This window comes from Nomascus leucogenys, chromosome 13 (genome assembly GCF_006542625.1).
Source record: "Nomascus leucogenys isolate Asia chromosome 13, Asia_NLE_v1, whole genome shotgun sequence".
Lineage (NCBI taxonomy): Eukaryota > Metazoa > Chordata > Mammalia > Primates > Hylobatidae > Nomascus > Nomascus leucogenys.
This window is the reverse complement of record NC_044393.1, coordinates 17,594,789-17,711,173: the sequence shown is the minus strand read 5'-3', so window position 1 is coordinate 17,711,173 and position 116,385 is coordinate 17,594,789. Positions and strand designations below refer to the sequence as shown.

General features: G+C 45.3%; 3 protein-coding genes and 1 long non-coding RNA gene across 16 annotated transcripts; 1 reads left to right on the top strand and 3 right to left on the bottom strand.

Moving 5' to 3' along the window:
- Positions 1-263: 263 nt before the first annotated feature.
- On the bottom strand, positions 264-18,774 carry SLC35C2 (solute carrier family 35 member C2). 5 transcript variants are annotated; one of them, XM_003253675.3, is made up of 10 exons: positions 18,687-18,774; positions 12,680-13,057; positions 11,918-12,068; positions 10,875-10,938; positions 10,105-10,177; positions 9,351-9,519; positions 9,160-9,243; positions 6,333-6,508; positions 5,045-5,174; positions 264-4,807 (listed from the first exon to the last, which is right to left on the bottom strand). In XM_003253675.3, the coding sequence occupies exons 2-10, from the start codon at positions 12,797-12,799 to the stop codon at positions 4,677-4,679; spliced, it is 1,098 nt and encodes a 365-aa protein (XP_003253723.2). In that variant the 5' UTR covers positions 12,800-13,057; positions 18,687-18,774; the 3' UTR covers positions 264-4,676. The 5 variants fall into 5 exon arrangements, with proteins under 5 accessions (XP_003253723.2, XP_030681409.1, XP_030681411.1 ...); XM_030825549.1 differs by having other exon boundaries at positions 9,351-9,456; XM_030825551.1 differs by having other exon boundaries at positions 11,918-11,997; positions 18,687-18,740.
- A 1,606-nt stretch (positions 18,775-20,380) lies between these two features.
- Positions 20,381-86,922, bottom strand: ELMO2 (engulfment and cell motility 2). 9 transcript variants are annotated; one of them, XM_012511914.2, is made up of 23 exons: positions 67,460-73,857; positions 60,743-61,621; positions 48,611-48,738; positions 48,255-48,295; positions 47,731-47,803; positions 47,296-47,346; positions 43,223-43,404; positions 41,530-41,629; positions 40,319-40,470; positions 37,607-37,685; positions 36,397-36,432; positions 34,446-34,496; positions 29,833-29,955; positions 29,405-29,539; positions 28,707-28,811; positions 28,502-28,610; positions 27,589-27,725; positions 25,985-26,148; positions 25,758-25,870; positions 25,531-25,638; positions 24,617-24,699; positions 23,096-23,173; positions 20,381-21,898 (listed from the first exon to the last, which is right to left on the bottom strand). In XM_012511914.2, the coding sequence occupies exons 3-23, from the start codon at positions 48,686-48,688 to the stop codon at positions 21,698-21,700; spliced, it is 2,199 nt and encodes a 732-aa protein (XP_012367368.2). In that variant the 5' UTR covers positions 48,689-48,738; positions 60,743-61,621; positions 67,460-73,857; the 3' UTR covers positions 20,381-21,697. The 9 variants fall into 9 exon arrangements, with proteins under 9 accessions (XP_012367368.2, XP_003253728.2, XP_030681236.1 ...); XM_030825376.1 differs by having other exon boundaries at positions 20,384-21,898; positions 48,611-48,709; positions 67,460-73,858; XM_003253680.4 differs by lacking the exon at positions 36,397-36,432 and having other exon boundaries at positions 48,611-48,709.
- Positions 86,923-87,425: 503 nt separating this feature from the next.
- Positions 87,426-98,622, top strand: LOC115838006. Its single transcript, XR_004033071.1, has 3 exons — positions 87,426-87,666; positions 88,516-88,593; positions 97,315-98,622. It is a non-coding gene; the product is annotated as an uncharacterized LOC115838006 (long non-coding RNA).
- An 11,600-nt stretch (positions 98,623-110,222) lies between these two features.
- On the bottom strand, positions 110,223-110,716 carry LOC100592016 (zinc finger protein 501-like). Its single transcript, XM_012511777.2, has one exon. The coding sequence runs from the start codon at positions 110,622-110,624 to the stop codon at positions 110,301-110,303; it is 324 nt and encodes a 107-aa protein (XP_012367231.1). The 5' UTR covers positions 110,625-110,716; the 3' UTR covers positions 110,223-110,300.
- Between the last annotated feature and the right edge of the window lie 5,669 nt (positions 110,717-116,385).

The window sequence follows — 116,385 nt, the reverse complement described above, 5'->3', positions numbered from 1 at the left end:
TCCTGCACTCTAATCTCCATCTCTGAATCTACTTCCCAGGGAATCCACTGGATTAAAAAGCCTTGCAGAAGCCAGGCATGGTGGCACAAGCCTGCAGTCCCAGCAACTCAGGAGGCTAAGGTGGGAGGATCACTTGAGCCCAGGAGGTCAAGGTCGCAGTAAGCTATGATTGTGCCACTGCACTCCAGCCTGGAAGACACAGGAAGATCCCATCTCTCATAAATAAAATAAAATAAAAAGCCCTACAGAAGTTCCTTGAGGACAGAGACCGTGTTTTAATGACTTCTATATCTCCAGCAGCGATCACTGGGTAGGGCACATTGTAGACGGTCCAGAAACACCGATGGAATGCATTTGAATGCATTTTCCTCTGGTTCTATGTTCTGTCCTTCTGTTGTTCCCCAGCAGGAGAGTTCTCATCTGACATCCAGAAGAGGACAGCCCCACCAGCAGGATGGTGGTGGGACTGGGAGATGCTGGCCTGTTTCTGGGAAATATGTTAGTTGCCAACGAAACTAAATAACCATGGGAACAGATGTTAAGCTAATTGGTTACTACAAAGCAGGGGTGAAGGGACCTGGCTGATGTCAGGGCTGTGCAGTTAGGGTGAAGGCTCCATGGGATGGCTGGGAGACTGGAGGCTGGCAGGAATGGGTGGCGGTGGGAGGGAGCAGCCCCTTCTTACAGGGCAAGTCATTTGGAAGTTAGAACCTGTAAAATCCCCACTTTAGTTTCCACTAGTGGAAATTCCTTCAAAAAACAAGCATCTGGGCCAGGCGCGATGACTCACACCTGTAATCCCAGCACTTTGGGAGGCCGAGGCAGGTGGATTACCTGAGGTCAGGAGTTCAAGACCGGCCTGGCCAACATGTACTAAAATACAAAAATACAAAATACTAAAAATACAAAAAATGCTGTGGTGTAAAGCCATGAACCTCTCACCCCAACTTGGGACAACTCTGAAAGGCATCTCAGCTTTAGAGCTCCCTGTACTAAACATACAAAAAATTAGCCAGGCATGGTGGTGGGTGCCTGTAATCCCAGCTACTTGGGAAGCTGAGACAGGAGAATCACTTGAACTCGGGAGGCGGAGGTTGCAGTGAGCCAAGATCGTGCCATTGCACTCCAGGCTGGGCAATAAGAGTGAAACTCCATGTCAAAAAAAAAAAAAAAAAAAAGCATCTGTTAAGTGCATGCTCACTACCAGACACTGCAGCAGAGATGGGGATCTCGGAAGGCCAGAGCTCCAGCGCTGGCTCCTCCTCTCATCTGGGCGAGTTATGTGACGTCCTTCCTGCTCCATTTCCTGGGTCGTGATGACTATGAGCCGAGCACTGTGTGCTTTACCTACGTTATTTTATTTCACCTTCACAGGAGCTTCCTTCAGGTGTATATATTATTATTCCTTCTGTAGAGACAAGGAAACAGGCTCAGAGAAGATCAGCAACGTGTCCAAAAGCACACAGCTAATCACAGCACAGAGATACATGTCTCTCAGTCTACGGCGTCTGCAGGCTGTATCCTTGGCCATTGTTATGCTTAACCACTTGGAACTTAGTTTCCACAGCTAGGAAAGAAATACAATCAGTCCTTACTGCACCAGGCTGTTACAGATTAAATAACCTATGGCAAATGCCTAGATGGTGCCCAGTGAACAGTCTTTTCTGTTCTTTCTTCCCCATTCCCCAGCCCACTGCCTCATCACTTCCCTGGGCTGGGAGGAAGACTGACTCCAAAAATGAATGTCTCTGTCCCCAAGTCCGGCAGCATCTGCCATGTAGCCAGCACTCACTGAATGCTGTCGACCTAAATGGATGGCCTGGGAGTCCCCACCCGCAGTCCATCACTAGTGTGTGATGCAGGAAGCTGCAGCAAGTACCATGAGGAGAATTCTCTTGGTGCCATGTAACTACTCTCAAGCCACTGGGATTTTCAGGTTTAAAGATTTTCTGCAGGATAAAGCAGAAACAGATGGAGACAATCCCTTGAGCCCTCAAGGCAGAAAAGGGTACCAGAGTGAAGATGAAGGTATGCCGGGCCCTGCCTGATGGCTCAGGTCCCTCCCACAGGCAAACTGCAGCCCATTCTCACCGCCACCACAGCACCAACTGTGGACGTCCTCACATGTTGGGGGCATTAACCTTCCTTCCACTGTTGGCCCCTGGGAGAGGTGGTGGGCATGTAAGCACTTAAAACTCGAACCTGCAGGTCAGCCCTCCTCTCTCCACCCCCTTCTGCAGAAGCCTCGGAGCTGGGGGCTGTGTGGGGACAGACATCACAGCCTTGGAGAGACAAGTCACATCCTCAGCTTCCCTCAACCTGTGCAAGCACCGCGTTGCCATGGTGATGCTGCAGCCCCGAGATGCAATGGCTGCAGACAGCATGGGTGGTTCTAGGGCTCAATGCCGAGGTTGGCGCTGTCTGGCCTGGGAGGCCAGGCGATTGGGTGGGCTGGGTGGGGGAGGAGAGGGAGCCCTCCTTCAGGTTCGGCTGGTAATTGCTGCTAAATGAAGGGCTGTCATTGAACTCAACATGTGCGAGGTATGGGCCCCCGCTCTGCACCTTATAATTACTGCACCAGACAGCAACGCTTGCTCCTTGTGCTGGGAGGCGGGCAGTGGGGGAGCAGACAGGAAGCTCTCATCCACCTGAGCCAGCGGGGCTCTGGCAAGTTCCCCTCACCGCCCAAGCGGCCTGCATCCCAAGCAGCCTCTAAGATGGAGGAGGCCCTGGTCCCCCTCCTTGGCTGGCTCTTCCCACATCATCCAGCTGGAGCACGAGCCTCCTTTAATCTTGGCCTCTGAGCTTGCGGAATCCAAGGGGGGCAGAGGTGCAGGAGCCAGATAAGGGGCCGCTTCCAAGCGCCCTTGGTGCTCCACCTCCGCCTGCTGAGTCTGTGCTGGGAATCTGAATTAGAGGCAGATCTCGGTCTGACTCCTCCTGAGCACGGAGGCTCTGAGGGCCTCGGGCTAGTCACCGCCCCCTCCTGGCTTCAGTCTCCTGCTGCAGAAGTGGAAGTTGGACTTGAGAATTCTTGAGGGTTCTCCTGCTGGCAAACTTCAGCCGGCAAGCTGGATCCTACTTTTGTAAATGAGGTTTCACTGGGACAGCCACACCCTGGGTCTGTGTCATCTACGGCTGCTTTTGTGCTACAATGGCAGAGTAGCTGCAACAGATGCCATATGGCCCCCAAACCCCAAATATTTACTATCTGGCCCTTTACAGGAAGTTTGCAGACCCATTTTTAAAGTATTAAAGTTCTCCTCGGCTTAACTGAGCGAGCTTTAGTGACTCCAACCTGATGGAAACAATTTTAGAACAAGCCCCATCCTTGTCCCCACCCATGGACACCCACTGTCCTCTTCCAAGCACTCCTTTTCTGCCTGTGTCTGGATAGCGGTGGCAGGGCGGCTGGGCTCTGGGAGCCAGTGTGGTGCAATGGCGCCACCTGCTGTGAGTGCCTAGGAGCACTTCGCCTGGAAAGCTTTGTCCCCAAGGGCCGGTGGGGTCTCCCAGGGCCCGGGAACCAGCTTACAGGAGTAGACTCAGTCCACGGCACATCAGAGCTGGGGTCTTGCCCCCACTCTTCCTCATTTGAGAGAGGCCTGCAGTCTAGAGAAGAGGTGGGACGTGGCCAAGGAGGAGTGCAAGGCCCAAGCCCCAGGGGCCCATGAAGCCTTCCAGGAGGCAGTGTGGATGTCACGTGCAGCACGTGCACACACAGAGGTACACAGACTTGGACGTGAACCCCAGCCCGGCCACTTAAGCAGCTCTTTATCTTTTCCAGGCTTTAGTCTCTTAGTTGTTAAAAGGATTAAAGAAATGCTTATATAACATTTAATCTGTTACTAATAACGACTCAATCTCAAAAGGACTCTAAGATAGATATTATCCCCATTTCACAGATTAAAAAACTATGGCACAGACAGGTTAGGTCATTTGCTTAGGGTCACACAGCTAGTGACAGAGCCAGGATTCAAACTAGGCTGTGAAAACATGGAAAGTCTCCAGAATGCAGTACTCAGTAAATATTCATTTATTTCCTGCCAGCAGGTGCAGTGGGGCCCCATGGGGAGGGCACTGGTGTTCTAACAGGAGCGAGAAAACGAAGGAGGCTTGGCTTAAGACTAGACATTTGAAGAAGGCCCCAGGCAGGGAAAGGAAAGGAGAGGCCAGGCCCACACTGTCACCTCCCTGCCCCCACGTCTCCAGCAACACAAGGCGGCCAGTGGACCGTGAACCATTTATTTCCAAACTGTAAAGAAACCTGCTCTCTGAGAAAAGACTGCCCAGGTGATGAGGCTCCAGCCCTTTGAGGTCCAAAACCCAGTCCAAACCCAGTCCCCTTAGAAAGCTGCTGTGCCTTGGAAATGAGTCTTGGCTGTCAGAGCCTGGGAACAGGTTGGGAAGAACCAGCCCACTCCCCCCTCCTGCTGCGATTCCAGCGCAGCTTGGGCCCAGCTCTGGCCAGTCCCAGGCTGGCCTGGTGCTCGCCCCTTGTGTGACCAGGTTCTGAAGGGAGGGGCAAGAGTCACGAGTCCCTGGCTTGGCCCCACCATCTGGTGACTCCCGTCCACAGCTCCCAGATACCATGAAGAGCCCCGGGGGCTTAAGCACAGTGAGTGCTGGCAGCAGGCTGAGGAGTGGCCTGCTTCTAAGCCATTTGCCCTGGCAGGTCACTGCTGCCCCTGGGCCACAAAGTACTCCTCCTCCTCATTGTCACCTTCCTCCCGCTGGCTGCTCCGGAGCAGGAGCTCCAGGTCGGGGCTGGAGCCCAGCCCCTTCAAGGCCTTGGGGCCACCATCACCTTGGGATAGAGAGAGACCACAGTTACAGGCCCAGTCGTGGTTTTCTTGGTTTGTTCTGATTTGCATGTGTGCTGAGTCACCCAGGCCCCACCCACCCACTCTGGAGATGACCCCCACATCTTCCTAGAGGAGTGACGGCAGCAGAGCCACCGGGCACACTTCCTGCATCAGAATCACTAAGAGTCACAGGGAGAAGAACAGAAAACAAGAGGGTTCTTGAAGGGACTCCAGGTTACCTCTGGAATGCAGGGCTTTGAGGGCAACATGGAGGGATATTCCCGAGAGGCAGAGGGCGAAGCCCAGCCAGTTCAGGAGGCTGATCTGATCGCCCAGCAGATGAGCTGCCAACAGCAAAGTGCAGACTTCCTGGGGGCAGAGAAGCAGGAGGGAGCATGATCAACAAGCGGATTTGGCTGCTTGGCCAGGAGGGTGGAAGGTAGGGGCACTAGGTACACTCAGGTGGGCAGATCAAGATCTGCCTGAAATCCTGGGCCCAGGCAGGCAGAGAGGTCAGGGGACCCGGCCGGCTTGCGGCGCTGTCCCGCCAGCCTCCCTCTGTGAGATGCTACAAAGGAGATGCTTGTCACGGAATTCTGTCAGGAATAAAAGAGGCAAACCAGATCCCAGGCTGGGGACCAGGGTGTCCAGATCGTGCCTTATCCACAAGGATAAAGGACGGCTGCCCCAGAAGGCAGCCATAGAAGAGAGCCTTGAGCCTCCGCGTGAGAATGCTGTGTTACCCTGGGCTGAAGACACAACTGGTCCCGGGGCTCTCTATAAACAGACTCCAAACGGGACTGGCAAGGCCGTTCATCCAAGAACCACAGCCATGACTCAGCATGCGGCTGGCTGCCAGAAGACCCTCGGAGAGGCCTGCATTTCTGAGTTTAGGCAACACTGCTTCAGTATTGGTGTGTGCCTGGCCAAAGAGAAAAGTCCCTCCTTGCCCCTGAACAGGGAGGACTGTTGACATGTGTGGGAGGGAGAGGGAAAAGTGAGAAGAGGTGTGAGAGGGAAGGACAGGCCTGCGAGGCAGAGGTACAGCGAGGCTGGCCACAGGGGCGCTTGCTCAGGGTCTCACTAGCCCTGGCCGTGGCCTTGGAAGACACCGCCAGTCAATCACGGAACTCTTTCCTGATGAGTCTGGATAGGGGCTGTTCAACCTGTGGCTCCAGGCTACTGCCCAGTGCCACAGTTGGCAGTCAAGGTAAAATGTGAATGTGCTCCAGGCCTAGCAGAGGCAGAGCTAGCTTTGAGGCCCCTGCTGTGCCCTTGGGGAGGGGCGGCTCTCCATCTGTGTCCTTGTCTGTGGGGTGGGGGTGATCATACCCTCTCACAGGGCTGTGGTCAAGGCGGAAGGAGGGGCCAGCACAGCACTCAGCAAAGTGCCTGGCATCTAATGGGGCACTTCCGTTTCTTCTCTACAGGGCCCTGGGGTGCAGGAGCTGGGACTGAAGCTGCTGGTGAGAAATCCGTGGAGTCTCCCTCTCTAAGACAGGACTGGCATCACCCCTGAGTCTGTACCTTAAAAATGCCAGCAATGGAGAGAGTGAGGCTGGAGGTTCTGGAGACCAGGAGGAACTCAGAGAAGCCCAAACCAAAGGCGAGAATCCCGCCAAGGAAGAGGCTCCCAAGTACCCGCAGGAGCAGCCCTGTGTCCTGGAAACGGAAGATTTTCTCAGATGTGGACAAATGGAGACCTGAAAGCAATAGGGAGAGAGAGTGGGAGGCCGGGTCCTGGGCTGCCTCGGCCAGCCCAGTGCCAACCACATGAGATCTTCCATTGTCATAGTGAGTCCTTACTGAGACCTGCTGACCGTCTGCAGCCCAGAGAAAAAGCATGGGAGGTATAAAGTGATCCCATGCAGATGGCCTGAGACCTGGGGAAACCAGGGAAGCAGTGATGGCTGCCAGAGAGCCTGGGGGCAATACAAGCTGGATCCCAGCGGGATGATGGGGATCCTAGCGGGATGATGGGGATCCTAGCGGGATGATGATGGGATCCTAGCGGGACGATGGGGATCCTAGCGGGATGATGATGGGGATCCTAGCGGGATGATGGAGATCCTAGCGGGATGATGGGGATCCTAGCGGGATGAGATGATGGGATCCTAGCGGGATGATGGGGATCCTAGCGGGATGAGATGATGGGATCCTAGCGGGATGGCGGAGATCCTAGCGGGATGACGGAGATCCTAGCGGGATGACGGAGATCCTAGCGGGATGACGAGGATCCTAGCGGAATGATGGGGAGGGCGTGTCTGAGCCTCTGGGGTAAAGTAGAGGGCGGTGGCCCTGCATGGAAAGACGGATGGAAGTGCCCTGCACCTTTGGACAGTATTCCCTTACTGGTCTGTGGGGAGGGGCGCATGGCTGCTGACTTCATGGGGTCTTTGGAGCTGTGGCAACTACTGGGCTAAAGAAGGTAGGGCAGCCACCAAGTGAGGAAGGACCAACAGTGCCCTGGCCCACTCAGGGAGCTCCTTGGTCTACATTTCAGCCAGTTCACCTACAAACAGGGACAAAATTCTATCCCTACAAATGTTCCTTTTAATCTAGGTCTTGCTAGTACAGAGCTGTGGGACTTGGGCTCAGATGTGTCCCCTTTCTGGATCTGTTTCCCTACTGATAAAATGAGAGGCCTGGGACCAGGCTGGTATTTCTCCAACCCGTGGTATCACTTGGTGAACATTTCCCAAAAAGAAAATGCAAACACATGGCCCCTTGCTCCAGAAACACAGGCATGCACACCCCCGACCCCAAATTTAGCTTAGACTTTCGGAGGAGTCATCGTCCCTCCAACACTGTCCATCTGGGAGAATGACTCCCAGTGTCCCTCCCACAGGAAAGTCCTCGTGGTGTATTAGCACAGGGTGAAGGGAGGCCCGGAACTGGGCACAAGAGACACCTGTGGTAGCTGGAAGCTGGACAAGTATTTTGAGATTTTTGGAGGGAAGCACCAAAGAAATGCCAAGTGACAGTCCCCTCAGGCAAAACAGCCTCACAGTGTAGGACATCTTGTTTGGTGTTGGGCTCAGCAGTACTGCAAAGGCGTCGGCAAATTGAAGGGAATTTGGGGAAGAGCAACATAAGTAATGAAGGCGCTTGGGGGATTAATTTACCAGAAAAGATTAAAGGAGCTAAATCCATGCAGCTTTGCTAAGTGACGACTACCAGGGGCTTTCAGATGAGGTTTTGCAGAGATGGGGCATGGTGTAAACACCCGGGAGGGGAGGGAGAGTGTGGCGTTTGGTACAAGGAGGCATAATGAAGGAATGGGGAGAGATTTTAAAGAGGAAAAAAAAAACGAGGCCCTGAACAGAAGTTTCCTGGACAACGGGGCTTCAGAATAATTTTCTTGGGGAGGTTCAAGACGCTTCACTGCTTGAAACTTAAATGGATGTGGGACAGAATTTTCTGTAATGACCCTGAGGGCATTACAGACGGGACTCTGGGAGGAAGGATAAACAGAAAGGGGACAAAGCTAATCCCAAAACATCAAAGAAAGGAAGGTGGCGCCACACCTCCCAGCCTACACAGTTCTCCAGGGCTCTCCTCATCCCTGGACAACGGACAGTGGACGAACAACTGACCATGTCCCCAGGCTTCTGTGTGCTGGCTCCTGGCCTTCAGCCCCCAGCTCCGGAAGCCCACCCTCTGCTGATCCTGCATGGCCCACACTCCCTGAACATACATCCCCATGTTATATGCCTGGACATGGCTGAACCTCCTATTCCTACTTCCGAGATGCTTTGCTCCCTGAAGCCTGCCAAAATCCCACTCACCCTCCAAAACCACGGCCTGGGAAGCCTTTCTGACTTGCCTGATTACTCCAGCATCCTGGAACAATCCCTGATTCCCCACTCCTTAGAGGCAGGATAGGGTGGTTAAGAGTAGGGCTGGACCACTTGGAGCCAGGCCGCTGGCTTCAAATCCTGGCTCATTTATGAGCTATGGGACCTTGGGCAAGTTATCTTTACTTCTCTGTGCCTCACTTTGTTCTACCTGCAAAATGGGGGATAATAATAGCACTGCCACACCGGGTTTTTGTAAGGATGAAATGAGTTCCTATGTTTACAAAGATCAGAACAGTCCTGGTGCACTTTGAGGGCTCTGTGCACACTTACTGTTACTGTTCCCTGAATTTTATATGTGCTTTCTCTGTAGCATTTATCATGCTGGACTCCAGCCATTTTGTTTGCACCTGTCTGGACCCCAAACCATGCACTTCCAGGGGAGGGACTGCATCTTTGATCTCAATAATCTCTGCAGCTACCACTGTGTTGGGCTCAGGGCAAGGATCTGTGGTCTGCTGCACTGAGGTGCCCTCAAGAGGGAAGGCCCAACATACCTTCAAATACAGCAAAGAGAGGGAAGAGCCCCAGGAACATGAGTGGCTGCAGGTGGAACATGGTGTCGATGGGATTCTGGAGGCCTGCAGGGCGGGAGATGGGCACCATCAGGTCTGGTCCGGCCCTGCCCTGCCTCCGCCCTGCCTGTGCCGGGGTTCCTCTCTCTGGAGGATGAGTGGCACGTGCTCACCGAGTTCAGCCTTCTGCAGGAGCATCTGGGTGAGGGTCCAGCGAATGCCACCGATGAACGAGGCCCCCAGCACCAAGGCGAAGCCCTCCACATTGAACTGTGTGGACTTGTAGGTGAACATGAAGAGACCCCCGGCGATGAGGAGGACCACCAGGACCAGTGCCGCGCGCTGGTAGGATGGGGAGCAGTGGCAGCTAACTCGGGGGTCTTGAGGGTCAAGGGTTCATCACATTTGGAGCCTGGGGTCAGCAGCCATCTTGGCTGCCCCTGGGGCAAGAAATCCTTCCACCCTTCAGCTCCATCCCAGGGGGTCCTGGACAGTCCTTGCATGTCACCATGTAGGGCTGTCAGCATGTAGAGCTGACGGTCAGCTGGTATGCCAACAGCTGGTATGCCAACAGCCCTGCTTGCTCTGCTACAATGATGGCTGTCCTAGGCCCCCAAGTGGTCCCACCTCCTCCCTGGGCCTAACACACAGGGCTACTGCCTCCCACAGCAGGGTGCTTCCTAGACCTGGCTCTGCTGGGACCCTCATCCTGCAGTGCTTTCACCTTCGGTCATTACCCTGCCACACTGGTTTCTAAATATTGTGAATATTGCCCGTGTCTAAGTCCCTTCTCAGAAAGGGATCTACTGCCACCTGGACTGGGCTTGTCTCCTCTGTCACACAGCGGGACAAGCCACTGCTCGGACTCCCACTTTATTCTTAGCATCTGTGGGGGCAGGAAGGACACAAGAGACGCTGGGGCCTCACCAGCTCCTCCAGCTTGAAGATCAGAGAGAAGATCAAGATGAAGAGGACAGCTGAGGATTTGGTCATTGTGTACCTGGAAGCAAAATTACCCACAATGCACTGCTGGAGCCCAGGGCTCAGACCCATCACCGAGAAAGGAGCAGGAACACAAATCACTGAGCAAAATGACCAAACAGAGCTGGGCTAAGTCATCTGACTGATAAGCGACCTTTAATCAGAAGGAATCTCTGACTAAGAGGCCTCTGGTTATCACCAGGGAGAAGAGGTTGCAGGTCTGATGTTGAGCTCCCTGAATCCTGTTCTTTACCTGACCCTCGGCAGAGCCCAGGAGTGGGAAGGAAGGATGAGAAATAGGACAAGAAGGCAGGAACTGTGCTCTCTGAAGCAAAACATCAAAGGGAAGAAGAAACTCTGTGTAGCCCCCAGGCCACACGGGGCTCTGCTGTGGCTGCGTGTACCACCTACCAGTGGCCGCCTGTCTGTGGCCTTGCAGCCTGCCCTCCCCTGCTCTGATAATGGGGTTCTGGGTGAGCTCCCTGGCTTCCCCACGCTGCCTGGCAGGTGGGCACAGCATCCCCTCTGCGCTGGGCTTACGGAAGAGGCTGGCGACTTCCCGGAGAGCTGCTGGGTGCCAGGGAGAGACTGAGTGAGCAAGGGCTGGTCCCAGAGTGGTGGAGTGGCTGGCCTGGCAGCCATGTGTGCAGACACCCCACTGGACAGACAGAGAGCTTGAGCCTGAAGGGAGGCAGCAGGGTATGGCCAGTACTCACAGCGAGACGGTGACATACAGGAAACTCCAGTTGGACAAGCCCACGTCAAGCGCCGTCGCCAGAGCTATGAAGACAAAGGCACCCACAGGACGGTGTGGGAGGTCCACACTCTGCTGGGGTGGGCTGGTACCCTGAGGCACCTGAGTGTCCCCCACTTCTGAACCATCCCGGTGCCTCCTGTGGGGCCCTTGGGCCTTCTTTTCTACCAGCAACTAATATCTGGCCCCCAAAGGCGGGGGGCTGCTCTAGCATGAGGGCTGGGGCCCATTCCAACTGGCTGGGCCAGTGTGGTTTCCACAAACATTCCGGCAAGCTCCCTGAGCAGAGGTATTAACCCGATCTGGTTGATCCCTTACTGGAAACCCTTTTCCCTCAGGATGGAACACAAACTCCTCCATAGGGAACCTGGCCTCCAGGACGTGACCCCTGCCCACCCTCTCAGTTCTCATTTTTCCTACTTCCTCTGGCCAGCACCGGGTTCTCAGTATCCTGAAACATGTCTGAGTTCCCTTCCAGACCCCACAGCTGGCACTAAATCTCCCTCGGGCCACGAGGGCCCCTCCTCCCAGGGCCAACCAGTCCCATGCATCCTTCAGGGCTCTGCCTACTCAGCACCTGGCCTAGGAAATCTTCCTCTACCAGCCATGGGCCCCGGCCTTGGGTTGGTCCCCCTCCCTGGGCTCCGTAGTACCCTCCATGTCCGTGTCACAGCCCTGCGAGGGCAGGGACCCTGCCTGCTCACCACTTATCTCCAGGCCTGAGGGCTGCACTCCAGGCTTGGTGTTTGCTGCCGGGTGAGGGAGCTGCGGGGCCGTGGGTGCAGCGGGGGTTTTGTGGGTGTGTGGTGAGGCAGTGGGAAGGCACACAGTGTGCAAGAGGCAGCAGCGTGGGTGGAGGGAGGCCAGATCAAGAGGGCAGAGGAGGAACAGTGCAGGAAGATGGGAGGGACTCGGCTTCCAGACATGTGGGTGTTTCTCTTGTTCTCATCCTATGGTTCCCCAGCCCCTCTTCCTGCCCTGCCCTCACTGAGGTCCCCCACCTACCTGTAGGAGCCACTCTTCTGAGGTAGTCGGCCCAGCTCAGCACCACACGGACCCTGTGGCTGGAGCACTGAACCAGCGCCCTGGACAGGGCGGAGAAGAGGAAGATCACGGCCAGGTGCAGCATCGTCATGAAGAGGGGGAAATGGAAGCTCTGTATGGAGCCCAAAGCAGACACCCCAGCTCGGTTTAGACAGCCTGCCCCCCACCGGCTCCCTCTTCCTCTTCGCCCCTCTGCTGGAGTGGGGCTCATTCAGTGGTTCATGAGGACCTTGCTATGTGTGTAGGGCCCTTAGTTACAGTATCATCGCTTGGAATGACAGACTCTTAGGTCACAGACAGGTGGCAGCCAAGGGGCTCAATCCTAGCCTGGTGCTGTCTCCACCATTTCAACACACCTGCGAGCTACCTGCCCAGCCTTCCTCACAGCCTATGCCCAAGTGAGAGCCACTGCGGCCCACTACGTTGTATCACTTATTAAAATACTGAAATACTTCTCTAGTGGGGTAAATAGCTGCTGCTTAAGCCCCAGTTTCCCCAGCTCATCCCTTCACACCCCCCACTCTCCTTGATTTCCATGGATCCAAACACTGAAGGGGAACCCTGGCAGGGTGGGCTTGGAGGGCCCTGTTCCAGCCCAGCCGTGACTGGCTTCCAGTTAGACTGGTTGAAGCTTGTGCCTTCCTGTTAAACATGAAAGGCACCATAGCCATGGCTCCGGCCACCTTCATCCCAGCGCCCCGCCCCAGCAAGGCCTCCTGGTACCTTTGTCAGCCATTTGTTGTAGAAGGTGATGCCGATGGAGAAGCAGTAGTAGAGAAGTACCAGCCCCAGGGTCAACACCGCCTTCCACACAAAGGCCACATCAAGGGCCCACCTCCCCATTCGTGGTGGCTGCAGCACACGAGCTCCTGAGTCAGCGGAGGGCAGGCACCCCTCTTGAAGACAATGTGCAGGAAGAGCCAGCGGAGTTAGACCACAGCTTTCACCAAGAACGTCTCCTGGCTGGAGGAGCTCTCTGCAGCTCCATGATTCAGAACCATCAGCGGAGCCCCAGGCAGAGTCCTCACCTAAGGGGCTGGTGGCTGGTGCTGACCCTTCCCATGGTTAACTGGATGCAGCGCTCACAGGTCCCGAGGTCTGCTGCTGGGGAAAAAGGGCAGCTCTGGAGCCTTAGGCAGAGGCTGTGCTTCTCATAGCCATGGGTGCCTCTGAAGGCTGCGTGACTCAGGGCTCTGGAGGGGCTGCCCACAACGGCACAGGTAGTCCCAGAGACCCATGTCATGTCTGCTCTCTTGTCACCTCAAACTATTCTCCATGAACTGCCACCAAAGTGACCTTTTAAAACACAAATCTGATCATGTCAGGCCACTGCTTAAAACCCTTCAGCAGCTTCCAGTGCTTTTCTGATAAAGACCAGGACCCTTCTTTGGGCTCCCATGGCCTGATCTGGCCCTGCTGGTCTTCCCAGTCTCAGCCACATGCTCTCCAGGACCTGGCCCCCCTGGGTGCCTTTCAGCTCCCCAAACACACCAGCTTTCTTCCCGTTGTCTGAAGGAACTGAACAAACACTGCACCTACCCTTCAGTCCTTCATCGATCCTACTTATCTTCAGCTCAGAGGTCACTTCTTCAGGGATCCCCACCCCATCCCCTGAATCAGTCCCCTGAGACACATGTGGCTTTCACGACTCTCCTAATTCTCTTTCATAGCACTTGTGCAGGGTGTGATTTGAGTAACGTCTGTGTCCCCTGAGAGGCTATGAGTGGCACAAAGATAGGGACCAGTAAGACCACACTGGCCTTATGCACACCTGGCATACTTTAAGTTCTCTGTTTGGTTTGATGACTGACAGAGCAGGCACGTGATTTTCAGGGGACTGGTCTGGTCTTTAGGGGTTAAAAATGGAGAAGGAAACCAACACTAACGGCTGGAACACTGTAAGACCAGGCTGTAACCACTACTCCCTGGAAGCAGAGCCTGCCTTACGGTATTGCCAAATGAAATCACTCCCAGCCTCCCTGTCAATCCAGCCAACCCTGATGAGTGCCCAGAGCATGCCGGGTAGACCTGTCTGCACCTGGAGAAGCCTCAGGTCCAGCGTTATGTGATGATACCTGCTGCTTCATCTGGGTGCCCCCCCAACCACAGCTCCTCCTTTGAGACATTCCCATCCTACTGAAACGCCACCTTCTTCTCGAAGCCTTCCTAGGCTTCAAGATCAGACACATTCTCCGTCTCCCACCCCACCATTTCTGAAGGGAGCGGTTGCATTCCGTTCTGCACTCTAGAACTCATGTTACTATTTCCCCTTCCCGGGGCAAACAGGGAGCTGGCTGTGTCCAAATGAATCTCTGGGGCTACAGTTGTCTTCAGAGGAGCTTTAGAAACCTGTGGCGGTATTTTGGGGATATGCTCCTGGCGTTCAGTAAGCAAGGATAAAGAAGGGGCAGTCCACATAGCCAGTTACTGCTCTGCATCCCACACGACTTTGACATTCATATAGGTGAAAGATTAGCTTATAATTATCTGAACCTAGAATGTAACTCTGTTTACATGTAAACACAGTGTTTCCATGGTTCTGCTGTGAACTAACATTTCCAAGAATAAGATGCCTATGTGCAATGAAGGGAGACTGAAAATGGTCAAAATTGGTCTCAAAATGGCACCAAAAAGTTCTCATTCTGGAAAAACCACATCATCTACAGCAATGGCACTAGTGGTTTTCGAGGTGCGACACAACACGGCTGTGTCAGTCTGCGTCTGTGGCCATCGCACTCCTAGAGGGTCCACACAGAAGGGACAGCTTCACTGCGACTTCCAGCACTATTGTGCCCAGGAACTTACATATTGAAACATATTTTGTTTTACTATCAATTACTTTCCTTTTATGTTATAGGGCATGGTTGGTTTATTTATTTTTATTTTATTTTATTTTTTTTTGAGATGAAGTTTCACTCTTGTTGCCCAGGCTGGAGTGCAATGGTGTAATCTCGGCTCACCACAATCTCCACCTCCCAGGTTCAAGCGATTCTCCTGCCTCAGACTCCAGAGTAGCTGGGATTATAGGCATGCGCCACCACGCCCAGCTAATTTTTTATATTTTTAGTAGAGACGGGGTTTCTCCATGTTGGTCAGGCTGGTCTCGAACTCCCAACCTCAGGTGATCCGCCCGCCTTGGCCTCCCAAAGTGCTGGGATTACAGGCGTGAGCCACCAGGCCCGGCCGCATTGTTGATTTTTAAAAAATCATGTGTAGGCAGTTTTTATTAAGTATATGTTTCATTTTAGGGTAATAAAAGGGACTGTTACAAAATATTTGTAATAAAAAAGAAGTGTCAGATCCAATGAGTTGAGACTCCTACCTGACCTAATGCATTCTCATTCCTTCAAATGCCTTCTGTAAGCTGACATCTTCCCAATATATGCCCCAGCTCTGATTCATGTGAACTCCGGAAGAATATCCAATGCCTACCTAACCTCTTCTTCCCTTAGATATCTCATATCAGGCATCTCACTCACATCTAGAGTGTCTGAAACTGACTCGTGTTTTCCACACCCCACTTTCATCCAAGCCTGCTCCTCTTCCTACTTCCCATCCCAGCAAATGGCTCCACTACTTTCCTAGTTGCTCAGGCCAAAAGCCTTGGGCTCATCTGATTCCTCTCTTCCTCTCAGCCTACATTCAATCAATAAATACCGTCAGCTCTATCTTCAGAAATACCCCAAATATGAGCACATGTCCTGAACTCCACCACTATCATCTCAGCCACCATCCTCTCCCCAAATGACTGCATGAGTCTCCTACGTGATTCTATTTCTCCTGCAACCACCACCGTCAGGTTCCTCCAACAAAGAGGGCACATGGGCCTCAAACATACATCTACAGATCTCAAAACCCACACTCTCCTCTATACCAGGGTTTCTCAACCTGGGCATTACTGCTGTTTGGGGACAGATAATTCTTTGTGAGAAGACCCATCCTCTACATGGCAGGATGTTTAGCAACATCTCTGGCCCTTACCCACCAGACACCTGTCGCATCCTTCCCCCCATCCCAAGTTGTGATACCCAAGAAATGTCTCTAGACACTGCCATATGTCACCTGGGGATCAAACCTGCTCCCTGTTGAGAACCGCTGCTGACCCTGTCCTATGACAGGCACTCACAGGACATGCTGGCACTAACAGAGCTTTCTTCTGAGCACTCTTCCCTCATGGCTCCTCCTGTGGCTTCCAAGCCAGGGAAGTCTGTTCACTCTTCTGTTAACCAACTTCTTGCAGTTTCTGCTTTTGCTGCATTTCCTGCTGCAGCACTGCAACACCCTCCCTCCACTGTTCAAATGCTGACCTTCCTTCACAGACCTGGCCCAGGTCCCCTGCAGTCCCTATGGCTACCCCGCCTACAAGAAGCACTGTCTCAAAGTTAACTCATTTTCTTATTGGGATTCAGAAGGTTACCTATGCACAAACACAAAGCCAAATCTCAGCTATAAGGGTCCTTGGAGATCATCTAGGCACTTAATGGGCATTTATTAAGCACTCCTGTAGGCCCACCACTGGAGACACAGACATGAAACTGAAAAGGTCACCACCCTTATTTTATAAGGGAAACAAGATTTAAAGGAGTAAACAACTCTTTTTGAAATCTCATTTGCTCAGGAAGGAAAGTCCATATTCTGCCCCACTTTCCACAGAGAGCAGCTTAGCTGGAGGCAGCAGTCACATCAAGGGAAGGCTGGCTGGTGCATCACTGCCGCACCTGCTTCCCTCAATCTTCCTAACTGTAACTTGGGCAGCATGGTTTAGTGCTTAAGAGTGTGGGCTTTGGAGTTAGAGACCGAGAATCAAATCCTGCTGTCCCTACTCATTACTGTGTGACCCTAAGTCACTTGACCTCTGGATTCAGTTTCTCCAACCATAAAGGGAGAGACCTCTGGACTCAGTTTCTCCAACTGTAAAGTGGCATCAGGTACAGCATTAAATGCTGGCTCATGGTAGAGGCTTACTCCCCTCCCGGTCCCCTTAACAGTGAAACTTCCCCAGAGGACCCCACACTGCCAGCCCAACTCCTTCACCCCCTGCCCTCACTTCAGCCCATCTCCACTGCTCCAATGAGTCACCACACCCTACTCCCTGCTGCCCCTTCAAAGGCTTAGTCTCTGTTCTTTTTTCTTGTTGTTGTTGTTGTTGTTTTGAGATGGAGTTTCAAGGCAGGAGTGCAATGGCGCGATCTCGGCTCACGGCAACCTCCGCCTCCCGGGTTCAAGTGATTCCCCTGCCTCAGGCTCCCGAGGAGCTGGGATTACAGGCATGCGCCGGCACGCCCGGCTAATTTTGTATTTGTAGTGGAGACAGGGTTTCTCCATGTTGGTCAGGCTGGTCTCGAACTCCCGACCTCAGATGATCTGCCCGCCTTGGCCTCCCAAAATGCTGGGATTACAGGCGTGAGCCACCGTGCCGGGTCGGCTTAGTCTCTATTCTTACCTTACACAATGGATCACTTCCTTCTCCTAGAAAAAACCTTCTCTTGGGTGCCACGATACCACATTCTCCTGGTTTTTCTTCTGCTTTTCTGGACTCTTTACTGGTCTTTTTTGCTGGCACCTTCTTGTCAACTCAATCTATAAAAATCTATAAAAATGGGGTGCCTAAAGCTTGAAACCTGGCTTCTCTTCTTTCTTAAATCTTACCCTACATAATCTCATCCTATCCAATCCACTTGCCAATCATTTCTAAATTCTTTACATCAGCCCTGACCTTTTCTGTATCAGACTGTATCTGCCTATTTGGTAGCTGCACTCCAAATATCTGAAACTTAAGATGCCCTAAGATTTTGTAATTATTTCTCACGCTCCCAATCTATCCCAGAGTCATTTAGTAAATGCCAGCATAATACACTCGGTTACTTAAGCCAAAACCAAAAATCTATGATGAAGTCACTTCTGACCACTTATTTTTGTCATTTCTCAAATCCTGCCCTGTCAGTTCCACCTTCAATACACTTCTTAACCCCTCTACTTCTCTTCCTCTCCATTCCCACTATCACAGTCTAAGCCACAATTATCTTTCACCTGCTGACTGCACTGGTCTAACTGGTCTCCCTGTTTCCTCTTTCGCCCCTAAGGCCTGGAATCTATAAAGCAGCCAGAGAGATGGCCTAGGCACACAAAACAGATCATGCCCTAAGGCTAAGCTCAGCTCCTCAGCCTGGTCCACAAGGCCTCTGCAACCTCATTCTTCTGCCACTGGCCCCAGCACCCACCACAGCGGCCCCCTGCCACGTGTCAAACACATCAAGCCTGTGTCTTTCTTTACTTGCTGCTCTTCCTGCCTTCAGCTCCCTTCCGCAGACCTCTGCTTGGCTGAATACTTTCTCCAACGCCCCACCCCTCCCAGTCCTCGTGGCACTTCCCACCTCTGACGTTTCCTTGTTTGCTCACGTGTTTACTGCCCGCCCCAATCCCACCGCGGGAAGCAGCCTCTCAGAGGGCAGAGCCGTGTCCGATTCCGGCCTGGGTCCCGCACCCAGGACGTCGCAGGTGCTCAGGAGATACCAGATGAGCCGGCGTCCGGCAGGTGCCTTGCAGGAGGGCGCTTGGAGACCCCTGCCCCCTCCACAGACGGCGAAACTGAGGCCCTGGGAGGGGCAGGGGCGTGGCGTAACCCATGTCAACCCGCGCAGAGCCCGGGCGGGGAGCCCGCTTCCCGTCTCCAAACCCGGCCCCTCAGCCTCTGGGAGTGCGCCGGGAGGCCGGCCGCTCACCCACTCACCTCGGCCTTGGGAGCTCCAGGCCGGAATCTTCCCGCCGGAAGTGCGAGGCCGGAAGCCGCCGCCGAACCGCGGCAGGGGCGGTAACTTCCGCCGGAAGCTACCGGGGCTGGGCGGGGCCGGGGTGAAAAGGCGGGGCAGCACGGGGGCGGGGCAGCAAGGGGGCGGTGCGGCCGTTGTGGTCGGGTTCTGAGGTGGTCTGGTCCTTCCGAGGTACAGCGTAGTTTCGTCCTCCGCGAAGTCCCTCAGGCTCAGAGCATAGCTGTGTAATTGTCTGCGTCTGTCCCGCGCTCAATCAGGGGCTTGCTTTGGAACCCAGGTGCCTGCTAGTGTTCTGCATACAGTGAGCATCCAAAAAATGGTAACTTGTTTACTTTTACTGAACAAATTGTTTTTCTTCTGTCCAGTCTAGTGCTGGGCAACCATGGAATGAACCACGAAGATAAGTATCTCATGGGCTTTATCTTCTGGGAGCTCAGGCCAGCTGGGGCCATTACAACTTAAAACTTGGGCTATCCAGAAGTAATACGAAACATTTGTGAAATATTTTCTGTATGACACTTTCTAAGAATTATCTCAACTTCAATAGGTTGAGTAGGGGGAGAGCATCCCAGATAGAGGAAATGGGAGAATCCTAAAGGAGGGTGAGAAAGCTCCAGCCGTGCCTGGGGCTCACAGGTTGTTTATAACTGTGGTGGTAAAGTAGCCAAGAGGCAGGTTGCAGTAGCCCCAAAATGCCAGCCTAGGGAGTTCAGATTTTCTTCATCTTGCGGGATGGATTAAAAGGGCAGCATTTGCAGTCAAGAACATTAGTCCAGGGCAAGCTAGGGTTGCACATTCAGACCCAGTTTTGTTCCTTTTGCCCTCCTCTAGCCTCCTCCTGGGCTCTCCGGCAGTAAGACCAGCTGCAAACATGGATCCTTACAAGTGACTCAGCTGGGATCCCTGGCCCCTCTGAACAGAAGGCTCAAGGCCAGAGTGTAAGCAGTGTTTTATGCAAACTGAGGCTGTCACCGCCGCCAGCTGGCATCATGCAGGCATTAGTTCATTCAGTGGTTACCAAGCACCTACAATGGTACCCATCACTACCCAAGGTCTTGGCTTTATTCAGTCCTCAAGGCTTGTATTGCATGCACTTTCTATGCCTTTTGAAAGAGCTTGTCCTCATACCCTTCTCTCTCAGAGGCAAGAGAAAGTATCTATTTTCATCACCACCCTCATTTAAGTCTCCCAGCTACCAAGGCCAAGGTTTGGAGCAACAGCCTGAAACACCAGCTGGAAGGCTGGGCACTAAGCACAGGCAACACACAGGGTAAAGAGCATGTCTTCTTTGTAAGGCACAAGTACTCGAGCTGTTCCCTGGCTGTGTCCCTGGCAGGGAGAAGAGAGAGGATGTGTTCGTGGGGGTGTACAGTATGCCTTACCCTGCTGTACCCGGCAGAGTTGAGCAGAAAACGCTTTGTCCCAGTGCAGCAATCTGTGAACACTCTTAACCAGCAGGTGTGTGTCTGTGTGTGTGTATGTGTGGGAGGAGCGAATGATGAGGAGGAAGGGACTCTTGGAAGGTGACTAAGGGCTCCAGCTGGAGCTCTCCAGAGTCTCCCAGACACACTGAGATCAAGTCTTGTCAAGGTGAAATCTTCACCATTGGGCAGAGGGCAAGTACAGACAAACAGCTGTTAATAGGAACCACAGGTTGTACATGAAAGAGTATTTATTGAAAACATGGTTACTGACAGGAAGCTCCTAGCTGCTCTCTGGTTACAATCTTGGCTCACATCTGGAAGTGTTACATACTTTTTACTTCCCCTCAATTTCATTTTTCCCCAAGGTTCCATCCTAAGATAGGTAGATCTTATATAAATATATATACACGTCTGTATAAGTATGGCCTATAGTAATGAAAATATATAGTACACTCTTCATTGGGTAGTACCTACCATGCCAGGCCACCAATACCAAATGCCAATGTGCTAACATATGTCCAGGGAGAGAGGCTGTGTGTGGTTTACAAGTGCTGCAGCACCAGGGAAGCCCCACTGGCACAGGTGTGGCCTCAGCCGGCCTCAGCCAGCTCCCTGAAATCATGGCCAGTGGCAGAAACCATAGCGCTAGGAAGGGAAGGCAAACTTCCTGGGGTCTGGAAGGCCAAAGGAAAGCAAACTGGAAGGGGCTGCAATTCAGGTTAGGGGAGATTTCTCTCTGAGGAAGGAAAAGGTATTAATGGTGGGGGGTAGGGGGGAGAGGGGTAGAATCTAGTGACGTCACCATAGTCTAGGCCCAGGCCTCAGCTGGGTTTTCCCTGCAGCGTTCCTGGAGACTTAAGAGGGCAGGATTTGGCCAGGAGGTCTTTGACTTGCCAGGATGAGACTGAGCGCTTGCAGGGAGAAATTTCTGTCTGCTCTGATATCTGTATGGGCCAGAGAGATCTGGTGGCTCTAAAGACCAGAGATGTTAGAGCCAACTTCAGAAGCAGCAACATCTTGGCACCATATGAAGCTGGAGTGAGCCCTCATCAAAAAAGACAAAAGCAAAGGCCTCAGGCTTGTACTCAGATCCTGAGATACAGGTAGTCACTCCAAGGCTCTCAACACGCCCAGCACACCTGTCCTCTGCAGGCAGTCTTTACTGGGCCAGCTCGTGCTCACGTGGGGATCCAGCTGATCAGAGAGCAGGCTCAGGAGGAAACGGTGAGTGGCTGTTGTTAAATCCATTTCAAGAAGCAGTTTCTTGGACTGGAAGGCAAGGGCATCTACTGTTTGTTCCTCGTGGCCCAATCCCAGGCTTCATGGTGATGAAGCGGGCAGAGCACCCTGCCTTCATAACTCTTAGTAGACAGGGACCAAGAGGAAACTCTGGGTGGTCTGAGGTGGGTTTGAGAAATGGCTGGCATTTACTGGCCACCAAAATCACTACAGATTCTGTACAAGCAAAAGACAAGGCACCAGACTGTAAGTGTTTCTCCTGGGCCCAAAATCCCTTCTCCTGGGTACCATCGTTTCTGGCTCCAGGCTCAGCCATAGTGATAGACAAAGTCATAGCTGCTGGGCTCCTTGGGGATGGGGGGTGGGGCTTCGGGAATCTGGATGTTCTCCAGGTCCAGGAGCCGCAGCTTCATCTCCATGCTCAGCAGGGTGTCCAGGTCACTCTTGGTCAGCTCGCTGGACATGTCCTTCCCCAGAAGGGCACTGAGGCCATCAATCCAGATGCAGTACTGTGGGGAGCAAGTTGCAAAATGTCACATCATGACGCTTGGTCAGCAGGAGATCCTGCCAAGGTCTCTTTTCTGATGGGGCTCACAACAGTTCCTTTTGGAACTAATCAGTATAGGCAAAATTGATTTGGAATGATAGCAAAGATAAATTAGGAGGTGATCCTTCACGTTCTCAAGAGATCTGGTTTTTATAAGGGGTTTTATATTACAACTCCTTACAATAATATGAAATAGAACCTAAAAATGCAATGAATAAATACAGCAAAATGAGATCTGAGTACTGGGGCATCATCTACCTGAAGTTACCCCAAAATCAGAAGCGAGAGAAGGGAAATACGTATTAGGTGAAAAGAAGACACAAACAGGAGTCATTGTGGGATCTCAATTTTGTCTCCCCCCCAAAAAAAAGTAAATTAAAAATAATCCAGTCAATACATATTAAAGAGTAAATACTAAAGAAATGGAACTGGTGGGTCTCATGCTAAGAGGGGGTAACCAGGAAGCCTTCTGATCCCACCGCTCCCTAACTCTTCCTGCTTCCTCTGCTGCCATTTTCCTTTTTCCACGCCGTTGCTCACCTGGTTCCCCTGGCTCCCCACTTGCTTGTTCTTCATTTTGTCTCAACAAGATTCCACTAGCAGCAGCTCAGGCCCTGCCCAAGTGTCTCCTCTTCCAGAAGCCCCACCTCTAGTTCCCAGTGATGGCTCTCAGAGCTCACCAGGCACAGAGGGTCTCAAATGCAATCACTCATTTAATATCTAATATCTTCCAGTGCTGCAGATGGAACTACAGGGCCCTTGTCAGAAGGACCAGTTCCATCTGGCTTCAAAGTCCACACTGGATCCACTACAACATGTGACCAGGAACCCCTAGGAGGAAGGATCTGTCAAGTTCTCTTGGGTAGTTGACCACAGAGAGACTGAAAAGGGGAGAATTTTCCCAGTCCCAGGTAATTGAGTCATTCCTAGTTGACCTTATCTTTGTAATGACAACCTATGGCTGCTGCTGAAGAGTAATGTGGAGAGCTCAGCTCACAGATAAACAATCCAGAGTGTGACAGATCCTTGGCATTCTACAGCCTTCATGATACACTGCAGCCACCCACTACAGGGGACCTTCCTGTTCTGCTCATTCCTGCCACCAACTGAAGAGTTACAGAAATGGCTCTGTTGTCCAAGGCAGCGCCACACGGCTCACCTCATATTTATTAGGTGCGATGAAGTTTAAGGTCTCATCAGGGTCATACAGGATGGAGAAGGCCAATTCCAACACCTCCTGAAGGAGAAAGGATTTAAATTAGAGCGATGGAACAGCCTGGGGTCTGCACATCAAGATCTTGGCCAAAGTCCTAGTGACTCGGCATCATCACCAAACATGCTGATTCAGATGAATGTCATCAATGCTCCTAGGCAGCCACAAGCGTGGCTGGAGATGAGGCCCAGCATAAATCAACCTTAACTTACCCACTCCCTGCCCAAGTCACATCAAAGATGTTGTGATATTTTTAAGATTGGAAAAAAGTCATTTTCAACACTCAGAACCCTGGAAGGTCACGATCCATGACTGTAAGTTATCCTAAAAGTTTTTATATTACCAAGATGACGAACAACTTCTATCATGCTGTATTTGACACAGGAATGTCTTAACAATTAAAAAACAAAACAAAACACACACATAGAAAATTGGTCACTGTTGCATGATACCAAGGAACTAACTCATTATTTTGAAAATAAGTACATAAAAGAAGAATCAGCATTTATTCTTGTTTCCTATATAAACTGTACCACTGGGAAACCAATAGTAGATAAGGGAAAGTTGCGTGGTTCAGCTCATAAATGAAAAGCAATGACTGCATCAAAATATCATGAGTTTGCAAACCTTAGTTGACTAATGGAATGAGGCACTGGGCTTCAACAGTCTGCTAACATCACAAAAGGAGAGACCACCAGACATTATGTGCCTCTTGGTAGAACATAATACCACTGATGACACTGGCCAGAAAAAAAGTTATACCTGAACTGGATCAAACCTCTAGATCCCTCTGCCAATTTACAGATCTGGGACAGAGGAACAAGTTAAACTGTACCATGGGGAAACAATCAGCCAAATTCAGATGCTAGGAAACTACCAAACAAGCAATCTGGTTCTTCAACTAATAAAGTGCAAAGGAAAAGATGGTGGGGGACAGGGGGTGGGGGAACTTATGAATTAAGAAACTTAAAAGACCAGTCTTAGACTCTGGTTTAGACAAGATGGGCGTGTGTGTGTGTGTGTGTGTGTGTATCTATATAAACATTTATATATCTGTAGAGAAATTATGACATTTATAAGACAATCGGTAGAAAGTCAACATCAGTGGAATATTTGATCTGAAATAACTACTTTCATTTCCTGTTATGTGTGCTAATGGACTGGTGGCAATGTTATATACTATATGATGTACACTAAATATTTACAGATGAAACAGTGTGATACTTGGGACTTTCTTCAAAGCGATAAAGGAGAGAAACAAGTGGATGGGCAGAACTGCCATGGTTGCTGAGTCTGGGTGATGCGTATACAGAGGTTCCATCTATTTTTGTGTATGCTCAAAATTCTTAATAAAACATTCAGGAATAGAGAGGGGAAGATGCCAAGAATGCACCTGGAAAAAACCAACACCAATGGCACTCTCCAAGTATCACTAGGCCAGCTACTCAAACTGGCCTCTCTACTCACCTTGTTCTGTTTCAGAGCACTTTTCTCTTTCATGTGGGGACAATCTTTCCCAGTGACAATGGCCTTAATGTCTGCAACAGGAACTGATAAATGATGGGAATTAGTCTCTGGAAGTTCACGCTGCAAGCTGGTCAATGCCTACATCAGTGCTGGAAGGGAGGTACTGGGGCAGATGCATAGGAAGCCTCAGCCCCAAACTCCAAGGGCTGCTGTATGAGCTCAGTGAGGGTGGTGGGGAGGGTGGCCTTGTACTGTTCCCTCCTTCTTGGTCACTCCTGTAGACCACGGCCCAGTGAGGCTGTGTCAAAGCTAACTGAGGGTCACTTCAGTGCTCTTGGATTTACATCCCCAAGGAACGGGACCTTGGTGACTAGCTTCCCTTCCCCTTCACAATAATGGCAATGATGATGCCATCATCGCCAACAGCAGTGGCAGCTGCTGACAGTTATGCTGACTACCTGCCAACCACTCTTCCAAGTGCTTTGCATACATCACTCATGCAATCCTCTTAGGAAGAAAGTGTGGCTATTATTCCCACTTTACAGGAGAAGAAACCAAGGCAGAGGGGAGAACTAACTTGCAATTAATTAGAATTCAGGTTAATTAGGAGCAAAGCCAGGATTTGAATGTGGGCAGTGTGGCTTCACAGCTTCTCCTCTTAACTACTGCCTTTCGACTTAGTCATGTTACCACCCTTTACAATCTATACAACACATTCACACCTGTGAACTCATTATTTCTCCCAACCACCCCACTGAGTAGGCCAGGTAGAGGAAATTGCTGACAGACAAGGAAACAGGTCCAGAGAGGTAACAGGTACAAGCCCAGATGATCAGCTAGAAATAGCTGGACTAGAACTCCTGTCTCCTGACAAGTCCAGCGACCATGACACATCAACAGAGAAATGAACCTACTTTTCTCCTGCAGGGATTCGAATGTCACCTCCCCTTGTGGGTTGTCATCCAAGTCACCATAGTGAAGGACCTTGTGGTTCAGTGCCAACCGGCAGTACCAGAACCGTTCTGGAACACAAGGGAAGCCAAACAGGTGAGCAATGACAGTACTGGGAAAGGCCTGGGCACAAAAGGGGCCATCCAGGCAGGCTCTTCTCGGCACCAAGGATTGCCCCGTCTCCTCTCACCTTGCCTTCGGCGGTTCCCAATCTTTCGGAAGCTGCTGCCCTCACAGAGCCGGTTTAGGCGCTGCTGCTTGATCAGCTCAAGGATCTCGGGCTGGATCTTCTCCCTCAGCTCCCTGGGGCGGACACACACTGGAGTGAGCGGAAGGGCATGGGGACAGTGGAGCTCTGGAAGGAAAGCAGAGCTGGCAGCCACCTCCCCCGCCAGCCTCCCCTGAGATGGAACTTACACAATTGGCGGGGACTGGAAGTCATCCTGACTCATCCTCTCAGACTGGCGCAGTCGTAGAATCTCAGAGTAACTCAGGCTACGCAGTTTGCTCTTGAACTGATCCAAAGAGTTGGGTTTGGAGGGCAAAGCTCGAGTGATTTGCTCTCGGACGACTTGCATAACCTAAGAGGAGAAGAACCCAGCCAACTCACACCACTACTCTTGAGAAATGGACAGGCCTATTATGGAGCACCAAGGCTCCTTCCTGCCTCAGGATCTTGAGCAGAGCAGGCACTACAGACATCTGCTGGGTGAGTAAGGTATACCTTCTTAGATGGTGATTCGGGTCACATGACTGACACTGATAGACGCTTTATTTCCCATATATTTCAATTGGTCAATGGTGTGGGGAAATGAGCATGGATTTTTGTAGTCAGAAAGAAATGGGTTCACATCTTGACTCTGTCCCTTCAGCAAGTCACTTAACATCCTTAGGTGTGCATCTACTCATCTCTAAACCGAGAGAAGGGAAGACACATCTCCTGATAGGTGTTGCCATAAAGAATATGAGATACCAGCCGGTTGCAGTAGCTCATGCTTTGGGAGGCCGAGACAGGCGGATCACCTGAGGTCAGGAGTTTGAGACCAGCCTGGCCAACATGGTGAAACCCCGTCTCTACTAAAAATACAAAAATTAGCCAGGTACTGGTGGCTCACGCCTGTAGTCCCAGCTACTCGGGAGGCTGAAGCAGAAGGATCACTTCAACCTCGGAGGTGGAGGTTGCAGTGAGCCGAGACAGTGCCACCGCACTCCAGCCTGGGTGACAAGAGTGAAACTCCGTCTCAAAAAAAAAGAAAGAATATGAAACACCACATGAAAGGCAAGCACAGTGCCTGGCATGCTGTGGTGTTTTAAAAAAATGGATTGGTCCCCTTAAAACAACTGTTAAAGAAAACAACAGGATACCACACTGCATGTGCAGTATGATCTTGCTTATGAAGGAAAAACCTGTAGGGAAAAAAAAGACTAGAGGAAAACAAAAATGTTTGTCACTGGATGGTGTAAATATAGGTAACTTTTTATTCTTTATACTTTCCAAATTTTTTATGATGAGATGATCAACTTCAAAACACTCGACCCCTCGATGATCAGCTTTTGAGGGCCTGGTACAACAGTGCTCTGCATAGAGTGGGGACTGAAAGCACCAAGGGATAACTATCGATTAAGTACGCAGGGTGTGCACATCATGCCAGTCCACTCTTCTCTCTCCTAACATTCCCAGTTCACAAAACTACAGCACTACCTGTACAGTAAGCACTCAATAAACCACAGTGAGTCTTCTATGCTTATCCTCCTGACCTCTCTGGAGGACGGGAGGGACAGGTGCTAACTTCAATGGACAAATGAGGGCCTACGGCACCAAGTGGAAGACAAGCTCAAGGTTACAGAGGGAGCAACAACCAGATGGGGCTGAGGCTCCCCAATGCCTCGGTCTTGTGACTCAGCTCTGCAGACCAAGCTGCTTTTCCAGCTCAGGGATTCTCCAGGTGCCAGCCAGCTGTCAGAGGCTGTCGTGTGATGGTCTCCTCCCGTGGGCCTCAGAGCAGCCCGGAGACACTGACCTTGTTGAAGTCCTCTGCTGTTGCCCTCATCTCCTTCCAGGTCTTGTTCAACAGCTGGATGCAGATTCCAAAGAGCTCTTCAAAGGCTCGGTCATGGGTAAAGAACATCGGGTGGTAGTCATTGCGTCCTTCATTTGCTGTGGAAGTGAAAAAACAGGGAGAAGATGAAGCCTCTGTCCACAAGGGCCTGGGAGCTCATGTCTGGAAACTTTGCACCAAAGTCTCGAGGAACAACAGCAGACCAAGAAGCGCAGTTAACAGGGAGTGTGGGATGGGCGTTCCTTACTTCCTTAGCTTTCTTCTCCAGAGTGCATTTTCTTGCCCTCCCTCTACCCTGTTACAGACTCAGCCAGAGGCATGGGGTAGCTTTGGAATATGATGCAAATTGCCAGTTCAAACAAAGCAACAACCATGATTCCCATAAATAAGGATAAGATGGAATAATCAGCTGATGCAGTGATTTAAAACAAAAAAAATTAAAAACCCACCTAAGGTTGTCTAGTCCCACTGACATCTTTTTTTTTTTTTTTTAAGATAAGAGTCTCACTCTGTCGTCCAGGCTGGAATGCAGTGGCACGACTATGCTCACTATAGCCTTGACCTCCTGACACAGTGATCCTCCTGCGTCAGCTTCCTGAGTAGTTGGCACCAGAGGCATGCACTACCAACTGGCTAATTTTTTGATTTTTTTTGTTGTTGTTGTTGTAGAGATGGGGTCTCCCTATGTTGCCCAGGCTGGTTTTGGACTCCTGGGCTCAAGTGATCCTCCTGCCTCAGTCTCCCAAAGTGCTGAGATTACAGGTGTGAACCACCACGCCCGGCCCCAGTGACATGTAACTGTTTGTAATTTCGAATCTCATTGAGCTCTTGATGACAAGGAATGGCTGAAGAAGAGGGAGCTGCAGAGACTTACGTAGTTCCCCAACCTGCAGGATTTCACAGAGCATTTTGGTGAGCTCAATGGCACTGCGGCCAAAGGGGCATTCATGTTTGTCTTCCCGGCTACTGTTCTCCAAGACAATCTGTGGGGGGGAAGAGAAAGGGAGGATTAGGGAGATGAAGGAGGAAGGCAGGAGATGTGGCACCAGGACTGAGAAGGCCAGCTCCCCTGCCTTTACCCGGATGTAGGTGTCCTGGTGGACTTTAGCCAAGTACAGCATGTTGTCTAAGGCCAGCATTCCAGGAGGAGTCTGGGTAAAGTCCATGGCCGGATTGATGTGGTTCTAGAGAAATAAAGACACCCAATTTGAGATGCGGCAGTCTTCCTGTGTGCAGGGACCTGAGGGGATGCCCTCTCACTTCTCCTCTTGATGCTGCTACCACTCAGCACCCACCTCTGTCCTAGCTCTTTTCACACCCATCACCACCACTGAACTGTGAGCTCTTGAGTGCTGGACGGTGGCTGCCTCACCATGCATCCCAGAACCTACTTCGCATGCTGCTGCACACTGAGTAGGTATGCAAGAAATACTTCTTACAGTTAACCCCATCCTCAAGCCCTACTCTATCACAAAATATTCACACTAGCTTTGCAAAGAACCTAGCAGTTTGGGTAAGAGGACAGGTCCCCTCTCTACCCACTCTAGCTGACCACAACCCCCCTACAGATGGATTTGTTTCACAGGGCCAAACTTTGCACATAAAGTCACAGACTCACCATCAACAAAGCAAAGCAAGCATTAAAGCTCCACCAGCTTCCTAACTGTCATCTATTCCAGGGCCACCATGGGGTTGGTTGTCAGGGCTGTCTGGGTGGGACCATTGACTTCCCATCAGGGGAGAGGGCCTATCACCGTCTATGCTCTGAGGTACTTACGGTAAATCCCAGCATTTTGTAGTCCTTTGTGTACATGGCTTTGCGTTTTTCGGTCCCACTCCCAGGGGCATTGCTAGGATCAGACTCTGCGTCAAATGCAATCCTCCTCAGTTCAAATATGATGTCTCTTTGAGCCTGCGAGGTGAAACAGACAGCAGGTGAATCGGCTAACCAAGGGAGCAAGGAAAAGAAACAGTGGGTCAGGCTTTTCTGGGCCAAACTCTGGCCCCAATCAATCCCTTAGGAGGCATCACCTCTACCACAGCAGGACGGAAATGGACTTGGTTCATGGTGCAGATCATGCTAGATTTTCTAGGGCAGATGCAAACTACTTTTGCAGACAAAGACCAGGCACAGTGCCTGGCACATAGACTAAGGCTGGACCGCACCACAGCCATGAGAAAACAGCTGCCCCACTTAGCACCTACCTGGTCATTGGGGTCCATCTTGGTCATCATCCTTTCTTCCAGAAGGTTAAAGGTTAGGACTTGAAGGACATACAGCTGATGGGCCATCTCAGTTTTGATGGGGCGGTTCCCTCGGATCACATGCTAGAAAAAGCACAGGCAGGGAGCAGGGGACTGAACTGATCTCTTTTAATGAAGGGCCACATCCATGCTAAGGAAAAGGAATGTATGCTGGGAAGGGAACAGAGCTTTCCTCCCACACATGAGAACTTCATATTCTAGAAGGCGATGGAGCGTGAATGGGCTTGGTTCAGGCAGAGATGACTCACTGTAGGCCTGAAAGGCGCCATCCCTTCCTCTGCATTCCCCTGGGCAGGGGAAGCAGAGTGAAGGCAGGGGCTATACCCAACCACACCAGAAATGGGGGAGGCTACTCCATCAAGGCTATGATACAGAACATTGGGGGCTGGACCTTCTTCCAGTCAGGCACTTCACAGGCCTGCTAAATGCAGAACAATAGATGGTGTGCATGGAGGCAGAGTTGTTTTTCCCTTAGAAGAATAAAATGTTTTGGATGGCTTCACCCAGCAGAGAGGCTTTGGGAAAGGCCATTTTCTTTCAATGATACTACTGAGATAGCAACACAAAGGAGGAACAGTTCACTCTCCCACCAGCTCCCTCCCACGGCCCTCTCCTTCCTTCCTTCCTCTCACTTGTCCTTTCCTCTCTCCTATCAGTCTGTCCCTGCTCCCTGTACCGCCCACACCATGTCCCTCTCCCTCCTGACTCTCCCTCCCCACTGTCTCTATGCGCCCACATTCCGCTGTCGGTTCATCACCTCCTCCTTTGTCCCTCTGATGCCCACCCCCCACTTTAGGTCCCCTGGTCCTGTCTCATGTTCTGTCTCTGTCTTTCTCTTGCATGCTATGTCTCCCTCTGTCTGTCCTGGCTGATCAACCCTTGATTACATTCCTGTCTCTCACCATCCTATTCTCACTCCCACAATATCCTGCTTCCCTTCTTGCTCCCTTGTATTTCTCACTCCCCCTGTCTCACCCACCATTATGAATCCTGTCCCTCTTGGTTCTTTCTTGTCCAAATGACTCTCCTCCATTTCCACATGTGCTACCACTATGTCCTTCAATTTCCCTACTCAGTAGCTCTGTCTCTAGGGCTGTGCTGTTCATTATAGCAGCCACTAGCCATATGCGGCTATTTGCATTTAAATCAGTTAAAACAAATTTAAGTTGAAAATTTGGTTCCTTAGTTGCACCAGCCACATTTTAAGTGCTTAGTAGTCACCGTGGCTAGCGGCTACAGCAATGCAGATACGGAACACTTCCATTAACAGAGTTCTACTGAATAGCAATGCTCTAGAGCGCTCTGACTTTAGAGAGGTATCTGACTCAGTATCTTTTTAAAGCTCCTTCTAACTTTGGATCAGCTCTCCCTAGAGTTTGCTCTGACTCTAGATCAATCTCTTTAGACCTGTGAGGTCCAGTCTGGTAGCCCCCAGGCCCATGAAATGTTGTTAGGCCAAACTGAGAGGTGCTGTGAGTATAAATGCATACCGGATCTTGAAGCCTTAGTAGGAAAAAAGAAAATGTAAAATGTCTTATTAATAATATTTCATATTTATTACTTGTTGAAATGGTAACGTTTTGGATATCATGGGTTGAATAAAATATATTACTGAATTTAATGTCCCTATTCCTTTTTCATGCTATGACTAAAATGTTTAAAATCATGTGCACGGTTTGGGTTCTATGTCCACTGGACGGTCCTGCTCTAGACCTCTTCCCCTACTGTGACTCCAGTGCTCTCTCCTTTTTCTAGCTGTTTCCCTAGATCTACACTAATACAGCAGCCACGAGCCACATATGGATATTTAAATTTAAAATGAAATTAAAATTACAAATTAGGTCCTTAGCCACAACAGACTTATTTAAAGTACCACACATGACTAGTGGCCACCATTGTGGACAGCACTTCCATAGCACATGCTAACATGCTGGAGCTAGGCCTCTGCCTGCATCCCTCCCTCCCTCTGAATCGGTGATCATGTCCAGTCCTGTAGTCACAGGCACGCCCTCTGTCTCTTAAGCGCGAGATCGCTCTTCTTAGCTCAGTCTCACTGTTTCTTTCATCTCTCTAGCCTTAATCTCTCGTTCTCTGCTCTGTGCCCCCTGCCCCATAACTTCCCTTCCTTCCCACTCCCCCCAGTCTCTCTCATGGCCAGGGGCTCTTCCCTGCCATCGCCACTTCTTTTCCCCTCCACATCTCTTCCTTTGCCTCACACTCTGAGGCTTTTCTTCTCTACTGTTCCCTCTCTCTACCTTCCTATCTATCCTATTCCTCTCTCCTCACTCTTCTCCCTAATTTATAAAACAGCTTTTAATAGAGGTGGAAGTTAATGTGATTCTGATTTTCATTCTCTTTAATTCTCTTTCTCCAACTTAAGAAACATTAGGGCAGGAAGGTAATTAATTATCCTAGCCTCAATGGCTTAAAGAAGTACAGCTCCAGTCTGATGAGTGACAGTTTGAGGTTTTACTTGAAGTCTCACTTGACTGTCAAGTATCTCAGGGTCTTAGTTCTCTGGCTTGACTCAGTGAAATCCCTGGACTTCAGTGACCATGCATTAGCCATTTCCTGCCAGGCCACTTAAGTCCTGAGTCCTGATGCTAAACTGCCTTCTATAGTGAAATCTTTACTTGTTCACAAGGTTTGTCCAGAAATGAGTTGAACTTCTAACCCGATTAAATAGTAAGTCTCAAACATAATTAAATTTCCCTCAGAAGGGCGCACTCATCCCCACACATGCAGAAGAGGGTGACCAGGACAGCTGCTCAGGAGTGTAGGTAGGAATGTGTGGGAACCTGTGTACTCCTGTCACTTGTGGGCTTGGGGCCCCTCCTGCCAGGCTGGTAGCTGAGTGTGACCAGGGAAGCAGCCAGCAGGGAGAAGCTGGTTCTGCAAGGTGAAGTCTGGCAGACTCTGCATGTTTAGAGCAGCTGACTGCTCAGCTTCACAAGTGCTCAGAGCTTACTTCTTCAATCCTGTCACCTCTGCATCCTGTTCTGCCAATACGAGCAAAGTCTGAGTGCCAGACACCCTGCTAAGCATGGTATGTACATTAGCTCACTTAGTCCTCATATCCAGATGAGCAAACTGAAGTCCAGAGAAGTTATGTGAAATGCTCAAGATCAAAGATTGGAAAATGGCAGACTCCAAAGTCCACGTTTAGCTTAAGTCTTAAACTTGACTTCTAATTTTTCATTTTATTCCCTTCACTGTGGTCTCCCAGGTTTCCCTTGTTTCTGACAGTTGATAAAGTTACTTCCTCTTTTGTTGAGATGGAGTTTCGCTCTTGTTGCCCAGGCTAGAGTGCAATGGCCCAGTCTCGGCTCACTGCAACCTCCGCCTCCCGGGTTTCAAGCAATTCTCCTGCCTCAGCCTCCTGAGTAGCTGGAATTACAGGCGCCTATCACCACGCCCGGCTAATTTTTGTATTTTTAGTAGAGATGAGGTTTCACCATGTTGGTCAGGCTGGTCTCGAACTCCTGACCTCAGGCAATCTGCCCGCCTCAGCCTCCCAAAGTGCTGGGATTACAGGTGTGAGCCCCAAAGTGCTGGGATTACAGGTGTGAGCCACCGCCTCCAGCCAAAGTTGCCTCCTTTTAATTCAGATCCTTGGCTCTCCTCCTCCACTCCCACTGGCCCCACCTCCCAACATCAGCCCTACTCCACCCCACAGGTGGTAACAGGGATTTATACCTCTTTCCAGATCCCCCTGCCAACTCCTGCTCTGCTCTCCTCCCTCAGGCACCCCTTAGCAAACACATGTCTTTCATGTGCTCTTTCTAAAATGCAAATCTGGTTACTTCACAAGCTTAATTAAATGCCCTCAGCTGTCCTTAGGAATGAGACTAACCTTTCCTGATCTGGTCCTTGCTACTTCTCTAGCCTCCTCACCTACTTGCTCCTTGCTCTGTGCCTAATCACACACTCCTTCTGGGTTCTGGCTACCCTGACTGAAATTCCTGTTATTCCTGGTCTGCCTACTCATCCTCCAAGGCTCACCTGAAGACATTCCTCTAAAGGTTTCCAGAAACACTCTTCTTCAAGGCAGAAATCACTGCTCCTCCTCCATCCTTTCCTAGACCACAAACCCGGATCACACCCCACTATGATCACTAGTCTTTCCTACCGGGCCAGAAGGTCTTTGAGAGCAAATACACTTGCTTACTTAGTTCTGTCAGTGCCCTACACAATTCAGATTTTTAATCAGTGTCAGCTGGATGAGTTATTGTTCCCCTTTGTGCCTATTTTAACATATTCCCTCTGGATAAAAATTCTGGAGTTGCAGGGCAACAAACAGTAGAGCTGGCCTTGGTCCCTCCCTGGAGGCACTGCAATTGCTGGTGACATGGCTGCTTAGAGGCAACTCTGCTCACAGAGGATCACGGGAAAAAGCTCTTCAGTTCGAGAGGTATTTACCTATTGATAAGGTTCCTCTGTGTGTCCTCCTCACTCATTAATAATTTCAATAATAATATAATAACAATAACAGTAATAATTGCTGTTAATAGTAACAAAATAGTAACAAAATACAGCGTGTTCCAGGAACTCACATTCAGGATTATAGACCGGAGATGCTTCTGTGCAAATGCATTGGCCATATCCTATGGAGGAAAATAAGCAAATATAAGGCAGGGTGGCAGGCACACACCTGTGACTACTATCAAGAGGAAGGTGATGTCAAAATTCTGGGCCTTTTTTGCTTTCTTAAATTTTTTTCCTCCCAAATGAAAAGTGGGTGAATGAACGAAAATCCACTGACCATCAAATGTATTTTACACTCTGAAACATTCCCTATTTTTGTGAGTGCAAATTAATTCAAATAGGATTTCCCTTCCTAATGGCACAATCAACTCCACTGTCTTCAAAGAGAGATGAGGACTGCTTGAAGATGAGACACTTGTGTCACAAGGACATTGCACGTGGACACAGAGCAGTGTGATGGTTTCCAAGCCACATGCATCGTGCCAGATAGACCCCACTGCTAAGGCTAGAAGGAACTCTAGTGAAGCACTGACTCCAAACAAGGAAGGGCTTTGGTCCAGCAACCCCCTCCCACCCTACAGCAGACGGCTGGGGTCTGGACACTCTACAACAGTAAGTAGTCTAGGATTCCGTTCTAACTGGCTTAGAGAACAAGGGGTCCGGTGTTTTGGGTAATTTTTTATAACAGGCTCACCTTTTTTATAATATTTGATCCCAACTTTGATAGTTATGCTTTATTTATTTAGCCCACCCAGGAAATCAAGTATCCTACATAAATGAATGTTCCAAGGAGCAAAGCTTTAAGGGTTCTCTCAGAACCATTATTTTGACTATTCTTATGCAAATCTTTTAAAGATATATACATTTCTTTATTTCTGAAGTGACTACAGTGATAATTTAATCACTGCTAAGAAGTCCGCTTCATCAAAAAGAACATCAGTGATTATTCTGTGTTGTGACACTGTGATACCCTGAGGAGCTATTGAGATGTGAAGCTATTTTCCCATAAACAAAATGGTCCCAGATTACAATGCCTTTAATTTTTCTGACAGCTTTTCATAATTCTTGTCTCCTCCTTCCAATGCCGACCATCACTTCTTACTGATGTTAATTACCATGACTTCATTTTCTAAACTGCTGCCTTCATTTAATTTTATAGAGAATCCTAAATCAGTGGGCCTGACGGAGCTGTCACACCTCTCCTATGGAGTAGTATCTGTGAGCTCTGTGTCATTTTTCTCAGAGCTGAAAGGCCCCTCTCTCACACTTCTGGATTTCTAGCCATATTCCAAATGGCTGATGCTGCCAGGAACATTACATTTTACTTTGCATTCTCTGAATACATACTGGCTAGCAGAGGAGGACAGTGGCCTAGAAACTTCTTTGGTAACTATAGGAGGTCGACTGAGATTAAATCTTGCTGTGGACAACTCATAAAGTGGGTAATTGACAGTGGTCTGCAGCTAGAATATAAAGGTCTTAGACCAAAAGCTTCTCTGTGGTGTCAGGGGGAGGCACTTATCCCCTTTCATCTCCTCACAAAGCTGACCTCTCTAAAGCTCCCTATAACGAAGAAATTTGAGCATCCAAATTCCCTTTTGTCGATTGTCTAAACCTTTTCAGATCCCTACGGTCTAGTAAGAGTCCAAAAAGAGCATGGATACCTTTTCTCTTCCGCTAAAGCAAGTAAGAAGTGACGCATCCATGGTATTGTCTAGATCAAAGTCACAAGCTGTTTCTGAGTCTGGTCTTCCCTTTGAACCACAGACCCATGCAAAGGCAAGTTACAAAGGAAGGCTGGGGCCACACTCCCTGGGGCAGGTACCCCCTTAATTCTTTCTGTGACTCTAATCTGCAGTACTTCCCTAAGTGTCCTGACAAAGGAGATTCATAGCACACAACCCTTCCCTGGGTCTTGGCATGCCCTGAACATCTAGATCAGACCATGAGATTCTTGCCTAGCTTTGACTTCCCCACCTGCAAAAGCCGGGGCCCTTTCCACATGGCAGTGCTACTTACAGTGACAGGCAGGTCTAGAGGATTAAGGTGCTTGTCCTGCCGGCAGAAAGCAAAAGCACAGAGAGAAGCAGATGGAATGAGCTTTCAGCTTACATTCAAACAAGGACCGGGAAGGCAGATTAACAGAGCCAAGCCATCCAAGAAAGACAAGGACAGACAGAGCCACAGATGCTTCTGGTCTTCCCTCTAAAATCTACCAACAGCTGGGTACATACATGATCCCACTTGAATTTCATCTTACTGAGCCCATGAGATTGTCAGAGAACTAAAATGTCTTACTTTTAACACCACTTGGGCTTTTCTCGGAGAAATCTAGAATGTTAGTATTGGAAGGGCTGTCAGAGATCATTTAAACTGGCTCTTTCATTTTACAGAAAGAGAAACTGAGACCCAAAGAGGTTACAAACACTTGCCCAGGCAGTAGCAGGGAGAATACTTCGTCCCAGGCCCCTCGGCTCTTAGGTCAGTGCTTGTTCCACCACCCAGCTGATTCTTAGTTTCCTCATTTGTGAAACAGGGATCTTGTTTTTCCTCGGACATCTTTGTGAGGTAAACAAGGCAGATGTTGCTGCTCCCATGTGACAGGTGAGGAAACTAAGGTTCACACAGGCAGAGCTATCTGCATAATGTCACAGTTAATGAACTGGGGAAGGAAGATGTTTAGAATCTGCATCAGAGAACCTTTAAACATAAAACTTAGTGCGAAGTCCCATTCATATTGGACCCCTTGGACTCAGGGTACCCACAGGGTCTCCTCTTCCTTATTCTTGATTCTGTAACCCAGGAGTTGGCAAACTATGGCCATATTAGGCTTGTTGCCTATTTTTGTAAATAAGATTTTATTGGAAGACAGCCATACTCATTCATTTACCTACTGGCTGAGGCTGCTTTTGGCTACAATGGCAAGGTTGAGTAGCTATCACATAGACCATATGGCCCATAAAGTCAAACATATTTATTCTCTGGCCCTTTAGAGGAAAAAGTTTGAAGGGCCCTGCTCTCATCTAAGACCGAGCTGGTTTCCCCTCATAGTTCTTCCCTGGGTCTTCCTTAGCAAAGCCACCCTGCTGGGCTCCAGACCAGACAGCTAGGAGGAAGAACTCTTGGGAAAATGGCTGGATTTGTGCTCTCTGCACACAGCAAAGAGTGCATGGGGTGAGAATTCTCTCAGAAGAGCCCAGATGAAAAATGTGAAAAGGCAGCCACAGACCTGTCGTTTGTCCTCAGGAGCCTTCAGAAAAAGTGCATTAATCAGTGCAATGGCGTAGGTCTGAATCTCCTGGTTGGACCTGTGTCAATGGAGAAAGAAGGCAGAGGGAGATTAGAAGACTGAACAGCAAGATGATGCTTAGAAATGGTTTAAAACAATCACTCACAGATTATAAGCAAATAATGATCTGGAGCTCAGTCTCAAAAGCATTCAAAGTGGGCATGCTCTTGACCCAGCAATTTCACTAATAGGAATTTATCCTAAGACAGTAATCAGAGAGCTATGCAAGAGTTACTGACAAGGTGCTTCATCAAAGTACTATTTAAAAAAGAATGGAAAGTAATCCAAATGGTCACATTAGCCAACTGTTTATACATATGAGAATCTTAAGTAGTTATTAAAAGTCATGTTTTAGGTAAAGATTCTTAACCTGGGATTCAGGGATGGGCTTAGAGTATTTGTGAACCCCAGGAATGATACAGAAATTATTCTATGTAGTTTGCTAACTAAGTGGTATTTTTTCCAAACTGGTGAGAGTATATACTTGTTACCAGATTTTCAAAGGTGTCTAGGTTGCAAAAAAGCCTTAGCACTACCCTTTTAGAAAAATCTTTGACATGGAGAAATGTTCAAGATGTATTATTCAGTTAAAAAAAATCAAGGTACACATAGTATATATAATGAGATCCCGATTTTGTTAAAAATATGCACAAAAATACTGAAGGGACATTCTATTTAATGTTTAACAGTCAGTATGTCTGGAGGTGAGATAATGGGCAAATAATTTACTTCTTGGGTTTTTCTGTATTTTTAAAGTCTTTGACTATAAACTTATTTTATTATGAACAAACAAAATAACTACAATCATTCTCTGGAATCTTACAATCCTGGTACTTGGCATCTCCACCTGCCATGTCTTGGGTGCATTCTGTGGCTGTCTTTCCAGAGGGTCTGATGGGCTTCCTGGTTAGTCACATGGTACCCAGGGAGTCTAACAGAAGGCACTAAGTGTCCCTCAGCCCAAATAGGAAAGCATATAAATTCTGGTGACAGCTGTGGGCTGAAAGTATTGGCTCCTATGAAATGCCATGTTCCCCTATCATCCCTAGGGAGGCAACTGGGGCCACTCCGAATTCAGAGACAAAAAAAACTCAGAGAGGTAGATGTGAGGTTACAGGAAAATCAGAATTCTCTATCTGAAGTTTATAATGTCCCTCTCACCTTAATCAACCTTGGTGGCTTGCTGGGTATGAAAGCTGAGAATAGACCAGGCATGGTGACTCACACCGGTAGTCCCAGCTACTCAGGAGGCTGGGGTGGGAGGACTGCTTGAGCCCAACAGTTTGAGACCAGCCTGGACAACACAGCGAGACCCTGTCTCTACAAAAATAAAAAAAAAAAAAACTAGCCAGGTGTGATGGAGTGTGCCTGTGATTCCAGCTACTCAGGAGGCTGAGATGGGGAGGATTGCTTGAGCGTGCAGTGAGTTATGATCATGCCACTGTGCTCCAGCCTGGGCAGCAGAGTGAGACCCTGTCTCAAAAAAGAAAAGCAAAGAAAGCTGAGGCTGAAAATTCCTTAAAAGTGACAAGGAGAAATCAGAATTGCAAAGAAATAATTGTGCTTTCTTTTTACTTGGATTAGTGGGGAAAAACAAGTTGGGAGCATAGCTGAGTGAAGACAGGGCCACTATAAACTCCCAAATCTGGGAGCTATGACTTCCCCTCGAACTGGTGGGGGATTCAGGCAACATTCTGACAATGTCTAAAAAGACAGAAGTGAACAACAGTCAGAAGAGAATCAACAGGAGTGCCACCGCTGTTTTGCAAAGTCCATCTTCCTTACATGGTGTAGGCTGGCTGGAAGTGAAGTAAAAACAACGGAGATGGGAAAAACATTGCTCCAATGGGTTCATTTGTCATATGGTCTCAGTATCTGGTAAAATGTTTTAGGATGTGATAAGAGTCTTAACAAACAAACAAAGGAAAGAAACTCCTGAATTTACTGAATACCTAACCCAGGTTGGCCACTATGCTGGACCTTTTTAAAATCTCCTTTGATCCTCACAGTGTGAGAGGTGAAGATGATTAACCTATTCTAGAGATGAAGAAACTGAGGCCAGAAGAGACTAGGTTACTTGCTGATGGCAGAGACCTAGTATGCAGAAGAGCCTGGATTTGAACTGATATTCCAAACTCACACCTGTGTGATATTTCTTACAAATCACCCACAGTGCATCGTCGGTTCAGTGACCATTCATTCAACAAGTACTAATTGAGCCTCTACTTAAATCAAAACAGGAGATACAACAATGATTGGTCTCTGTTTCCAGGGGGCTCTTTATTCAAAATGGGCAACAGATAATAAAAATCCAGTATTTTATACAATTATCATAGGTACAGAGACTACTGGGCCCATGTGAGAAAGCATCTAATTTTGCCTGGTACCACCCTGGTATGGGAAGACTGGGAAAATCTTCATTTTTAACCTAAGGTGCAGACAGAGTTACAGAGGATTTTAGGCAGGAGCATGACATGATCAAGTCTGAATGATGGGAGAAATTCTGGCAGGAGTGTGGAAGAGGTGATGAATGAAGAAGCCAACCAGCAGCTTGGAATATAAGCAAAGCAGAGTAGGATTGGAAGACTTAAAATAAGAGGAGAAAAGAGGACAGACAAGTGAAGGGAGGGAGGTATAGGGTCTTTTACTCACACCTGGAGGTGTGAGATGAGCTGTCCCACGGTGATTTCCTCGGCTATCTTCTGGTACAGACTCTGGCTGTTCAAGACCATGCTCTCCAGGATGGCCAGGGACCTCTGAAGGATTGACACGTCCACCATGGGCTGGCTCACATACCCTGCAATCTAGACCCAGAGATGGCATATCAATTGAGAAGCTCAGGGCCCAAGAAAGATAGAAGCTTAGCATCTGATGCTAGCCCTTGAAGCTCTCTCTGCTTCACATTTGGGCAGCTGTTGCTAGGTGGATAGTGGTATCTGGTTTACGGCTACCCTGGCCAATGTGCCAGGGATTCCCTTGGCATGGATACCTTAATCTCAGATTATAGTATCCACTTGTGTTTCCTCAAAATCTAAAAGCTTAATTCTTTTTATCAAAATAAGGGTTCCAGTTTGAGAAAGTGGGGTATAAAAAAGCAGAGGATTTTACCGATACTAGGATCTCATTTTATCTCCATGTACCTCCCCTGACACACACTCCCCCTAAACACACTTAGACTTTGAGAGGTAGAAAGGACCTTGAAGCCTTTTACTCTAATCCTTCTTCTCAGTCCCCATTATAATATCCTTGACACATGGTCATTTCACTTGTGTCCAGTGTCGGGGAGTCCCAATGTCCTAAGCCAATGATAGCTGAAGTTCTAGGATAGCAGATAGAATATTATTCATTGGTTTTAGTTCTGTTTTCTCAATTGACACTGCTCCTTTGTGTAAAAGAAAGGAGGGTAAAACCAGAAGTACCCTCTCCTACCCACTGAGCTTAGTCTGAAAATCCAAACAGGCTACCTTGCAGATTTGTAAATAGAAGGCAAATTTACAAATGAAATGCACATTTTTTTTTTTTTATATACAAAGAGAAGAGAGAGCTCAGGAAGTCGGTCAAAAGACTCAGGGCTAGTACTGGTTGACTGGCTGGCTTTATCCCCAGTCTCACTGACAATCTAATTCTACTTTGATCATATTTAGTTCTGACGGTCCAGTTCCATCTCAGTGCAGGCCCTGAGAATATAACAAAATGCAAATCTTTCAGAAACCACAGAAGACCAGAGCTTGAGGATGAAAAATCTGGCCCTAGGGAATATAAAGCTGATCTCACCAGAATGGCGATATTGCCTGTATCTCCCCTTAAGCCCTGTGAACTGGCAGCTGAGGGAGGAGAGAAAGACAGAATGTTGGAGGCCTCACCTGCTTAATAAAGGTGATTGAAACCATGTCCCAGGAGACAATGCCATGGTCCATGAGCTCTAGGAAGGCAGTCAGGGTGAATGCCAGCATCTCACTGTAGCTGAGACATGTGCAACACACACACAAAATAGACAAAGATTCAGATCGGGAAACACAGGTGTGAGGGCAGCCACAAAAAAGATGAATTTCAATGTGAACACCCATGGGAAATCAGTCGATGCAACTGTAACTGTGAGTGCCTGTGTGCACACCTAGCCAGTGTAGAGCAGATTCAGCCCAGGTATCTATTGCTGCCAAAAAAAAAAAAAAAATGCTGCTGGGTAATTAGATCTTCCTTCTCCAATATGCTTCATCCCAGGGACACAGAATCACTTATCTATTTCCCAAGACCAAAGAAGACATTGGACTTTTGTCAAACTCCAACACCTGTTGGGGGAACCTAAGGAAGCGTAAGTGCCATGTTAACCTTTGGGCCAAGAGGCAGTAGAGTGCAAGAGATGGGTTCATTTCCTGTCCACCTTACTAACCAAGCAAATTTTATCTTTTCAAAATTCAATTTCTTCCTCTGTAAAATCAAGTTAGTCTCACAGCGTTAACCTCACAGGGTTGTGGAGAGGGCAAGATGATGACGTATGCAAAGCTCTTATTCTAGTGCTGGTAGAGAATAAGGATTAAAATGTTTTCTCTTTTTTCTCTTCTCCTTATACATTTAATCCTTTATACATCTGTACGGTGCTCTAGAATTAACAGATGATATTCCTATTTACAAAGCATGTTCAGACACATTCTCATTAACAATACTTCTCACAATAATACTGCAAGGTAGCTATTATTATCCTCAGGTTAAAGGGAGTGAAACTAAGGCCAGTCTAACCCTGCACCCTTGGGAGACTGTAGCACTATCAGTGCTGATGGCAGCTGAAGGCTTCAGGACTTCAGTACAGCTGGAAGATCCAATATGTAAAACAAGTATCTATGATTAGTTACTCGATTTGGCTGACAATTTCAACAGTTGATCTACGGGCTGAGAAGATTTCTGACTCCCTCTTTGGCAGGTTAGGCTCCAAGCACCTGTTTACTGACCGCTGCTCACAAGGCACAGCTGCCCACCACATGCATGTCAACTCTGGGGTATGATGAAGATGCTTGTGGGTATCACAAAGTTCTGGTCTCCTCCTCCCTGTGCAAAAGTGTGGCAGGGAGATGGTGAATGGGTAGGTTGAAACCTGTGGTAAACACAAAGGAAGGCGTGTGTGTGTGTGTGTGTGTGTATGTATGGGGTGGGAGGTGACTGGAGAGGGAGGAGCAGGGGATGATTAGACAGACACTTGGGAGATATTGGACCATCTGCTCACTAACCCTCATCAGATCAAGCATTTCCAGCAATTAACAGGTCTGTCACGAAGTGACCACTCTCGTCCTGACTTCTCTAGCCCCTATTTTCACTGCTCACTTGGCACAGTACTGTTTTGTACTATTATTTAATTTGTGAGAGCCCAAATAGACTACACGATTTAGAACCACAATATGGAATTGTATCTCTCGGTATGGACTCTAGTGCTTGGCACACTGCTCTGCACACAGGTGGTATTCAATAAACTCCTTATTTGACTCAAGGGAAATGAGACTAGGATGCCCTGTGGGATGTAGTAAATTGTCGAAGTCCTTGGAACCAGACCTTAGTCATACTCACTGGGACAAGAGCTTGGTTCCACTTTCCACGAGCCTTGTCAGCACAATGATGCCATCCATGTTGATGAACTCAGTAGCGAAAGTCACGTCGGCAGAGAGCTTGGCCAGCTCCTTCATAGCATCCAGCCGGGTCTCCATGTTGGATGACTGGGTCCTCTCCATCAGCTGGCGTGCAGCCCGGGACTAGGAGGCCAGGGACAAGATATGTGCCATCTGCTCCTTGGAGCAGGTTACTACTCTGTGGATAGCTCACAGAGGCCCTTCTGTGGACATCCAAACCTGAGACAGAACTAGTTTTTTCACACTGCTTAGGAGTTGCTAAATAAATGTTTGTGGAATCAATCAGGGAGTTATTAGTATGCCAAAACCAATCTGTAGTTATCTGCATCTTTTCTGTACCAGTTTGGTCTATGGATTTAAAAAATTCCTACCAAGGGAATACTGGAGACATCTGGGAGGCCCACTAATGATGGTAAGTCACAGAGAAACAGATACTGGTTTAATAGAGGAAGGTTTTCTATTAAAGCTGTCTGGCTGCGTGCAGTGGCTCATGCCTGTAATCCCAAGGCTTTGAAAGGCCAAGGCAGGATTGCTTGAGGCCAGGAGTTAGACACCAGCCTGGGCAACAGAGTGACACCCTGTCTCCACAAAAAAATTTTTAAAATGAGCCAGGTGTGGTGGTGCACACCTGTAGTCCTAGCTACTCAGGAGGCTGAGGTGGGAAGACTGCTTGAGCCCAGGAATTCAAGGTTGCAGTGAGCTAGGACTGCACCACTGCACTGCAGCCTGGGTAACAGAACAAGACTCTCTCAAAAATAAAAAATAAAATAAAATTGGCCAGGCACAGTGGCTTACACCTGTAATCCCAGCACTTTGGGAGGCCGTGGCAGGCAGATCACGAGGTCAGGAGTTCGAGACCAACCTGACTAACATGATGAAACCCCGTCTCTACTAAAAACACAAAAATTAGCTGGGCATGGTGGCATGCGCCTGTAATCTCAGCTACTCAGGAGGCTGAGGCAGGAAAATTGCTTGAACCCAGGAGGCAGAGGCTGCAGTGAGCCAAGATTATGCCACTGCACTCCAGCCTGGGCAACAGAATGAGACGTCATCTCAAAAAATAAATAAATAAATAAATAAAATAAATAAAATAAAATAAAATTTATAAAACTGTTAGACAGCAAAAGAGGTTTCTCTTGAGGTATTAAGCTCCCTGTCACCAGAAGCAATCAAGGAGAATCTGGACAACCATCTGTCAGAGACGCTGTAGAAGGGATTCTTGCATTGGGTGAAGAATTTAATCTGATGTCCTCTAAGGTCCCTTTTAATCCTAAAATGTGAAAAGCCTGGCAATTTTTTAAAAACTTTCTCTCAAAATCCATATGATTGTTCCTCAAAGTGATAGTTCTGGGGAAACTTTAAGAACATCAAGGAGCCAGAAACAATTTCCCAGTTGTTTTTTGAAAATGAAGGCTGGTGAGGACAAAACCTCCTCCTAGCACATGAACTTTTCCTAGCAGGATGCCTGCCACCTTTTCTGCAAGCTGCGGCTAAAATCCCTCCTCTAGCATTCACTGGGCTTTCCTTCTGCTGAGCTTGTTTCTACATAGTGCCTCACAATTTATTGTTTCATCATTCTCTGTTTTTTGGGTGTTAATTTAATGTTCTCCACTAGAAAGCAAGAGACTTAAGAGCAAAAACACTCCTGTCTTCTTTCCTTTTTCTCAGTGTTAAGCAAGTGACTGGAGCCCAATTCCTGCTGCCGCCAAGGAGTCAGGCCTGCTGGCCCTCTCCCCTTTGCCTCTCCTCTTTTACTATTACAAAGCTGGCCCTTCAAAGCACAGTGCTGTCTGCAATACAGAAGCCCTCAATATCTCTACAGTGGAGAAAATGTGTGCCACGGGAAAAGGTCATAACATAGAACAATCTGAAGAGCACTGGTCTGCATCCCACTTAGAAACCTCCAACTCCAAATGTCAATTTTCCTCCTGAGACAGCATTTCTGGGCTGCTGCCTCCCGCTCCAGAGAGATGTGCTTCTGGGAAAGTCAACTACACTGTGCAAGAGGTCTGTGAAATGTGTCGGCACTTCCATAAAAGTGAGTATCTCCCAGGCTGTCATATTAAATTACCAGAGCTTAGGAGGGAAGAATGAAGTCCTTAAGATGAGAGGAGTTCAGGAGAAGAGGGGGAGGCAGAACAACATGATGGGAGGAATATGGGCCTAGAGTCAGACAGACCTGGGTCTGAGAGCGGGCTTGGCTACTTTATTAGCTGTGTGACAAGTGGCAAGTAATTTAACCTCTCTAAGCCTCAGTTTCCTTGCCTACAGAATGGGGCTATCAAGAGTACCTATCTCATGGGATGTCTGTAAAGATTAGATGATTTAATTACACAAAGTATTTAGCAAAATACAGGCATTCAGTAAACATTGGCTGATATCACTTCATACCTCCCCTCCTCTCAGATGAACCAGTCTCTCTCTGCACCAAGAAAAGAGGTGCCATCATGCCCTTAATTTTCTAGCTGCCCTTCTACAAATGTAACCAAAGGTGCAACCATATTGGCTGTCTTCCTCATGGGCCTAGCAGTCAAAGTGATTCCCTCTACCTGGGCTTTGAGTCTTTCCTCTCCTGGTCCACTAAGGTCCTGTTCTATTGATTACCTGCTTTCCTGCACCTTCAACCTTCCTCTCTTCCATCTGAACACATTCTTAAGGGCACATAAAAAACTGCAACAGAAACAGCCACCACGAAGGGTGAGAAAGGTGGGGAACTGGGCAGATGGGGACAGGAGTTGCGGGGAGACCTCAGGCTACATCTCTGTGAAAATTTTTGATTTGTGAAACACATGAATGCTTTACCTGCTTTTAAAAAGCACATCTTTTTGACTCCACGTCCCCTTCGCGTTATCACCTTCTCTGTGTTTTCTTTTAAAACCAAGCTTCTTGATACAGCAGTAGACTCAAAGTCCTTACCGTTTTACCTTTCTTTTACTTGACCCACTTCAGTCTGGCCACCTGACCTCCCCACCATAACTTTTTTATGAGTATCACCAGTGTCCTCTAACCTCCCAAGTCATTAGACAGCTTTTCTGCTCTCAGTTTACTAAATCTCTCTGCTTATTAAAAATTGCAGACCATACTTTCCTCAGTCCTGACACTCTCCCTGTCCAAAACTCCTCAGTCACTTCACATTCTTGGTGTTCTTTCTACCCTTCTCGTTGCGTCCTTAGTGACCTTTAAGGGCTGCTCTTGCAGAAACCAGGGTCATCCTCCATTCTCCCCTTTCCTTCCACATCCAGCATATCACCATACTCATAAAGCTTACCTCCTAGATACTCTTCATATCCATCCTTTCATCTCCATTACCATTTGCCTTCACTGGGCTGTTAACATTCCTTGTTAGCCTCTTCAAAGGTTCCTACTACCACCAACCTTCTTCTTAAGGCCCATCTTCCGCATGGTCACTAAAGTGATCTTTCTAAAACTTAAAATCTAAACATAACGTATCTTCCTGCTTAAAATTCTTCAATGTCCCCAGTTTCCTTCTGGACAGAGTTGAAACCTATGAGTAGGCCATCAAGAAACCTTGAATATCTGGCTTCTCAATGACTGCTACAAGCCTCCAGCCATCCAGCACTCCTGCTTTTCCCAAACACAGCATACCTCTGTGCCTTGGCATATGCTGATTTCTCTGATTGGAATACTTTTCCTTTTCTTATTTCTCTAGCTAATTCTTGCTCATCCTTTTAACATCTGAGCTAAGTGATCCCTTCTCTGGCAAGACTTTCTGGAAATCTCCAGGCTGAGTTAGATGGTCCCCTTTGTGAGTTCCCACAGCTCCCTAAGCAACTTTCTCTCAAGACCCTTGAGACAGGCCTTCTATTGCATTTGTTTACTCCCCACTAGGTGGTGAGAACCAAGCAGACTTATTTTCTTGTACTATTTCCTGATACAAAAAGACTGACTTTCTTATCTCCAGAGTCCTTATTTCTAGAACAGAGCCTGGCCCATGGTAGCTGCTCATATTTGTTTGTGACATGAATAAACTCCTAAGGAAGGAAGAATACCTACCGGGGAGATAGCCAGTTGTAAGATTGTCCCATTCTTAATGTCACTGCGAGTCTGGGTAGTGAAAAACAAACAAAAATGTAACTAAGATAAAATGTTAAAGTGGTACAAGCAAGTTGAATCAACAATAATGTTTTGTCTTTTTTACAGTAGATGTAACTGAGGCTCTTCAGTTGGGCCCTCTTCTCCTGCTTATTCCTTGGCAAAGAGCTTCTAAGATCCTCTTCTAGCACCCTGGGCACTCAGGAAGTAAAAGCCACCTTTTTCTAGCCACTAGGGAAGAACAAGGGCTGGTGTTTCCCAGTCTGTCCAGAGAATGACTCTTTACCCAACACATGGAAGCTACCTGGATGCTGAGTGAAGATAAATAGTGCTGTCTCCTTGGGTCGTTTACTTCCAAGCAAGGCCCATATTGATTTTGCCTCTCCCTGTACTAACCTGTTCAGTGATGTACAGCTGAGGACCATCTGCGTAACGGAGGGTATAATACTCTGGGTTTGGCAACGACCACCTATGCAAGAGAAAAACAGTATATCCCACTTGGCCACTCTCTTGTCCAGAAGCTGCTCATAAGTAATTTTCAATAGAGTTGCTCAAGGGATTGGGTGGCCTATTTGGAATACAGCGGAAAAAAACAAAGCTTTAGGTTGTCATGTTGAAAAAATCATGGCCTCAGCCTTTTGTAAAGATGAGCACCACAAAAGGAGGTGCGCGGAACTGAGGAGGGGTCTCAGATCCTACCTCAATAGGGCAATGCTAGACTTTAAGGAAAAAATTAAGAAGTATAAACGTCTTAGGGGTATGGTTGTCAACTGTACTTCCTTCCCAAGACAATGATTCCCAAGACCCCCACGCTGAGGACCTGCCTAACTGGAGATCCTTCCCACAACTCCCCTCAAGGTGTGGCAGTGCTCTTTCAGTCGGAGCTGCCACTGTTGAAAACGAGGTCCGTTTCAACCTACCCATCACAAACTTCCTTGATAATGGATGCCAGTGGCCGTTTCTGAAAGAGAGAGAGAGAAAGCCTTCAACAGCAGCAATATCCTACTCATGCCAAGGTTCTGACAAGAGGGCTGCCAAGCAGGGTCAAGCTGGGGCATGGGAATGAACTTCTTTCCTAATAACTTTTGTTGAAGAGGAAGCCTCTCCCAAGCCATGGTGACCGACCTTCCCTAGGATGGGCCAGGCCCAAAGCTTAGCCTTTCTGTTGCTGGTTCTTACTCTTGATGCCGGTGGTCCCCATCCCTCAAGATGTCCTCTGCCATGCACTCCCCAGGTGCCTTTCCTTGAACCACTGCTTCTCACTTCAGGAGCATACCTGGTCGATTTCAAGGAGCTGGGCGTTAGCACCTGGCCACTCAATGGCCACTTTGACAATGTCTGACGGTGGTGGCATCTTTCCCAATGGGCTCTAATTCTGCGAGACAAAAACACAGACACGGCTGCCTGGGGAGAAAGAATCAGAAAGGTGGAAAAAGAGTATTTCTTCATTTTTCACTCTTGTTACATGTTCTCAAGAGTCTGAAGACAGACACTGCATAAAGTAACACAAGAAACTACTTGGTTTGAATTTTTCTAGATCATACCACAACCTCTGCTTGGGGTTTTGTCTATTGAGATTAAATCAGCAAGAAGAAATGGGACAAACTATCTATCATCCATAGATCAGCCAGTAGCAAGATGTGCCAATGTGGTGCTTCAGTTTAAGAGTCAAGAAGACTCAGTGGTAGAGGAACGTATTTGCTGCAAATTCCTGTCTTGAGACCTTGGGAGGAGAGAAGCATATGCTCTGAGACAGATAAGAATAGACAGCCTTTTCTTGGTTGAGTGGTTAGCTGGAGGAGCCAGGCTACTTCTTTCTGCAGTCATCCTAGGAAGATCCCAGCGTCAGCAGGGCCCAGCTACATGCTCTCTTGCTTCCTCCGCACTCATCGATGCCACTCCTTTCCCCTCAAAGGACACAATGCAAAGCCTCCTCTGTGTGGGACGACATCAGAAAATGGGGAAGATAACTGGGACAGGAAATGCTATTTTCGTCCCTGCTGCCAAGGGCAAGGGCGGCTGACAACTCAAGTGGAGGGAGGTAAGGATATCCTCACACAAGGGCCCCTCTTATAAGGACAAGGCTTTGCAAGTACCTCTGACCCCCTCCCCCACTTGTCTCCAAAATAAAGGAAAATAAATCATCTTGAGCAAGTCTGGAAGATGGGCCCATGTGACTGGTATCCTAGGCAACTCTGATAGCTTACTGGTATTCCAAGCAGTAACTAAAGCATTCTCTCTCCAAGGTCTGACGAAGGGAAGTCACTTGGCTGATGGATTATTTCAATGTATATTTACACTCCTTGACTACAGGTCCAGGAGAGGCCTCTCTCTTAATGAAAAAGACCTTTCTGCATCCTCCAGGTTTAGCCATTCACCCACAATTCATGCCTCGCTAATGGGGACCACCTGCCTCTCCTGGCGTACAAAGCATAGCTGTCACGAGGCTATTATGCATGTATGCTATCAATTTTTCAGCCCAAACACAGACGTCAGTTCTCACAGCCTGGTAAATATAAACCTCTTAGATGAAAAGGAGTAAAAGTCCTGTCCCCCACAAGCCCACCAGGCTCAGAAAGGAGGATGCTTTCATGACCATTTCCTAGTCAGGATGGGATGCTTCAGAAATCTACTGTCATAAAAAGCCAGCATTTCCAGAACACGACAATGTAAAGGAACTAGTTTTCCAAGTGCTTTCACTTATCTTATTGTGTCCTCCCAGCAGCCCCATGAATTAGGCAGAACAGGATCATCACCTCCATTTGAAGATGGCACAACTAAAGCTCAGTGTTTTGTTAAGTGCCCAAGATCACCCAGCTAGTAAGTCATAATGTGGGGACAGAACGTGGACTGGCTTCGGCCAATGCTTTCCCCTTTTCCTCTGAGCCAGCCTCAACTTCTGTCCACTGCAATTAAACGCAGCCTAAAGGGATTGAAGTGGGTAGGCCTTATGGCCCCCAAAGCTTCCATAACTTCTGCAGCTCACGGCAGAATTTTTCACACGTAATTTCTATGTGCCTAGACACACGACAAACCTCAGAAAAGAAACTGGCCCTATCTGCATAATTTCTGGGGAGAATGCTCTGCTCCAGTTACAGCAAGACAGGGAGTTCTTGTTCTAGGGGTGGCGCCATCAATCTCTGGATGCCTAGAGATGCATCCTTATCCTTATCGGCAAAGCTGCTGCAATTAGTAGACAGGACTGCACGGTTGTGAGGTCAATTTTAAAAACTGAGATATAATTTACATACAATAAAATGCAGAGGGCTTAAGGATACATATGTTTGTATATATAAATATACATCATATAAATATACACATGCATCTTCCTATAACCACCACTCAAAACGAGACACTGAACATTTTCATCACCCTAGAAAATTACTTCATACTTCCTCTTTCCGTCAATCCTTCCAGTCCTTTAAAGGGGAATTTCTGACTTCTTATCATCATCCATGAGTTTTGCCTGTTTTTGTACTTCGTATAAATGGAACTATACAATATGACTTTTTAGATCATTTGTTTAGTTTGGCTTCTTCCTATTTTTAAAATAAGCAGGTACAGAAGGTACAACAGAAAGAGCACTGGGCTGGGATAATTGTCCCTGCTGAAACAAGTGACTGGATTTAGAGCCAAAGGCCTCAGGACCCAATCCTAGGTCTTTCACAATGTATACATGTCAGTTTTCTTCTATTAAAAGATGTGAGTGTAGAACTAAAGCATGTCTCAGGTGACTTCTAAGTCTAAAAGTCCGTGATTCTTAAGTGGAATTTTAAAAATCCAAGTGAGGATGCCCATTTTAAAGTCCTTACCAAATGAAGTTACACCCTTCCTTAATTTCGATGGTGCTGCTAAGAAACAAACCGCATGATTTTTAACTCCTTTCTGAACACCGTCTTTGGAGATAAATAAGATAAAGCTCATTAGGTTATAGCTATTATTTTCTCTTGACCCCATATGACATATCCTAGATTGACTCTCTCTTTATTAAAGTTAGCCCTGAATGATTCTCGGCTGTTCAAAAATTCATATATATTTTAAAGCATGGAGATTTGCAACCACCAAACTATTTGAAAGACATTAATAAGCCCCCATTCTCAGTGACTCTGTCTTTCCCACAAAACCCAGGCAGCCTCTCTGAACTGAATGACACTCTCCACAACCCTGCCATAACTGATGGGACCAAAGTGAATACCCAACTTTAGCTGAACTATTCCAGTTCTTTCTCTTGAATTTAAAAGACACAGACTGGCCGGGCGTGGTGGCTCATGTCTGTAATCCCAGCACTTTGGGAGGCCAAGGTGGGTGGATCGCCTGAAGTCAGGAGTTTGAGGCAAGCCTGGCCAACATGGCAAAACCCCGTCTCTAGTAAAAATACAAAAAGTAGCTGGGCGTGGTGGTGGGCGCCTGTAATCCCAACTACTCGGGAGGCTGAGGCAGGGAGGATGGCTTGAACCCAGGAGGCGGAGGTTTCAGTGAGCACAGATTGCACCATTACACTCCAGCCTGGATGACGGAATGAGACTCCATCATAGATAAATACACACATATATACATACAAACAAATAAAAGACACAGACTAAGGTGATAATGACCCTGGAGAAGTAAGATCATAGTAAGCTTCAGAGCGAATACCATGGCAAGCCAAAGATTCGCACGAGCCAAAGATATGGAGAATAAAAAACCAAGAGCCTTTCAGAGGAAGTGATTCTGCAGGAGGAATCCATAAATATCTAAATGAGCTGAGGCCAGAAATCAGAAAGAGATGGGAAAAGCTATTACCTGCTAACTTCCCAGATTATGTGGCTATACTTCCTATGCTTGGGGTACCTGAAAGTCCACTGTATCCTGCCAATAAAACTCCTATAAATTAAGCTAGTCTATGTTTCTACTCATTGCAACTAATAAGCCTAAGACCACAGCTGCCCCCAAGCTCTGCAGGAACTCTAAAATGGAGGTCCGAGTAGACAGCAGCATCACTGGCATACGATGATGGTACTGGGTAAGCACTTAACAATGGCTGAATTAATGAGAGCAAAACCCATGGGTTTGCTCTGGTTTACTCTTACCCACTAGATAAGTCTGATTTGTTTGAAACAGATCGGTTATATGGTAACTTCATAGTAATCATATATCTAATAGTAACGTACAGGTAGCCTCTTTATTTTTATTTTTTTAAATTTTTTTTTTAAAAGATGGAGTCTTGCTCTTGTCGCCCAGGCTGAAGTGCAACGGCATGATTTCAGCTCACTTCAACCTCTGCCTCCTGGGTTCAAGCGACTCTCCTGCCTCAGCTTCCTGAGTAGCTGGGATTACAGATACTCACCACCACGCCCAGCTAATTTTTGTATTTTTAGTAGAGACGGGGTTTCACCATGTTGGCCAGGCTGGTCTTGAACTCCTGACCTCAGGTGATCCATCTGCCTCAGCCTCTCAAAGTGCTGGGATTATAGGCGTGAGCCACCGTGCCCAGCCCAGGTAGCCTCTTTATAGTTGATTGCTCACTTCTGTATCATTATTATAGTTGATACTCATAAGAACTCTGAAAAACATTCCTATCTTACAGGTAAGGCAACTGAAGTTCGGATGGATTGACAAACTTGTTCTCCATGTACCTCTTTCTACACCTCTCTCCTAAAAGAAGGAAGGAAAGAAAAAAAATGGAGAGAAAAGAAATAAAACAATAAATCAACCCAACACATCAGAACTGGGTCTCCAGCCTAGGTCTTAGGACTCCAAAGCTAGTTCTCATCCCTCTATATAATACTTCCTTAGATGATGACATTAGCTAGCAATTACATAATGCTAAGGCACTATTTTAATGGCTTTACATATATTAATTCATTTAATCCACACAGCCATGCTGTGTGGTATGTTATTATCCCCACCTTAGAGATAAGAAAATGGAGGCACAGAAGAGTTAAGTAGAAGGCTCAGTGTCACACAGCTAGCAAGTGGCACAGCCAGAATTTGATACCAGATTGTCTGGTGTTGCTGGAAAGCCATGAGAAAGCAGGTGGCTCTGCACCTGACCCCCAGCAGGTGCTTTGTGGAGATTTCTGGTTTGTGTATCTGAAACCAAAGCACACTGAGGCTAAGAAACCTTCACAACAAGAACTCACCATTGTAACAGAAGACAGATCTCCACTGTCTACAGGTGGGCCACACTCCCTCATGTGCTATTTGGTCCTTTACAATCTAGCCATCCTGGACTGCGGGCTATTTCTATAAGGCAGGCCATGTTCTTTTAATTCTTCTGTACCCTTGCACATTCTCTTCCTCCTACTGACTGTCAGAAGAGCTCCTATTCAAGCATCGGAGCCTAGTTCAGATGTTACCTCCTCCTTGTACTAGTCTTAGCTTTCTCTACTTTCCCTGGCAAAAGTAAATAGGATAGGGGCCTCAGTGTTCTCACAGCATCCTGTTCATACTTCTGTTAATGAGTATGATTTTGTCATACTCTATTACAGTTACATATTTACGCATCTCCACTAGCTCCTCCTCCAGGACAGGTATAACTCTGCAGTCTCATAACCTAGCACAGCACTTGGTGTCCAGTGAAGGCTCAGTAAACACCTGTGTCTGCTTAAACCCAATGGCTCTGACTTCTTCCACTCCTGTGAACCAGGCTGGCTCCAAACAGACAGGGACAGGCATGAACTGTGCAGGTTGTCTGGTGTTCCCTCTGTGTCCCAATACCCTCTAACTACAAAGTATTTCCATTGTTTAACAGTTTGTTTTGGCTGGGGGCAGTGGCTCACACCCGTAATCCCAATGCTTTGGGAGGTCAAGGCAGGAGGATCACTTCAGGCTAGGAGTTTGAGACATGTCTCTACAAAAAATAAAAATTAGCTGGGCATGGTGGTGTGTGCCTGTAGTCCCTGGTTACTCAGGAGGCTGAGGCAGGAGAGTTGCTTGAGCCCAGGAGTTCGAGGCTGCAGTGAACTATGATCATGTCACTGAACTCTAGCCTGGGTGACAGAGTGAGATCCTGTCTCTATTAAAAAATAAAAATAAAATAAAAAACTTGTTTTCATATCAAACATTAGAATAAGTCTTACTGAAAAATCACGGTTAGCACCCCTAACTCACGTTAAAAGAAAGAGGAAAACATCCCTCTGCCTTTCTCCCTATGGAAAAGAAACATCAGGAGATAGGAGACTAGAAATAATTCTGTTCTCCAGATAATATTCCCAGGATAAAGGATCTCCTTATAGGGAACCCTTCCAGCACATGTTTGCTTACTCCCTTCATTTTCATTCTAGAAAGGAAGTGGAAATTAGGTCAAAGGAATTCAATAACATTGCAAAATTCTCAGGGTTATAAATAGCCTCTTGCTCCACCACTCAGCAGTAGTAGTGTAGCTCAATTGCAAACCACCAGCATAAGGGAGCTGTAGTTCCATATCCAGGCCCAGAGGGCCCCTTCCGGATTAAACAACTCTCCACCCTTCTACCTTCCACTCCTCTTTAAGCATTAAAGATATAAGGATGATTTGGAAACCTCAAAATGCTACAAAACAGGAGACAGGCACACACTGACCTGATGACAATTCTACTATAAGTCATAAGAATGAAAGGCCAGTTTTTCAAACATAGAGCTGGGAAAAGTAGAGAAAAATAGGAACATTAGTGTCTCCAATGGAGCAGTCTCTAAGTGGCTTCTAGAAGGTGTGATTATAAAATCAGCAGTTACAGAAGCCCCATGGAGCTTTATCAATCACCCATGCAGTGACTGCTGCTTCGAGGAGCTGGATTCTGAGAGCAGGGTTGGAAACCCAATCTTAAGGAAGGAAGTGAAAGATGATCCCCTCCTATTAGTAAGGAATTTGGGATGAAGAATGCCAGGTTTCCAGCTCTCCTCCTTCCCCCTATCCCTTTAAGGATAAGAACGGATGTGTGCTTTTTGTTCAGTTATTTTGCTTTTGATTTGATGAAGGAGGCATGGGTAAGTTTCGTTTATGTTTCCTGCAAGAGAATGCAACCTCATCAGGAAGGCAAGTTGGAGTCACGCCCTCTTTCTAATCAAGAACGCAATCTCTATAAAGGCTTCCCCCTCTGAAATCTTCTCATCTGAGAAGTGACTCAACTTCCCTTAGTTCAGTCCACTGAATGAGGATGAGACTCTGAGGTATAGAAAAGGGAGGATTTGACCGGCAGAGATTAAGGTTCTTATGTTTACTGCTGGAAACCCTGGGAAGGACCACCATACCAACAGCAGCTGAGGTTTCCCCTTTTTGTTGAAGTGTGTTAGACACAGGACTCATTCAAACATGGTTAAAAGCCACAAACTTACATAGAGGCAAAAGTGTGGTGAGACGGGGTGTGGGGGCAGGGGAACTGTTTGGGTTTCTTCATCTTGATTTCTGCTGTAAGAACGGCCTGGGTCTTCTCTTACCCTGCATAGACACCTTCTGTAGTATTCCTATACTTAAAGAATAGTGCTTAAGTAAGCTCCTTAGCAGAGCATTCAACTTACTCCAGTTCCACCGTGGCTCTGTGGTGTAACTGGCTTTCAGATTCGCTTTTGCAGATGCCATGTTCTCGCCAGACCACCTGTTCCCTGAAAAACCATGCTCTTCTGAGTCTGTATGTTTGCTTGTGCTATTATTTCTTCTTCCTTGTCCAGCTGGCAAACTTCTACTCAACCTTCAAGGCCCGGCTAAGATAATCACTTTTCTATGTGGCTTTCCTAATCCTCTCACCTCAGGGAAAATTAATTGCAGCCTCATCTATGATCCCAGTCTTTTGTACATACCTTCATGATCCTACTGATTTACAATTCTGTATGTGCAGTCTCTTCCCTGGCCACGATAGGTGTGATATGCACATCAGCAGCGGCAGTATCCCTGGGAGCCCAGACCCACCCAATCAGAATCTGCCTTCAAACAAGATCCTGGGATGGTTCAAGTGTATGTTCAAGTCTGGGACATAGGCTCTAGATCAGATAAAGTCCAAGAAACAGTGGTTCTCAACGCTGGTTGTGCACCATCAACACACACCCCAGGTCATTTATAAACTCCCAGATGATTTTAATAGGTGACCAGGGTTGACCCACAGCTCCAGGAGAGGTGACAACCTGAGGGCAAGGACTCATGAAGCCTGAGTCTATTCCCCCATCTACTCTTCCCCCAGTTTGCAGCACACTGCCTGCCACATAGCTGTGTCCATAGAATTCCACAGGAAAATTCCCTCCAGGGTGCCTCCAGACCTAAATGCCTTTAGAAGAGAGTGAAAACACTACTGACTGAGGATTATTAATTGCCTAGAACTTTCCAAATCCCTAACTACAATGACCGAAGAGATGAATTTACAAAAAGTCATAGAGTTTACAAACCACTTACCACTTACCTCAGTTTTTGGAAATAAGAGGAAACAGAAACTGAGATGGAAAATACAGATGAACTTCAGAATTAAACTTTAGAAAACCGTGGCTGCACAAGGAGATGGAGCTTCGATAGGGAGTGAGTGTGGTGTGCTGGTAGGAGTCCTGGGTTATGACTAAAATCTCGGGCTGTGAACTCCTTCAATACCGACCATAACAGCACAGCATTGTTCTCAGTGTAAAATCAGGCCAAGCCCTTTCATTATATAAATAAGGGAACTGAAGTCCAGAGAAGCTGGCAAGGCCATGCCACAGTTAGGGACAAAACAAGGCCTAGGCCCCCACTTCTGGTTTAGTCCTCCTCCTGCAGCACAGTTTTACCACAAGCACAAGCCTTTCTGGACCTCAGGTCCTGATCTACATGGGGGGCTGGACTAGATGTTTTTGAGCTCTCTTCCAACTTTGGCCTTCTAGTGAGGCACTGTAGCTTAACAGTTAGGAGCTGTGTTCTGGAGTGGGAAAGGCCTGAACTTGGATCCTAGCACTAACAATTTCCTTACCTGTAAAATAGGCATTAGCATCAACCCTACCCCCTAAAGCTGTTGTGAGCATCAAGTGGGATAATAAAGCACTAAGCATAGCAGAATTCTAACCATGTGAACCTGAAGAAACTGCAAAAGCTCTGAAACCACGTTTCCCCAACACAGTAAGCCCTACCTGCTAGGCAGGTATATTGTGTATTGTTGACAAAATGAGAGAGAATATGTGAAGGCAGTCCGGGAGAAAAGTCAGTACAAAAGGTAAAGCATTTGTTGGTGTTCCACTATTATTATTACTATTTCCCAGTGGAAGAACTTTGGAAAATGTTATGATCAGTTCCAAAGCAGCAGCTAATACAATGCCTGGCAAATAATAAGTGCTCAACAAATATTTTCTAGTCACTCACATGAAACCAGCATAGCATGCCTAATAGGGTTATAAATTCAAATGTCTTAGGCAGCCAAGCAGGTAAGTAAATAAAACAAGCAGCCTCCATGAAGGGTCTGTAACACCGCAAAGTACCACCTTGCCTACAGGAGTTTAAATCCAACATTTTTAAAAACACATCATGCAGCTTGGCCAAGACAGCCACTTTGCAGCCTCTAGCCCATAGTGATTCTGGCTCTTCATTACACCACATGATGCCTTGCATACCATCTAGTCATTTTATGTGATCCAGTCTTGTCTTTGCAAGTGTACCTGAAGCATCCTGAAGATGAAGGCTATGACATACACCGCCTAATCACTAAAAATGGCCTAGAACAGTGCTGGTCACATGGTAGATACTCAGTGACCAATTGCTGAACTGGGGCTGTAGGCTGGGTGCTGAGGCTCATGCCTGTAATCTCAGAAATTTGGGAGGCTGAGGTGGGCGGGTCACTTGAGATCAGGAGTTCAATACCAGCCTGGCCAACATGGTGAAACCCCGTCTCTACTAAAAATACAAAAATCAGCCAGGCACGGTGGTGGACGCCTGTAATCCCAGCCACTTGGGAGGCTGAGGCACAAGAATTGCTTGAACTCGGGAGGTGGAGGTTGCAGTGAGCCGAGATGGCACCACTGCACTCCAGCCTGGGCGACAAGAGTAAAACTCCGTCTCAAAAAAAAAATAAAAATAAAAATAAAGAGAGAAGCCAGGCTGTAAACTCAAGCCTACTATTCCCAGCACCTCTGAGATGCTGCATGGTATGTATGTTTTTCTATCTAGGTCCTGGGACCAGACTTAGTCCAGGCTGGGCCGAGGTATGGTGACCGGGTCAAAGGACATGCCTTGCAAGGTTTTCTTCAACTGCATCAAATATGCTTCTTGCTGAGCCACCTTGGCAGGTGGTACTGCTACATCTGGACACATTATCTCAGCACAGAACAAGCTAGAATATGCTGTACATTGAAGTTTTTAAAGAAGTTTGGTCCCGACTTCCTGTACCCTCAAACTTCCTCTGTACCTCCTAGAGTCAGCGTGAGATATATAGAAAGACCAGACTGAAGATGAACAGATGAGGTCCTAAACCCACCTCCTCCACTTACAAACTCTAGAATTATCCCTGGCAGGCAACCTCTTTTAGAAGCTTCACTATCGCTATCAGTAAAGTGCAGATAACAATAGTTATCTCAAAAGACTTTAGAGGGTATACAAAGTGTGTGACACTGTACAGCCCAGTGCCACAATCCCTGGCCACAGGTGGTTACTAAGCACTTGAAAAGTGGCACAGGCTGCCCTTCATGTAAAATACAAACCAGGTTTCAAAAACTTAGTACAAAAAACAAGAACGTAAAATATCCCATTAATAATGTTTTAATATTGATTATAATAATATAATTTTGGAATATATTGTTTTCCAAATATAATAATTTGGAATAATTATTATATTATTTCAGCTGTTTCATTTTTTAATGTGGCTACTGGAAAATTTAAAATTATATCTATAACTCACATTACGTTTCTATTAGACAGCAGCATCACTCTAGCATACAGCCTGGCACACAAAGAGCATTCCAAATGTCAGTTTCATTCCCCTACAGGTAGGACGTCACACCCCCTTCCTCTTGCCAAATTCAAACCCTGCATTTATTTATTTGGTAAATATTTATATTGCCTGGCCCTGTGTGAGATGCTACAGATACAACATGAAGCAAAACCAGACACTGCCTTCTTCGTGGACCTTACAATCTGGTGGGATGGACAGAGAAATATCAATACTTTGTAAAACTGCAGTTGTGCAAGTGTTGTGAAGGACAAGTACCCAGGGTGATAAAAGTGGGGTGCTGGTCGAAAAGTCAGGGACAGGGATGCCTCCCCTGCAGAAGTGATGCTTAAGCGGAGATCTGAAGGATGAAGAAGAGTTTACAAGACTAAGACACGGGAAGAAGAGCAGACCAGGGAGGAGGAATACTAAATAAAAGGCCCCAAGGAAGGCAAGAGCTTGGGATGTAGAAGGAACAGAAAGAGGCCAGTGTGTGGGGAGCACTGAGCAAGCGGACGGACGAGTAGACAGACTTGGGAGAGGTCAGCGGGACCAGATCTCCAGGGCCTGGGTGAGGTTCTGGATCTGACCCTACAAAGGGGTGGGAGGCCGGGCCAGTTTCAGGCCCTAAGTATCCAGATCTGCTCTGCATTTCTCGGCTGGGCGCGGTGGCTCACGCCTGTAATCCCAGCACTCTGGGAGGCCGAGACGGGCAGATCACTTGAGGTCGGGAGTTCGAGACCAGCCTAACAAGGTGAAACCCCGTGTCTACTAAAAATACAAAAATTAGCTGGGCGTGGTGGCAGGCGCCCGTAATCCCAGCTACCTGGGAGGCTGAGGCAGGAGAATAGCTGGAACCTGGGAGGCGGAGGTTGCAGTGAGCCGAGATCGCGCCACTGCACTCCAGCCTAGGCGGCAGAGCGAGACTCCGTCTCAAAAAGGTTTCAAAAAAAAAAAAGGAAGGTTTCTCTGGGCACTGTGCAAGGCCGACAGGAGAGGGGCCCCTGTGCCTGCGGGCAGACCACTTAGGACACTGCAACGGTCCAGGCAGGAAGCGAGAGGGGCCTGAACTGAAGGGTGAGCGCAGGAGGTGGAAAGTACATGCACCGGGGGAGGGCTACTGCGCCGGCAGCATCCACGGGGCGGACTGGTGGACGCGGGCAGCCGGGTCCAGGTCGAGCATGACCCCGGGCTTTCAACTCTTGCGGGCCCGCCACGAGCCCTCTCCTTGCTCTCCCTCCCTGATCTTCCCACCCAACGCCTCCCTCCTTCTCCCTCCGACCGCTGCCCAGACCAGCCCCCGCGCCTGGCTGCCTGGCCCGCCCGCTTCCGCCACGCGACGCCCCTTCTGGGTCCAGGACCCGGTCTCTCCTCCCTTCCTAAGGCCCCGGCAGGGCCGCCACCCCTCGGGGGCCTGACGAACCGGCCCGGTCCAGCCCAGGCCCGCCCTCTCAGCCCCTCAGCCTCCGGGGCAGACGCAGGCCGCAACGCTCGGCCCGGCCTCTCTTCCCTGCGTCTTTCGGGCCGGGCCCCTCTCCACCGCCTGCCGCGCCCCAGCCCCCAGCGCGCCCCTCACTCACCAGGGCGCCGACCTAGGCCCAGCTCCCGCTCCCGGGTCTCCGCTCGGCGGCTCCTCCAGCCTCCGCCCGCCCCGCCTTCTTGGGACCCCGCCCCGCACAGGCCGGGCCCGGCTTCTATTGCTCCGACTCGCCGTCACGCTGAACTCTCTTTCTTCAATTAGGTTGCTTGTCTGTCACTCAAGAAGGGGCGGGCACAGCTGCCGGTAGAGGGGAAAAACGCCGGCCGTCCCCGCCCCCCTAGTGGAGGCCTCTTAAAGAAACAGGACGCCTTTCCCTCGCGGGCTGCAGGGTCTGAAGGAACGTAATTTCCCAGCAAACCCAAGAGGCAGCTTTCTTTTTCCCCCAAACTTTTTTTTTTCTTTTTGGTATGCAGTCCTAGAGTGAAGGAAAAGGCTTTTGTTCCCTGTGTCAAATCATAGGTTGTGAGCTCTAAGCGGGCCTCTGGTAGCACTCCGCCCTGTGCCCAGCGGGCACTTACCGCACACTCAACAGTGGAGATAGCTGTGGTTTGGGGAACTGAGTGGGAAGTGACAGTCGTGTCAGAGGCTGTGAGCAGCCGCGCTGCTCACCACCGAGTTGGAGCTAATTATACCGGCACCCAGGGCTGACCGTGGGCGCTGAGCAGAGGCAGAAGGGTACAACTCAGCTGTGCTGTTGGAAGGGATCCGTGGGAGGTGGCATTCGTCACTGCACCTGCGGATCGGAACAAGGCCGGGCACCGCGCCAAGGACTCACTCCTGCTGTCTCTCTTCATGCTCACAGCAGCCCTGTGATGGAGGGAGCACCGTGATCCCTTCGCTGCAGATGATGAAACTGAGGCTCAGAGAGGGTCCGAGATCTTACAGCTGGTGAGGTGCAGCGCAAGATACCAACCTATGCCTGTTGGATTCCAAAGTTTATACTTTAATCGTTCGTCTAGCATATTCTTACAACAATCCTGGGAGGTGTGTATTCAGTTGTCCCTTTGCAGATAAAGAAACTGATACTCAGCAAAGAGACGATGTAGTTACTACCACTTATAGGGCACTGCGCAGTCTGCAAAGCAGTTTTACATATGTTGTTTCATTTGATCCTCAAAACATCTTGGAATTAAAGATGATTTTTGTTAGTCCTATTTTACAGGTGAATAAAGTGAGGCTTGGGGAGGTTGAGGCTTAGCCATAGCTAACATTGCTAAAGCTCTGGCAGGAGTTACTCTTTCTCCTTCTCACTGGCTGGACCCAGCCTTGACCTTGTGATGATGATGATGATGTGCTAGGGGACAGAGCCACAGCACAGAAGGTGCAAAATGCTACCTGCCTACTTGGGACACTCACTTCATACTCTTATTTGAAAGAGAAATGATCTTCTCCGTTCCTTTTATTATTAACTTTGATAGCAGGGAGGGCTGTTAGAGCCAACCCTGCACTCACACAACACTGAGGATGAAAGCCTTAAATTTTGTACCCTGGGTGCCTCAGTTTGCTTCATCCTAGTCCTGGCCCTGCTTAATAACATATTTATCCAAGGAACGAATCACTCACTTTAGCTTTACAAGACTGTGTCATTTTTTTTCCCTAATATTGCCAGTGGAGGTTCTTTGATTGCAAGTCTTAGGAATCAATTCTGCCTAACTTTACCCGAAAAAGATTTTATTGGCAGGCTAGTGTTTAACTCACAGAGGTAACAGGAAGCTGGAGAATCAGGCTTAGAAAAGGACAGAAAGTGGAGATGCTTTGAGAGTTTAGGCAGGCAAGTGAATCAATTCCATATTTTTCTTCCCTTTCTTGACCAGAGTTGTCTTTGATGAGTCAAAGTCCCTGGAGCAAGGGTTCGATTGGCTGAGCTCAGGTAACATGTCCACACTTTAGCTAAGGAGGGCAGGCACCTTGATAGACAGCTCCACCAAGACTGCACAGAAATGCAGAGTTCCAGATCCCTCTTCCTCCACCTCAGCTGCTCCCAGTGGGCAACTAGGTTCAGGTGCCCTGTTTTCAGGCTGGGATCAAATAGGAGGAGTACCTGCAGCTGAATGTCATGATTACACAAATGCAATTGTGTCTGGCACATGGGAGAGGATAGTAGAGATTCTGAGCTTTGTAGCCTTATAGACCTTTGTGCTATTTACCAGCTGTTTGTCCCTGGGTAAGTTACTAGATCTCTCTGAGCCTGTCTCCTCATGTGTACCATGGGGAGAATAACAGTACCAGCCTTGATGAATTGTTGTGAGAAATGAGATCACTGTAAATGTACAACAGTTAGCAAAATGTCTGCATTTAAGTGCTCAATAAATTGTAAATTATAAAATTGTAAAATTATAGTAGGCCTTCCATAAGTACTTATTGTGTGAGTGAATTATCTACCCCTCTCAGTTCTTAAATCCATTTGATTTTTGTTTGTTTTTTGTTTTTGAGACAGAGTCTCCCTCTGTCACTCGGGCTGGAGCACAGCAGCATGATGTCCGCTCACTGCAACCTCCGCCTCCTGGTTTCAAGAGATTCTCCTGCCTCAGCCTCCCAAGTAGCTGGGACTACAGGTGCGCACCACCACGCCTGGCTAATTTTTGTATTTTTAGTAGAGACGGGGTTTCACCATGTAGGCCAGGCTTGTCTCCAACTCCTGGCCTCAAGTGATCTGCCTGCCTCAGCCTCCCAAAGTGCTGGGATTACAGGCACCAGCCACTGCATCTAGCCAATATGGCCCACCTTTAGAGTGGTGGGGAGCTTAGAGACAAAATCTTTACCATGGTCTACAAGACCCTAGATGATCTGGCACTTTACTTCTCAGACTTAATCTATTCCCGCTGTCCCCCGAACTTACTGTTTGAGTCTTACATACTAATGTCCCATTCTGTGAACACACAGTTTCTTCTCATCTCTGTGCCTTTGCACTTGCTGTTCCCTCTCTTGGAATGCTCTTCCCCCAGCTCATCACATGGCTTCCATCTTCACTTTATTCAGGCCATGCTCTGTTATCTCCTCTTCCAAGTCTTGCCTGACAACTCTGTCTCCTATCATCCAGCCCCTCCACGCCTCTCTTCCCTTAACCTGCTCTAGTCTTCTCCCTAGCACTGCATGTCATATTACTTTGTTTTGTTTTCTGACTTCATTAGTTGTAAGCTCCATGATGGCAGAGATCTTGGCTGTCTTGTTCATAGCTGTATCTCTGCTACCTAGAACATATCTATTATAGTACATAATATGGGGTCAACATCTTATTTTGACCATGTAAAATAATGGTTGCATCACTGAATAAACAAAAATGACCTATGGGTAAATGGAAGGTCTCTATGAACTTGACTTACACTTAAATTTTTCTAAACACTTACAGATTAATCATGGCCCTCCTCATATAGAATTATTTCAAATACAATCCCTGCCACCACACCAAAAGTCTCTTTTTTTTTGTTTTTTTTTTTGAGATGGAGTCTTGCTCTGTTGCCTAGGCTGAAGTACAGTGGCGTGATCTCGGCTCACCACAACTTCCACCCGCTAGGTTCAAGCAATTCTCCCGCCTCAGCCTCCCAAGTAGCTGGGATTACAGGTACCTGCTGCCACACCCAGCTAATTTTCTTGTGTGTGTGTTTTTATTAGAGACGGGGCTTCACCATGTTGGTCAGGCTGGTCTCGAACTCCTGACCTCAAGTGATCTGCCCACCTTGGCCTCCCAAAGTGCTGGGATTACAGGCGTGAGCCACTGTGCCCATCCCAAAAGGATTTTTACATGGTAGCTCATAAATGTCAAAACCTTCATTTATCTGCTAAAGGAAATACAACTAGCATTTATCATGGGTTTACTATGTGCCAAGAGTTATACTGGAGGCTGTTATACACATTATCACAGTTAAAACTGTCAACTTTCTGTGGCATATTAGTGTGCCCATTCTGCAGATGAGAAAGATTGAAGATTAGAGCTGTGAAAAGCTTGCTAAGGCACCTCAGCCTGGCTGGTACTCAGTCAGTCTGACTTTCTCTTTACACCACTCAGTGGAAACAGCATTCCACTGCACACTTATTTCTTCATTTTTTTTCACACTTATTAATCCTGGATATAGATGAGACTATGTATTAAGGTCTTTACACGATTTATCTCATTTGATCCTCATGTTTCTACGAAGCACATACTGCTATCACCTTTATTTTACAAACGAGGAAACTGAGGCACAGAAACTTTAGACATTTGCCCATGGTTACCCGGTTGAGTGGTGAAGCCAGTAGTTAAAGCTGGCTCTATTTAATTTCAAGACCTCTGTCTTTTCTGCAATAGCGCGCTGTCTCCCTTAAGACCACTCTCTGCCTCAGATAGAAAGAGAAGAAAAATGGCTAAAACAGGCGAACAAAGTATCCTTAAGAAAATTCATGGTGACTTGGTTCTTGAAACGGGAAGCAAAAGGGCAGGAGGCAGACAGCCAGTCTAGCACCAGCGCTTGCAGGCTAGGGGTTCACATAACTCACAATAACTTAATTTGCGAAGATCGTTATTCCAGGAACTGGGGGGCGGGGGAGGTGGTTATGGTGTATTTGTGTGAGTGAGCCCAGGAAGGGGCCGGACTCTCTCGGTGAGCAGTGGCTGTCAGCCCCCGGAGGGCGTGCTCAAGCCGCCTGCGGGAGACCAGCGCCCTCTGCTGGCATCGGAAGCCACTTTCCAACATCAAGCAAGCCGGTTGTGTGTGGGGATGTGTGTGTGTGTGTGTGTGTGTGTGTGTGTGTGTGTGTGTGTGTGTGTCTGTGTGTGTGTGTGTCTGTGTGTGTGTGAGATTGGGGAAGCAATGGATTTGAAAATTTTCATTTCTTTTTTTTGGAGACAGGGTCTCACTCTGTCGCCCAGGCTGGAGTGCAGTGGCGCGATCATGGTTCACTGTAGTCTCGACCTCCTGGGCTCAAGCGATCCTCCTGCCTCAGCCTCCCGAGTAGCTGTGACTACAGGTGCGCGCCACCATGCCCAGGTAATTTTAAAGTTTTTTGTAGAGATGGGGGTCTCACTATGTTGCCCAGGCTGGTCTCGAACTCCTGGGCTCAAGTGATCCTCCTGCCTTAGCCTCCCAAAGTTTTGGGATTACAGGCATGAGCCACTGCAGCTGGCTGAGATTTGCAAAATTTCTAATGCACACAGTAAATAAAAATAATAGCTGCCACTTAGCAATATAACATTGGGATGGGGATCAGGGGCTGTTTAAGGATTTTACATTAATTTATTTACTCCTAGGGACTTTACATACTGCATCTAATTTAACCTTTACCCTGACCCCCTGAATTAGGAATTATTGTTATGACTTCGATTTCTCACACTAGGAAACTGACAGAGAGATTAGGTCATTTGCTGTACTGCTATTAAGTGGCAGATCTGGGGCTTGAACAAGTGGACTCTGACCTTCCAGGTCTGTGCCCTGGAAATGACCACATTGCCCTTCTTTGGGTCTGGAGTGCCCCCTGGCAAGTCTCCTTGTACAGAGCCTCACTCAGAGCAGACACACAGCAAGGGCTCAGTGCTTCTGAAAATGGTAACCAGGCTGGGACTTGGTGGTGAGTTTGCTGCTTTTTGTATTCAAGCTCAGGGAGGCTGTAGACTCGCTGGGTGGCTGGCCTTAGAATCCCCTGCATCTGTCTGAACCAGAGATAAGCCCCCAGCCAGTGCTCAGCTTGGCCCCTGGGATCTGCTTGTCCAATAGTAACAATATTACAACAGTACAACATTTTGTTTGGCTACAACAAAGCAGACAGTCCTAATGAACAATGCAAAACATTTAGCACCCAGGGAGGCACCAGTACTGACAGATCAGAACAGACAGTTCCCCCCACCCCCAGGGTCCCAGGAGACAGTCCCTCTGCCTCCCCCACAGTATAGCCAAGGCTTTAACCCTTTTACTTACTGGAATGTGGGGCATTGGAGGTGGAAGATGAGGTCAGGGTTGCTGGGGAAGAGTGGTTTGAGGCAGCTACTATTTACCAATGAATATGGAAGAATTTCAATATTTTAACAGTTGGTGTGGCTATCCTGGCTGAATACTGCCATCCTTACTGTGGGTCCTGGGATAATAGTAGGAACTAACTCATGAGTCTGGTGCAGGGGTTACACAAAGAAAAGCAAGTAAAGGTCCTGCTTCTACTTCAGAGAGGTATTCAGTCAATGAGAGTTGGTCTTAATGTCCTGAACAGATGCGCGCGCGTGTGTGTGTGTGTGTGTGTGCGTGTGTGTGAGTGATTGTTGGGGTGGGGAGAATGAGCTAGTCTTGCTGACTCCAGACCCCGTCTCGCCATCCATTGCTTTCATCCTCTTCAATTGTAGCTGAGTCCTGGAACCCAGAGCCTGGGGCGGGTTAGGGGGTTCCTTAACCGGTGTATGGTCACTTTGCTTCACTACACACCTCCCTGAGTTTTACGGAACTGGCTCAGTTTGTCCAGAGCAGCGGCCCATTTGTTGAAAAGTTGAGGCAGCCATGATAGAGGAAGTGAAGGCCTGGCTGTGGAGGGCTGGCTGCGGGAAGCGACCATGAGGCGAGGCTCTGGTTTGTCTAGGAAGACCTCTACATATGATTGTCTATCTACTCTTTCCACAAACATCTGTTGAGTGCTCCGTGTCTGCTAGTTAGTGGCTGTATGTTAGTGATCAAAACAAACATGGTCCCTGTCCTCCTGGCATTCACAGTGATACAGGGGAGACAGACAGCATATAAAGAAGTAAACATATTGGTGTGATTATAAACTGTGATAAATGTAATAGGAAAATGATTAGGCTCACCTCCCCACATTCCAGCAATCAAAGCAGGAGGAGAGCGTAGTCATGGAGGTCCTCCCTGTGGAGGTGATGATTCTATTGAGACTTGGTGGATGAATAGGAGTTTTCCAGGTAAGAAGTGAAAGGTGGGGTGTTCTGGGTAGAAGGAACAGCAAAAAAAAAAAAAAAATCATGACTTCAACTGGGTGGTTGGATTACAAAAGCAGAGAGAAGAAAAGAGAAGGGTTAAGGAGAAGGCAGCTACTACTAAGGGCCTTGTTGGCGGGCTAGTTTTATTCTATGTAAGATAGGAATCCATTGGAAGGTTGCAAACAGGGGAATGACAAAATCTGATTTAAGTTTTGAAAAATATCTAGTTGGTTGCTGTGACCAGATTGTGTTGAGACTAGCTTGTAGAATACAAAGATGGAAGCAAGAAGTCCAAGTGGGATGTGAATATTAAAAAGCCCCCACCCTCATAGGAAAAGACTGATTGTTCTATGGCCTTAGTAATAAGTAACCACCAGAACTGGTCTTAAACCTAATAGGTTAATGGCAACTCATCTCACTGAATCTGCATCTGAAACCAGCCAATCAGTGATAGTCTGTGCTTTGAGAATCAGCCAAGCTGCCCCAGATTCACTGCAGTGAGTATGTTTCTCAGGCTGGTGTCACCCCTCTCTCTGCTTGGAAACCAACCTCATCCCCAAACAAATTATTCCCCAAACCTATGTAAGATTAACAGTTTGTTTTGCTCATCCAGACTATACCTGACCATCAAAGGGCTCTTGTGCTTAAAGAAGCAAGAAATGCAGCTGGTTGCAGACACTAAGGGGTGGTTTTATCCTCCAGTAGAGGTTGCCTTAGGCTGATCAGGCTGCTACAACAAAATACCATAGGCTGGGTGGCTTATAAACCACAACTATTTATTTCTTACAGTTCTAGGGGCTAGGAAGTCCAAGATCAAAGTGTCATCAGATTTGATGTCTAATGAGGGATGCCTTATTGGTTCACAGATGGCCATCTTCTCAACTGTGTCTTCATATGGCAGAAGGGGAAAGGAGCTCTCTGAATTCTCTTTTATAAGGGCACCAATCCCATTCATGAAGGTTCCACACTCATGACCTAATCACCTCCTAAAAGGCCCACTCTAAATACAATCGCATTGGGGATTAGTTTTCAACATATGAATGGGCGGTGGGGTGGAGGGTAGGGGGCACATGAAGCAGCTATTCAGTCTGTAGCAGGGGTCTTTACAGTCATCCAGGTTATCGATGGTGGTGGTCTGTTCTCTTGTCACTGCTGAAGATGTCATCCTGGGGTTTATTCTGACCCTCCCTGGGCCAGGCATCTATGGCCGACAAACCCTTTTCTGAAGGACATTATCTTTCTTTGAAGATTTTATGTCTTTAGTTAGGTGTACGGTTGCATCTTGTTTCAGGGGATGTTCTGCCCCTTCAAGGGAATGTGTCAATCGGGGTTGAGTCATGAGAGAGAAACCACACCAGTTATTTGAACAGACATAAGTCAATATAAAGAATTGTTAACTGGGTATAAAGTTGTTAAGTAGGTCTCTGGAAAGGATCAAAAGAACTCTAAGGTCTCACGGGGGTAGTGACTGCAGAAAGCATCTACCACCTCTAGGGCTGAAAGAAACAAAGAAAAGACATTGGAATTATTAAGACTTAGAATCTGGTCTGCAAGTTTTGAAGAAACTTGCAAACTGGACTCAGCTGGTGTTACAAGAAGACACTGCACCGCTGTTGCCAAGGTGAATAAGTGATGCTCAAAACAATTCCACAAAAAGCAAATAGGAAAGAGCAAAGCCTTTTCCTCTTCTAGACTTGTAGCTCCCTTGAGCACCCCCATTAGCAGAGACTAAGAGAGCTGCTGGTGAACCAGAAGTGCAGTTTTTCAGAATTCCAGCTCCAGCACCACAGAGCAGGTTATGGAAAGGTAGGTTTGGAGCGGAGAGCCAGCAGCTTAATAACTGGAACAGGGGACATATTTCTCTGTTTCTGTCCAGTTTTTAAAAAGTGTTTAATTATCAGAGGTCAGCCTCATTTCTAAAATTTGGGGGACTCATCTCATTGCCACCTCAAGTGCTTCTCTTAAGTTGCTTTCCGTTTGGTTGTGGGAGCAGATGCATGTACAATCAGCTGATTCTTAGCAACATGTGATGCTTTTGGTGAATGAGGGGCCGGAGGAAGTGGCGGAATGTGGGGACATGTGGGGACAGTTCAGCCTGAATGGTTCTAATCCTTAGAAGTGGCACAATGCATTTGTACTAGGCATTGAAGCATGAGTGATGAGTAGAATTCCAACTGAGTTGAAAAAAGAGTCACTGTAAGGTCTATTTTACAGAAAAAGAAACTGAGTCCCAGAGAGTTCGTTTCTGGAGTCACAAAGAACCATGTCCATCCATCCAACTGCTTAGCCTGGAGTCCTAAACCATTGCCCTGTGACCATAGCTTGCAATTTCTTCAGGTTTATCATCCTATAAAACTGGAATAATGATATTTGCCTTTTGGGGTAGTGGTGAAGGTTAACTGGTGTCATATATTAAAAACATAAACCCATTTTGGAAGACAGATGCTGGGCACATTTCCACTCCCACTCACCAGCCTTGCTACCTGTAGTTCAAATTCATGCCTCAGCAAAGTTATAAATCAGTCCATGTCATAGATCTGAAGGTGGGAGGGGTGGTGGCGTTCTTACATAGTTGAAACCAAGAACATAAAATCCTTGAATGTCATTATCTCAGTGAATGCTAATAATAAGGATAATGATAATAATGGTAATATGCTTCCACTTAATGAATACCTACTATGTATGTGCCAGGTATTTTACATATATTATATCACTTTTGCCTATTCGGCAAATAGGTATTTGGTGTGCAACACATGCCTGGCGTCACGTTAACGCTAATTGCCATAATGAAACTGAGTGGTAGGTCTTATCATTCCTGTTTAACAGATGATGAGGTTGAGACTTACCCCTCTGGCCTCTTTTCTCATTTGTACAACAGGGACAATAATAATCCTACCTCTAAGATACATCAGGGATTACAGTTCATATAGCATATTGCCTGGGACATAGCAGATAATATATGCTTGTTACTTAATAGATTAGCACTACTATTCCTGCTAGTGCAACCACTGCTCGGGGTCACAGAGCTAGCAGATGGCCTATCTGACTCCACAGCCTCTGCTCTGTCCCCTCTGTCATGCCCTTTATGCTAAGTCAGTCTTTCTACTATGGCTGCCTTCCCACAAAGGCAGGCCTGGCTTTACTGTAAATTTTGTTGGAAGAAAAGGAGGAGCAGCCAGAAGGCATCAAGTCACAGCAGAAACAGCTGTTTTGAAACAGAGGCAGGTCCCAGGAGTAGCTATTATCATTTTTTTCTCATAAAAGTGATCTGTGGATGATTGGGTCAAGATAGCAGATGGGACACTTAACAGTAGCCTTGCCCCACCCCTAAATATCTAGAAATAACAGAAATGTGTGTGTGTGTGTGTGTGTGTGTGTGTTGTGTTCCAAAACCATACAGAAAATCAGGAAGGCATGCCTCCAGTGGTTTAGAAACTACAAAAGATGAGATTAAAGAGAAGTGAAAACAGCCTCAAACACACCAAGGCAGTAACTAATGGGTGTCATTCCAAGGGTGGTACATACCTAGAGCCGAGAAGTTGGGAACATAGGGCATTGATTTGGAGTGGTGCAATAGAAGCCATCAGGCATGGTGACCAGCTCCCTCCCATCCACCCTGCTTTGGCTAAATAGTAAGTTACATAAGTGACTCCCCACAGATGGCAGCAGTAAGTCTGAATGCAAAACTGTGTCCTGGGTGGGTAGGTTGAGAAACAGAGGTCTCCAAGTCCAGAAAACAAATTTATATTCTATCCCTGGAGTTAGACTGTGGTGAACAGAGAAAGCACTTTCTGATAGGCTGACAAGAAATTTTAAGCTTCAAAATAAAAACATAGCCAAGAGTTCACCAGATATTTGGAAAACCCAACACATGAAACAGTAACATCAAAAACAACAAACCAAAGAACTTACACCTGAGGAAGTAAAGAAAGCAAATAGAACCAGACTATGGAATAAGTATCATTGTATACCTTGGACAAATGGCAGAGCCTACTGTATTCATTTTTTTAAAAAAATAAAAAATGCACTGAGGTTTTAGAAATTAAAAAAATTATTCTTGAAATAAAAATCTCAATAGATGGGTTGAATAGCAAAATGGATTGAAGAGTATTATCAGTGAACCAGAATATCATGCTAAGTAGTTCTCCCAGAATGCAGTGCAAAACAATAAATAGATGGGTAGAATGAACAAAATATTATGAGACATGAATGACAGATGTAAAAGTTCCACTATCTGCTTAATGTGAATTACAGGAGAGAAGAAAATTAAGGAAGCAGAGTGCCTAAAACAAGGCAAAAATTTAAGACAATTTCTTAGAAATTGGAAATACTCATATTGAAAGGAAGCAGTGAATATTTACAGGAAGAATGTAAAAAGACTGACATGTAAGTAAATCATGATGAAATTTCAGGACGCTAAGGATAAGGAGGAAACTCTGAATGTTTTCAGAGTGAAAAAATTATGCAGGATGGAATAAGAATAAGATTGATACCAGACTTCATATTTGCAACATAGTAAGTAAGAAAACAGAATAACATCTTTAAAGTTTTCTGGTGAAAATACTTGTGAACTTATGATTCTTATTAAAGTGAACTAAATATGGCCTGAGAAGGACTCTATACTTGTGGACTAACCATAACCTAACTTAATAGACAAGATTGAAAACCTAGCTTAGGAGTATGCATCTGTAACAGTAGCTGAGTCTTGGCCAATCCCAGCAGCCATACTCCAATCATTCATACGCTGCTCAGTGTTCAAACTGTGTTCAGATAAGTCAAATGCCAATCTGTAACCTATCTAGCTGTTTCTTTACCTCACTTCCAATTTCTGTGTGTCACTTTCCTTTTTTTGTCTATAAATTTGTTCTGATCATGAGGCATCCCTGAAGTCTCTCTGAATCTACTGTGGTTCTGGAGGCTGCCCCGACTTGTGAATTGTTTTCTCTTCTTCCTCAGTTAAACTCCATTAAGTTTAATTTGAAGTGTTCTTTTAACATTCTTTAACCAGCCAAACTGCAAGTGAATGTGAGGACATCATAAAGACATTTTAAGCCACACAAACAGATTCAAAAACTTTATAATTCACTGTCCACATAGAGTAACCTTTCTCAACAGGGTACCACTGGCATTCGGGGTGGAACAATTCTTCATTGTGTAAGACTGATCCACACATTGCAGGTTGCTTAGTGTCCTTGACCATCATCCATTAAATGCCAGTAGCATTTCTCCTCCCTGTGACAATACACAACAGCCCCACATTTGGAGGGGGTGCTGTATCACCTCTGGTTGAGAAACCATGGTGTAGAAAATATATTCAAAGAGAAAATAAATCTAGGAAGAAAAAAAGGGATATAAGAAGCACAGGTGAGCAACAGAATCAGTAAAGTTTACTTTTAAGTCTAAATAAATTATAACAATAAACCTATAATAATAAACTAAAATCTAAGATAACTCAGGATGGAGAGTTATGAATTCTGGAAAGGAGGTAGGAGAGAGAAGTAAAAGCATGCTAGGAGCCTCATTTTATTTATACCATTAGCTCTGGATGTCAATTAATAATATGCGTAACTATGTGTATAAAAATATAAAGATACAGGAACTAAACATATACTTTTCAAGTCGTTAGAAGAAAAATTAGTTGGGAACAAGTAAAATGCTAGCAGCTAACCAAAGATCAGGGATGAAAAACACAAAAACAGCATATAAAATAGAAAGCACAAGGTAAATTGGTAGAAAATGTGCAAATATATCAGTAACCATAATAAATATGACTATCAAATTTGCTGCTAAAAGACAGTGACTTTTGAATTGAGTTTAAAAAGAGTCAAACCGTGGGTTGTTGTATAAGAGACAGTAAAACAGAGTAATACAGAAAGATTGAAAATAAAGAGATGGAAAAGGTAACTGGGAAAATGCCAGGAAAAGGAAAGCAAGTGGTACAAGCAATCTTACCATTCGACAAAACGCATTTTAAGGCAAAAATAATCACTGTTACTCAAAAAGACAAAAAATAATATTTCATAGTGATAAAATACTCAATCTACTAATCAGTTTAGCCTTATGCTTGTGTGTGCCTAGTAACATAAGACTGAAATGTGTAATACAAAAACTGAGAATTATAAGGAGAAAACAAATCCATGGCTTCGTGGGAAACTTTACCTTTAGAAGTCTACAGAACAAGTAGTCAAAAATCAAGTAAGAAACAAAGATCTAGTACCATGATCAACAAGGTTTTATTATTATTACTATTTATTTATTACTATTTTATTTATTTTATTTACTATGTTGTTTTATTTATTACTATTGTTCTATCACCCAGGCTGGAGTGCAGTGGTGCCATCTCAGCTCACTGCAGCCTCAACTTCCCAGGCTCCTGCAATCCTCTCATCTCAGCCTCCCAAGTAGCTGGGACCACAAGTGCACATCACCATGCCTGGCTAATTTTTGTATTTTTGGTAGAAGTGGGGTTTCACCACGTTGCCTAGGCTGGTCTCAAACTCCTGAACTCAAGCGATTTACCCACCTCAGCCTCCCAAAGTGCTGAAATCACAGACATGAGCCACTGCACCCAGCCCACCAAGTTTAACCAAATAAATTTATATAGAGATAAATGTTTGCCTTTTTCAAACACACATGATAACTTTACAAAAATTGTCCTGACTTGAAATAAGAGCTTCTTTTCCTTTTAACCTTTTATTTCTCCTTTTCTCTCCAATGATACTGCCTGCTTCTCCTCTTCCCAGGTAACATTGCTAGCAGAGTGACTGTATCCATCTATATCTTTCTTCATGCTCATAAAATCGTATCTAAATATATACATATATATGTAGATTTCTCTTCCTATAGCTTACAAAAATAGAACCACAGTTTATAAATTTCTCTGCATCTTTCAGAAATGGAAGATGGAAGTGCTCTCAAGTCAGTAGACAGAGGTTTAAGTTATTCTTGTTAAATGGCTGCATTATGTCAATGATATAAATGTACTGCAATTTACTCAGTAATTCTCCTGTGGGCATTCACATTGTTTTCAGGTTTTTTTCCCCCCATTGCAATCATGATCACTGTTGATGTGAACATCCATAGACACATATATTCTGGTGTTTTTATTTCTATGGGAAGAATTCCCATGCGTGGGATTGCTGGGTGAAAGAAAGTGTGGAGTTGTTTTCTTTTGATATACGTTGCCAGATCGCACTCCAACAAGGTCACAGCTGCTGGCGATGTGGTGAAGAGCGTCCCTTTCCAGCCTGTAGTAGGTGTTATCATGTTCCCAATTTGCTAGTCCGATGTGAGTAAAGTGATAACTCATTGTTGTATGATTTACATTTCCTTAACTCCTAGGGAGACTGAACATCTTTTTACATTTATTCGACATTTGGACTTGTTCTTCTGGGAATTGTCTAGGATAGCTTTTGATTATTTTTATTCTGATACCATTTTTATTCTGACATGCACATAGGTATTAACCCTTTATCTGCCATCTGATTTGCAGTTAAATGGAAAGATCTCATCAAGTACTAGGTTGATAAAATGTCACGTTTTCTTCTAAACTGGTTTCATTTTTTAGATTTAAGTCTTTAATTCATCTGGAGCTCATTTCTGTCTAAATGACATAAAATAAAGTCCCAATTTTATTTCTTCTGTCTCCGCAATGTCCAATACAGTAGCCATAGCCACTTGTGGCTATTGAGCACTTGAAATATGACTCTTCAGAACTGGAATGGGCTGTAAGTCTAAAATATACACTGATTTCCAAGACTCAGTATGGAAAACAAAGACTGTAAAATGTCTAATTTATAACTTTTATATTGATCATATGTTGAAATGTGAATGTTTTGGATGCATTAGAATAAACAAAATATTATGTAAATTAACTTTGTATATTTCTTTTTACTTCTTAATGTGGCCACTAGAAAAATTTTAGGCCAGGCATGGTGCCTCACGCCTGTAATCTCAGCACTTTGGGAGGCTGAGGTGGGAGGATTGCTTGAGTCCAAGAGTTTGAGACAAGCCCAGACAACATAGTGAGATCCCATCTTTAAAAAATTTTTTTTTTTAAATTAACCAGTCATGGCGATGTATGCCTGCGGTCCCACCTACATGGGAGGCTGAGGCAGGAGGATCGCTTGATACTGGGAGGTTGAGGCAGCAGTGAGCCGTGTTAGAGACACAGCACTCCAGCTTGGGTGACAGAACAAGACCCTGTCTCAAAAAAAAGAAAGACATTTTAATTACATGCATAGCTTACATTATATTTCTATTGGACAGCTCTATTTCAGATGATCAGTTGCCCCAGAGCTATTTCTTAAACATTTTTGCTCTTTTTCACTTATTTTTTATCTTCCTCATGAGGGGTATATCTATTTTATTTCTCATAGTAGACATCTGTCTTATTCATCACTTGCCATCATCTTTGAATAGCCCTTTTCTGTTGGGGGAAATTCACAATCATGAGTTTCACCTCTCCAGGGTAGGAGTTAGACCTCAAATTCCCAATCTCTCTCACAGTTAAGATGTGCATATTTGACGTTTGTAGAATGAATTGGAAGTCAGTTACATGAGGGATCAAGTTCTGCATGGAGGTTTTATTTACGTAGGCCCATGCAACCCGCTTTGATGGTGGCGGTTCCAGAAGAGGTTGCGAGGTCAAGGCCCTGCCTTTGGTGGGTGGTGACAGCAGTGGCAGTTTCTTTATCAGGCTAGCACTGGGTATTCTTTGGGCATTGCTTAACCTTGAATCTGACTTTTCAGCCCTCCCAATAATACTGTGAGCTACTTGGCCAGGCATGGTGGCTCACTCCTATAATCCCAGCATTTTGGGAGGTTGAGGTGGGTGGATCACTTGAGGTCAGGAGTTTGAGACCAGCCTGACCAACATGGTGAAGCCTACAAAAATTAGTCAGGCGTGGTGATGTATGCCTGTAGTCCCAGCTACTCGGGTGGCTGAAACAGGAGAATCGCTTGAACCTGGGAGGCAGAGGCTTGCAGTGAGCTGAAATCATGCCACTGTACTCCAGCCTGGGCAATAGAGCGAGACTCCTTCTCAAAAAAAAAATACTGTGAGCTACTCAATATCTTTTTAATAAACTTACTTTCTGCTTAATCATCCAAATCAGCTTCTGTTGCTTGTAATATAGAATCCTGACTGATATACTGGGATTTTTTTTTCCTTAAAGACATAGATTTTGGATTTATTTTTTCCTGCTATTTCCCTCTACTATTTCTAAAATATAATCTTCCATCTTAATGAGTTTCCCCTTCCCCCCAGCTAATTTTCTTGTCCTTTTTCTATTTCTCAAGAATATTGTTTTAGCCTGGATTCTCTAGAAAACAGAGGCTTTGGCAAGTTTGTATGCTAACACCTCACTGGGGAGTGCAACCTCGGAGAAACCATACTGAGGGAAAAATGAGGCAAGAAGGAGAAGTGCAAAGATAAGAGGCATTACTGAGAGGACCCGAGTTTTGTAATTAATGAAGCTAACTGCTTGGACTCACAGTACATCTTCAGATCTTCAGAGAACTTGTATGAACTACTCTGTCTTGGAACATCCTCAGGAGGAGAAAGTGAGTAGAATTTAACCATGACTCCCTCCTGTCTCGTTTCATTCCCTGTGGCTCAAAGTCTTCCCCACAGGGCATTAACCCTCCAGCACATTCAGGCTGTATTACCTGGTCTCTCCAGATAGCAGCTGGGGAAGCCAGAGCCTTCTAGACCAATCTAGCTAGTGCTGGCAGTAGCTTGTCTCTCCTTTTCCAACAGTGCCACTGTGGGGATCCTCCATCTATAGTGTAGTCAATGGCAGAGACATTGACCTGGTTCCATGACCAGGGACTAGCTTGCTGTCCCCTGTAGATTTCTTCTATCTAGGATTGAAGGCAAGGGGTTTAGGCCTGAGGTTGGTGAGTATGGGGCTTAGGGAGACGATATCACAGAGAGATCTATGGCAGTGCATACCAAGTCTGGTACATTCCACTTTGCACCATTCCGACCTACTTTCACCCTCTTATAATATCTGGAGCACATATAAGAACGATGCCTTCATTTTGTCTCCTAGGGGAGAGATGCAAGTCAGTCCTCCAAGGTGGTGACTTGTTGCAGCTTCTGGCAATTTTAGAGGGTTGGCAAACCAAGTACAGTTTTTGCTGATGTAACCTGTTCCAGGATAGTAATTCCAATTCATTGTCTTCCTCCTCTGCTACCCATTCTGGATTTCCCTCCCTCTTGGCTATTATTCAACTGAAATGGGTTGCTTCCTGGTGGAGTCACTCAGACCTTCTTCCTCAAGGGATCTGAGGGATCTGAGGGATCTGAGCCCTTGCTCTTGTCTAACTGTAGTTGCTGCAAGGAATTTAGGACTGTCCTTTGCATGGAAGTCCTAAGAGATGCCCAGGGATTTCCTGGATTCTTATTGTGTAGCAGCTACCCTAGCTCCTCATGTTACAGGGTGGATTATCCCAGGGTGGATTATCTCAGCGGGTAAAACCATCCTTTCTTTATCTGCTAGTCAACTGGCATGAATGGCCAAAATGGCCCCAAATAGCCAGCTGGTTTGAGAGAGGCTAATCTTACTTCCAATCCTTTGCTCCTGGGGATATCACACCGTATATTGGCCATTAATTCAGTGTATGTACCATATTCTGGAGGAAAGCACCTCATCCCCAAAAGGTGTCATCTCCAAGCTGGTACCTTAACTAAACCTTAGAGAGGCCATTTCTGTCCGTCTGATTGCTTTTGGGTGATGATGTATAGCCTTGCTACTTAAAGTTTGTGTGTGTGTGTGTGTGTGTGTGTGTGTGTGTGTGTATGTGTGCGTAGGGGACCAGTAGCATCAGAAGAACCTGGGAGCATTTTAGAAGTGCAAATTCTCGGCCAGCTGTGGTGGCTTACACCTGTAATCCCAGCACTTTGGAGGCCAAGGCAGGAAGATCGCTTGAGCTCAGAGTTCAAGACTAGCCTGCACAACATAGTGAGGCCCTGACTCTACAAAAACAAAAAGATTAGCCAGGCTCAGTGGTGTGCACCTGCAGTGAGCTGAGCCATTATTGCAACACTGCACTCTACCCTGGGTGACAGAGCAAGACCCTGTCTTAAAAAAAAATTGCAAATTCTCAGGCTCCCCTCCAGACTTACTGAAGCAGAATCTGCATTTTAACAAGATTCCTAGGTGATCTGTATGCACATTAAAGTTTGATACCTGGTTTACATGGTAAGACCTGTGTGATGTTCACTGAAGCAGGGCAATGGCTGATGTCAGAAGAGGAAGCGTGGGGTACAGGGTTGCTATGGATCTGTAGCAATACATAAACTGAGTCATAGACAAGTATTAAGTTCATTTATTGACAAAGTTACTTAAGCCTACACAACTTCCATTGACTGCAGCTTTTTCTGTCTTCCATTAGCTTTTGAATGACGAGGTCTCCTTTCCATTGTTTTCCAGATAATTTGTAATTTATTTTTGATTTTGATTATTTGATTTTATTTGATCCAAGGGTTACCTAACATTGTATTTCTTACACTTAATTTCCAAATCATTAGCATATTTTGGTAATATTTTAAATTATTTACTTCTCTTTTTATTGGATGATGAATGGGAAAGATAGCCTTTAAAATACCTAATTTATTTAATTTTTCAAGATTTTCCTTATGACCAAATAGAAGATAAATTTTGGTAAATACTCCATGTATGTATAAAAATCTATATTCTGTAGTTGAAGAAATACTTATTTGAGTTTGCCGATTCTATTTTTAATCCTTCTATGCATCCATTTTTCCTATTAGAGCTACTGATTTTGAAACAGACATGTTGAAGTCTCCCATCGAAATTGTATTTTTATGAGGCTCTCTTTATATTTCTAATACTTTTTTGCTTTCTATATTTATTTGCTATGTCGTTTGGTGCATAAAGTTTTATGTTCATTAAATCCTCTTCATAAATTTTGTAGTAATAATATCCCTCTTTATCCAGTTTGGAATTTTATTCTTAAAATCCAACCCATGTGATGTGGATATTGCTACTCAAACTTTTTGTTTGTTTCCAGATCAAAACTAATCTTTGGATCCTGAACACACTGAGCAAGAATATCAGTTGTGGCCTTGAGACCAGCTGCATTGGCAGGGTTGGTAGTGTCTCCCTCTAACCTTCCTTTTAAGTTTCTCCCAGGAAAGATGCCCATGGGAATCCTGGAGTTGTAGCTCCTGGAACCTAAGTGAAAAAGTGGCTCTGTGTGGTAAAGGGGCAGACTGTAGTGGACACTTGGTGTACTGCCCAGATTCCCCCTCAAGAGTGAAGGACTTATTTCTATAGCTGCTGGCAGTGTTGCCAGCAAATAGCCATCAGATATCAGCGCTCTTCAGGAGGTGCCTGGGTTGAAGAGTCCAGGGTCACCCAAGGTCATGCCCTCTCCCAAGGCAGTTCATGCCTTATTACTGATGGACATGAAGGCACAAAGCCCCAGCTCCCCTCACTCCAACTTGGGACAACCCTGAAGTGCCATTACAGTTTCAAAGCTCCTCAAGGAGATGGCTGTTACTTTTATTGAATCTGTATCACAGTCCACTTCCTCACTTTGCCTGATCCTTCTTCCTTCCCTTTCCAAGATGCTGATCCCAAGAGCTCTCCTTAATAAATTTCCTGCATGCATATCTCTGAGTCTCCCTTCTACGGAGGCCAGTTTATGACAATAGGAGGTTGTCCTTATTCTTAGGGGATATATACTTAAGAGTGAAGTGTCATAACATGGGTAACTTATTTTCAAATTATTCAGGAAAAATGTATATGCACATACGTATAAAAAGGAGACAAAGAGATAAAGCAAGTGTGGTAACATCTTAACAACTGGTGAACCTGGGTGATTCATATATGGATGTTTATTGTAGCATTCTTCTGCCTTTTCTGAGGATTTGACATTTACAAAATATCAAGGTGAAAACAAAATCCCTTTCCTCTATTTTTAATAGGTGTTTCAGTGGGAACAAAATTAAGCTTGTATATTCAATCTGTATCTTTACCTGGGACCTCTTCATTATTTTTAAACCTTTGTTTTGTTTTTCTAATACAATTATTTAAATCTGTACAGGCATACCTTGTTTTATTGCACTTTCCAGCTACTGTGTTTTTATAAATTGAAGAATTGTGGCAACCCTACATAGAGCAACTCCACCATTTTTTTTCTAGCAACATGTTCTCACTTCATGTCTCTGTGTCACATTTTGGTAGTTCTCACAATATTTCAAACTTTTTCACGACGATTGTGTCTGTTACGGTGATTTGTGATCAGTAATCTCTGGTGTTACTATTTTAATTGTTTTGGGGTATGAATATGCCCATATGACAGTGAACTTGATCCATAAATATTATGGATCCACTTACCAGCCATCCCCTTATCTCTCTACTTCTCCTTGGGCCTCCCTATTCCCTGAGACACAGAATATTGAAATTAGGCCAATTAATGACCCTACAATGGCTTCTGTGTGTTCAAGTGAAAGGAAGTGTTGTATCTCATTTTAAATCAAAGGCTAGAAATGATCCCCACAAACACAAGTAACTAAAGCAAAAATGAACAAATGGGTCACATTAAGTTAAAAAGCTTCTGCCCAGTGACAGAAACAACAACATGAAGAGACAACCCACAGAATGGATGAAAATACTTGCAAACTATCCATATGACAAGGGATCAATAACCAAAATATATAAGGAGCTCAAACAACTCTATAGGAACAAAATCTAATAATCTAATTTAAAAATGGGCAAAAGATCTGATGAATAGACATTTCTCAGAAGAGGACATACAAATGAGAAACAGGTGTATGAAAAGGTGCTCAACATCACTGATCATCAGATAAATGCAAATCAAAACTATAATGAAACATCATCTCACCCCAGTTAAAATGGTATTTATCCAAAAGACAGACAATAACAAGTGCTGGTGAGGATGTGGAAAAATGAGAACACTCATACACTGTTGATGGGAATGTAAATTAGTACAATCAATATCAAGAACAATTCAGAGGTTCCTAAAAAAACTAAAAATAGAGCTACCACATGATCCAGCAATCCCACTGCCAGGTATATACACAAAAAAATGGAAATCAGTATATTGAAGAGATATCTGCATTCCCATGTTTATTGAAGCACTATTCACAATAGCCAAGATTTAGAAACAACCTAAGTGTCCATCAACGATGAGTGGATAAAGAAAACATGGTTGATTTATACAATGGAGTACTATTCAGTCATAAGAATGAACAAGATCCTGTCATTTGTGACGACGTAGATGGAACTGGCAGTCAGTGAGTTAAGTGAAATAAGCCAGGAGCAGAAAGACAAATGGCATGTTCTCACTTATTTGTGGGAGCTAAAAATTAAAACAATTGAATTCATGGAGATAGAGAGTCGAATGATGGTTACCAGAGGCTGGGAAGGGTAATTGGGAGAGGGGTAGGGGAGAGAGGATGGTTAATGGGTCCAAAAAAATAGAAAGAATGGGTAACACCTAATATTTGACAGCGTAAAAGGGTGATGAAAGTCAATAATAATTTAATTATACATTTAAAAGTAACTAAAAGAGTAGAATTGGATTGTTTGTAACACAAAGGAAAAATGCTTGAGGTGATGGATACCTGGTTTATCCTGATGTGATTATTACACATTGTATGCAGGTATCAAAATATCTTATGCAGCCCATAAATATACATAACTACTATGTCTCCACAAAAATTAAAAATTAAAATTAAAAAAAGAGAAATGATTAAGCTTAGTGAGGGAGGCATGTTGAAAGCCAAGAACACTTGCGCCAAACAGCAAAGTGGTGAATGCAAAGGAAAACGTCTTGAAGGAAATTAAAAGTGCTAATTCAGAATACATGAATGATAAGAAAACAAAAGAGCCTTATTGCTGATATAGAGAAAGTTTGAGTGGTCTAGATAGAAGATGAAACCAGCTGCAACATTCCCATAAACTGAAACCGAATCCAGAGCAAGCCCCTAACTCTTTTCAATTCTATGAAGACAGAGATGTGAAGAAGCTGCAGAAGAAAAGCTTGAAGTTATCAGAGGTTGGTTTATGAGGGTTAAGGAAAGAAGCCATCTCTGTAGCATAAAAATGCAAAGTGAAGCAGCAAGTGCTGATGGAGAAGCTGCAGCAAGTTCTCCAGAAGATCTAGCTAAGATCATTGATGAAGGTGGCTACACTAAAAAACAGATCTTCATTGTAGACAAAACAGCCTTCTATTGGGAGATGATGCCATTAAGGACTTTCACAGATAGACAGAAGTCAATGCTTGGCTTCAAAGCTTCAAATGATAGGCTGACTCTCTTGTTAGGAGCTAAGGTAGTTGGTGACTTTAAGTTGAAGCCAATGCATATTTCCCATTCCTCAAGTCTTAGAGCCCTTTAGAATTATGTTACATCTCTTTGGCCTGTGCTCCATAAATGTAACAACAAAGCCTGGATGACAGCACATCTGCTTATAGAAAGGTTTACTGATTATTTTAAGCCCACTGTTGAGAACTCTGCTCAGAATAAAAAAGATTCCTTTCAAAATATTACTGCTCATCGACAAAGCACCAGGTCACCCAGAAACTCTGATGAAGATGTACAAGGAAACAAATATTGTTCCTATTCCTGCTAACACAGTATCCATTCTGTAGCTCATGGATCAAAGAGTAACTTCGACTTTCAAGTCTTATTATTTAAGAAATACATTTTGTAAGGCTATAGCTGCCATAAATAGTAATTCTTCTGATAGGTCTGGGAAAAATACATCGAAAACCTCCTAGAAAGGACTTACTATTCTAGATTATATCAAGAATGCTTGCGATTCAGGAGAAGAGGTCAAAATATCAACATTAATAAGAGTTTAGAAGAAGTTGATCCCAACTTTTATGGATAACTTTGAGAGACTCAAGGCTTCAGTGGAGGAAGTAACTGCAGATGTGATAGAAATAGCAAGAAAACTAGAATTAGAAGTGGAGCCTGAAGGTGTGCCTGAACTGCTGCAATCTCATGAGAAAACTTTAATGAGTGTGGAGTTACTTTTTATGAATGCTCAAAGAAAGCAATTTATTGAGATGGCAACTACTTCTGGTGAAGAGTCTACGAACATCGTTAAAATGACAACAAAGGATTTAGAATATTACATAAATTTAGTTGATAAAGCAACTGCAGGGTTTGAGAGGATTGACTCCAATTTTGAAAGTTCTACTGTGAGATAAATGCTATCAAACAGCATTACATGCTACAAAGAAAGCTTTCATGAAAGGAAGAGTTGATTGATGCAGCCAACTTTATTGTTGTTTTATTTTAAGAAATTGCCACAGCCACCCCAAACTTCAGCAAACTACCACTCAGATCAGTCAGTAGCCACCAACACTGAGGTAAGACCCTCCCACCAGCAAAAAGATTACTCAAAGCTCAGATGATCATCAATATTTTTTAGCAATAAAGTATTTTAGAATTAAGGTATGTACATTTATAGACATAATGCTATTGCACACTTAATAGATGACAGTATAGAGGAAGCATAACTTTTATATGCACTGGGAAACCAAAAAATTCATATGACTCACTTTATTGCAATATTAGCTTTATTGTGGTGGTCTGATACTGAAGTTGCATTATCTCTGAGATATGCCTGTATATCTTCCTTTGAATTCTTCTTCGGTCATAGTTCACAGATTTTTTATTTTTTGTGCCCTCATTGTTATTCATTAGAAATAATTTATAATTTCTACTTTAATTTTTCTTTTGAACCCAATAGATAGTTAAAAGAGTAGGTTTTGAAGATTCATGTCTATAGGGGTTTTGTTGGTAATGAGGTTTTTGTTTGTTTGGCTATTCTTTGGCGATTTCTAGTTTTATTGCATTGTGGTCTGTGAACATATTTCTGCCATTTAGAATATAGTGGAATTTCCTCTGAGAATTCTGTGGAGATGGTTGCTGAATACATCTGTGCTGCCTTCATCCTTCAATTTAAAACCAGCTACTGAACCTTTTGTGAGCCAAGCAGCTTCTGGGGTTTAGAGATCTAGTGCATCTCTGGGGTCCAGAAGAAGGGAGTTGGCAGAGCAAGTTTCTGCTTCTGAGTCCCACGACAGCCCGGGTACTGGAGGTGCAGAGCCCAGGAGTAAAACTCAGAAGAAAAGTGACATCGGAACACTTGACCTACGGAAATCCAAGGACCCCCCAAGGGAGAGGCTGCAGCTGCCCCCGTGAGCATTCTTTGAGCTCATTGCTCCAGCTCACAGAAAGCTGTGGAGGAAAACAAAAGTGCTAAATCCTCTCCTCACTGGGAAAATGCCAGTCTTTGCAGCTGAAGAGACTAGCGGGCAGAGGGAGACCTTTTGGGACCAACCACTTGCCAGCGGACCCAGCAAGTCAAAGACTGCTGCCCCATCCATTACTCGAGAGACTGGCCTTGCTCTAGATCCCCAGCAGCTGAACATGGGCCCCAGTGGGTCAGCAAAGGAAAATACCAACCCATCCTGGGGGACCCAGAAGTGAGAAAGTGAAAGAACCAGCATATTGCAGAGAACAACAGCTACAAACCCCCTGGGGGAGAGAGAGGACAGCCTGAACCAAAAACAATGATGACAACAACACGTAAGGAACCACAAATACAGTGTGCATAAACGCACGCATACACACACGCATGCACACACACGAGCACACACACGCGCATGCACACATACACACACATGCACACGCATGCACACATACACACACATGCACACATGCACACACATGCATGCACACGCACACACGCATGCACAAACACATGCACACACACACGTTCTGGATCTAAAGAATCTCATTTTCAGACTAAAAATTTCAAGATATGAATCAAAGGATTGCAGAGTCACTGTTGAAACCTGACCTAGAATGCCAAATGGAGAAATGAAACAAAACACAAATCAAAAATGCAAAGAGAGGAAAATTATGAGGTGAAATAAACAGAGTTTGAGGAAATGATGCAGGCAATCAAATACTTGCATATTTGGATTATTCTATGTTGGAATTATTATTATTAGGATAATAGAAATTTGTAAAATAAAGCAGATGGAAGACAGGCAATAATTAAACAAATAATAGAGGAAATTGTCCTTGAAAATTTTCCAATAAAGACTTGATCTGCTGATTTGAAGGACCCACTGAATTCCAAACAGAACTTACACAAAATAATACTCATCTTTAGCCATGTCCTGAAAACAATGACTGAAATCTCAAGTGTTAATATAAAAGTTTACTCATTTCTAGAGAGGGAAAATAAGTAACTTACAAAGAAACAATAAGATGTCATTTGACTTCTCATCTGCATCCGTGGAAGCAAACTATGCTGTAAGTATATCTACAGATTGCTGAGAGAAGAGGAATCCTAAGAGAAAGACTAATAGTAATGTCAGACTGTAAGTCCTGAAGGATCTCAGCCTAGTATTTAGGGAAGGGGCGGAAGAAGATGGAGAGTGAAAGTGTTTCAATATCTTTGCGGGCTGAGGAGACAGAAAAATACCACAAATAGGTCTCTTTAATGTGGGGAAATAGATGCTTTTCTCACATAATGGAGGATTATATAATTGCAATTGTGTATTCTATTCCGAATGTGGAAAAAAATACAGATAATCACTCATGGCATGGAAAAGTATAGTGCTTCTCTAAGAAACCTATAAGAATCTATAAGAAAATCTAAAAGAAAAAAATCTACAAGAAAATAAAAATCTAATAAATGGCCATGTTACCAAGCCATCAAAAACAAGAAAAAGAGAGAAAGGACAAAGTAAAATAAATAATGAACCTGAGTTAAAATGGATGAAATAAAATAAATTATATCCAGGTTTACACAAACCTCAAATGAGCCGAATTCTCACATTAAAACTCAAAGTTCATTAAATAGGATTGAAGAACAAAAACCAGCCATATGCTATTGTTAGAAATACTATATCAGTCAGAACTGGTGTAACAGAAACCCAACTTACAGTGGTTTAAATATGTAAGAAATTTAATTTTCCTTGCAGCAGAGAGCTGCTGATATAGGCAGCTGCTCAGAAAACCTCTACCCTCTTCCAGCTTCCCTCACCCTCAGCACCTCTGCTGGGCTTGGTAGCTTACCTGGTGGTGTGACCCCAACCTTCATTCCTAAGCGATCTGAGCCCTTCTTGGTCACCATGCCTCTCAAGTATGAGGCCATGATGGATGTACGTCTCCATTTACCATCAAAACTGGGCACCTGATCCATATACCAAGCTCAGGCTCTTTCCTCCTCTGTTGGCTGGTCATAAACGACCCTTCTCTCCACCCCATGCAGCCATCGGTATGAGCTGAGAGCAGGGCAACAGGTGGATGAGATGGGGGTCTGGTTACCTGCTCACGCAGCTCGCTTATGCCATCTGGTCCTCCGTCTGCTCAATCCTCCATGTCCCACTTCTATTCTGGCATGCTGCTGGGCCCACCTGATCTTACAACTTGGTTGATCTGACAAATATCTGACTCATTGTGGATAGTTTTGGCTGCATAATCGTTTGCTTTCCCGTGATCAGGTGTTCCCTCCCTCCGGGGCCAAGTAGCCCTCAGGAGCTTGTGATGGTTAATTTTAGGTGTCAACCGGACTGGGTTAAGGAATAGCTAGAGAACTTGTAAAGCATCACTTCTGGGTGTGTCTGTGAGGGTGTTTCCAGAGGACATTGGCCTGGGACTTGGCGGACTGAGAGGAGGAGATCTGCCCTCATTGTGGGCAGGCACCATCCAATCAGCTGGCACCCGCATAGAACAAAAAAGGCAGAAAAACAAAACAATTTTCTCTCTCTCTCTCTCCCTCCCTCTCTTCTTCTTTCTCCTGGAGCTGGAACACACTTCTTTCTCCTGCCTTTGGACATCGGAACTCCAGGTTCTGCAGGCTTTCCAGCCTCTGGACTTAACAGCAGTCTCTGGACTTACAACAGCAGCCCCCTGGATCCTCAAGCCTTTGGCCTCAGACTAAGAATTTTATCAGCAACTTCCTGGTTCTGAGGCTTTTGGGCAGCCATGCTGCCAGCATCCCAGCAGTTCCAGCAGAAGGCCTGTTGTGGGACTTCTCAGCCTCCATGAGCATGTGAGCCAATTCCCTTAATACATCTATCTCTTTCTAGATTGATTTATTGATCTAGAAAGATTGATCCTATTGATTCTGTCTCTCTGGATAACTCTAATACAGAGCTATATATCAAAGAGTGTGTAATTCTCTGATGCAGATGACATGACTTGCTCCAGAACCCTGGGGATCCGAGTTGTGATTTTCCCAGTGAGACTTGCCATATACTTTATTCAATGTCTTTTCTAACCACCAATATCTCTAATACCATAGGGCCTGCTAGGTTGTGTGGCCAAAGCTTCAAAGGTACTTGCTTTGCAGGCTGTACCTGCTGCAGAGCTCTTTTCTGCTCTTGGTGACTCTCAAAGGCAGCAGCCTTTCCTTTTACCAGATATTTGGATCAGAGCAGTATTCTCATGTTTGGAATATGCTGCCTCTAGAACCCAAAGAAGTCTATAGGCATGGCACTTTCTTCTTGGTGGTGATGGGAGATGAAAGATAAAAACGTTTTGCCCTTACTTTTGAGGGAATGTTCTAGCATGCTTCAGAACATGGAACTCAATTTTTTAACCTATTTGGAAGTCCTTGCACTTTTGAAGAGTTTAGTCTTGTACCCTCTGAAGTGCTTGTCTTGCCAAGTCCTACATGTTCTAGCCACTTCACCCAGTCCAATTAGCATATGTCATCAATAGAGGGGACCAGCGTGATATTCTGTGGATGTCCAGCCAGTTCAGGCCTCTTCATGTTATGTCATGACAGCACCAAACAGTTGAGATAACCCCTGGGAAAGACTGCGTATGTGTACTGTTGTCCACTCCACCAAATGTGAACTGCTTCTGATAGTGTTTTTTTTTTTTTTTTTTTTGATAGGGATGGAAAAGAACACATTAGCTGCATTGATGGCTGCATGCCAGGTGCCCAAGGCTGTGCTCATCTGCTCTAGCAAAGGTACCACACCTGGCACAGAAGCTGCATTGAGGCTACTGTTTGGCAGAGTTTGGAGTAGTCCACTGTCATCCTCCAGAATATGTCTGGGTTTTGCAGGGGCAAGACTGGTGAATTACACAAGCTATGAGTGGACTACCACCTCAGCATCATTTAGGTTTTTAAGGATGGCTCCGGTCTCTAATATTCCTCTTTGGATGGATGTGACATTTTAAAAAGTTTACTCATTTGGTTGGGTTGGGGTGTTGGGGGCTATTTCAGAGGCTTCCACTGGTCTTCTTTACTCTGATAGCTCCTACTCCATGGGCCAAGGGACCAGTGTGGGAGCTGTGCCAATTGCCAACATGTCTATTCCAATTGAGGACTGGGGAGATGGCCATGGGGTTGGCCCATGGGTCTAGTGAACCCGCTGTAACCCAGACTTGGGCCAGGATCCCATTTATTTCCTGCCCTTCATATGCCCTCAATTTAATAGGGAGGCTACGATGATGCTTTGGGTTCCTGGGTAAATGTCAATCTGGACCCTGTGCCAATAGTTCTCGATGTTTGAGTGTTCCTCTTTCTCCAGCATGTGGCCATCTGTCATGGCATCACAGGGTCCTCCTAGGAAGCCAGCCTCTCCTTCAATTCATGTGTTTTAAACACTAAAACTGGTTCTGGTCTGGAAACTGAGTGAAGGAGTGTGACTTTTTTTTGAGGAGTGATCACCCTCAACTACCTGACCGGGAATGTTAAATTGTAGAAAATGTGTATCTTAGTGGTCAGACATTTCTATGTATAATATGCACAAGAAAAAGAGTCTCTAGGCATACAGCAGACTGTCAGCCATACCTACCTCTCTGTGGCAGTATTATGGGCCATTTAACTTTATCCTTTTTTGTTTGTTTGTTTTTTAAGACAGAGTTTCACTCTGTTGCCCAGGCTGGAGTGCAGTGGCACGATCTCAACTCACTGCAACCTCTGCCTCCTTGGTTCAAATGATTCTCCTGCCTCAGCCTCCCAAGTAGCTGGGACTACAGATGCACACCACCATGCTTGGCTAATTTTTGTATTTTTAGTAGAGGCGGGATTTCACCATGTTGCCCAGGCTGGTCTCAAACTCCTGACCTCAGGGTATCTACCCGCCTCGGCCTCCCAAAGTGCTGGGATTACAGACATGAGCCACCACGCCTGGCCTAACTTTATTCTTTATACTGAAGGAGTTAAAAATATGCCACTCTGGCATAGTGACTATTCTGAGTTAAAGGCACTTGAAAAACAGCAGGTACAAGAAGATTGCCTTGATCTTCCTTCTGTTACTTAAAAGCAGGACATAAAATTCCCATGTGAAAGATGCCCTCCCTTTAACAGAAAGAAAGTAACATTCTTATCTAGGACAGGAAGGTGAGGTCCTGGGAAACCTTTACACATAGACCCGTTCAACTAATCACTATCTTCCTAGTCACTTCTCCACCCGATCAACGACTCTAGCCCCAGCCCCTTTGCCTCATCCCATTTTCATGACTTATGATACTTTGTCCATTTTAGTTTATAAGCATTCATCTCTAACAGCGTCTTTGGGCCTTTGTTTCCTTATGAAGGCTCCTGTGCAGGTAAAACTTGCATTAAATAACTGTGTATGCTTTTCTCCTGTTGATCTGTCTCATGTCAATTTGATTTTCAGGCCCAGTTAGAAAAAAACTCTAAAAGGGTAAGGTAAAATTTTACCTCTCCTACAATACTTTAATGTATTTTTCACATTTTTATATTATAGCAAATATATTCTGTCATGCCAGAGATTACATATGTAATATGTGTTTTCCGTCCTCTGGAGAGATGTTCCAGAAAATTGTCTTGGCATAACTGGATGTGGTTGTCAACTCCCTGCTCTCTGAAGGATGGATATGAATATTTGACATCTCTTAAGAAGTCTTCCTAGGAAAGAATCCTTTTGAATTACAGAAGGTGGCTCCCTCCCCCAGAGGGGCCCCACTGCCTGGGGAAAGAGACTTTAATCAGCCCCTTTGTTAAAAAGTCAAACAAACACTTGTCATAAAACCCAGTGATTCTACTCCTAGGTACTCACTCAAGAGAAATAATTTTAAAAAATTAATCAGATGTGGTGATCTACACCTGTAGTTCCAGCTACTTGGGAGGCTGAGGTGAGAGGATCATTTGAGCCCTGGAGGTTGAGGCTGCAGTGAGCTGTGACCCCATCACTGTGTTCCTGCCTGGGCAACAGAGTGAGATCCTGTCTCTAAAAAACCAATAATAAAAAAAGAGAAGTGAGCACATATGTCCATACAAAAACTTATACATTCATAGTCATAGCAGCTTTATTCACGACAGCCCCAAGCTGGACACAACCCAAATATCCACCAAGTGAATGAAAGAATAAATTGGGCTATGATTCCACTTATATAACACCCTCTAGAAAATGCTCACTAATCTAGAGTGACACGAAACAGATCAGTGGTTCCTTGGGGATGGGGGATGGGGGGATGGGAGGGAGGGAGTATGAAGGAGCAAGAGGAAACTTTGGGGTTGATGAGAGCAGAGCGCTGGAACGTAAGTTCTCCCTGGGGTGGAGGTGAGGTGCGTGGGATGTTTTAAACAATGACAGGATCTGCAGTTAGAACTGCTGAGGTTGGACAGTGTCATGCGTACCCCACATTCCAGGAAAGACTTGTCTTATGTGTCCCTAACTCCAAGTGTGTGACAATGATAGTATCTTCTCTTGATTCATCTTCCCTCATTCCAGTGTTGCTCAACCCTTCTTTTTAAACTTATAACTCCTCCAAGGAACCATTTTACATTTTTTTTTTTCTAATTGTCCACCTCCCCATGAAAATAGAATACTGCAGATATACTGTGTGTCTGTTTACATACTGTGGTCTTCTGGAGGGCCGCAAATAGATGTAACAGCTAAGATGTTGGGGGCATCCTAAGAACCAATATTCATTCCTGTGGGGGCTCTCTTGCCCTGTTGAGAAATCATGACTTATTCCCATCAGAAAAAATCCAAGTAGGCAGGGAAAAAGCAGTATTGTAATGAAAATGTAAAGCTATCTGATTTGACTCTTTGACAGAAGCATAGTGACACACATAACTGCAAAAAAGTGTTTCGCCAGAACTATGCATTGACGTAGGTTCATGAAAATGGGGGCCCGAAATGAGGCAAAGGGGTTTGGCAGGCAGAGAGCTTTCAACACAGGCAGAGAAGTGGCGGAGTCTTTTCCGTGCAACTAGAGCCCTCTGCTGGGCATTTCAGGAACATCCGCCAATAAATTGAACGCAGCCCATTCATTTAGCAGCTGTTTGCCCAGCATTCATCACAGGCCGTGCACTGAGAGCTAGGCTTGGGTTTGCGGCCCAGCAAGGTTTAATAACTGAGTCAGAATCACACAGTGGTGAGGAGTCACAATGGCATTCAGAGTCACTTTTCTCTGACTCCAAAGCCCACAGTCCCCTCCTCTGGAGTTCCCAAGCCAGGTTCTTACTGGCTTTAGAGGGGAGTCCCCTCCCTGGCCTCTGAGACAGAAAGGAAGATAAGGGGCAGGTAGGAGTAGGGTAGAAGTTTGGGATATTTAGGGCATTATCACCTGATGATTTCCCTTTTCTCCTAGAAGTTGGAGCAGAAGAGGAGTGAGGATGATTTGGGTTAAGTCTTGCAGTGCTGGCTTTCTGCAAAGGGCTGTTCCACAAAGACTGAGAAAAAAACTGAGGCTCTGTAGAAACAGAGGCAGAAGTGGCAGAAGAAAATCTTGATGCTTCCCCAGTAAATTCCCATCAATGATAGAGGTTAAAGAAAATGTGGTACATATACACCATGGAATATTATGTAGCCATAAAAAGGAAAAAGATCCTGTCCTTTGCAGGGACATGGATGGAGCTGGAGGCCATTATCCTTAGCAAACTAATGCAGGAACAGAAAATCAAATACTGCATGTTCTCACTTATAAGTGGAAGCTAAGTGATGAGAACACATGGATGCATGGAGGGGAAAAACACACACTGGGGTGGGGGTCAAAGGGCAGAGGTGGGAAGAAGGAGAGCATCAGGAAGAATAACTAAGGGATGACGGGCTTAATACCTGGGTGATGGGATGCTCTGTGCAGCAAACCACCATGGCACATTTTACCTATGTAACAAACCTGCACATCCTGCATGTGTACCCCTGAACTTAAAATAAAAGTTGGAAATAAAAGAAAGAGATACTCAGGTAAGACTAAACCCCACATGAGGAATTGGAACTGGGGTGCTGTGAGTCTAACACGCATGGCTCAGGGGGGTTGGTTCCCCTAGGGAGCTGCTTCTTCCCCTTGGTGCAGTGTAGACAGGATGTTAGGGAAGAGCCCCAGGCGCACTGAGGATGGCCAGGAGTAAACCTGCCATGGCTCTAGAGGTGCCCAAAGCAGGCAACGGATGAGAGCAAGACAGTTTCTCACTCCAAGGGCAGCAAGCAGCATGTGCATCTGCAGAGCTGAGCTGGTTTCCCTGCCCTCAGGTCCCACAGGCGACGCCATGGGCTCGGATGGATGCTACCCACTCCATGGGCTGCTGTGAAGCTGTGGAACTCAAGGCCAAAGGTTCAGCATACTTTGAGAAAGCAGCAAACACTGTGGCAAGCAGCAAATAAGCCAGTCTCTCCCCTAGGGAGCAAGCGGTGACACAGGAATCACACGGAGGTCTCCTCACTCAGTGTACAGGGGCCTGCGTGACTAGCTGCTAGTTGTTTATTACCTGTGAGCAACCAGAGACATTATGAAGACTGCCTGAGGTCTCATCCAGGGGCAAGGGAAGAACTAGCCCTATAGAACAGATTTAAAGGGATAGTGGAAAATAAAAATAAAGCTGCTTTATAATTTTTTTTTTTTTTGAGATGGAGTCTCGCTCTGTTGCCCAGGCTAGAGTGCAGTGGCGCAATCTTGACTCACTGCAAGCTCCGCCCCCTGGGGTTCACGCCATTCTCCTGCCTCAGCCTCCCGAGTAGCTGGGACTATAGGTGCCCGCCACCTGGCCCGGCTAATTTTTTGTATTTTTAGTAGAGACGGGGTTTCACTGTGTTAGCCTGGATAGTCTCAATCTCCTGACCTTGTGATCTGCCTGCCTCGGCCTCCCAAAGTGCTGGGATTAGAGGCGTGAGCCACTGCGGAATTTTGTACCATGAGTACCATGAGTGATGTTTGGTCAGGACATGGCTGGGACAGCCTTGATGGGAAGCAGTGGACGATGTGGTTCCTCGCCATGGATGAGCACCCTAGTGGGCTAAGGTGCACTAAGTTAGTGCCTAGGGTCCATGCGAGCAGTATCTGTGGAACCCCATGCAACACCAGTGCCAAGGACCAGCTTCTCCCAGGAGCAGGAGGCAAGATAAATATTGAGACAATCTCTACCAAGATGGGATGGAGAAACAGCATTCTCTCCCCACCACTGCCTCAGCAGTGCATCTGTGTACCCCTCTGTCCCCCAAGTTCAGCATTCATCCTAAAGAGGAGGAGGTGAAAGGAGAAAAAACAATTCTGACTGTGTCTGAGTTCTCCATCTGAAAAGACTCAGAAGTCTCTGAATTTGATTTAGTTTATCAGCAGGGGACTAGATTAGGCCTTCTGCATCAAGCAGAATGAGGACGCAGAGTCAGACATGCAGCTGCTTGCATAACTAGCTACTAGTTGTTTATTACCTAAGAGCAATCATAGAGGTTATGGGGACTGCCTGCCTGAGGTCCCATCCAGGTGCAGGGCGAGGGCCAGCCCTATTGTACAGATTTAAAGGGATGATGGAAAATACCATGCCAATCACACTCCTGGACATGTATCCCAGATAAATGAAGATTTATGTTCACTCCAAAAGATGGACATGAATGTCCATGGCAGCTTTATTTGTAACAGCCAAAACCGAAACAATCTAGATGTCCTTCACTGGGCAAATGGTTGGTTAAACAAAGGGTGGTGCACACGCACCGGGGAATACCGCTCCGTGATAAAAAGGAAAGTCATGTTGTGGAAAGTCATTTTGGGGGGCCATGATTTTGAAAATCTGTATTCACCACAAACATAAGGTAGATGCCTCAGTGCTGTAGGTGATTTAGTTTCTTTCTTTTCCTCTTCCCTTCTCCATTCCAGTAATAACAGCTAACCCACATTGTGTGTGGGTCACTGCCAAGATCCCTTTTTATAAATTAAATTTCATTTTTAGATAATTGTAGATTCACATGCATTTGTATGAAATGATACAGGGAGATCCTGTGTACCCTTAACCCAGTATACTCCAGTGGTAACATCTTGCAAAACAATATCATAGCCAACATATTGACAATGATACACTCAGGATACAGAACATGTCAATCAGTACCAGCATCCCTCACGGTGCCCTGTTGTAGCCACCCTCCCTTCCTTCCAATCACACCCCCTCTTTAGCTCCTACAACAACTTATCTGTTCTCCATTTGTAAAATTTTGTCATTTCAAGAATGCTATACAAACAGAATGATATTGAGATGGGAACAGCATTGGGTGGTTGCAGGAGGATGGAAAAACTCAAATAAGAACTAGCCAAAGGCTGGGCGCGGTGGCTTATGCCTGTAACCAAAGCACTTTGGGAGGCTAAGGCGGACAAATCACTTGAGGTCAGGAGTTCGAAACGAGCCTGGCCAACATGATGAAACCCCTGCCCCTACTAAAAATACAAAAATTAGCTGGGCGTGGTGGCGGGTACTTGTAGTCCCAGCTACTCAGGAGGCTGAGGCAGGAGAATCACTGGAACCTGGGAGGTGGCGGTTGCAGTGAGCTGAGATTGTGCCACTGCACTCCAGCCTGGGCAACAGAGTGAGACTCTGTTTAAAAAAAAAAAAGGAAAGAAAGAAAAAAGAAGCAGCCAATGAAACAAGAACTAGGCAAGGAAATCATAGCATAACAGAAAACACAAAATAAGGGAAAGAAAATGGCTAAAACTCTGGTCAGGGTGACAGTGTCCATGACTCTTCCAGGCAAATCCAAATAAGGCAGAAAGGGGGTAATAACTGGAGTGTGGGGGGGTGTCCCTGAAATCCCCTCCTTTTCAAGGGTATTCCACCCCTTAATTAAAGAAACACTCATAAAATTAGACACCCAAACTCCATTATGTGTGACTCGTTCTCTCAAGCAGGCTCACACTTCTCTCTTAAGTGTGTACTTTCAATTTGCAATAAAAGCTTCTTGCCTTTGGCTTTATTCTGACTCATCCCTGAGCTCTTTCTTGTGATGATGCCAATAATTTGGACACCAGCTGGAGTTGGGGCCTTACTGGCATCTGGAGACCCTACTGAGCCCTTGAGCACCAATACAGTATGTAACTTTTTTGACTCAGCACAATTCTCTGGCAATTCATCCAGGCTGTTGCATGTATCAGCAACAGATCACTGAGTGGCGTTCTATGGTATCCATGCACCACAGTTTGTTTAACCCAGTGAAGGGCATCTAGATTGTTTTCAGTTTTGGGTTGTTACAAATAAAGATGTTATGTACATCCATGTCTATTTTTTAGAGTGAACACAAATTTTCATTTCTCTGGGATAAATGCCCAAGATTGAAATTGCTGGTTCTTATGGTTGTAGTTGCATAGTTTTTAAAGAAATTGTCAAACTGTTTTCCAGAGTGGCGGTACCATTTTACATTTTCATTAGCAATCTACAATGGTCAAGTTTCTCCACATCCTCACCAGCATTTGGTGTTGTCACTATTTTTTATTTTAGTCATTCTGATGGGGATGCAGTTATAGCTCATTGTGTTTTTAATTTGCACTTCTCTAATGGATGTTAAACATCTTTTCATGTACTTACTGTCGGTATATCTTTTATGATAAAATGTCTTTTGCCCATTTTCTAATTTGATTTTTTTTCTGTTAAGGTTTGAGAATTCCTTATATCAGAGGATATATAATATTTGCAAACCATTTATACAACAAAGTACTGGTACATTTTAGGTACTAGTTCTTTGTTGTATGAATGATTTGCAAATATTTTCTCCCAGCATGTAGCTTGTCTTTTCATCCTTGCAGCAAGGTCTTCTGAAGCACAAAAATTGTAATTTGATGAAGTCCAATGTTTCCTTTTATGGACTGTGCTTTTGTTGTCAATTCTTTGCCTCACTACCTAGATCCCAAATATTTTCTCCTATGTTTTTTTCTGAAAGTTTTGTCTCTTATAATTTAAATCTGAGATTGATTTTAAGTTAATTTTAATGTAAGGTGTGAGACCAAGGGTGAGGTTCTGTTCCTTCTCTCTTTCTTATCTTTCTTCTTCTTCCTTCTTTTTTCTTTTTTTGCTCATAGATGTCTTACTGTTCCAGCACCATTTTTTTTGTTGAAAAGACTATCCTTTGTCCACTGAATTGCTTTTGCACTTTTGTAAAATGTCAGTTGGACATATTTGTGTGGGTCTATTTCTGGATTCTTTGTTATATTCCATTGATCTATGTGTCTATCCATCCTCTAATACCACATAGTCTTGATTACTGGAAACTGATTCCTCCCATTTTATTATTCTTTTTCAAAATTATGTTAGCTATTCCAGTGCCTTTGCCTTTCCATACAAACTTTCAGATAATGTTGCCTGTATCTACAAAAAATCCTGCTGAGATTTTGATAGTGTTACTAGGGCAGCCCCGGAGATACAGCTGAGAAAGCTCATTATTTTCTTAAACAGTAGATAACTGAAAAAACTCATTTTTTTTTCTTAAATAGATTTTTTCTATTTCTTTATCTATAGGTAAGCTTGCTTAAAAGAACTCCAGATGGCCCTGGAGCTGCAGGACCCTTTGCCAATTATCAGAGGAAGATAAGGCCTGTGTGAAACCGGGGCAAATCTGAACCAGCGACCCCGTGTTACCTTTAGATCATTAACATATCATCATAATGCTAAAACCTCACACATAGAAGATAATTGCTGCCATTTTCTGAATATACATTATATGAAGAAGCATGTTCATGATCTGCACCTGCACATCTGGACTTCCTCCCCACACATTTACGTACCTCCCTGCCCCACATCTAACTCCTTAAAATCCCCCAGCTTCTCATACCTCAGGGAGAAGTAGTCTTTAGAGAAAGAGCTCCCTCCTCCACTCCTGGCCAGGAATAAAACCTGCTTGCCTTTTTTCCCAATTAGGTGTTACAGTAGAACTCAGTTACCCTGTAACAATAAGAATTGCATTAAATCCTTATATCAACTTGGGAAGAATTGACACCTTTACCATATTAAGTCTTCTAATCCATAAATAAGTATGTTCATTCATTTTTTTTGGATTTTTGAAATTTCTTTCATCAGCATTTTGAAGTTCTCAGCATGTAAGCCCTGTACATGTTTTGTTGGATTTAAATTTAAGTATTTTGTTTTTTGATAAATTGTAAGTGCTACTGTATTTTAAATTTCAGTGCCCATGTGTTCATTGCTAGTATAAAGAAATACAACATATTCCTGCAGTCTAGCTGAAGTCACTTATCAGCTCTAGGAGCTTTTGATTTTTGTTTTATTTTTGGTAGATCTTTGAGATTTCCTACTTAGATAAGCATGTTATCCACGAATAGGGACAGTTTTATTACTACCTTTCTGATCTGTATGCCTTTTATTTCCTTTTCTTACCTTATTGCATTGGGTAGAACTTCCAACACTGTTTAACAATAATGGTAAGAGCAGTCAACCTTGCCCTTTTCCTGTTTTCAGGGTACAACCATTCAGTCTTTCACTGTTAAGTATGATGCTGGCTGTGGAGTTGTTATAGATGCTCTTTAACAAGTTAGGACAAATTCCCTCTATTTCTCTTTTTCTGAGCGTTTTTAAAACCATGAATGGGTATTTTGTCAAATGCTTTTTCTGTATTGATTGGTAAGATCAATTTTCTTTTGTATCCAGTTAATACGTTGGATTATGTTGACTGATTTGTGAATAGTAAAACAGCCCTGCATTCCTGCAGTAAGCCTCACTTTGTTACAAGATCTTTGGGGTGTTGCTTTTCTGGCCAGAAACCTCTGTGGCCAGTGGCGCCTTTGCCCAAGTTTTGTTTGTGCTCACTGGGCTCATTCCGCCCACTCGGCCTGGCAGGCTGTGCTCAGCTCATGCTACCAGCCTGGATCCCATGTCTGCCAAAGGCAAGCCAGACATGGAGTGGCAAGCGGTGTGTGAGTGAGTGTGGGGTCTGGCCACTGTGCAGTCAGACATGTCAGCTGCTGCAGTAGGGTGGGCACCTCCAGGTGCTAGCATGGGCACTAGTTTTCTGTGAGGCTGTGGCTGGGCCAGGCACACTGCACATAGCTTCCACAGCTGGTACTGGGGAAGCTTGGAGATGCCAGGAACCACAGGGCTCCCAAAAAGGAGTCATAGCCCTGGTTTGGGGAGCTCCCAGGTCTGGGCTTCCCAAAGGGCCACAGCTATTCTTTCTCCTCACCCTCAGTGTAGTGAGCAAGGGGCATGTTTCAACCCTGTTTGTGTTAACAGCTCTTTTAGCCCTGCCATTCAGTGGGTCCCAAGTTCTTGTCCTATAACCAGGAAGAATGAGGTACTCAGACTAGTGGAGGGTGAGCAAGATGAAAAGGAGCTTTATTGAGCGATAGAACAGTTTGGAGGAAACCTGCAGTGGGTAGCTCCTTTCCACAGCCAGGGTGTCCTGATGAGTGTTCAGCTCCTAGCAAAGAGGAGACCCTGGAGTGGGAAGCTCCTCTTTGCATGCAGGTGGTCCCATTGTCTCGGCAGCTCTCAACAGAGAGGTGGCCCTGGAGTGGGTAGCTCCTCTCTGCTGTTGGTCATCCCAATGTCTGCTCAGCTCTGGTTGAACCCAGGGGTATTATGGGCTTCAGAGGGGGGAAAGTGTGTGCCAGCTGGTCCATGGGCAGGCCCAGAAAAGGCACCACAAGCTTCCACTTGGGTCCGTGGGGCTGGCAACCCGACCCCAGCCTTCAGGCCCTCCCTGGCCTGAAGGTGGGGCCTCACTGGGGACCTGCCCCCTTCTGCCCAGGAGCCTATCTGCCTCCTGCCACTGTCCATGGCACCCAGGCTGCTCACAGCAAGGGGCACCTGCAGACCAGTGCAAGCCGCCCTTAACTTCGTCATTGTGTATACTTTTTTTTACATTGTTGAATTCTACTTGCTAATTTAAAAACATGTTGCATCTATATTCATGATATTAGTCTTTTGTTTTTTGTACTATCTATCTTTTTTGGGTTTGAGTATCAGATTTAGTACTAGCTTCATAAAATAAATGGGAAAGTCCACCCTCATCTTCAATTTTCTGGGAGAGATTTTGTAGAATTAGTGTTAATTCTTTATTTTAAAGTTTTGGTAGAATTCTCCAGTGAACTCTCCTGGTCTAGGAGATGTTTTTAAATTTTAGTTTTAAAATTACAAATTCAGTTTTTAAAATTCCATTTCATATTGGGTGAGTTTGTAGTTTTTGAGGAATTGGCTTATTTAATCTAAGGTGTCAAATTTATGTGGGTAGAGTTGTTTGTAGTATTCCCCTACTATCCTTCTGATGTATACAGAGTCTGTAGTGATATCCCATTTCATCCTTGATGTTTCATTCCATTTCACCCTCTTTCTTTTCTCTCCTTCTTACTGGTTGTGGGAATGGGAATTCCAGCTTCTCCCTAGGCCTCTACTAAGACCTCCCTGACTTGGGGGACAGTTGGGTGGGGCGGCTCATGACTGCTCCCCAAGTGGCCTCTACTGACACAAGGGGTGGTGGCCTCATTACCACTAGTTGGTGGTGAAAGTCCTGACCCCCCTCTGGGTTTTCTGGGACACTGCCCCAGCAGAGCAGAGAGGGGCACCTCATAACTGCTGGATGGGAGTGGAAGTCCAGGCTCCCCCACTGTCTTTACCAATATTGCAGGGAGCCCATGGGGAGAATTGGGGTGCCTCTTTACAGCCTGGTAAATTCCTGGGTGGAATTCTAGGATCTCCACTCTGCCTTTGCTTGTGCAAGTGTGGGTGGGGCCACAGTCTTTTCTGTGGTGTTCAGCTGAAGTAGAGAGGTTATTGTCTCAAGGTTTTCTGTCTTGTAAGGCTGCCCATTTTCTGCTTTGTTTTGTTTTGCTTTGTCTAGAGGGAGTAGGCTTTTGTTGGGGCTTTTCCCCCCATCTCAAACACTAGAGTTTCCAGGTCGCAGGCTTCTTCAGTTCTAAGTCTGGGATATATGAGGCAAAATGAAAGCCGGGAGAACGCACTACGCAGTCCCAAGTTTCCTAGCTGGTCTGCCTCCTTTTCTCTACTTTTCGGAATATTCTTATACTTGCTTTATATACAAACTAAATCTACTGAAAAAAATACAATAACCAAAATAAATGGATGGGCTCAATAGCCAAATAGAGGAGACAGAGGAAAAAAAAAAATCACTGAACTGGGAACTATAACTACAGAAAACACCCAGCCTGAAAAACAGAGAGAAAATACATTGAAAAAAATGAACGGAGCTTCAGGGACCTGTGAGACTATCACAAGGTCCAATGTTTGGGTCACTGAAGTTGCAGAAGGAGAAGAGAAAGAAGACAGGCTGAAAAGTTATTCAAAGAAATAATGGCTGAAAGTTTCCCAAATGTCCAGAGTTTTCAGTTGTCCTTACTGGGAGGAATAGGGAGAAGCGTGTCTGCTCTATCTTCCTGAAAGCTAAAGAACCAAGCACTCCTGGATGGAGACCCAGGGTCTCCAAGCTGGGAAGAACACTGATAAGGCATGCATAGAAGCAGTCCTGGGAGGACTCTGCCACAGGCACAAACACCACTGGACACCCAAAGCCATACTGCTGGACGCTGGAGTCCATTGCTCCTTCTAAGAAGAATCGCTAACTTTTCTGGGGTCTTTGTACCTTTAGCCCCTGATTCAAAGTCTTGGGGAGGCTCACCTGAGTGACCAGTCACAGGGAGTGTGCCCAGGCCCTGCCTGTCAGCAGGTGTGGAAAGGAAATGTGCAGCATCCTGCAGCATCCCTGGTGGAAGCTGGAGCCTGTCTTCCATTAAGCCATACTCACTGGGGGATTCCTCAATTTGTCCAATTAGGAGGTCAGTGCATGAGGTTGCAGTACCCCCACACCCCCGCAACACTCAGTTTTACTGAACTTCCTAATATTTGCCAATATAATAGGTGTAAAATTATATCTCATTGTTGCATCAATTTGCATTTCTGGGATTATTAACATTTGTGAGCACCCCTCATATGAGTGTTAGCTTTTGAGAGTTCTCATTCTGTAAATTGCCTGTTTATATCCTAGGTATATTTATGTTTACTAAGCTTTTGAATGGGAGCTTATTTCCCTGAGTGTTACAGACATTTGAGACAGTTACATTATAAAAGTATATTGCTGAGTGAAGAGATATTCATAAGACATAGTTCTTCAATAATTCCAGATTTGAAAAACAACCATATTAAACGTTATTATTTCTGGGAGGTGAGATTATCTGACATTTGTTTCTTCTTCTACTCCTTCTCTCTTCTCCTTCTCTCTTCTCCTTCTCTCTTCTTCTCTCTTCTCCTTCTCTCTTCTCCTTTTTCTCCTTTTTCTCCTTCTTCTCCTTCTTCTCCTTCTCCTTCTTCTCCTTCTCCTTCTCCTTCTCCTTCTTCTTTTGACAGAGTCTTGCTCTGTCACCAGGCTGGAGTGCAGTGTTGTTTCTTCTTTTGAATGGATACATTCAACTTTACCTGAGCTCTTTGCTCCAGGAAAATAGGAATGGGTAAGAAATGCTCCACTCTTGTGTGTTTCAGGAAATGGTTAATTGCAAAGAACACGCCTTCCCTATATGGCTTAGACCACCCTTCCCTTAACGACTCCCTCGTGTTATGAAACCCCAAGTCTTTTTTAAACATGTTTCTAATTAATGAACATTCTCTCTATTGCAGTAGCCTACATACAACCATCTCCTTAATTGTCAGGTGCATATGTCCTATGCACATTTTTTTAATATAATTTTCATACATAATGATTGTAGTTTCTATAAAATTTTGAAAAGTACTGGTCAAGTATTTTGTAGAATATCCCTCAATTTGGGTCTGTCTGATGTTTTCTCATGATTAGGCTAGAGTTATGCATTTTGGGAAAGAATATCATGGAGGTGATGTATCCTTTTAATCACTTCATATCAGGGAGCATATGATATCCACGTGACTTGTCACTGGTGTCGTTAAACTTATCACTTGGTTCTGGTAGTGTCTGCCAGGTCTCTTCACTATGAAGGTACTATTTTCCTCTTTCTATACTCTATTCACCAAATATAAGTCACCAAGTGCAGCCCACACTCAAGGGGAGGGAATGAAGCTCCTCCTCTTTGTATCAGAATGTGTAAAGATCTCTTAGGCTTTAAAATCTATATATTATTGAGTTGCTTCTCCTGTTCTGCTTTTTATTTGTTAAGGAACCAGATCCTCTGTTCTACTTCCCCACACCTAGGCTTGCTGATTGCATCTCTGAGAAGTCATGCAACATGTTCCTTTGTTCCTGCCATTTCATGTACATTGGTACCAAAGGCTTGACTAGCTTTATTTATTTATTCATGATGGAGTCTTGCTCTGTCACCCAGGCTGGAGTTGCAGTGGTATGACCCTGGCTCACTGCAACCTCTGCCTCCCAGATTCAAGTGATCCTCCAGTCTCAGCCTCCCGAGTAGCTGGGATTACAGGCATGTGCCACCACGCCCGGCTAATTTTTGTATTTTTGGTAGAGGTGGGGTTTCGCCATGTTGGCCAGGCTGGTCTCGAACTCCTGACCTCAGGTGATCTGCCCACCTCAGTCTCCCAAAGTGCTGGGATTACAGGTGTGAACCACCACACCTGGCCTTGATCAGATTTAGATGCAAGTTTTGAACCTGAATATATGGTGGTACATTCTTCCATCAGAAGGTAGGTAATTATTGTTGCTTCCCCCACGTTTTTTGAGACAATTGTTTTTGAGACATCTGTAGCCAAGGCTGGAGTACAGTGGCCTTGGCTTACAGCAGCCTTGACTTCCTGGGTTCAGGTGGTTCTCCCACCTCAGCTTCTCAAACAGCTGAGACCACAGGCGTGCACCACCACGCCCAGCTAATTTTTTTGTATTTTTAGTAGAGACAGTATTTTGCCATGTTGCCCGGGCTTGTCTTGAACTCCTGGCCTCAAGTGATTTGCCTGCCTCAGCCTCCCAAAGTGCTAGGATTACAGGTGTGAGCCACTTTGCCTGGCCTCCCGCTTTTTTTTTTTTTTTAATGTTAGCAGCTGTTGATGATCATTGCCCAGCTCCATTAATGCATTAGGGATTACACAATGGTAATATACTTATTTTAACATGATTTCTTCATTTGCTGGTTGTAATACTTCTGGCAAGAGAAACATTCCCCTCAAAATTATTTGGTTACCCTGAGGAACGATTCATACAGGAAAGGCAGAATTCATGATTCTTTCCCTTTATTTTCCAGGTTTCAAAGCATCCTCCAAAGGTGACCAGTGCTTTCCTTTTGAATGATTGTTTTTGTTGCTGTTTTGCATTCCCAAAAGAAATACTACTGATTATGGTTATTATTCTTTCAGTACCTTGTTGGATTCTATTTCCTAGAGTTTTATTTAAGTGTCTCATGTATATTAATAGATTAAATTGATTTATATCTTGTGGTGACTTCCTGATTTTACACACACACACACACACACACACACACACACAGAGACAGAGAGAGATTGTGTTCAAACCATTTCTAATTATAATCTCTGTGGGTACTGAAAGAATCATGCATTTATGGGTATGAAAAAAATTACCTCTGAGAGCAAGCATTCAGTGTACCCAATAAAGCAGAAACTCTTGCATAATCACAAATAAAGGTGCCACAGAAATTTATGGGAAATGGGGTCTTGCATTGCCCAGAGGAAGTCACTAGGGACAGATGTTCAGTAGCTCCTTCTGCACACATACAGTTCCATTTTAGGGAAAGGGGTTGCTCTTGCTCTGTCTACAGCCTTATGGGGGAGACTCCACATCTTTGTTCGTCCAAAGTATTGGTCTTGGGAACCAAACTGAAAGTGCCTTGAAAAGGACATTTGCATAGAGATTGGGGGTGGAAGGGGGAGAATGTCAGGTGGAATTGACTTGTGCTCTTGTAAGGTAGAAACAAAACACTGAAGAATCGTATTAAGTGTTCCCAGACTGTCCTAGACTTGGTCTCAAGGGAATGGCAGGCAAGAGAAGGCCTTGGCTTCCTATCTGCTGGGTCCAGGGCTGGAGAGTGGGCATTTGCTTCCTTCTCTGCAACAGGGTGCTGGAAGGCAGGCCAGGAATGTGCATCAAAGTGCACAAGAGATGATTCTAGAAACTCTGCTCTTGCCAAGTATAGCCTGGCCAGCAGGCAGCCTGGTACTCTAAGAGGTAAGTTCCTTGAGAGCAACTAGGAAGAACATGAATATTTTGTGCTGATTTGGAAGAGGCGAGAAGAGTGCAAACTGATGTAACGAAGGTCAATAATGTAGATGCCAGAGAGACCTGTGTGCAAGTCACGGTCTTTATGGGATCTGGGCTTCTCTATAACTCCAGTAATTTTTTTTTTGAGACGGAGTCTCGCTCTGTTGCCCAGGCTGGAGTGCAATGGCACGACATCAGCTCACTGCAACCTCCGCCTCCCGGGTTCAAATGATTCTCTTGTCTCAGCCTCCTTACAGGCATGCGCCATCACGCCTGGCTAATTTTTGTATTTTTAGTAGAGATGGGGTTTCACCATATTGGCCAGGCTGGTCTCGAACTCCTGACCTAGGTGATCTGCCCGCCTCAGTCTCCCAAAGTGCTGGGATTACAAGAGTGAGCCACCACGCCTGGCCTAACTCCAGTAATTTTAAGGAATATCTATCAGCCTTGTTTTCCTCATCTTTAAGATGAGCATGGAAAGAGAACTTATATTGTAGGCCTGTTTTGGAGATTAAATGTGATATGGCATGCATACCCTTGCCTGCTGCATAACAAGATCCTAATAAAAGCCATTGCTTCTATTATACAAGATACTTTGCTAGGTTCTTTTAATTAAGTGTACCAATGAACATATTTGTGAGGTTAGTATTGATATCTTATTATTTTATGTCATCTTTATTTTAATAAGAAAATGGATGCTCAGAGAAGTGAAGTCAGTCATCCAACATTAACAGGTAGGTGGTGGAAGTGCTGGGGTTAAATCCCAGATCTGCTTTCCATCCCCTGTTGTGCTTCGCCAATACGCCATATTGCCAAAAAACCCAGACTTGGACATTAACTGTCTTTGAATTCTTCACAGCACTCAGCCCCATGAAAGGGCCTTAATGACTCCACAAGAAATAAATGTTGAAGAAAAATGGACTCCAGCCTCCTAGGCCCAGGATTTCTTGATGTTTCTTTGGTGTTTGGGAGGACACTATATTTCTGCAGCTTCAGGATGACTTATGTACTCTCTGGCCTGTATTTGTTCCTAGCACCCCTGGTTTGAGTTTACCAGAAGCCAGTGTGAGATTCAGGGGCCAATGTGTACCATCAGAGACAAATATTGGTTATCAGGTGGGAGGTCCTGTCTAAAGTGAAGCTGTGCTTGGAGCTCAGATACTGACTCCATGTGAATGCAATGGATCTTGTGTGTTAGGAGGACAAGACTCCAGGAATAGAAATTCAGTGAGACCTCACACCAGAGCTCTAGGCAGGGGTGGAAAAGCCCCAGGCAAGGAGCTGGGCTATAAGCAATTCTTGATCCTTCTGTTCAGAGTGTGCAAAATTTGCATGGTGTTACCCCATGCAGAGACCACTTGGGTTGTGTGCCTATGGACGTTTCAGGGCACTTCTCAAAGCAGGGAGCTAAGCTGAGGGGCTTGGCAGGGGGCAGACTCCACAATAAAAGGCTTACTGGATGTCTGTGAGGGCACACTCAAGACAGGAGGGAGTCAGCAGGCCCAGCTGAGAAAATTCAATCTCAACCTTCTCTAAAGACATTCTCTGAAGACACATGCTTTCTTATTTTTCACTCATTCTTTCCTGACCTGAGCTGGCCCTACACTCATACTGTATCCATCATTGTCTTTGGCTTCTAAGGATGTGCTGATTGCCCTATAGATTGACATACAAAGTTCAGAACAATAAAAATGGAAAGGCATTATAGTATTATCTAAATATGCCTCCTCAATTTAAAGATTAATAAAATTGGGCTAGACTAGGTCACACAGTTGGTTAGAGGCAATGTCAAGATTAGAAGTTGCCCCATTCTCAGTGTGCTGTTCATCATTCCAAATAAAATCAAAACAAGGTATCTTTAAAAGTTTCTCACTAGAAATGACGATGAAGAGAGCACCATCAATAAAAAAGACAGACGTGCCTGAAAGCCCCTTCCCTGCCCTGCCCTTTCCAGTTTCCTGTGGATTCTCAGACCATGAAAGGTTAGAAATGTTAGCTGCAGAGAGAAAAGAAACATAACACGAACATATTTTCCTATCAGTGGATTTTCCCCTACAAGATCATTTTTGATGAGCAGCGAAGAAGCTAATGGTTAGGAGCATGGCCTCTGGGGCCAGACTTCCTAGACTCAAATCCTGGCTCCATGTCTTACTAGGTATAGGACCTTGGGCAAATTAACCTCTGTGCTTTGGTCTACCCATCTGTAAAATAGCGATAACAGTATCTACTTCATAGGTTATTATGAGGATTAAATAACCATTTCATCATATCTATATCTATCTATCTATCTCTACCTATATATGTATATATATCCTAGAATAGTGCTTGGCATGTAGTAAACTCTGCTATAGCAGAGTTTTCTATTATTGACAAATAGCAAGATATTCTGCCCTTTGGATGTGTGATAATTTCTTTAGCCAATCCCTTATTGTATATTTGATGGCCTTCAGCTTTTTGTTGTTATTCAAAGGAGGATAAATTATCACTAAATCCATTGGAAATAAATGTCTACACTCTCCAAATAATCCATGTGAGAGGTACAATGGACGGGTAGGTGCCATTTCCTTCTTGTTTTTTTCTGGTAGCAAAGTAGGACAGGAAATGTAGAGTCTAGTTGGGTGGCCATATGCCCTGCCAGAATTCACTGGGGAGTTCTACTATTAAAGGAAGAAGGGAACCATGGCTATTGCAGGGCTATCAGCAGACCCTGCCACAGCTTTTAACATCCATCCCATCTCCTAGACTACAACTCCGTGGAAGTTTGGTTAAACAAGGTAATCACAGGACTACCCTTATGTTGTCACACTTTAGTGGATAAATTTTTAAAAAAATCTGGATCTATTTTTGTCATCCCTTAAATTTCAAACTCCCTTTGTCACCTGGTTTTAGGTACATTTTTTTACAAGCCATACATAGTTGGATTTAGTTTTCTAACTCACTGTTAAACTACCTCTGTCTTTGATGTAGGAATTCAATTTGTTCATATTATTTGTGATAACATTTATTATTGATTCTTTTTCATTTTTACTTGTTTAAAGTCTACTGTACTTTTCTTTTCCACTTTCCTTACTTTTTCTATCTTGGTCAGTGTTCACTTTATCATTTAAAAAAATTTAGGAGAAATTCTACTAGGAAACAAATGGAAAAAGACAATCAAGAAAATCAAGGGTAGGCCTAAATGACTAGTGGTATGGATACTTGTAAAAAGTCATTAAAGAGACTTGAACTACAGAAAAATAGATAAATGTAAAAAAAATCTTAGCTATAATTCTTACTACAAAACATCACCTTTGTTAATGTTCTAATGCATTAAGACTTTTCTTGAAAACAAGATATTCTATGAACAGATATTCATATGGATATAAATATGCATATACATGATATAAATAAAAATAACCCATTTAAGAAACATGAAGGCTCTCTTTTCTCTCCCTAAATGTAAGTCCCTCCTTCCTCCTAAAATGTAACTGATATTGTAGATTTTGTGTTAATCATTGATTTGCTTTCTTTTTTAATTTTACTACTTATATATGTATCCCTGAACAATGTATTCTTGGTTTGTTTTTGAACTTTATATAAATAACATAGTGTCTATATTTTTCCCTTTTTTTAAATTCAACATCACTTTAAGATATAACCATGTTGATGTGTTTAATAGAGTTTCATTCATTTTCATTGATGTATATTATTTCTACCATATGACTAGGCCAACATTTATTAATTTAGTTTATTGTTAATCAACATTTGGATATTTTCTTTAAATTTTTTTTTTACAAAAACTATTGCAATGTTGCAGTGAACATTCTTGTACAAATTTGTGGGTGCAGATGTGCAAGAGTTTCTGTAAGGCAATTTTTTTGTGTGGTGAAACTACCGGTATTCTGGATAAGACTATTTCCTGTCCTTTCACTGATACATTGTAGGGAACTTAGCATCTCTGGCCTCCCATCTACCCAGATCCTGTAGCATGTCAATGGATGTGACAATCAAAACAACATATTTCCAAACACACTTTAGGAAGCCCAGCTGAGAATTATTGTTTTATGGTATGTATCTAGAATTGGAATTGTTGGGCCACAGGTTATGTGACCGTTCAATTTGCACTTATAAAATGTATTGTTGTGTTCCCATGTGTAAATCCAACATACACATAATTTATGTTATACAGCACACTTGTATCCTATGTAACTATATATAGCCCAATATACTTCAGGAAATCTTCACACATATTTAACGCTATTGTGTCAATGACTTAAATAATTCATAGTTTTACAAAAGGATCATGTTTCACATTCTATTAAGAACAAGTCATTTTCTAATCTTTTCTTTAACTACTCTGATATTACATCTGAAAGATGACTTCTACTTAAACATTTTATGCACAAGAACATTTTAAATTCATATACCTTAAAATTAATTTTTCCTCCACAGCTCTGAATACTTGCTGAAAGCTTTCACATGTTCAAGGCATTCATGTGGTTTCACTCCTATGTTAATTTTCTAATTCCTATTTGTTATAACCTACAAACAAATACTTTCGTACATGTATTAACACCTTAGTGTTTCTGCCCTATGATTTTGCTGATGTTCGATAAATTTGCCTTGAAGATGCAGGTTTCTGCACATGGAGGGTGTTGATGGGAGTTTCCTTCTTGTGTGTTTTCCTTTGATGTTTGGTGAGGGCTGACCTCTGGCTGAAGGTTTTTCTACATTCATTACATTTGTAGGGTTTTTCCCCTGTGTGAATTCGCTCACGTTTTGTGAGGGCTGACTTTTCATATGTTTTCCCACACTCAGGACATCTGTAGGGTTTTTCTCCTGTATGAGTTCTCTGATGCACGACAAGGTTGGATTTCACACAGAAAGATCTCCAGCACTCATTACATTTAGGGTTTCTCACCATGTATGAGTCCTTCGATGCTGAGTAAGGTTTGATTTCACACAGGTTTTCCCACATTCATTACATTTATATAGTTTTTCTCCCATGTGAGTTCTCCAATGTACTGTGAGGGCTGATTTCTGGCAGAAGGACTTTCCACATTCATTACATTCATATGGTTTTTCTCCTGTGTGAGTTCTCTGATGTTCAGCATAGTTGGACTTCACAAAGAAGGATTTTTCACATTCATTACATTCATAGGGTTTTCTTTCCCTGTGTGTGTGCTCTGATGCTATCTGAGATCTGTTTTTTTATGGAAGCTTTCTCCACATTTATTACAGTCATAGGTTTTCTCCTTTTTGTGAACTCTCTGGCTTTGTGTAAGTTGTGACTTCCTACTTGTGGCACCCCCACTTTCATTACACCCATTATTTTTTTTCCCCAAGTGCCTTCTCTGAAGTTGAGTGTGTTTCAACTTCTCAAAGAAAGGTTTCTCACATTTATTACCTTTACAGTTTTTCTCTCTTGTTTTAATCTTGTTTTAATTCTCTGATTGGGAGTGAGGCAAGATTCCTTCTTTAAGACTCTTTCACTATCATTACATTTGCTGGGTTTTCCTGTTGTATGGGTTCTCTGATGTTGAGTAAGGCATGCTTTTTCATGAAAGAATTTCCCACACTTCTTACAATCATAGATTTTCTCTCCTGCATGAGTTCTCTCATTTTGAGTATGGTATAGCTTCTTCAAGGCTTTCTCATTGTCTTTACACTCGTCAGGTTTTTCTCCTGTGTACATTCTTTGATGTTGGGTAAAGTTTAATTTCTTGCTAAATTTTCCAAATTCATTACATTCATAGTGTTTCTCTCCTTCATAGTGTTGCCTGGGCAACACTGCAAGACTCCATCTCAAAAAAAAAAAAAGATACTGACAATATTTGTATAGTAGTTACTATACAACAGGACTGGTTCTAAGTACTTTGTATGTCTTCCTTCATTTAATCTTTAAAATAAAGCCAAGCATAGCTACTATTATGACTTCCATTTCATAGAAGAGGAAAGCGAGGGGAAGACTGAGCAATGTGGTGGAGCTGGGATTTGAACCCGGGCAGTCCGGCTCCAGATCCATTCACTTGAGCACTGTGTTAATATTTTTCACTTTTAAAATGAGGCACAATTGCATAACCCCTGAAAAGCTTCCCCGTACTCCTATAAAATCAAGAGTAGGTAGTGGGTAGCATGTCCCTAAATTCCAGATGTGGAGATGGGTGGGGTTTGAGGGCTCTGCAGAATCTAGGAAGAGGGGCTGAAGAATTAGGGGCATGGGAGGAGTTTTCGAGAGGAGTGGCGATAGTATCTTCCCCGTCATGTGCACCAGGTCCTCACCTGGGAGTTCCTCCTCCCCCGCAGCCGGCCTCCTGCCCACCATCCTCACCATCCTCAGCCCAGCTCACCATCCTCAGCCCAGCTCACCTCTGTCCTGTGACAGCTGGCCCACACCTTCGTTGACCGACGGTTCTTGGCAACCTCGAGATGATGAGTTATTCAGGGCAAAAGAATCGGGAATTGCTTCAAGAGCAAGCGTTTACAGACTTGCCTGTTTCCCGGACGTCCTTGGTGCAGCTGTGTGTGTTTTATCAGAGGGTGGGGACCTCCCAGGTGAGATTCCTGCTTCTGGCGTTCCCTCCTCACAGGAGCAGGGTGACCCTGGCTGGGGAGAGAGGGAATAAATTCAGATAACTGGGACCTTCAGCCAGTTCCAACTCTCTCTTGGAGTTCACTGTCTCCTACAACAGAGGCTTTCAGTGTGGACCCTGGACCGGCAGCATCAGCATCACCTGGGAACTAAATAGAAAGGCAAATTCTTGGGCCTCTCCCCAGACCTACTGAATCAGAAACGCTGGGGGTGGGGCCCAGTCGTGGGGTGGGGTTTAACAGGCCCTTCAGGTGATGCTGATGCATGCGAGTTTGAGAACCACTGCCTGCAAATCTCCCTTGGGAACCTGAGAACTGCGGAGGGCACAGACAGATGGACCTTGAGGTTCCCAGAGGCCTCAGTTACACAGTATCCCCAGGGTTCTGCAGAGATACCAAGAAATCTCCAAGATCCTTAAGGGAAGGCTCAGTCCTTACACACTCCGGTTGGCCCATAGAGACATGCCACTCTGCTAAGTGCTGTGAAGCATGCGATTTGGAAATAAAACTGAGGCTTGCATCCCAGATCCTTCACTTGCTAGCCATGTGACTTCACCTCCAGAGTCTTGGTTTTCTTCTCAGTTAAAATAGGGTGGGTAACACCGACTTTACAGGGGGTCTTTGAGAATCAAATGATACACCGAGTGAAAAGAACAGTGGGAAAGGAAGGCCACATTTCCAGAGTGCTTAGAAAATGCCAGGACCTGTGCAGAGTGCTTTAGAGGTGCTCTCTTATTCAACACTCAGAACGACCCTGAAGCAGGTTTTAGAAATAACTTCATTTTACAGATGGGGAAATTGAGTCTTAGAGTTTAGGTTCAACACTGTGTTCATGGAGATCCAGTGACAGAGCTAGGATGTAAACTCGTCTTACTTTCAAACTCAGGCTCTGCATGTGCAATAGGCTTGCTAAGGTAGGAATGATAGTATAGCATAAAGTAAACGTTTTAAGAATTGTTCTCATCCCCGCTGGACTCGTGGGTTTGACCAGCTGATGAATGGTTGCCCAGGGCACCTGCGAATTAGAGGAGCTTGTGGAAACAGCTCTTTAACATGTGAATGCCTTTTCCCGGAGCCCTTTATTCTGATCAGGAAACCTGTGCCCTCCGCCCTTATCTTCTTTGTGGAAACTGCAGGTCCGCAGCGGACCTCCTCCTCCATCACTTGCTTTCTAGACGGACAGATGCAGGGCAGACTCGGGAACAAGTGCCATAGGGTCTCAACCCGCGTGGGATTTGCCCAAGTTTTTGCTTCCACAGGCTGTGAACACAAACCTACCCCAAGCCCCGCAAAGCAACCCTCCAAGCTAAGCTCTCACCTGCGGAGCACATCGTTAGTGCAGCACCTGGTCGCTGAGTTAAGCGTAGACGCGGAGGCTCCACGCTGATCAGAGACAGGAGTAAGGAAGAAGAAGGAAGTCTGCACATGCGCAGACGGGGCTGCCAAAGACCGGTTCCGGGGCGCTCCATCAAATTCCAGACTCCGTTTCCCGCAAGTCTCCGCGCCCCCTTCCTTAGGGAACATCTGAAGAGTTTCTGGCTTACTTGGCAAGTTGGGGAATTTGTGGTCCAAAGTCATCTCTACTTTTATTTGGAGCCCTAGTTCCTCATAACCCACCAGGTAGGGGATTTGCATGCACTCCACTTACAATCAGTGTCACTTTAGATGCAAAGCTACCGTGAGAAGGAAAGGTGTTTGTCAACTGCACATCTGAAAACAAAATTAATGAAAGCCAAGCAACATAGTGGAATATTTACAGAAAATAAAGCAAAGCAATAAGTAAAAGATTAATAACCACGACCAGAAAGCTTTTTCCCCAGAATGCAAATATTACCTCTACCTGAAACTGGATTTCAAAAGTAAAAACCTCACATAATGGCAAATACACATAAATCAAAGGAAAATTTCATCTAAGAAGCACACTCAGAATCTCCCCTTCCAGAGATGACCATGGTCAATGTTAGATGATATTGAAATGGGACCCCAAAATCTCAACGAGTGATTTGGGTCTTTTCATTGAACATGTTGTTAATAATTTTCTTACCCTTTTACACTTTTTATTTTGAAATATTTTAAACTTACAGAAAATTTCAGGGACGATTTATTCGGATCATCTGTAAACCATTTACTCAGATTCACCAACAGCAAATATCCACCTCCCCGTCTTCTGTTTCTCTCCTCATCCTCATCATCATTTGAGGGTAAGTTACAAATATGAACTGTCACCTCTAAAACTTTAGCATATATCTCCTAGAACAAGGGCATTTTAAAAAACATAACCACAATTATCAAAAATTTTTAAACATAACCACAATTATCAAATCCAAGAACTTAAACAGATATAATATTATTATCTAAAATCTAGACCATATTCAAATTTTACCCACTGTTCTAATAATATCCTTTATAATTTTTTTTCTGATCTGGGGTTCAATTGAGGATCATTTTTACATAGAGTTGTCATATCATTTAGACCACTTTAATCTAGTTCCTTGGCCTTTCTCTGTCTTTCAAGACATTGTTAATTTTGAAGAGGACGCATCAGTTGTTTTGAAGAATGTTCCTTTATTTGGGTTTGTCTGAGTGTTTCCTCATAATTTGATTCAGGTTATACATTTCTTGGCAGGAATCCTATATAAGGAATGTTGTGTTCTTCTTGGTATATCATGCTAGGTCAGTGGGATAATGTCAGTTTATCCCATTTTTGGTTAAAAAAAAAATTTTGGCACAACTCTCCTTTATTAATCTACCCTGTTGGTAACAATTCCTTGATCACAAATCTAGCACAGGTAGCCGAAAGATATAAACTTACCATAGACTTTGTATTGACTCAAGTTGGATGATGACTTTTACACTAAAATTAACACATACTGAAGAGATAAAAAGTTCTCAAAGTTTACACACGTATAGGAATACAAACTGAATACAATTTTCAAATAAAGGATGATTACTTTTCAAATTATTTAAAGGGAAGCCTACTTTCAAACACCCTAGGAATAAGCCACTCAACACTACGTAACCTTAGAAGAGCTGTGAAAGAGTATTTTTCCACCAGCAAACCAAAACACACACCAATTGGCAGTAGACAGAGGCAGGTCTTCTGACTAAGAAATGGATATTATACAAATGTATATTTACGGCATAATTTTACTTCATGTGAATAACTGCTAAAGCATGACACCAGGCCGGGTGCTGTGGCTCACGCCTGTAATCCCAGCACTTTGGGAGGTTGAGGCAGGCAGATCATGAGGTCAGGAGATCGAGACCATCCTGGCTAACATGGAGAAACCCCGTCTCTATTAAAAATACAAAAAATTAGTTGGGCTTGGTGGCGGGTGCCTGCAGTCCCCACTACTGGGGAGGCTGAGGCGGGAGAATGGCATGAACCCAGGAGGCGGAGCTTGCAGTGAGCCAAGGTCACGCCACTGCAGTCTAGCCTGGGCCACAGAGCGAGACTCCATCTCAAAAAAAAAAAAAGCATGACACCACATGAAGTAATGGTAAATAATTAAAAGCTTATTTAATGAATAACATAAATAAATTGAAACTAAGAAATGCAACACTAAAATGGTAATAGAAAAATAAAGAATTTAATAAAACACTGTTAGAAGAATTACAAAATACTCTTCTGAATACCTGCTATGAAATGATATATACCCACGAAGAATAGGCATTTTCCAATATTAAATTGGTGCATTGTGGTCATACTCCATAATAGATACTGAAAAGCATCATCTGTAAAAATGTTTTTTTGTTTTACCTGGGAAATGTGCTTCTTACAAAAGGGAGGCTGCAAAATACAGAGACTTTGGCAACTGTTAGTCCAAACTGCACCATTTTGTAGCCCCCTGCCATTTCGCAGACCTTGGTCAAAGTGAAACACTCCACGGGGGTTCGGGTCATGAGAAATATTCTTATCATATCCTGCTGGGCAAGGGCCCAACTGAAGAGACATCCTTATCACATCCTGCTGAACAAAGGTCCAAGGAACGTCTTATCACATCCCACTGGAAAAAGGGCCAAACTGCTTGACCACAGGTACATCTTATCAATATCCTGCCGGGCAGCAAGCCAGTGGCCCAGATCCCTCCTGCCCATACCTGTAAGTACCCCAGCCTGTAAGTGGTGGTAGACTCTGGCTTTAAGCTGATCCCCCATCTCTGCAGGTTTTTGCAATATGCCTGTGTTGCTGTTGAGCCCCACTCTCTCTGCGTGTCTTTCTTTAACCCTCACTTTCCCTTCAAAACCAAACAGCAACAATTACTTGTTTTTTTCTTAAAGTTAAAGACTGAGTGGGATCCAAGGAACCAAGTGGTAGAACAGGAGCAGGTCCAAGTTATTTTCAGGAAACAGCAACAAAGCACAAAGGCAAAATTTCCAATAGAAATTCTTTAAATAACTTAGCTTGTCTCAGGGATTACCATCTCCTCCCCTTTAGTAGAAAAGTGTGACTTATTACTGTAGACCAATTATTCCACTATAGTAAACACCTTAGAATGTAGTTTTGAATCACATCTGTCTACTTGAAAGCTCAGAGGTGGAATTACGCAAATACCCACAAAAACAAACACAAAAAACTCAACAACAAAACACCTTGAATGGGGACAAAGGTTTTTCAAAAAGTGCCTGGACTAGAAAGCCTAGATTGTAAACAGTAAATACAATTCTGTATCCAAGGCCCAGTTTGTTAATATGTAGGATAACCAGATAGTTTTAACTCCATGGCTAACCCCATTTCTTTCTTTATATAGACAGACAGAGCTAGCACTGCTATATTAACAACTACCAATATACTGCTTTGTCCTTTAAAATCTATCTGCCACACAAGGCTTAAACCACTAAACCAAGTTTCCCTACTAAGGCTA

What these genes read in the sequence shown, in the direction of transcription:
- SLC35C2 (XM_003253675.3), bottom strand. Translation starts at nt 12,799, where the DNA reads ATGGGGAGGTGGGCCCTTGATGTGGCCTTTGTGTGGAAGGCGGTGTTG. An exon ending in CTGTATGTCACCGTCTCGCT is followed by an intron (nt 10,178 to 10,874) that starts GTGAGTACTGGC and finishes TTTTGCTTCCAG; the next exon opens with GTACACAATGACCAAATCCT. An exon ending in CCTGCAGAAGGCTGAACTCG is followed by an intron (nt 9,244 to 9,350) that starts GTGAGCACGTGC and finishes CCCGCCCTGCAG; the next exon opens with GCCTCCAGAATCCCATCGAC.
- ELMO2 (XM_030825377.1), bottom strand. Translation starts at nt 48,688, where the DNA reads ATGCCACCACCGTCAGACATTGTCAAAGTGGCCATTGAGTGGCCAGGT. An exon ending in AGCTCCTTGAAATCGACCAG is followed by an intron (nt 48,296 to 48,610) that starts GTATGCTCCTGA and finishes TCTCTCTTTCAG; the next exon opens with AAACGGCCACTGGCATCCAT. An exon ending in GGAACCAAGCTCTTGTCCCA is followed by an intron (nt 41,630 to 43,222) that starts GTGAGTATGACT and finishes CACATGTCTCAG; the next exon opens with CTACAGTGAGATGCTGGCAT.
- LOC100592016 (XM_012511777.2), bottom strand. Translation starts at nt 110,624, where the DNA reads ATGTACACAGGAGAAAAACCTGACGAGTGTAAAGACAATGAGAAAGCC.